At 39.2% G+C, this 140,907-nt stretch overlaps 2 protein-coding genes across 2 annotated transcripts; both read right to left on the reverse strand.

Moving 5' to 3' along the window:
* Window positions 1-1,050: 1,050 nt before the first annotated feature.
* TAFA3 (TAFA chemokine like family member 3) lies at window positions 1,051-107,434 on the reverse strand. Its single transcript, XM_034414291.3, has 6 exons — window positions 107,077-107,434; window positions 58,556-58,644; window positions 54,088-54,203; window positions 18,111-18,260; window positions 9,288-9,412; window positions 1,051-3,180 (listed from the first exon to the last, which is right to left on the reverse strand). Exons 3-6 carry the CDS (start codon window positions 54,200-54,202, stop codon window positions 3,169-3,171), a joined length of 402 nt encoding a protein of 133 aa, XP_034270182.1. The 5' UTR covers window position 54,203; window positions 58,556-58,644; window positions 107,077-107,434; the 3' UTR covers window positions 1,051-3,168.
* LOC132710656 (uncharacterized) lies at window positions 82,302-85,861 on the reverse strand. The gene has a single exon (XM_087889371.1). The coding sequence runs from the start codon at window positions 84,164-84,166 to the stop codon at window positions 82,925-82,927; it is 1,242 nt and encodes a 413-aa protein (XP_087745497.1). The 5' UTR covers window positions 84,167-85,861; the 3' UTR covers window positions 82,302-82,924.
* Window positions 107,435-140,907: the final 33,473 nt, after the last annotated feature.

Below are 140,907 nucleotides of genomic sequence, written 5' to 3' on the forward strand. Positions count from 1 at the left end.
ATAATCCTTAGGCTTTTTACAATTATACAATGGTATAATTATACCAATTTACAATTATCCTTAGACTTTTTAATACATACTATTATACCATTGTATAAAGAGCAAAACTAGTAGAAATGTTATTGTTTATTCATTTGATTTCTACTTGCCTTTTGTTCATGGATTCAAGGTGGTCTCTCATTTTCTCCACCTGTGGTTGTGGTAAATTGGGTTGAGAGTGACTGGCCCATCATCAACAATTAAGCTTCACTGAGGGGTGGTTTTCAACCTGGATCTTCCCTATGCCAGTCCAACAACTTTATTAGGCTACTCAATTTCCTTTTTTCTCATCTCCATGTGCATAATGCTCACTTTTTTCACCTCACTATATGTCTTCAAAATTTACCTTTTCTTCCCTCTTTGCCCAAAGGAATCTCATAATTAAAACAAGGTAAGCAAGCATATAAAACGTAAGTCCTTGAATTCTTTACAGTCTCAGCTTAACCATATGAGGCATTTATGTTTTCTTTATGTAACCAAGTATTGTGCTTTTGTTTGTTTGTTTGTGTCTGTGTCTATAAAGGTCTAATAATGGCTGATGCGGTTTGTGTTTGTGTCTCATCAGGGTAATGCATGCATTGTTTCTCTGTGTGGCACAGCAAAACAGATAAAAACAGCCTAATCAAGGTAGGCATGTACATGTTGTCTCTGTAGGTCCTATGTGTAATGGGAAACATGAGGAATATTGCATTTATTCTGCCTTAGGTGATATGATAGGGAAGATGGAGGGATGCTTACAATGGAGCAATTGACAATACTAAATGCTCAGCTATCTGTTCCATTGGGATGTGCCGTGTGATATTTTCTAGATTTTTTTTCCTTCTCAGCCTTGCCTGATAACGCCCATTTTTCAACTTGATCATTTTCTTGCTAGCTTGTCCCAGGCATCTTGGTCCCATTTTTTTTTATTTTTTTTTTTTAGTTTCCTGGTAGGAATCCAAACTTGCCTTACAAAAGTTCTGTCTAATTTTCCATTGGGTTGGAAAAAAAATAAAAACCAAATGAATCGCCTTGCAGAGATTAAAACGAACTTTAATATTTCACAGTCTGGTATTTACACAGCATCTGAAGCAAGTAAAACATAGTCTGTTACAAAAACGTTGAGATAACAAAGTTGAGGGATTCATACAGTCACAGCATGGAGGCCAGGCCACTCCAAAACAGGACAGGGCAAGGCGAAGTTTGGAAGGTGCATCTGCTTGCCCGCTACATTCTTCCTGGATACTCCAATCCATCTAAATTAGTTGGAATTAGATATTGACTTTGGATATTACTTTGCAATTTATATACTTGCAGCCTCATTCCTATATTATATCAACAGAATGTCAGGAATCAAGGTAGCCATAATAGGATACAGATATGGAACATTTTTACAGATGATCATAAAGTGGAAGTGGATTTCAATAGTTAACAAGAAAAATTAATAATGAGTTATGTTAAAGAAACATGTCTACACTGTCATAACTAATTTTTCATTTGCTATGAAATGTTATATGGATCTTAAATATAGTTTTCCACTGGGAAGCCAGATTATCAAAATATGACATTAATTTTGCCAGATACAATACTGTTCTATGTCTTTGATTTGCCCTAGCAAAAAAAAAATCTCCAAAACTTTGTCTTAATAAACCAAAGTCAAGTGGATGCTCCTTCAACCCCCTAATACAAATAAGGAGTAAAATAACTAGGGATTTCAGCATTATTTTAATAAAGAATAGATTATTAAATACAATAATTTGCCCCTGAGAGGGATTTGTACTCATTACAGTTGTCCTTTACAAGTATTTATTTAATACTAAGTGGTAATTAAACTAACTCAAGTCTCTAAATAAAATTTAAACTCAATCAAGCACAACACAGCAAAGTGAAAGACAATACTTTCCTTATTCTCAGGTTTTTAATAGAACTTCCCCAACAAATTATTCTTATAACTTTAAAGTTATTAAAGACTTAAAACTATAATAAGCCGGATTAAGTAAATGCTGAACTAAGTGAAAGAATGGTCAGGGAGAATATCTTTTGTGGGAATCAAATAGAAGATATTTCTTTCGTCAAGGTTTTTGAAACTTCTATCCAGGGGTGAGCTGCTGCCCTTGTAACAACTGGTTCACCCGGAATTGAAAATGTGAGAGAGAGCGCGACATTGAAAAACTGGTGATTATACAGGATGTGATAGCGCCAGGGTGGGTGGGCAGGGCCAGACCTGGTTGGAACTACCGCTTCACCTGAACCAGTCTGAACAGGCAGCAGCCCACCACTGCTTCTATCTCTACTGTAGATCTTCCCATAACCTTCGCAAGGAATCTGGTCTGCTGTCTTGATAAATATTGGAACAACTGCATGGTGTTTTTTGAAAGATCAGAGTTTGGTTTCTTGGACCCAAATTTTCAAAGCCTGTTATCTGTGAAACCAACAAAATTTTGACTGAAAAATCATTTGTAAATGTCCTAACTTTATGTTGAATCATCCATTCAAGTCTCCAATTCTTTTAGCAATCAACACAGCAAGTTTTGAGACAAAAAAACAGCTAAAAGGATAGAAAGCTTTTTCCCCCCTTTGGGGCCATTTACAAACTCTATATAGTGAAGAATAGTTGACTGAACAGAAAGGGAAGAAATGCTTTTTTCTCTCTCTCTCTCTCCTCATAGGTATATCCATGAGATGGAATAAAAATTATGGAACAGAAGGGAGTTGTAACCTCATTCAAGACCCAGAATTGTAGAAGTGGTAGCAATCGATTGTTAAATACCTTTGAGGCTGCACTTACTTAATCAGTAGCTGATGCAATATTTTATTTTCAAAAACAAGGAAAAATTTCCAAGATATCTGCCAAGACAGGGATACCAACCCTGTTCTTTAATCCTTGGTATTGTTCTTGCAAAAGGAAAGAGACTGCAGCACCATTCCCTAGGCAGATGTACTTGAGGAAGATTAATAAAGTGCCCATAAAAAGTAGCCATCCTATACCTCAAATCAATTATATCCTGTACCAAGGAAGTCCTCATATTTCCAACTCTGCAGAGCATACGAGAAGTATCTTGCACCTGAACAAAAGCCGTATTCTGCCATTTTTGGAATGCTGGCCATATCAATGAAGATGACATCTGATAACAGTGGATCTTCCAAGATCTATCGTGTGACCTGTGAACAGAACAGAATGTATCAGAGACTTCTGCCACCTTAACATCTTGGTGTGGATTTATATTCCCTTATATCTATATTCTTTGTCAATTAAGGGTTACATAATACTAAGATTCAGTTTGTTAAAGAATCAAGAATATGTATCACTTTGGAATCAAAAGTGAAAAGGTGCTTTAAAACATAACATGGGCACATGTGGAATATCTATCAGCACTTTATTAAACCAAATCTACCTCTGCCTATGATTGGACTGTAACTACCAAGTGCAGATGCATCGTCCTGGGGAAAGAGCTACTTTTCATATAGGTCCTGAGTGGTCAGATGCACATTCTGTCAAATCTGAAGTTCCATTATGAATCAGTGCTCTGGACGCAAAACTAAAATAAAAAGACAACACATTGTTCCAAGCCAATATTAAGATGGAAAAATAGATTTTTAAGTTAACAACTATTACTGGACTAAGACCAAACGTTGATGTGACTCAGATGAGTTGCCACATTAACTTGTTCCTTTATATAGTTTTTACATAACATACAACTGATAATATGACTTGTTTCTGATTTAAAGTATTTTAACACCAGCCCATTTACTATGTGATTAGGGAGGTCTATGAGTCAGCCCATATATATTTCTATGTGATTGTTAAGCAAGTTGGCAGTTTGCACAAACAGCCTAGTTTAGTGGTGGCTGCCTGTCTTATGCACACAAGGAATGTCTTTAATTACATGCACAGTCACAAAGAAAAGCAATAAAAGACAACTCAATCAGCTTTAAAAGTGTCCATCAGAATCCCATGAATCAAGAGTCTCAACCCCCCCCAAAAAGAAGAAGAAACGATCTATTGCAAAAGAGCACGTATGAGATTTATATGGGGGCAACAGAATTTATTCCAAAATGCTTAAATATTAACATTTCTTATAATTTAATGCCCTCAAGCATTTCCAGGCTTCCAATTTTAAGATTATATTAAGTGACCTTTTTAGCTGTTAAAGTGGAAGGCATTTTTTAAAAATTTAAAATTCCTCTAGCATAGGTACATTAACATTGTTCAGTCTGAAAAGAAAACCAGGGGCATGCAAGCCTCTCAAAATATTTTAATAGAAATGCATATGCATTTAACAAGGGTGATTAAAGTCCCAGAAATAGAAGCTTTGCTTGGTATGATGCTAATGAATTAGGTGAAATTCAGTGTTTCCACCTCTGTGATTCCACATGTCCAATTATTACAATAATTAGTCCATATCAATGTACCTTAATGTTAAGTCTGACATGGGTGGAAGCTTCAGAGAGTTATAGAGCATATGCCCTCCACAGGATAAACTCCTCTTATTCAAGCTAATTCTTATAATCAGACTTCTGCAATTAAGGAAGTACTGACTCCAAGGGAAAAAATAAACTCCTAAAATGTAAAATTCCTGAGCTCCAGAAACACTTCTTCCCAACTCCCAATGCAAAGAAACTAGTCATAACAGCTATGTTATCATGGGAGGGAGCAGGGTGGATAAAAATCAATGATTTTTTTTAAAAAAAATCAAAAAAATCAGATTTTTTTTATTTAAATCAGATTTTTTTTATTTTTATAGAATTTATTTTAATAAAAAACTTTTGGGGTAAAACTCTATTGTAAGATAGTTTTCTATTTAAGATACACATAAATAATTTAGTTTATTCAGCATGAAATGGAGCTTAGTTATGTAGCATGAGGCTGTATATTCTGCAACACTGGGACTATCGGTGAGTCAACAGTGGGTCAAAAGAGTAGCAGAGATGACAGTTGCTCTTTAAAAATTATGATTTAAATCGAGTTGATTTAAATCAAGCCTTTTTACTAGTGATTTAAATCATGATTTAAATTGTGATTTAAATCAACTCGATTTAAATCAAATCCACCCTGGGAGGGAGTAATGGTAATGCCATCTACTATTATCCTGTTATGTCTGCCTCTCGTATTCAACTGGTTTGCCTGGTCTAGTTTGGCCAGCCTAGTCAACTTGGGGAAAAAACAATTTTTCCATCACTAAGGCAAAGAGTCTGATAAAAAAGCAGAAGCATAGTCCTGCGACTGAGTCAGCTCCATGAGCTGCTACTTCTATTGTTACTGAGAAACAAACACTGCCAACACTTTCAATGTAGGGAACAGCATAGGTGGCTCAAATGGGAATGTGAATAAGGAAAGAGAGTCCTCACCAGCTACAACTTCGGATGAGACAGCGAAATAAAAGCCAGAAATATGCAGGTATTGTGCTACCTTAAATATTTCAATGACTTTATTATTACTTAAAAATAAGCCAAATTTATTTATGTATTTGTTACCATCATTTTAAGAACTGATCCTCTCTATATCAGATAGTAAAGCTGAAGTAAACATTTGTTCCAGTTTTTCAGAAAACACAGAAGTCAATGCCAAAATGCTAGAATAGCACTGCTGGCCATCTTATCGGTTGTTGATATTTGTGGACAGCATGTGGAAGAGCCAACACATGCATCCAGACGTCACCAATGCAACAAAGCATATTCGGTGTGGCTAAGCTACCCTAAGTTTCTTTCAGCTGCTATGCCCCAAATCTTTCCATTTGGCATTAAAAATGTCCTCATTTAACAACAGTTACTGAGACCCAAATTTCCCAATTTGGGGAAATGTGTCATTTAGAATGGCAGGTCTAGCAGTCTCCAATTACAGTCATTAATCAACGACCTTGATCATCACATGATCATGATTTCAAACTTCCTGCCAGCTTCTCCATTGAAGTTGCTTATGGAAGGTGGTAATAAATGTTGCAAATCACTATCATGTGACTGTGCAATTACTGTGACGGCTGGAGCTTCGAAAACTGTGTAATTACCATCTGTAGTTGCAAGCTTGAACAGTTGCTGAATTACTGGTTACTAAATCAGAACTACCTGTAAAGCTCAGTTGCTTCAGATTTTAACTATACAAAACATTTTTGGATACCTATCACTTAACTCCAGTCTTACTCATTCCCTTTGTAACAAATTGACAAATCTACATCCATGAAGCCTGAGCACTATGTCAGGCTATATAATATCTGTGGATGGCTGTAGAGATTTCAGATATTCCATACCTCATTTACCTATTACAAAGTCCATTCTCATTTATTTCACTGGAGGCCTGGAGATTTCTGTCAAGACAGCCACGAGAATTGTGGATACATTTAAATATTCTTATTTAAATTCTCTCCCTGGCCATATGTGCATGCCAAACAAGAGATATATTCACAAGAACAATTTAGCCAATCTACTGCAAAATAGCAAACTAAGAGCTTCACAGGGAAAAAAACAACTTCCACCCATGTGTACACAGCAGAGAACCATAGTTAATGTGGGATTATATGAATATTATTTAAATGTCCAGCCAGCAACAGTGTGGCAGCTTTATCTCACATTTCAAAGACAAAACAAACAGGAGACAATTTGCTTTAACACAAAAACTGAATGACCAGAGAAAGACAAATTATAAAATAAAGATAGAGGTCTGAAAGCTATGAAGTCACATATTAGTGATATGAGCAACAGAGACAGAATCTGTTTTCTAGATAGAAGTGGTGCTCTTGAATATTCTGAGAATTCACCTGTATTCGGGAAACAAGGGGATGATTAGTTCTATATTGCCCATACATCTGAGCATGAATGCAGTGACATTGTGGTTGATTTAAAAATAGGAAACAGTTCTCTATGAACAGGTGAGGATACCCAGAGTGTCAATTAGTCCAAATGAGCAGAGGGACCGCTGTGTTTTACATCCAAGCCTGGGTGAATTCTTATCTGTCTTCCTCGGGTTGCTCATTACTTGGCACTTCTTTCTTACCCTAGGGGAGTATTAGGTTCTCTATTGTTCCTTCACTTCAGCAATTTCTTTGAAAGCACATGTTCCAAAGCCCAATCATCTCTGCCAGTTATGAATGGGATGCCCCAATTAATAAAGACTCAGCTACAGTCTGTTGTTTCCAATGGTTGTAACTAATCCTGTGACCTAGAGGCAGAATGAATTTTTTGGTAGATAGGATTTCACATTTATAATTTTTTTAGAGAAGATGTGGCCACGCTGGATGAGTTAATAATGTGAAGTGGGTGGAATTAAGGCTAAAAGATTCCTCCTCATCTTTTTTTCTTGGGGTTTTGGAAGGAATTTGGAAATATGCCACAATTCTGTATCTTTCCCACTTTAAAACTGAAGAAACCACCCACCAGTTTTCAGCAGTTGGGCTGAGAGATTGCTCTAAAGGCCATTAAAATAGGATAAAATATCCCAACAAGTTGGAAATGGATCAAAACATTAGAAAAGTGTTAGAACATTTAGAATAAATTAGAATGTTTCATTCAAAACACTTCAGGAAAATGCCACGAAGAAGTACAAATTCTTCTCTGTGTAGGGAAGAGGCCTAGCAAAGATGGCCATAGGATAGAATTTCTATTCTCAAAACAGTACCTTCAGAACCAAAGTGAACACACTTATAACACTAAAAAAGTGTAAAATAAAAATGGGTAACAGATAAAGCAAGGTTGATGGAGGGAAGATAGTAGTTTTAGTCATTAGGATTACCCGAGTCAATGGGATCTACTCTGATACTCAGTTTTTAGAAAGCATTTCAGCGTGAGTATGTTATCGGCAGAGCAAAAGATAAGAAAGAAAACACTCTGCCATTTCACAGAGCAATTCTTTTGGGATGTTTGTGTGTAAAAGAGATGGACGCACAAAGCAGGCAAAGCTTGAAGAATAATTACACTCCACTATATGAACAATGATTACAAAATTATGCAACTGATTAACCATGACATACATGTAATTACTAATGAGTTTGATAAAATTTTAATTATACCTTGTTCTTCAGAGTATTCAGCAAGCCATGAAAATAATAATCATGTAGTTCTCTGTCACAGATGATTGCTCCAACAGGAGGAACTGTGACAGGATGGAAACTGTTTGGCTGGATTGAGAGGAAAAGAATGGAAAACCTGCTGCTGGGCAAAAATCTTACAGATGCAGCATCTATCTAGGAACTTCATTGGAATACTGAGTGAACCTCATATGCTCTAGTCAGAGACGCTCCTTCTAAATAGCCATTAGAACTGCAAATCAATTTCTATCAGCTGGATGATGCTTCTTTTAACTAGACAACTGATCTTTTATTATCAGCACTACACTTGTCACTTCTGATTTTGTCACTCTTCTCTGAAATAATAGAAGGACAGATGGGAAAAAATACCTGAACTAAGTGATTTTCAATAGACAAAAAATATTTTCTATTATCAAGGAAAACATATTTAAGCTTTCTTGAACTGACCAAATTTGGGATGCGTTTAGTAAGACTTGTTGTTAAAACCTTTCTTCTAATTTTGTCAACAACTTTGACTTTTATTCGTGCCCCCCCCTTTATTAAGCAGCTTTTGATTGTTTGTGCAAATATCCATAGGATTGTACTAAAATATACTGTTCATACTACATCAAGATATTCAACAAATATTTAAGATTAAACTCTTCATAAACTAGTTGAATGTCTAAATAGCTACAAAAATGATAGTATATATGTTTGAAAGATGGGTGGGTTGGAAAATAGGAAGTGGTTACCATATTAGGTTCTTTCTCCATATAATCATCCTATCAACTATGGTGTTTCATTGCTTGTCATTATTTTATATTTTTACCTCCTGCCACTGCACCAACCACAACAATCCTTCATAGCCAGGCCCAATAGTAGCAATTTACCAATAAAAAGCTAAGCTCAAGAACAAGGATGTTTTGGTAGTGCCATGGGACAATTAACCCATAAAAGCCTTTTATCCTTTGCTTACGTTACCTCCCCATTGTGGGTTTTTTCTTTCTCTCAACATGGTTTTGTAAACTATTTTTTAATAAGAATCATAGGATGGTTGGCCTGGACAATGGCTGAGGGTAAGGTGGCATCTCTGAGCCGTCAGACGGCAGTAATGTTTGGTGTTCTTAGCCCATCTGTACTAAGCAATAAAGCGATCACTGCAATTCTCATTCAGCAATCCATCTAGTCACTACAAAAATGGTGTAGTTTGGCCAAAATATGTGAGTCTTATCACTCATTCACTGAAGTTACATTTATTCAATTAAGACCTACCTTAGTTGTCTTTACTTTGTTTCCAGTACTGCAACTCCATCCAGACAAATCTGGTAGTACTTTACATTCCTCTCCTTCTAGACATGGCTGCATTTGGCACCACCACTTCTGAAGCACTATTGATGCTATGAGAAAACAAATGATACTGTTAAAAACATTAGCAATTCATTAGATTCATGCTGTATTTTTTCTTAACTCAACTGTATACTTCCAGTGAACTCCAAAGATCTCAAAGTAAGGTTATATTACACAATGTACTGCAAGAAGAATTCAACACATTATCAGATGTTATCATTGCAGCTCCAGACTGGCTATAGATGGAAGTTCAAATCAATGTACTATTAAATGCAAGTGAATATTATATATATGGTATGTGTAAATCAGAAGTATTGAACTTATATATCCAGATTTATTTATTTATTATTTTTGAAATAGGAACTGAGACAAAAATTCCTATCATCCACAGTCTACCGTGGAGCACACCTATGGAAGGAAGAAATTGTGTTAAAAATAATAACATAATACAGTTACAAGAAAAGCCATTCTAATTTTTTGAGATATTTTCACGCTTACATGAATACACACAAACACTGTCCTACGCAAAGTTGAAAAAACTGTCCTACGTGAAGTTCAGCCACTGATCAAACAAATCCAAGATTATTTCCTGTAGTTGCATCCATTATGCAGCAAGCAAAGGCAAGAAAGCCATTTTTCAAAGATATTTCCAGTTGCCATTTTGCACAGAACTGAGGGTGGGATTTGATAGCCAAAATGGTCCACTCCAACTCTGTGAAGATGGTGAAGATCAACCTAGGACTTGCTACACTCAGTCTGCATTCTTATCACTGAAATATAACCTATTTGTCTTTCTTTTAAATTAAAAGGCTATATGGTTACTTTTTATAAACAGATGATAAAAGAATGAGCAATGAAACAAAGGAGCTTTATAGAAATACAAGAATGCATTTTAAAAAACAATATCACTAAAATTAATTATAACTTCCTATTACAAGCACATTGCAAATAATGAAAAAAGTCTCCTATATAATATATACTAGGAAAAAAGGTTTTATTTGATGTATGAATATTAAACAAAAAATTACACTGCAAAAGAATAGAACAGTATCTTGGCAATTGTAATTAAAAGAACAGTAACTCTGGAAGGTTAAGAAGTTGAGCAGCCAAACAAACAGTATGAAACTTAAATTTTCTCAGTCAAAGCCATCCACCTTATCAATTGGCTTTTCCACCACAGGGGAAAATCTTTTTAAACATTAAAAGCCCAAGACATTTTTCATGTGATTTTTAAAATATATAGATAGAAAAAGATATATTTTTATCCAGGAAGTGTTAAACAGCAACGCCAATCTTTCTACTCAAAATATTCAAACTCCTACCTAGCCTCTTACAGGAGTATCTTTTTGTTTTTTAGTTCTATATTATTTTAAAAGGAAGTTAACTAGTTTCTCTAGAAAAGCCAGTGTTTCTTCTCACTAATCTTACTTGCCATCCTCTTTGCCATAAGTACTGCCATCTACAAATTGTAGTTTATTTTCTTGCTTTCTCCTTTTGCTATTTTCAGTTCTGGTGTAGCACTGAACAATTCTTAGTGGCAGCTAACATATGCTTATTCTTGGAGGCAAGTTGCAAGCAAGTAATATATCATTCAATACCTTTGAAAGTGATGAGTCAGAATGCTGTGTTGAAATTTGGGAGGCCCATTTGTAAATTGTCATTTATTCCATTGTATACATAATTCTATCTTTCCCCTCCCCCTTCCTCTTTTCTTAAAAACACCGCCATGCAGAACTATGACTAATTGTATGCAAGTTTACGTAGAACAAATATACATTCGAAATCTAGAGCATATATAACTATGTGAATGTAAACCACACATATGCACAAAGGCCTACTGCTAACAAAAATCTCTAGACCCCAAGCAAACTTTTCAGAATAGGTCCCTGTGTTTCAGCGCCCTGAAACAGAAAAATGTTATCTGCAACTGTCATGGTCAACATTTTCTCTTTGTGATGTCTGATTGTTAAATTCCTTAAAATTGAAACAAAGATGAACTTTCAAGCTGAATAGCCATGGATTAGTTTTCCTTTGTGTTCTGTATTTCACCAACAGCTGTGACTGGCATTCTTCAGAGGAAGAGTAAGTTGATTAGTGATGTATCTCTCAGCAACTCATAGGCAACAGAAATTGGGTGAATGGCTTCTTGTATTTGATGGTGGCAAACTGATTTTTGTTTGGTTCCTTTTTCAATTGGTCCATTTTGAAGGAACACCAAGAGTACTAGTTCCTGACTGGTCTGGAACAGGTTTCTCATTGGCTCTTATGTAAGTGGAATTCTGATTGCTTTATTTTGGATAATTTCAAAATTGGTTTATTCACTAAAAATGTTGTAAATGCATTTTGCATTAGGCACCAATACCAATAAACAGCACTATACTTGTGAACTGCAGGTGTGTGTGTTGCTTTGTTCCTATCTGTCTGCCATCTTCCATCAGTTCATCAATTCCAAAACTAAGACAGCTCAGGTGTAAAGCCACCTCCTTTCCACCCCCAGACAGTCACACCCACACATGTCCAACACTCAAAAATTAAGTTCTTTAATTTTTACATTTCATTGCCTGGGATTGTTTCATCAATTCCTTGTCCAAATACACACTGCTATGACACTATAGTGGGTTGCTATCAACTTTCCATTCAGGTAGAGAAAGTACGTAGAAATTAACAACAAAAAAGGTAGACTAGGAGGGGATGGGCAAGGAAAAGCAACTGAACCTCAGAAATTATATTGGGAATTCCAGCTTCCCCCCCCCCCATGACTAAACTGAGAATCCAGAAATGGAGAATCATAAATTGTAGAATGACAAAATACTTATTTTACAAATGAAAAAAAAATCTGTAAAACAGAGCTTCAACACATCGTTTATGCAGATTCCTTATGCTCGGTTTAGCGCTCTTTTAAAAGTTGCTAGACTTGTGTTTAAGAAGCTGGCTTATTACTCTTTCCTTTGCTGCAAATGTGTATCCTGTTCAGGATTTGTATTCTGCATTGATCAGTGTAATTACAGGGTTTTCACTGTTTTTGCATAGGAGAGGGGAGAAAGTTCCAGCTCTTTCTGATATATGGGCAAGGCACCTTAGAAAGCAGATCAGACCTAGATTAAGAAACGGAAGAGGGGATATGCCAAGCAGAAGCACTTAGAGAACTCTTTTATACTTCACTGCATCTTCCTCAGCTTCTGTGACCCATCAGCTGGGCTATTTTTAGACAAGGTTTAGTATTATTCCAAAATAATACTGTGTTCAGAATTTGGTAACTGACATGTTATAGATGCAGAACACCTTTCTGTCTGCCACCTATTAAATCAAGCAGCTTAACCCATCATTCAAAACACTTACCAATATTCATCCAGCCTTGCCCCATCACATGTTAAATACATAAAATTGTGGTTTTCCTACTAGCAGGTGACATTTGGTCAGGGAAAATGAACTAGGGGCATCCATCAATCACTTTCCTTAACGTGTCCCACATTAATACAATAACAACAGTATCACTCACTAATTTCATTACTAAAGCAAAATAGACTTGATCATTGTGGCAGGAATTTTTACGCCAATACCCTGCCATTCTGGATGGCGTTATAATAGTTATCTGGCCAGGTCTTAATCTTTAGTAAGGAACAAATGAAGAAAAGATACAGTGGAAAATATTTTCAAGATAGTATCATAATTCCCTCACCCACAAGATATGATGCTGGTTGGAGCAAGTATCCAGGAAGGAAACTTTAAAATATATCTTCATTAGTTGTGTTTTCTACAGAAAACTTTACATGTGGTTATACAGGGTAACAGTGGAATAATATGAATGCAAGACTCATAACCAAGCCTACAGTTAGCCAGAGTTGGGGGGGGAACCATGATCAAAACTGGAACTGTTACTAGTCATATTCTGCAAAGCTAGGGCCAATGTTTCATTCTTAAAGGAAGAATAAAGATTGATAGACATTGACAGGAAGCACACAGTACAACATTGGTTGGAAAGTATGTATTCTCCCATTAGTACTTTGTTGCCTTGGGACAGCTTCAAAGGTCCAAGACATGTTAATGACAACTGACCAAGAACAAGCTGTCATGAAAGGTTAACTATAGCAGGGATTTGGGACCTTGAGGTTTTCTGTTTTTCTCAGGGCTTTTGCCTCCACAAGCTATTAGGCCTGGTAAACTAGACACAGGCAAAAGGATCTCAGTCTGCCTTTGTTGGCATGCCAGCAACACACTGATTTCACTTTGCCTGTCAGCTCCCTCCTATATCATGGTAATGCAGCTGCAGTCCAAAAGCTGAGAATACAGAAATGTGACAAATAAGCAAGCAATGTTGCATGGTGTGCTGCCCTCCTGAGCACAAAACAGCGAGCCTCAGGCTGCCTCTTTCCTCGTCTCTGCCACTGCAGTCAGTTCTACTACTTCATTCAAACTAAGCAGGATCTGTCATTAGGTCTGAAATGGAGGAAATCTGATTAGCGTATTCGATGGTTTGTTAACAAGTATGATTCATAAAGCATAATGTGTTTTATACAGCATAGTTTAGGTTAAGCATTGTTCTCTGTTTGGATAAGTTTAAATACGACTCTTCCTTGTTGCAGTATTCAGGAGAGAGAACTGCATGAGCCTAAAAATCACAGATTCTAATGAAAGCAAGGTAGTGTTGCACCATTACGTGACACAAGAATTAAAGAGAAGATATCACAATAGATTTATCCACTGTAAGGGGCAGATACAGGGGCAATATGGATTAATATCTGAGCGGGAACCCAGTTATTGTATAGCTATTTCCTCTCTAGTGACTTACAGTGTTTTTGTCACTTATAATTAAAGGCTGTCCTCATAAACTGGCAAAGCAATTAATGATGGTCTAAAGTCCCTTGTGAAAAATAATATCTTAAAAACATAGATTTAAGATTTTTTTAAAAAAAGGAATGATATTATTATGACACCATTGTTACATAATTGATTTTTGTCCAGAAAGAGCGACAGAACCGGAGACTCTGCAATCAATCAGGAATGACTCTCTACTGCTTTTCATTTTGTGCCCTTTGTCCCCACTTGTGGACTCAGAGCCTTCCAACACTGCAAACTTCCAACATAATGATGTCCACAGCCAACCCTTTTAAAACATTTTGCAAGATGTCAGTAAAGATGAAAGCATGTATTGCTGAATTATTTTCTTCTTAAGGCAATAAATTGAAACTCTTCACCACTGACTTTTTTAAAATTCAGAAAATTCTAATGCTTCATTTTAAAATTCTTGCAAATAACTAACATCCATCTTCACAATAATTGTCTGAAAAATATACTATAGTTTTAGAATTGTCCAAAACACATTTCAGTATTGGCAGCAAGACAAGAATTTTGGATGCTGCTAAAGCAACTGGACTAACCGCCCTGAGTCCTATTTGGAGAAGGGCGGTATAGAAATTTAATTAATAATAATAAAATGTTACATTTGCTTTAACTGAACATGTTAGCTTTCCAGTTTTAGAGAATTCAGTTTCCTCTTGTAATAACTTCAAAAGTTATTTTAAAGTATTAATATACCCATTAGCACAAAAAAAATCCAAATTTTTGTTAGAGATTAACCTGAAATTGATCATGTCAATAAGGGTCAAATAAATAAACTGTCAGTATATGTTTGACTGGAAACTCTTGCCTGCATGATGATTTCAATGAAATCTCAATGGTAATTTTAGGGAAATGCTTTGTTCACATAAACTGAAGCACTTTTCCAAAGCTGCTAAGAAATGCTAGTCTTTCAGGGGAATAGTATCCTATGTTTTTTAAGTAGTTTCTTGGCATCACATATAAATCCATTTGCACCAACCAAGCTGCCAAGCCAATCAATAATGTACCGGCAGAGGCTTTGAGCCATTTCAAATAGATCCCAAATGACACTATTCAATAAAATATAGATGGGCTGAGGAGTTTTTTTTTTAGCAGTTTGCACAGGTGATTAGATTGCATGCTTTCATTCCTATGTGTTACACCTACTTTATAGTAACAAGTTTTCCTACTTTTTTAAGTAGATTTCAGGGACGGAATCTGAGATATTATAACTAAATTGATCTTCCAACAAAAGAAAAAAAAGGGAAATGTTGATATTTAAAAACATCCCTTTTTGAGTTAAAATAAGACACAATTGCACATAAAATATTGGCTTCTGAAGTCAAAACTGGGCAATAATTGCAGCTTCAATGGAAAAGTTCAATGAATTTTTCTTTCTTTTTAGAAAGAAAAATATATAGTCAATTTTCTGAATAAGTGGGAGAGTCACTGTTTTGCTAAAACCAGTCAAATAATTAATGCATAGCTTAATATCTACAATACTATACAATTATGAAATATCACATGCATATACAAAAAGCTACCAATTTTTTTTTCTGTTGTTCATCTCTTCCATTAAATACGGTATATCTTGGTATCCTATGTCCTAAATCTCTTAGCAAAGCAGATCCTTCTTTTTCCAGGAGAGAGGAAGAACATCACTTAAAATAACAAACTGACTACAGTATTTACTGCACCAATTTCCTTTAAAAAATACTAAGCAGTTGATAACATACCATTGTATCTATACTATTGAGGAAGGCGATGTGACTGGCCTAGGCTTCCTGGCCTGTTTTGTATATTTTTATTCCACATCAGATTTCGTTTCCAGTAGTGGCAAGGTGTTGGTGGCCACAAATTTCTAGGAAGAATAGGAAACTAATAAGAGTATATCTCTTCAATACAAAATTTTTATTAGTTGTGAGCTATTATATTTGTTTTGGCAAGATTCAATTAATTTCACATTTTGGATATCTAAGTAATAAATATTACAGATTACCATAAAAGGACTCTACAATCAGCATGAAAGATTGCAGATTATAACCAGTTAATTGGTTATAACAGAATTAAATCTGTGAAGTTTCTCTAAAAAAGATTGAAAATACGTGCTTGAATGAAGGTTGTTTGCCATTGCAAAAGAAAGAAAACAGATGGAACCTGTTGAGAAACTTCAGGAACTTTCCCATGTATGGACAGTGCATGCAATCTTAGGTCACATCTCAACTGAGACTTGAAGTCACAGGGCCAGTCATATTCTGCCAGACTCTGTTCCTATTACAAAACTGTTAAGGATGAATGAGTTCAGGACTGCAACAAAACATAACACTGGATGCCTATTTTATGGGGACAGCATGCCTATTTTCTCAAGTTTTACTAATCCATCTTCAAACTTTGTTTCTGATTGAATATGCAATAGTATCACCAATTTCAATACAAACTAAAAAAAAGTCTAGAAAGCAGAAAAGCTTAAAGAAATGAATCAAACTGTGCTGTAAAAAGCAGCAGATTTTGGATTACTAGACAACCTACCTTTTCTATTCCAAAAATGTTGAAGAACATTCAATTATGCCCAGAGTCTTAACTAAGTTACTTTAACCTGCATTTGGAGAAGAGTCAGACTATTACCCCATCTAGCTTATTGTTGCTTCTCCAGTCTGCTGATCCTCAGATATTTTTGGTCAATCACTCCCATAAAATCTGTGTTAATCTGGTTTATGATACTTAAGTAGCGGTCCACCTTACTAGCTGCAAGACTGATCCATACTGAACAAATGCTTGCAAGGCTTTCTTAATCCTACTTGGAGATTCCAAGAATTGAACCAATGACACTGAATACCACTAAACTACAGTGTTTTCCAAATCTTGATTTACCCAGACAGATACTGTGATGCTGTACAAATTCAAAAGCAGGACTGGAATGTAGAAACATCAGCCTTCCTTCTAATAGAAAATTATTCAAAGTGGCTAATCATGTTGCTATTAATTGCTTTTAATGACTATAGACACTCATTGACACTTTGAGCACAACTAAATGTATATTTGTATTCAAAATTAAGTACACCATTAAGTTAGTCTTTCAATATAATTTTTATTAGCTGTTAATAATAATTTGTACTTCTGGGCATTTCCTAATAAGAACTAACTGGTGAAGGCTGTGAAATACTTTAAATCTGAAAGCAAGGCAAATGCTCTGATCATGCAGAGGCACTCATGTAGCAGCTGCCTATAACTCTTTAAAGAAGCTAAGTCATTTCTTGGTATTGTTGCATTTGGTTTAAAACATGCTTGACAGGAAGTTTAGTCTGCTCCCATGTGCGGTAAAGCATACTTCTGCCTTCAAATCAGAAGCACGTACAGCCCTGTTACTTACAGAACATAGAATACCAAATAACATAGCTGGAATAGGTGTTAATAGCTGTTAAACTATAGGATCATATTTGATATAAATTTCCCAGCAAGCACAGCTATCCAGACTCACAGACTCTAGAGCAGGGGTGTCAAACTCAAAGCCTGGAGGCTGGATACAGCCTGTGTGTGCTTAGATCTGGCCCACAGTGCCGCCCTCAAAACAACGAAGGACTGGCCCGCAGTGCCTTTGCCAGTGAAAACGGAGCTTGAGAGTGCTGTGTGTGGCCGTCTCGCTCTCTGTTTTCGCTGGCAGAGGGTTGCAGGAGGCCATCGCAACTGAAACGGAACTCAGGAGCCTGTTTCCACTGGAAGAGCACTTGGTGCACCACAGGCGTCCCCTGACATCGAGCTGGCCACGCCCACCCTGACCACACCCACCCTGGCCTCCCAAGGTCAAACAAAACCCTGATGTGGCCCTCAATGAAATTGAGTTTGACCCCCTGCTCTAGAGTTATGAATCCATCTTTTGATCTCACTATAGCCATGTCCAAGCATTCACACTGCAGACAGCTGTACACTTACCATCTACACATGAAGGAGCAGCATGTGTTGTCCCAGCCACCTGACCTGGAAAGCAGGAACATTTCACTGTTTGGGAGCGCTCTTCAATCTTATTCTTATTACAGCATCTGTGGGCAGCAATGACTTCACATGTACCAGGTTCTATGTGCACTGCAAGGAAGGAAAGCATATGGCACATCTATGTTTAAGGAGTAGAAAGACATATAATATATACAGAATAAAATAAATTAAGGAACAAGTAGATCAAAAAGCTTAGCAGTTTTTAAAAAACCTTTGCTAAATGCATTAAATATGAGCTGAGGAAAAAAATACAATTTTTCAGCAGCCAAGTATCAGCAAGAAGACATGCATCTGAAAAAAAAAAATCAAAGAGTACCATTCACAAATTGAGATTGCTCAGCTAAGGCTCAGCTGACTCCAAAACACCAGCTGTATCTAAAACAACAGGTTCAATTAACTGTGTTTATGGGTAAATCCAATGGTATACTCATTATAAAGTAATTAGCATTGGCTAATGTTGATTCCATAAAAAGGTTCCTCATCAAAACATTCCAAACTGAAAAATTACATTGGTTGCATGTTCTTGTCATAAACTCTGGTAAAAGTGTTTGAGTAAAATGTGGTACAAGCCACACATGAATACTTTTAGAGAGCAATATCCAAATGAACTTGCATCAGCTTTCCTCAACCTGTTGCCTTTCAGATGTGTTGAAACCGCAACTGTCAGAATAGCTATTCCCAAATAATCTAGACAAATTTCATGATAGGAAAGGCTGATACAGATTTGCTCATAACTTCACTGCTTTTCGAATCTTCACTGATCCAAAACCAATCCAAATCCAAAGAAAAATTACATGTCATGACAATGAAGTAATGGACATCAAATTGAGGTAATCCAAAACTGATTTCTAGATCAATTTGAATTTAATAATTTTGTAGATTTCCCTTTCCTGTCATTGCTTTTTTTCCCTTCTATCCTAGAGTCTAAAATTTATCATTTTTGAACATGATTACCAACTTGGGATCCAGGATTTTATGTGGAAGTACATTTGCCTTCCCTAGAAACCATAATCTAAAAGATTTATAGATGAGATACAATTTAATCCAACAGTCTAAGCTTTTTATATCTTTTTCTGTTACTCGAGCAAGTAACAAAGTGCTCTGAAACTAATAAAGCTATATTTTATAATACTGCATTCCATTTCCCTTCTGTAACTAGGTTTGAATCAGCTGATATATTATGTATATTTATCAAATTAAGTGATTGTTTCTTCTTACTGTCATTTAATTTACATATAATTATCAGTAAAATAAAACTCAAGAATCTTTTTGAAAATTCTAGTAAAAACACTTCATATTTGTTAAGTGTCAATCATTTGTGACTCTTTTCCTTTTTTCTATTAATAACATAATATAAGAGAATTTGCTTAACTTCAATTGCATATCACAAGAAATGAAGCATAATGGCCACTTAGTTGGCCCAAAACAAGGGTTTCTGGCACTTTAGAGAGGCACTTTAAAGGAGTGTTTTCCTGGGATCTTCATAAGGTTGCAGACATGATTCTAATTGTAGAAACATTCACAAGAATGACACAAATAATTAAATGATTAATTTACCTGGAATTATCTCATTTTTTAAAAGAACTACATTAACAGTCCCCTTGATATTTTCCTCAATATCTTTAAATTTGTAAATAAGGTAATGAACAAAGCTAGAGGCACTGAAATAATTTTCTTAAATGTCCTTCCTTCAATGTCCTTCCATGTCCTTCCCATGCATAGGAAAGGGATCCAAGTCCAAGAAGGCTTCCTGAACTAGAGGCTCAGGACTCATCATCCACAATTTTATTACCGTTATATGCATAAATATATCAGGAAGCAAATCTTGCATTTAAAAAAAAAATCTAAGAAAAGACACTGAAGATCAGTCTCTTAAAGAGACGGAGACAGAATTAAAATTATTTGTCCCAGATAGTAAGAAAAGTCCTTGGCTCAAAGCCTATGTATATTTCTGAATTATTACCACTTCCATTTATGTATATTTATTGATATTTCATGGACGTTTTCTACTAATGAACCATCACTTTCATTTCTGCCCTTAATAATCACACAATTATCTATCCTGCAAATGTTTGGTAATAATATTCCTGACTATAAATTTGACACACTGCTTCTCTCTCCCTCTGTCTTTAAATTCTTTAGTAATTCAGTTTTAATGAAAGTTTTCAATATGCAAAAGGAACACAGAGTTTAGCTGAAGTAGATAAAGAAGCCAACAAGAATATTCCGGTTATATAATCTGAATAAGTAATCACATCTTGGATTTGATTGATTATAAATGCTGCAAAGGAATTTAACAGAACATATTTGACAAAAAGAAACACTTGTCAATTCATAAAGTTATTGTTTGTACATAATAGGTATCTAGATATTGTTCAGTATATGAAAGTCAGGACACTACAGCAGACTTAAATGCGTTTTAATAAAGTGTATGACTAGAAATATTTTCCGTGAATTAGATTTCAGATATTGACTTGAGAATATAAACTGGAATTCTAGCTATTTTCAGTTTTACTTAAAACTCATAAGCTCTTATCAGAGTTTGTTGCAAAATCAAATCCAGAAAGCACACCCAGGCAGACTGATGCAGCAGGATTCATTAACTTCTTTATATACATAATAATACATGAAGATAAATTACAATACCAATATAGATTCTTTTTTAACGTAGTAGCAGTTACAAGCAAAACACAAGGCAGGAAAGAACAGTTAGTTTCATTTCAGCAGAGCAGACAAGCCCAGGCTTGTTTCATTTCAGAGCTGAGCACAGAACTTAATACAAAGAGAGCTTCCTCTATACAGGGCAGTTAAGCTTCTGCACAGACTCAGTTGCCTAAGCCATGCCCAGACTTCAGACTTAAGTTTCTGTTTCCAAATAAGCCTCATTGGCTGAGTCTGTTACCATGCCTATTCTCCATTCAAGCTCCATTGGTTGATTTATTCCAATCCATGAATATTCATACTCTGACAGCTCTCACTAAAGTATATCCTCAAAATATGTAGGCTAATAAAATGATCTCTTAGTATTGATCATTGGAAATATTAGCAATTTCAAATGAATGTCCTCTGAAGGAATAATTACTGTTTCATCGCTAGCCTTAACAAAAAAACAGAGCTTTAAGTGCCATGCATCTCAAGCCAGTCTTTTAACATATCTACAAACACTGCTGTGCCTTCCCTTAGAATTCAGCAATGTTTCCTGTAATAGGCTTTTTTATAATTCAAATCATAACCATTTACCATAGTCCAAAAAGCTTGTGCATATAGTATTCTATGACAACATAACTCATTCTTTTTTTTAAGTCAAGTATATTTTAAGTCTGGTCAAAATATAAATGATGATGTGATCATCATTTATATTTTAGGGCTTTTTAGAACAAGAAATATGTAGTTAAATGTCTGTTTTCAAAAGTTTTGTACTAAAATTTTATCATTAATTGATAAATAACATTGAATACCTTATAAAAATTTTTACATAAATTTTCATTTACCTGCCTCTTTTCAATTCTTTACTACATTTTGTATTTGACTCCAAGTTTTTTATACATAATTTCAGCATCTTTTCTCATTAAGATTTTATTTGTACACTGCTCAGAGTCACTATGTGAGGGAGATGGGAAAATTCCAGCATTCTAGAGTCATGTGATTGCCATTTGCAACCTTCCTACCTGAAGGCTTATGTTACGCAAACTTATATTTGGCATTTTATGTTTGTCAATTGGTTTATGGTTCTCTGTGTTGTGGCCTATGAGCAAAACCAAATACAATATATCCCTCCACTTATCCATCCATCAAACAGATAATTCAACAAAGCTAAATTATAGGAGTTTTGAGTCAAATCAAGGGAGTTACCATACATAGAGCACAATTAAATTGGAGGCTAGCAAATGTTATCCCAGGTTCTCCAAATTTAAGAGTTACAAATTCCCACACTAATTTTAATAATTAACCAAAAGCTAATAAAAGCTAATAACATGGGATCTTGGCAAATTGGAGAGAAGCACCTGGATGTGTCTGTTTGTTTATTAAACAAATTTATATGGCCTCCCTTATATGTACTGGACTACTACACCATGGCAACCAGCAAAGACATGCACCAGGGGAATTTAAAACCCTAATCTCTCTTAATGCACATCACAAATATTTTAAAATGGCCAAATCTTTGATTGCACAATAACTGTCATCCTGACTTTTTTTAATCGCCCACCCCTGCTTCTGCAGTTACATTGGACAGGTAAGGTCGAAAGACTGCAAAATCCTATAACATTCATAATGATAAAACTTAGCAAATATTCACCAAGATGGAAATTTTCAGGGGAATTGAAATCGTGGAGGATATCAGTGGCTACTTGTGGTAGGTTTCCATTGAATATTTTGTGTTACATTGTGGAAACAGAATGCTGGACTAGGTAAGTTTTGATCTGCTCCAATATGGGTTTTCTTATGTTCGCCTTCTCAGCTGGTTATTAATATAATTCACTCAATAGCTGAGAAGTGTTTCACTAAATAACCAAGAGTGGGCAAAAAAGGCAGTAGGAATAGAAGTGACTGTGAACTTCCTGCTGGCTTCCCCATTGAGTTTCCTTCTGGGAAGCTGGTAAAAATCTTCCTTCCTTCCTTCCTTCCCTCCCTCCCTAGAAAGCTTTTTGATAAACTCAGACCTTATGGTGTTATGCTGACTCCTTGAGGACATTCTTGAATACTTAAAAGATATAATAATATGGTACCACAGCAACCTTGAGAAAAACTGTTAATGAAGGAGATTCTATACTACTGTGGAATTGGTACAAAGAAAATTCCTTTTATCCACCTGGTAGCTTGATATTAGAGCTATAACCAGACAATTGCTCAGCCTCTCACCAGGAATGATTACACAAATCTTCCAACCTCTTTTCTTTCTGTATTTTCTGCTGCCCACTGGCTGATCACAGAGGAAGATAAGTGTGCCAATTTCCCCATCTCATTCATCTGTAGACATTGGAAAAATCATCAGAGATTCCTTTGGAATATTGGGGACCATTGTTCAGACAATAAACAAATCTGGTTGACAAGCTCTGTCCCTTTTCTCAAAATCCCCTCTATTTTTGAGTCACTTTGGCAGCTCTTTCCAGAATTATCATCCTTAAAATTTATCTTACGCACACTCTGTCCCCCAGTATGTGATTTTGCAGCCTTCTCCTACAAGCTCATCTATGTATACTTTGTGTGTGATCTATAACCTCAAGTCAAATGTAGTACACTTATACTAGAATATTTATTCAACATGTATCTAACTATTGACAGGAAGAGACAATGGGATTCAGGGTATTAATAGGCTTCAGGGTATTAATGAAAAATTAAAACAAATGCAAAAATGTTTAGATCCCAAGTCTCAAACTATTTAGGGCTATATGTAGAAAAACTAATATGTGCAGGTTAACTTCTACACATCGAAGTACATCACAGATAAAATCTTGCTAACATAATTATTTTTTTCAAGTTCAGATAATTTCTGATTCATATCAAGAAGTATTTGAAAGCCAGTCTTTAATTGGGAGAGTAAACTGTTCAGCCCTGGGTGAACTGAAACATGCTTTTCTAATCATTTAATAATGTTCTTAAAAATTTCCTTTGTTATTTGAGATTTATTTTGCTGATGAAAAACTTCAGCTCTATATTCTCAGAATTTCTATTAGTTTTAGGAAAAATACTAATACTGTGCTTGTTAAATAAAACGATCTGTGCATGGCTACAGCCTATTAGAGGCCATGTGTTCCAAAACTATTTCAGAAATGGGAAAAATCAACTCAGTTGTTTTGTGCTGGCAAGGTGAAGGTAACATTTAATAAGGAGCAAAATATGTTCCTTGAGCTATGACAAAATTTAGGACATTTATTTTGCATGTCTAAACTTCCCAAATCTTTCTTCTATTTTAAAAAAAAAGGCTTAACATTTTGGCTGTATCTAGTCTGGGGTGTTTCAGAAGTTGCAGAAAGGTTATCCACAGCTACCTGTAGTCTAAAGATTAAAAATGTATTTAATTTATCAACTAAATATACTTTTTCAAGGATTGTGTACTTATTTTTTTGCACAGAATATGAAACTTGTGTATACTAGATATTTTTTAAAAAGTAAGTAACTATTTTTAAATCAATGTGTATCAACTACTAAATGGAGGTATTCTGCTTGTGCTATGTAGTGTTTAAAACACTATATGTGCAAATGATCCAATTCATGTGGATTTGAAATATGATGTTAATTGGAAATAAAGCCTTGAAAAAAAATCACAATGTTTTAAAAGCTATTTTAACAAACCAGGCACTCTTTCAGATTTTCTATAAAACTATGCCCAACTTCTCAAAACTTATAAATATCCCAAGCCATATGATAACAGATAACAGTATGATTTGGTGAGAAAATGGGGGGTAGTATTGTGGGTGTTGAGTCTTGTTTGTTGTTAAGAATGTACTCATTATGAATATGCATCTAAGTAATTTTAAATACCTAAAACAAAAGATTCTCAAGTAAACAAGGGCAATCTGTCATACTAATAAATTGCAAGCAGTATTTGAAATTGCCCTGACATTTGCAGCAATGGTCTCCAGATTCACCTTCATCATAAGCATTATGATATGTAAAACTATCAGGACAAAACCTATATGAACTGTACATGAAAAAGTAGAAATGTTCATTATGGAAAATAATAGGAAAAAATCCTGAGACACTTCTTGTGAGCAACTGCTCTCTTCAATTTATTTAGCTTCCCCTCCCCACCCAAATATCTCCATGTTCAAATCCATCATGTTAGGTTTTTGCACTAATTTTAAAACTAGTTGATCTGTTAATCTGATTATGCATACTTTGAAAACAAGAGGTTTTTCTGGAGCATTTGGAAGTGCAGCACTTCTTTAATGCAGTGGCATCTTTTTCAAATATACAATCACCTACAATTGTTTGACATAGTGAGATCCTTATACCTGACAGTTCCCAAACAGTTTCCTTCCAGAAAAGCATTAATGGTGTACTTACCTGCCATTTTTCATTCCTTTGTAAAAAATTCTAACTAGGGGTGTTTTTTGAGGTCACCCAAAGGGATTCATCTTTTGTATTACTAATCATTTTAATCACAAAAAGCAGAATCAAAAGACTGAAAATTCATATGAATGTGAATAATTGCTCCAGAGAATTACAGAGATTTCAGAATTTTTCCATGATGTTTCCCTCTACTGATCAGATTAAAGGGACCTGATCCCAGCAAACTACTGATACATGCAAATATCAAAGCAAACTTGAGAAAGCACCCAAAAATATTGGTACCCCACCACTTTTCCCAAAAGAATCCCAAGTTGCACTAAAATACACTGAAGCTGGCACAATTAAATTCCACTATTCTTTAGCAGACACTCTGTTTTTGATGTATGACTTAGCATATTCTTGTAAATAACAACACAATTGAAAATGGCATGGATATAAGTATTGGTACCCTTTAAAAGGCATTATTGGATCTTAGTGATCTCTCAATCAGACTATTTTAATTATCATAGGCATCTTCAATCTCATAATTAGTCACTCATCCTTTTTAAATTGAGAAAAGTACTTGCTCAGGCTTTTTGTGTCATTATGTGCAATATAGTGAACATAGGTTAATGTTAAAGTATGGTAAATGTAAAGGCTACAAAGCACCTCTAAAGAGCTTCATAATCATGTGATCATGATTGTTATTACTATTAAGCCATTTAAGGTCCATAGGCCAACCCTCCTGGATGTGGGTTGGAAGAGAAAAATTGATCCCAGATTGAATAGGAGAATAGTTCAAATAGTGGAGAAAGAGCTAAGGAATATATCAAAATAGATCTTGGATGAGGCCTCCCCGTCCCCGCCCCCAAGATCAAGTTGAAACAATAGCAAGTCATCTTATCCATCACTGGTTGAAAGAAAGTGACTTCCATGAGAGAAGCCCAGGAAAATCCCACTACTGAAAGGCAGACACAAACAAAACAGACTGCTAAAATGCATGTTCTCTTGTACCCTGAAACAAAGTGTGGGTTGTTTGCTGGAAGCTTGATGCCTGATCTGGCTTGAACAATGCTATTGTTTCACCCACTGCAATTCTGAAAGCCTGAAGACTAATTTACAGCTTTATGATCGACCACAATAGGAAGTTTGCTTGATTTATGATTACTCCATTTATTCTCTGTCAGAACTGTGAAAAATCCTGGTTTAAATGTCATCTAGACTGCAACATTTCAAGCACTCTTTTCAGCCTCAATATAACTGATCTGGGACAATAATATTGAGGCAGCCTACTGAGTTGCAAGACATGAATTTTATATGGATATTAAATATTACTCGGTTTATAATTATTACTTCACATAATTTGACATTATTATAATCCATAATGACCTTCTGGAACTATCTAAAGAAATGAATAAATTTGGGGATGTATTTGTTAGACTAAAAAATCCTTGACCAGCAATCCTTAAATTGATATGTGATATAACGATGAAAGGATAAAGATCAGGAATGGATTGGTGAATCTCTATTTAGCAAACCATGGCTCACCTTTACCTCAGACCTCAAACTTAGTAAGTGCTGCTTGTTTCTTTCAAGTTCTGCCAGCTTCTCATAACTTTTATTAATAGATTTGGTTAGAACAGTTCATTTATTCATTAACTCTGGCAACTCAGGTTAGAAAACAGAAAGAGCTCAAGCAACAGCAGATACTGAAAGATGTGCAAAACAATCTTGGGTGTTCAATGAGCCATAAAGAGCTTCAGGAATCCACACAGTAACTGCAGCTATATCAATACAGCTGCATCTCTGCAACACTTGAACAAATGTCCTTCTATGGAAGTAGCTCATATGCTAAATAAGAGAGAAAAATAAAAATGGAAGAGATGAGGAAAAAATTCTAGCACCAAAGAGTCTCATAAATAAGTACAGCAGAGAACTGGAATCTAGACCCTTGGGCCTGCTTTGGGATTTCTTCTCAGTATTTCATTAAATTTACGAATCTACAATCTGGGCACACTTATTCTAAATTATGAATCATTTTGTGCTTGAAATCCTATTTGCTTTAGTGTCTCTCTTTAATAAGCAAACTCTACTCCTTTATCCAATGGTGGATGGATCTGTATCTGATCCATCCACCATTGACATATCTGACATACTTTTTTGAATTATAAACAAAAGAAGTGTTAAATAAGGATATATTAGAATGTGTGCTGGGGCCAAACATGCTACTGTCATCTTTGGCACAACATACATGGGCAGTTGTTTGGGACAGACACATTGGAAATCTGACTTCATATTAGCTATTCAGAATACTGATAGTAAGGATTTTTTTGTACTATCATAATTTTCACTCCTTAGTCCTTCAAAAACCGTTTGATTCATGATCAATTTCATGCCTAGTAGTTAATGTATCAGGCTAGAAACCGGGAGATCATGAATTCTGAAACCAAACGGGTGACCTTGGGACTATCACTTCCCCTCAGACCTAGAAAGGAGATAATGGCAAACCTTGCCAAGAAAACTGCAGGAACTTGTCCAGGCAGTCTCAAAAATCAGACACAACTCGAACGGGAGAAAAAAAAAAATCCTTGAAACGTAATATACTGTAGGCAATTAATACCATAAGCCTTTTAATGCTTCTGCAACCAACAGTACAAAACCTGCCATTCACTCATTGCCTTGTGCTACCCTGCCACAGTTCCTGGAATGGCAAATTTCCTTATTCTATCTAAAAAGGGGGTGGGGATAGTGCCTCCCTCCAACTTTTTCAGCTTACATGAAGTATATAGTGACCACTTCCTTTATTATTTCAAATCATCAGGTTCCCAGTAAATAAAATGGGCTAATAAGTTATGTTCCATAAGCAACTTGCTCAAGTTTGAGGCACTTAAATCCGCAGATTTAAATGAGTGCCTCAGGAGTTGCTGGGAGCAGCCACATACTATTTTTTTTTGAAGGAGGAAAGCCTTAGGGTAGTAAGGATCAACTGATCCTCAAGAGAAAAGAAGGAGTAGGAAGTTCTGTCTATGTTTGAAATAATTATTTTACTTCACACTCATTTCTGTCTATGTGGCTGTTTTAAGCCTTGTTAATGAAAGGGGCTTGCAGAAATATTAGGGAAGAAAATAATTTGGGTAGCATCTTATTCAATAAAAAGAAGGTGATCGCAATCATTGTAATTGATATCACCCCAAAATTAAGATATTCAAACTAGCCTAGTAAATAGCATCCAAACTTTCAATCCTAATTCTTGAAAGAGTGATTCACTTCATCTTCCAAAGGATTTTACTCACACTGTAAACTTGTCATTGTATTGATTAAAATAAATTTTACTCAGTTAATGAAACTTCCTTTCAAATAAGTATGTAACACAAGGATGAAACATCTAAATAACTATATTATGCGATAGATTCACATTAATATATTTCTTTGAAATTAATAGGTGTTAATGAGATGAACCTGTCTTAATTTCATGAAGAACTAAAATCCCAAAATCATTTCTAAAGCTATGCCTTAATCTTATTCTTTACTACAGCTTTTGTGATTTTTTCATCGCTTAAGAATACATAGCTTAAAAGTAAAATATTACTTTAGTGCAGAAAAAAAAATATTTTAACCACTTGATTAAAAGGATCTCAGCAGCAAGAAAAGATAATCCTACAATGAAATGTGTCATTATATTCAAAACAGAGCAACTTCTTTGTGTCTAATTTATAGTTCTGCTATGACAAACCTCATAAATTCACTTTTTTCTTTTGATTGTGTTTTTATATAAATATAAATTATCATATTTTTCTTCCCTCATAAAGACAATGTCTTTCAATGTTGATACTAATTATAGATTTATGGCAGCCGTTACCTCTTTCTCCTGTAATGTTTTTGAGAAGAATAATGTTCTATGTATTCCCAAGGGACTACATGAACATGCTTTTTAAATATTCCAATACCTATTATGTATTACAAGAATTAGAGTTGCTCCAATTCAGAGGACTGCATTAATACCAACTGAATTTGGACTTATTTGTTTATTTCTTGAAATGCCTTTTACATCAAAGGACAGGACAGTTTGCATATATTTAGATTTCATTTATGTAAGCATAATAGAATGGAAAATTGGGAGGAAAGGCCACTCTCATTTTGTTTCTCTCATTTCTGGAGGAACTCCTAGATTTTAATTGCCTGTAAGACATTGATTTTTATCTGTTTAAATGTTCATATTCTTTCCTGCATTGTTATCTTTTATTCCATTAGTTTTATTTTTCCACTGTTTTTATTATTTTATTTTATGTTAATTTTTAAAAATCATCTTGTTATCTTCCCAGAGATCTCTCATTATTGGACAGATTGAAAAATGATAGTTGAGATTTTCTCAAGCTGGTAGAGAGATAGACACAAAGACTATGCTTGTTTTTTCTCCCACTAGGAGTTACTTTATTATTCAAAATTAAAATGTCTGCAATTGTCTTGTTCCTTGGTTTTAACCTTAATGCTAAATTATATTTGTGTTCATTCCTTATTTATTTTCTTGCAAGCTAACAATAAACAGCCCAACCTAATAACTACCGAGACGACTCCCACCAATACCGACAAGGCAAGCCACTATAATATAAATGAGAAGAAACCCTACTAACACTGATAGATGTTACTTAGGTTGGGTAATGAAAGGTCTGCAAGAAAACAATCAAGCTAAGAGACCACCAAGGACCTCTCAGAAATAAAAGACCATGTTTTGCTATAGATTACAACAGAAAGGGAGTAACTAACAATTTTCTCAAAACCTTTTTTAAGTGTTTCTCCAAACATCAGAAATCTGAATGTCTGAAAAATCCAGGTGATTGGGGGGGAGGGGGAGATGCCATAACTGACATTTAATGTTGAGATTAGTAGGATTTGTTTACCTCCTCACTTGACAGAATTGAATTTGAAGAGTATTCAATTTAAAGCCAGCATGACACTTTACTGTCTGAATCTGAAGTTACTCTTAAAAAGTTTCTGATGCACCTCAGCAGGAGGGAGATTTAATTTGGGGTGAAAAAAACCTCAAAAAGATTCTATCCATTTCACTTCAGCCTTCTTATTTGCCCAAGGTAAGGGTTCTTAATGCCTTCCCCACGTGGCCAGGAGAATAAAATAATGGGGCAATAAAGATTAGGCTGTAAGAGAAGCATTATAATTAATGAGAAAAAATGATTGTCAATGGAATAATTGTCAATGTAGGATAGATACACATTTTAAAACTATGAGAACCGTTGCACACAAAAGGATGAAAAACTGGCACCATGGGTTTTTATTTACACGAAGAGGCCAAGGATATATTTCTTGTGTTATGTTACAGTTGTGGCATTTTAAAGACTGACAGATTTATTGCACTCATAAGCTTTTTTGTAGACTAGAGTTCCCTTCATGCATATAAATCAATTACAAGATATGTTAAGTTCTCTAGATAATCTCTTTCATACACATACTTGAGCACTGACAAAAGTAGAGAAAGATTATGAACTATTTGGCAAAAATGCCACGAAATGTTACCTTGAAAGCTTTCTGAACAACATTTTAGCCTCGCAGGACTCCTGTGAGGCAGTTTTAAAATTCAGTACAGAGTAATGCTCAAGGCTTCCTAGAGTGTCAGTGATGAACACAGATTTCAATTTCTCATATCCGTATCCAGCATTCTAGCTACCCCACAGGTATTACTTAATACACAGAGAGAAAACTCTAGGAAGCTTAAAACTAAAATAAACCATGTTTTCTATTCTGATTTATTCTATTTTGATGTCGTAGGGTATTAGCCTTATTAATCAAAAAGTTACACTGTCTCTTGAAATAGGTAGCACCACTATGACTACAGGAGAAACAAAGCAATGTGCGTTAATTTCCTTTTTAAAAAACAAATAAAAAACCCTGCTCGGTTAGTCAACCAGGCTATAAAGCAAATGTGAATCACAACAGAGCTCACCTCTAGGTGAGATATTTGTCTTCATAAATATGTATCTCTTTACGTTTACTTGTGTCTCACTTAAGCTTGAAATATAGGAAGGATTTTCTGAGGAAGAGGAAATGTTTAGAAATTGTGTTTCTATTCTTCATCACTGCAAGCTTTCCAATATCTGTTTCAATAGCAAACTGAACTTAGCTCAGGGAACCTTCTCAGAAAGACACTCAAACCATGTTTCATTTGCAGCTGTTAATAACACCTGAAGAATATAGAGAATCATCATTAGTGATAGAACATTCAAGATTCAAGAGACAAGCTGTTCCACTGATTAATTGTTTTCACTGTCAGGAACTCAATATGGTGCATAAACTGCAGAATCAATGGATAGCACAAAAGGATAACACAGAGAAGAGATTATGCCATAAAATAGATAGGAAAACGCTTTGATCTCAGATATGGTATGTGTGCTATTTGCTAAAATCCATACAAGGACAGGAAGCCTCTTTTTTTATTTTGCTATGTGCATCAATTTAGTATTGTGGTTAAAGGCTAGAAAACAAGACAGCATGAGTTCAAGCCCTGCCTTAGCCATGAAAGCCAGCTGGATAACCTTGGGCCAGTCACTCTCTCACAGCCCAAACCACCTGACAGGGTTGTTGTGGGGAAAAGAAGAAGAGGAAGGAGGGTGCTCCGGGTATGTTCGCTGCCTTGAGTTATTTGTAAAAATAATAAAGGCAAGGATATGGATAAATAAAATTTTAGCTTTACTGTACAAAAAAGAAAAACACATGTTGTGTGGATGAATTCATTCAGCTAAGCTTTTAAATAAGCCATTAAATCTTGACCAGATAAAATTATGTTCATTGGTCTTTCCATTATATAGATGACAAGCCATCTCAAAAACAACTCATATTTATAATCCAAGAACTAAATCTAGAGTGGTTCTACCTTTCCAACATGGAATAATAATCATTTTTGTGCTACTTCTCACAACCAATACTATTAAATTCCAAATTCCTTAAATGTACACATACACAAATACACACATATGCATATCTACATATTTTGTATTCCCAGTTTTAAACTGTATTTATTGTATAACATTATATTGATAAAACAATGGATATCAGTTCAAAATAGGCCACTAGAAGAAGTTCATACCATAAGGGTAAGTGTAACTGATTCTTTTTTTTTTTTACTTTGGCCTGAAGTTAATTACTAGACCCCATTAAACAAAATTTGGGATCTCCCAGTATATGTGAGAAAGAATATTTTGTTGAATCAATCTCATTTTAAGATAATATTAACATAATATGCTTTAAGATATTATAATATAAAGATATCTTTATTAAAATGATATTTCAATTCTTTATTCCAGAGATCTTAAAAATAAGTGGTATCAATCCTAATAATACATTTCATAGTAATTAAAAATACCATAGACTCAGAATCATATAAAGCACATTGCAATACAAGGAGTAATTCAGGAATTGTCAATGCTGCCGAACATCTTGCTTAATTTGCATTTTAGTTGAATATAGAGTTATTTTGCAATTTCCAAATTTAGTTTTATTATAACCTGAATAATTTAAAACATTGCTCACAAAAATCTCATCTAAAATATTAATAGCTCTGGCAACAACAATTTAAAAAGATTGTCCCAAAGTATAAGTTTGCCATATGTCTTGCATTCTGTAATGTACAAAATGCAGACACAAAATGCAAAATTACTATGACTAAAAATACAGCCAAGCATTTTTCATGTCAAAGAAGTCACATAACACCTTTTGAATTTTGTCATATATGTATATATGTTATAAGAGACATGAAAATCTAATAACCAAGCCCCCCCAAAAAACTCTATTGTTTTATATCAGAACATTTATCTAGGCAATAAAACCCCTGATACATTTACTTTGTTATATTGCTTCAAACTTGAATATAAGATATCTTAAGTAACAAATTCAATTAAGTAATATACACACTTGGAATGAAAATGGAAACAGATGAGATGCATTCTAGCTAGATGCAATTAGATGTGCTTAGTCTGGATAGACTGACAAACATGAGTATCCAGAAAGCAGGGCAAGTGACATGACATGCATCCCGATGGCATCTATATTTGATGCAAACTACATTATTCAAATCATAATTGTGATGATATTACACACAAAATGTCATCATGGTTTATAACATTTGCCCAGGCCAACCACTTGCTCAACTATATCTCAACTATACCCAGTTGGTTTTAGCAGTTCCCCTCAAGGCTTAGATCTGGCCATAGGGCTGCACTGGAAACAGCAACTGACCGGCGTGCTGTGCCTCTGCCAGAGAAAACAGAGCTCAGGAGGGCCATGAGCAGCTCTCCCAAGCTTCATTTTTGCTTGCAGACAGTTGCAGGAGGCTGTTGAGCTTGGAAGCCCGTTTTCACTGGCAGAACATTCAGGCCCCCACAGGCACCCGCGACACGGGTGACGTCCAGCTAGCCATACCCACCCTGGCCACAGCCACCCCAGCCCCCTGAGATCAAACACAACCCTGATGCGGCCCTCAATGAAATAGAGTTTGACACCCCTGGCTTAGAGTAAACATGCTAATGGGCCTTTGACAAAAGAGCAGGAACTCTGCAGGCAAATGAATCTATTTACTGATCTATCTCTATTGTTATGTGAGCAGACGTCCATCAAGTGAATTCCCTTCACTTTTTTCCTGCCCGTATTTCATCCCACACATCTCCCAAATTTACACCAACGGACAAATAATTTGTGCTTAAAATGTTATTCTTGTACAGCATTTAAAAACATTATTTCCACCTTTTAAATAATATTATTCAATAATTCAAAATGATTAAGTATGTCAGGACTCGTGACTTGTCCTGATATGAAAATGCAGACAAAAGGAATTTACATCGACCTCTAAACACCACATTAAAATAAAAATAGGATTTTACATGCACAAAATATCTACATACAGAGTCTTGCTACAGCTGAATAAATTCATGGTTATGGTTTGGGAGAATGTATGATAATGGCAATATACAGATTTACAGCTATCCCCATCATGTCAGCTAATGCCAGCTGACAAAGCTCCAAGGATCTGCTTAGGGCTTTTATTTCATATCAAGTATCTGTGAAAAGAAAAAACCCCTGCTCTACAGTGGATGCATAATGAGAATGATAGGAGTCTCTCCCCCCCCCCCTTTTTTTTTTCTTTCTTGCTGAGCTGGAAGAAAATGTTTTATCAGTTCTGTCTGAGAAGGCAAATCAGAGCAAGTGCTTAATGCTGAACAGCGGGAAACTGTGGGAGAGTTGGGGACAATTTCCTGCCCTGTGTGCCATGCTTTTCACTCCAGTTTAGCTGTTATTTTCCCTCCTGATTTCCCCTATCTTTTTTTTTTTTTTTAGGAAAACTTACCTTGCAGAAGCCTATACACACTGTAAAAGAAGAGAGAACATGAATCCTGGATATACAAATAAAATAAAAGCCATGTCCTAATCCAGAGGACCTTTAAAAAGGAGCAGTCAAGCACATTTTTATGCCCTCATCTGGACAGCATTAGCTGCCTCTCTCCAAAAATATAAATGGCTTATCCAATCACTCAGTGACAAAACTGATCAAAAAATACATAGGAGACAAAGCTCCTAAGAAATGAAAACAAAAATCCATTTCCATATTATGACATGAATTTCATGGTAGACGTTTTCCTGTGTGACTAAGATGACTTCTGATGCAAAAACCCAAAAGAGAAGAAGAGGAGTAGATTAGTATAAAATATAATGTCCAATATGTGCATTTAGTGTATATGTCAGTAGTTAGGAAACTTCTCAGGCAGTTGGTGTCACTGTACAATTTTATAAAATGTCACAGACACAGAAAAATAAAAATGAAGTATTTGTATTTGTGTGTAAGACAGAGAGAGAGAGAGAGAGAGAGAGAGAGAGAGAGAGAGAGAGAGAGAGAGAGAGAGAGAGAGAGAGAGAGAGAGAGAGAGAGAGAGAGAGATTGATTTAAAAAAATAATTCAATCTTACTTTCTTTAGGTTCAATAATAATACATTGTATCAACACAAGTACGTAAAGTGTTTGGTTTTGTAACTTCTACTGATTATTTTAAATATTTGGGACTTTATATTTTTAAAAATATTTCTAAATATGTGAAAATAAATATGTCAAAACATTTAAAAATATTAATTTGGATGTTAATAGACAGATTAAAGTTCCATTAAGTTTGCTGTGAAATTAATATTGTTCCTTGTTTGATTTGTCTTCAGAAGGATCCCAGTGTTAATTCCAAATAAATATTTTTGTCAGATCAGAAAATTATTTAGGAAATTATTTTGAAATATCATCCTTTATGGGCCTTAGTGAAAAATTATTAATTTCCATCAGAGTCAACTTGCTTGGATAAACATATAGTAAAAAAGCTGTTTTATTGCATGTTGCAAGAAATCTTTAGGCACTACTGGGGCATAGATTAGATTCTGATATTGAGAGTCATGAATATTTAACCTTTTAATAGAACTCGAATGTAAGAATAGATGATAAAAAATTTTATTGGAAAGTACAAGCAGGAATGAAGTAGTGATTTCAAATAAATTATTATGTAATAAATAAATGGTCAAAGCGCACCCACAGTCAGGCTGTTGCATTGCATATCAATTGTGGCTTCTGAATAGTCTTCAAAGGCAGCACATTGTAGTAGTCTGTCCTGAAAGTAATGAGCCAGGTTGATATAGTAGTTAAGGTTTCAAACTAGAATCTAGGACAGTGATGGCTAACCTTTTTGCCATCGCGTGCCAGGAGAGGGGGGGCGGGGGAGAGTTGCGCGTGCACATGCCCATGTGCATGCGCACGCAACCCCACCCACCCCGCTCCTGGCACATGATGGCCTGGTAGACCCATTTTTCTTTCTTACCTGGCTCCAGATCCTCTCTATGCATCTGGGAAGGGCGAAAACAGCCTTTCCCACTCCCTTGGAGGCCCTACGGAAAGGGCCCATTTTCCAACTCTCGGTGGGACAGGAAGTGATGTTTTTTGCTGTTCCCAGCCTCCAGAACCTCTCTAGGAGTCTCTAGGAACCTCTCTAGGAGTCTCTAGGAGCCTCTGGAGGCTGGGGACAGGAAAAAATGTCACTTCCTGTCCCACCGGGAGTCAGGAAATGGCCCTTTCAGTCTCCGTAGGGTCTCCAAGGGAGTGGGAAAGGCTATTTTCACCCTTCCCAGATGCATAGAGGGGATCTGGAGCCAGGTAAGAAAGAAAACGGGCCTTCCCCATCCCCCCCAGGCCCTCCAGAGGCAGGAAACAGACTGTTTCCCTACTTCTGGTGGGCCCAGAAGGCCTGAAAATCAGCTGGCTGGTGTGCGCATGCACCCCAGAGCTGAGCTGGCATGCCCACTAATATGGCTCCACATGCCATCTGTGGCACATGTGCCATAGGTTCGCCATCACGGATCTAGGAGATCATGAGTTCCAGTCCCACCTTGGACACAAAGCTGACCAGGTGATCTCGGGTCAACCACTTTCTCTCAGCCCTAGGAAGGAGGCAATGGCAAGCTACTTCTGAAAAACCTTGCCAAGAAAACAATAGGGATTTGTCTAGGCAGTCTCCAAGAATCAGACACAACTGCTTGGGCTTCATGTTTCAGGTAGAGGTGCAATTGAGGCACCAGTCAAACTGGGCAAAGTTTTCCCATCCGTGACCCCCACTTGCCTAGTAGAGAAGACTTCTCCAAGTTGGTGCTGTCCTTTCAAGAGTGTGCTGCCCTGCCCGAAGTAATAACCAGAGACAAACAATAGCCAAATGATTTCTGAACAACCAGCATTTCTTGTCCTGCCAGGACGTTGTTTGCAGATACCGAAAATGAAATCTAGACCTAAAACTCAGCAGCAATAATGTCAGTTTTAAGGAGTTTCTTTTTCAAGCTATTTCATAGCTGACATCTGAAATTCAAGAATCAAGTGATAGAACTGATCTTTATCCCTTCTGTGAGGTAGAATCCTCTTTAATCTATCTGTTATCTTCATGTATAATGTACATCTATACATTTTATTAACATATTAAATTACTAAATTAAACTAGATTATTATCAAAACTCAGATAAGGTCTCTCACTATTAGAGGTAGGCAACACAAGTAGTTCTTCCCTATTATAGCAGCCCATGGAAATAAATTTTGCTTGGGAATGAAATAACATGGTTTCTAAATCCCCCACTGAGCTTAAAATTCTCATATAACTTTTTCAGATATTTCAAAGGGTTTGTTTGATTGCCCTGGCCTCATAGGTACTGCAGAGAGAATGGGCAGAGAGAAGCTTGCTGCTACTTGGAGGGCAAGGATCCCACAATGATATCTTATGTTTTTAGTCTGCATTACTATTAATCTTAATGCTCCTATCACCCATCTCCACCCACTTATGACTGTATGACTGTAACCTTGTTGCTGGTATCCTTACGATTTATATTGACTGTTTCCTCATATGATTTGATTGCTTATTTGTTCCCTATGACTATCATTAAGTGTTGTACCTTATGATTCTTGATGAACGTATCTTTTCTTTTATATGCACTGAGAGCATATGCACGAGGGGTGGGTTCTACTTACCTTTACTACTGGTTTGCAATGGGATCGCACGCAAGCGCGCTTCGCTTGCACACGTGCCTTGCTTGCTTCTGCACATGCACCTTGCTTCTGCGTATGCACAGATCGCTTCTGTGCGTATGCACAGATCGCTTCTGATGACATCAGGGTCAGTGGGCGGAGTCACCAGCCGGTTTCACTACCAGGTCTACAGAACTGGTCCGAACCGGGGGCAACCCACCACTGATATGTACCAAGACAAATTCCATGTGTGACCAATCACACTTGGCCAATAAAGAATTCTATTCTATTCTCTTTTTATTACCCAGCTCAATTGCGGCAATAAACTCTACATGAGCCATCTTTGAAGAATACCTGAAAGCCAATGTTGGTGCAAAAATGTAGCAGGTCATATCCTTGCTTATGTTTACCACTAGGAATATATTAAAAAGTAGCTTATGGTCTTGAACTGGTTATCAACCTTGTTTCTCCATAATGGCTGAAACATTGAGGAACAGGCTCTCTGGTGACATCTTGTCTCAAATATATATGATTATTCTGGGTATTTTATTGTTTGCATGGACACTTTATTGTTATATGCCATGAACATTTTAGATTTTAGTAGATGTTTCAAATATTATTATCAAGAATACAGGTAGTCCTCCACTTACAACAATTCATTTAATGAATATTAGAAGTTACAATGACATTGAAAAGTGTGATTTATGACCATTTTTCACACTTACGACCCCAGCAGCATCCCCATGGTCACATTATCAAAATTCAGACACTTGAAAACTGACTCATATTTCTGATGGTTGCAGGATCCTGGGGTCACCTTTTGTGACCTTCTGACAAGCAGAGTCCATAGAGATGGCTTATTCACTTAACAACCATGTTATTAGCTTAGCCATTGTGGTGATTCACTTAGTAACTGTGGCAAGAAAGGCTGTAAAATAAGGCAAACTCACTTTAACAAATGTCTCTCTTAGTAATATAAATTTTGGGCTCAATTGTGGTTATAAGTTGAGGACTACCTATATTTAAATCAGTCATCACTCTGGACATTTTAACTGTGATTTTTGTGGTTGTTTTATTGTGCTTATTAATAAAGGAAAACATTTGTAGCTCAAAGTTGAAATGAGGGATCTTCCTGAGCTTAGTTGTTTTCTTGCAAACGTTTCATTACTCAATGATGTTACCTTGTTTGGGTAATGAAATGTCTGCAATAAAACAACCAAGCTCTGAGAGCACCAATGACCCCTTATTGTAAACAATAATATATTTGAGTGACTTGGTGGTACCCTGTTTTCCCCAAAATAAGACATCCCCTGATAATAAGCCCAATCAGGTTTTTGAGCACATGGCAATAAGGCCAAGCACTTATTTCAGGAGTCAAAAAAATATAAGACAGGGTCTTATTTTTGGGAAAACACGGTACATGAATCCAGCAAATAGACAGACAGTCCATGGTAACACTTTAGCATCGTTTCCTCAACCACTACAGAGAGTCCTCGACTTACAACAACAATTCATTAGTGACCATTCAAAATTACAACAGCATTGAAAAAAAGTGACTGATGACCACTTTTCATAGTTATGACTTTTGCAGCATTCCCATGATCATATGATCAAAATTCAGATGCTTGGCAACTGTTTCATACTTATGACCATTGCAGTGTCCTGGGGTCATATGATCCCCTTTTGTGACCTTCTGACAAGCTAAGTCGATGGGGAAACCAGGTTCACTTAACAATGGTGTTACTAATTTAACAACCCAGTGATTCACTTTACAACTGTGGTAAAAAAGTTGTAAAGTGGGACAAAACTCCCTTAACAAATTTCTCACTTAGCAACATAAATTTTGGGCTCAATTGTGGTCGTAAGTTGAGAACTACCTATATGGCCTTTAAAGGATTACATATAAATGTGTATATGAAATATATCAGTGTAGGTGCTAAGAGTCGACACCAACTTGATGGAACATAATCAATGTGTACACACACAGACACCAGGATGTCACAGTAGTTAAGATCCTGAACTAGGAGCCAACAGACCCAAATTCTAGTTCTCTCTTAGGCAATAAAGTTGTCTGGATGACTTTAGCCCAATTATTACAGTATTTCTCATCCCTAGGTTGGAAGCATGAAAAACATTTAAGTACTAACCTACAGCATGATAAGATTATGACCCATAACTTTCAATGAAGCAGCTTTTAGCCTGCAGTCGATTGTTTTGGGCTGACCACCTCTCTCACACACATTTACACTTATAATCACAGTGCATCTCCTGATCACAAAAACGCTGCCTACACCTATTCTATATAGTCCAGGTCAAACAGAAAAGACTCCAAGGTTGTTTTACCATGTCAGATAAACCAATTAACCAAAGGCAATAAAGCTTAAGCCCAGAATAAAACTTGAGGTGCTTTTTATTATTATTAATCAGTGGTTTTAAGATTGAAAGGCACAATAGTATATCAGGTCTACTATATACACAGCTGCTTCCTCCTCCTTCTAATATATTTCATATCAGAAACCTTGAGATGGCCTTGCCAGCCAACCTGCATTTGAAGCTAACAAATATATTGCTTTTCAGAATGAAAATATTACTGCTGCCCAAGACTAGTACGGATGTGAACAAATGATGTGGGCAGCAAGCAGCTGAACTCAAAGTCAGTGAGTCTTTTAAATAGTTTTTTTTAAAAATTATAGAGTTAAACTTCTAAATGGGAATACTATATATGTCTAAACTCCAGATTTCCATTAAATCGTAAATTCTCAGAGAACATCCTCTCTACATCCAGGTACTCAAAAACACCAACTGTTGGCCCTGTAAATTCATTATGAATAATTAATGAAGTAACAGAACCTTAATAAACAAAAATATTTTAATCAGTTGAAAATTCTGTGAAGCTGTCTTCAATTAAGAAATGTCCTAAATTCCCTTAGGGATGGGAATATATACAGGTTCATTTTTGCAATGAGAAGCATACTGTGTACTTCTCTCCTTTGTGTCACCTCTGAAATCAATCAAAGTTTCAGCTCAATTTTGCATACAGACAGCTGCACAGTCAATCCCAGGTGGGTGAGGTTTTTCCTTTAAATAAAAATTTATGTATTTTAACATTTAACAGGAACCGTTTGATCAAGAAATCTTTCTTGAAATAAAAGATAGCTCTATACCTGCACAGAGATCTTAAAGCCCATTACTATATTCCTTTTATCCATTATCGTATTTACCTAAAAGGAATATAGTTTTCCATCTCTGCCAAGTAATTTATCTATAAAATAGTAAAGTCAGCAGGTTCACTAAAAATATCATAGCAAAGAAGGATGCTGTTTGTTATCTGATCTTCCTTAAATTCAGAATCATCTTCCTTTTAGATAAATATGTATATAAACAATTGTCATGCTCTGTCATATCACACTTTCAAATGTGATAGCTTTTTTGAGACTAGCTGAAATTGGACTGCCACTGAAAAGAAAAACAAGATTTGTTTTTGAATGGGAGACCACCTGGAAATTCAAAGATTATTTGTTAGAATCAAAAGTGAAGAGAAACAAACAAAATGTTCAGTAAGAAAGCAACAGAAAACTCTTTCTATTCCATTATCAAGGACGCTGCATAGATACAGTCAACAGAAATCAAACCCAACATGAAATTATGTATACCTTATTTTCTTTCTTTCATTATTCATTCATTCATTCATTCATTCATTCATTCACAGTATATTGTGCATATGAAGTTTTATTTCTTAGAACCCCAAAAATCACCAACTAGAACCTGGTACAAAAGTGGAAGACTTCTGAACACAAGATCTTTCTCAGAACATCTCTGCCAAGTGTAAATTCCAATCCATTCATATAAAAATCCATTCCTAATTTTCCCAAGCTTTCCTTATATGAATAGTACCAATCCAAAAAGAAATAGCAGTGACAAACTCAGACTCAGAAATACTTGTAAAGTATGCAGATATATGGCAAATCATGCAGTGAGTTGAAGAATCTTGCTGTGATTTTGAATGGATAGAATCATTTAGTAGCACTTCCCATATTTAGCATGTTGCATAAATGTTTAAAATAAAATAGTTTTTGTTCTGTATTACCCAATTCCAGTCACATGATGTACAAACTGGCAAACTAATTTTTATCCTGTTGTCTTATGGTAGGAGAGATAAAAGGAGAGAAAAGCAACAAAAAAAGGAGCTGATCCATCTACAACAGTGTCAAACTTGATTTCTCTGAGGGCCGCATCAGGGATGTGTTTGACCTTGTGGGACTGGGGTGGGCGAGGCCAGGGTGGGCATGGTCAGCTCAACATTGACACGTCAGGGCACCAGTGGTGGCCCGAGCACTCTGCCAGCAAAAACAGGCTCTTGAGCTCCGTTTCCAGCTGTGATGGCATCCTGCAACCTTCTGCCAGCAAAAATGGAGCTCAGGAGAGCCGTGTGCAGCCATTTTCACTGGCAGAGGCACTGCGGGCTGGTCCTTTGCTGTTTCCAGGGCAGCCCCGTGGGCCAGATCTAAGCACATCGTGGGCTGAATCTGGCCCGTGGGCCTTCAGTTTTACACCCCTGATTTACAATATCTGGAATCGACACAAAAGTCAAACCAAACAAGGAATTAAAAATAGAACAGTATAATGATGAAGAGGGGTTGCAGCAGACAAAAAACAACAACAATAACAACAAAACAAAATAAAACAAAATGATGAAGTAGGAAAAACAATGTTATAATTATACAATAGTTTTACAATTTACAATCTACAATATTGGGCATTCTACAGTGTGAAACCATCACATATAATTTTCCAATCCCCATTTTGTAGCCCCAGAGAACATGCAGTACTTCTAAAACAATAAAATTAAATGAACAACTTTGAGCAATGTATGTTTGGCCATAGTAAGATACACATCTGTGAAGCAAAACATGTCCCCTTGAAACCTTAAAACCTATTCCTTTCCCTAATCCACTAAAATCCACAAACTTTTCCAGGTGCTCCTGCCCAGTTATATCACTGCAGTTTTGGACATAACCCCACATCCCCTCCAAATGCATGTATCAAGGTAATGTGTGGTTGCTAAATCTTAGTTGAATTTATAGGCTAAATAGAATAAATATCTCTATTTCTAGTGTAAAGAGCTGTGATACCTTAAGATCTTTATAACAGACCTGTTCTTGTTTTTGATCAGAGAAAAGACAGGATAGCTCCTAGTTTATTCACCACTTGAATTGCCCAACTACTGAATGGCAGGAGAAGTTTCATGTCTTCCTTGGTGCAAGGCAGTGCAGAAGCACTATTAAATGTGCTAAAGCACGTTAGCATATCTTCTCCATATATGAGTCAAATGAACTTGCAAAGATGGAGCACAGTGGCCCACATGGTTAGAACTCTAGGCTGACAATCAGCTACCCTGTGTTCGAGACCCAAATGCTGCTTTGTGATGAGATGAGCTCCTGTTATTCGCTCCAGCTCCTGCCCATCTAACAGCTTGAAAGCAAGTAATCTCAAGTAGATAAATAGATACAATTTTGATAGCAATTAACATGAAAGGAGCCCAACCAAGTATCCCTTGGGCAACAGTGATGTCACCATCTAATCCTTTCAACCCAAAGTGCCTCAGCGCTTCCGATGTGAAAGCAGGAGCAACCTGCAGAAAAGCACTGAATGCCAGCAACATAGAGACAAGGCAAAGGCCATTCCCACAGGCCAAATGAGATGACCCGACAGGTTCTCCGTTTCTTTATAGCTAGAGTCTTCCAAATGTCTTAGACTGAATGGACTTTATCACAACTATAACACATTATTTCAACCCGCTGGCTAGAGTATGCGTACGTTACAGCCTAACATGTCAGAGGATACAAAATTGGGGAAGACTGCTTTCCAATATATAATTGTAAACTTTCTCGCTATTACATTTCTTTCTCTTTCTTAGTTTAACCACGACATTGCTAATCAATCTAATCCTCTCAATATTAGGATTTGATATTTGGCAGAATTCAGTTTTTTAATTACTTGATAATCAATTCTAAAATCAGACATTACTAAGTTTCTCTAAAGCAGACTGCCAAATAAGAAGTCTGTGTTCCACACTTGGCTCTTATACCTTGCTACTGCTAATATTCAATGAATAATTAAAGTTTTAAACTCATTTATGCTTGAACATATTCAATGATTATCAGAGGAACAAGTAATGTTTTTATTGCTTGCCATTACTACGTCTTAACTAAATGTAGGGAAAAGAAGAGAGTTATCAACTTTTCATATCAGCTTTGCAGAATATATTACAAATCCTTTATAAAATGGTAATTTTACTCATCTCTTTCACCACAGTTTATATAAATTTATAACTCAGTGAATGTCTGTCATGCTGGTAAGATGCTATTACATAGCCATAAATAAAGCCATTCAGATCTGTATATGGAGAAACACAATTGTGTGTAAAAATATGCCCATTCTATTTTATTCTATGTATTCAGAACTGGAAATTCACTTCAAATCAAGGTTTTATTACTAGTTCTGCTGCTGAATTCATATGGCCATTGAACAACATACACACTTTTGGACACAAAGGATAAAGATAAAGAATAGCATGAAAAAAATAAGTATATAATATAATAAAGACAAAGTATAATACATGCATAAGCAAATATACCTGCATAAGAGACAAAATATTATATTCAATCATCAATAATTTCTGTTCAAGAGGGAAATAAATTTTCAACAGAATTTTCTTCCAAGCTTCCAAATTCTAATCAAAATAATCTTTATACATTATACATTGGTATGTTTATATTAAAAAATATTTCATGCCTTCACCAGAAAATACTGAAAAAAGCTGACAACTTCACATATATTTTCTACTTGCTAAGCCACACTTGTTCTTAGCCAAAAGGCTGAGAAGTGATGACATGATAAAATGGCTAAACAAACCAAATCACCCTCCCCCCAAAAAATAGGCGACCGAAGCATCGTCCTCTGCTCTATGCAGACGATGCTGTGATCCTTTCCAGGATTCCTGTAGGCCTTAAAAGAGCCTTGCAAGCCCTTCTCCAGTACTATAATAACAATAAACTGGACATAAAATATGAGGAAACAAAGATTATGACCTTTGCAAAAAGGCCAAAACTTTATTCATGGTATCTAAATGGCCACAAAATAGAGCAAGTAACCACCTTCAAATACCTGAGGGTGGTCATTCAGGCCAATGGTTCAAGAAAAGCACATGGAGAATATGCAGCAGCCTTGGGCCAAAGATCAGTGAGCACTATTCTTAATTTTTTCCATACAAAGGGAGGATACTATGTCCCGGCTGCTATTAAGCTTTTTGTGGCCAAGTCACTAGCTCAGCTCCTTTATGGGACCTTGCTTGGACTGTCAGCTTCATGTTTTACATCATTAGAAATAGTTCAATCCAAATTCATTAGATCAATTCTTCAGATGCCATGTTGTATCTCAAATGCACTTCTGCGTCTGGAGACAGGATTGATAAAAGTCGAAACAAGAATCTGTATAGCATCTTTAAATCTCTGGCTAGAGCTTAACTTCTTTCCGCAAGGTCTTGCTCCATTAATCCTCCAAGACAAATTCTCTTCATCATGGATCAAGGCTGTCGAGTCCAATCTTGCCAAATTAGGTTTCTCCCCAGCTTTAATACTCAAGATAGACTATGATCTAGCAAGACAAACCTTGCCACAAAGGGTGGAGGACATTGAGAGGCAGGCGCACTTAGGGAAAGCTCCGCTGTTTCTGGCTCCAGATGCCACTAGATGTGTTGTTGCTCCTGCCAGCTATCTTAGTCAGTTGGAATCAGCAAACCACCGAAAAGGATTTGTACTTGCATGGTGCCATGCGCTTACATCGGCCGTTCTGTATGGCAAGTATAAAAGAATACCATTCACGGAAAGACTCTGTCCCTGAAGCTCAGGAGAGTTGGAGACTGTGGGACACATGCTCCTTAGATGTACGGAGATTATAAAACATATAAAACATATTCTGCCAATAACTGCAAAGTATCTTGGCCGCGCTGACACTATCTATCTTCAGTGGCTGCTTAAGGTTGAACAGGCCAAAACTACAGCACAGGTGGCCAGATTCTGTGGGGATTCGTCGCAAATACATGTCTTCTTCACCATAGCGATGTATATAACAACTGTGGCTAACCTTTGCACTGCTTAACCATTCCTCTTTTAGCGTTGAACCCACAACAGGCCACACAGTTTAGAGATTGCAATAATTGTATAGTCCAGTGATGGCTAACCTTTTTGCCGTCGTGTGCCAAAAGCGGGGGGAGCGCAGGGGGGTCGTGCCCACTCCTGCCCACACCCATAATTCAGTGTGCCCTGCCCCTCACGCATGCATGCGTGACATCCCTGCGCTCCCCTCGCTTTTGGCACGCGATGGCACAGTGGGCCCAGTAGGCCCGTTTTTTTGCCCTCCCCAGGCTCCAGATGCTTTCTTGGAGCCTGGGGAGAGCAAAAACAGCCTTCCCCATCTCCCCGGAGGCTGGAAACAGCCCATTTGCCGACTTCTGGTGGAACTGCAAGGCCCGTTTTTCGCCCTCCCCAGGCTCCAGAGCCTTTCTAGAAGCTGGGGAGGGCTGCCCCCTGGAGGCCGGAAATAGCCTGTTTCCTGACTTCCAGTGGGCGCGGAAGGCCCAAAAATCAGCTGGCCGGCGCTGAGATAGGGCAACATTCGTGTGCCCACTGATATGGCTCCGTGTGCCACCTGTGGCACGCGTGCCATAGGTTCACCATCACGGGTATAGTCAGACCATGTAAAATGGACACTGGATTTTATTATAGATTTAGCGGTCATTTATTATTTTAAATTAGAAGTCTTAAGTGTATATATACTGAGTGTTTTTATTTGTTTCTGGTCTAAGACTGTAATAATAAAATTGAAATTACTTGCTAAGCCAGAAGAAAAATAGAAGGGATGACAGTTATAAAACAGTTCCTGGAATAAATGAAATTGATGAAAGCTGCCACACATTATAATGGGCGGGGGGGGGACTCCCCACCTTATAGTAAAACTAGTTGATACCCCTGCAGTGAAGAAGGGGATGCAATAGAGCATGTCCCATTATCATTTATGTATATTCTGACAAAGTGAACTAATAAAAACAAAAATCCCAGAAGGGTATATGCATTAGTGCTTGTCACAATGGAAAATACTTGGTATTCTGATTATGTCTTCACAATTTTTAGCATCCAATATTTTAAACACAGAACTTAAGGGCTACTTACATGCACTTTGAAAATAGAAATAGAAAAGTATGGACAACTGCAAACCCACCCAAGTTAAGCAGTACAGTTCACCACCTTGATTCAGTGATGATGCTTACTTTATAGCATCCCCTAATTCTTCTCTAAAATTAACATCTATGATTGAAAATATTTTATTTCACATTTTCCTTAAAGGATGTATTTATCCAGTGAGGGTTTTACTAAACAAGCTGAGGTTCTTGGAAAAGAAAAGGAGGGACAGCCAATGTTTTCATACTTTTCTTCTCCAGCACATCGTTTATGCAGCAGGGAACATCTCCATTGCATGTTATGAGTTGTCTTTCACCAAGAATCCTGCAATTCTCAGCTTGACTTCCAAGATCATACTATCTTGGAAAATAATCCCCTTCCCCCAATATTTTGACTTTGAATTATTTTATAAATCAATTTGTGAGAGTTGAAGCAGGGGATTAGGGGACAGGATGAGTTCTTCAGGCATCAACTTTCTGTTAAAGCATTTTTGTTCAAAAAAAGTGTTTGTGTGTGTGTGTGTGTGTGTGTGTACTGTATAATTCTTGTTACTTGCACTTGCAGACATCTCATTATCCAATATGCATATATGTAAATCTACATATATCTTCTTCTATTGGATTTTTTTTTCTAAACCAGTTTTCTGAATTTGGATCTATTAGGCAAAACGGAAGGAGTTCAAAGAGAAAGCCTGACACTACAGCTTCTTTCATCAAACAATTGCATTTAAATAAGCATATCAAGAAAATTGAATCTTAAACTCATTAAGGCAACCAATTATTAATTTTAAAGTCGAGAATGTCCAAATCAGCAAATTCTGCTAGTGATCATTGCTTTCATCACAGTATTTGTTTTTATTTTTATTTAAAATTGTCTAAATGGCTTTTTAAAGGTAGTTGCATTTATTTATTTATTTATTTATTTTATTATTTATTATTTATTTATTTATTTATTTATTTATTTATTTTTTATGACATTTCTATACCGCCCTTCTCCCGAAGGACTCAGTGCGGTGTACAGCCATGATAAAAATAATACCAACACAAAAATTAAAAACAATTTAAAATAATTTAAAGCATTGGCCATATTTAAAACCCCTAACTAAAACCCCTTTAAAACCATTTAAAACCCACTTAAGTTAATTCATTCTGTCAGGCCGGCTTGCTGAAACAATTAAGTCTTCAGCGCACGACGGAAGATGCGGAGGTTGGGGATCCTCCTTATGTCCAGGGGCAGCTCATTCCATAGGGCAGGAGCCCCCACAGAGAAGGCTCTCCCTCTGGGGGTTGCCAGCCGATACTGTTTGGCCGATGGCACCCTGAGGAGGCCCTCTCAGTGGGAGCGAATCCGGCGGTGGGAGGCATGCGGTGTCAGAAGGCAGTCCTGTAAGTATCCCGGTCCTAAGCCATGGAGTGCTTTGAAGATGGTGACTAGCCCTTGAAACGCACCCGGAAGACCACTGGGAGCCAGTGCAGCTCGCGCAAGAGAGGTGTTACATGGGAGCAACAGGTTACCCCCATAACCACTCGCGCAGCCGCGTTCTGGACCACTTGGAGCCTCCGGGTGCTCCTCAAGGGGAGCCCCATGTAGAGAGCGTTACAGTAGTCCAGACGCTGCTTTGGTCTCTAGGAAAATGTTTATTACATATTCAGAGGCACATATACATAGACACATACGCACACATATCCCTATTTCAGTCATAGAATATTCAGCGGACACTGCAGCTGAACAAAAATTAAAATCATAAAATACAAATCAGTCTTTATATGCTCAGAAACTAATGTGTAAGAGAAATCCACATATTTAAGAGCTACTTGTGATTTACTATTAAAATCCAACATATACTTAACATTTATTTATTATTTATTTATTTATTTATTATTTATTTATTTATTTATTTATTTATTGTTTAAATTTGTATACCGCCCTTCTCCCGAAGGACTCAGGGCAGTGAACAGCCAAAATTAAAATACATACAATATAAAACTTAAAATAATTTAAAACAGAATTAAATCGAATTTGCCTTCCCCAAAATTAAAACCCATTACCCTTAAAATAACCCATTAAAATTTTAAGCCAGCCCAGCTTGCTGAAATAGGAAGGTCTTCAAAGCTTGACGGAAGGTCCGGAGGTCCGGGATCAGTCGTATTCCTGGGGGTAGCTCGTTCCAGAAGGCGGTGCCCCCACAGAGAAGACTCTCTCCCTGGGGGTCGTCAGTCGACATTGCTTGACCGACGGCACCCTGAGGAGGCCCTCTCTATGGGAGCGAATTGGCCGGTGGGAGGTTATCGGTGGCAGAAGGTGGTCTCGTAAATAACCGGGCCCTAAGCCATGGAGCGCTTTAAAGATGAGAACCAATACCTTGAAGCGCACCCGGAAGACCACCGGAAGCCAATGCAGCTCGCGCAGGCAAGGTGTCACATGGGAGCGCCATGTCGCCCCCATAATTACCCACGTGGCCGCATGCTGGACCAGCTGGAGCTTCCGAGTGCTCCTTCAGGGGAGCCCCATGTAGAGAGCACTGCAGTAGTCCAGGCGAGAGGTGATTATATTATATACATAAATTGTCTCACTCATCCTGAGAAGCATAGTGTGTGTGTATGTGTGTATTCCATATAATGGAATAAAAATTGCTGAACTATCATACTGTTTTAACATTACAATTCTGTTCCGTCTTAAAATATGTTGGCCTCATGCATCGCATTCCCCTAAATCAAATTGTTGCCTCTTATTCTAAGGAATTTCTTGACAAATTTCATGAAGAGGATAATTTAGTGAAACTGAATGTCATAAACAAATTATAATCTCTCTAAAATAATTCCAGACATTATTATAGAAATTTATCTTCATATGCACCTGGCAATAAATTAGGAAGTGAAGAAAGAAAATAGATTCTCGGTGGTTATTTGAAATGGGACTATGTGCTGGTTTTAGGTAAAATATTAGAATTGATTTATCTATGGAAGGGCATGAATGGTAAAAATAGAATACAGAATAGAGTAGTATACATGGAATCACATTTCATCTTTTTCTTCTCCCATATATTAAGGAGAATATTCCTTAAGGGAGGGAGGGAGGGTTCCTTTCTATTGGGGGGGGATTATCACACACATCCCAAACCATTAAATCCTGATCCCCTTGCACATAAATTTCCTATACATAATGTAGGCACCACTACTTAAAACTGGGATCTTCAGAATGCCATTCTACTGTCATCTTGGAAAGCCATAGCCACAGGAGTAAATATACTCATTTGAGGATGCATTGAAGCAATGCATGCCTGAGCAACACTTTTAATTTTATTTCGTTCCATTCATCCTTGGAAATACTTAGGAAGACTGATATCAGTTTCTAGGCAAAACTTCCTTCCACATATTTATGAAGCTGAGATTTTTTTTAAAAAAACATTTTACAGTGCAACATCATCAGTGCCTCCAGCTTCTCTTGCAACTATTTCCAAGTACTCCCATTAGTAATTGCAGCATATGCTAATACATTTCAAAGAAAATATAGAACTATTGCACAACTCCTGAAACATCTTTTCAACACTGTTGTGTCTTTCACAGCACACAAAAAGTAGAACCAGCCTTCTGACATTAGGTCATTAAACACAAAAGCAGTTTGGAAGAATGCCTTATGTATGGAAGCCAAAAATGCAGCCGAACCGGAGTTCATAGGTTCTTCTATTGTTAAAAAGCTCTGTTGCATCAAAAGCTGTTATGGTCAGAAAAGAGGCAGTGAAGCAGAATTACTTTAGAAGTATCACTTTTATGCAGATACAAGTATGCAACAGACATGAGTGGAATTCAAATCTGAATTTCTTAGCCCAATTTCCATCAGCTCTTTCTCATCAAGCGAGAGGCTTTGCTTTCAAATGAGAATTAGAAAATAGCTTGTATACGAAAAATGACAGAACTATATTTACAACTCAAAAGACTACAATGCAGTTATGCCTTTGAGACTCAAGCAGCATTTGCTTTTTCTCTCTCTCTCTTCAGACAGGTACTTATTATGCCTTTCCTGATCAATCTCTTCCTCCCACCGCCTTTTCCTGCTCCCTTTACATACCCCTCCCCAAATGCCCACTTTTTATGTAATCCTACCACATTCCAGGATACACACTAGATAGCAGCAATGGGATTTAGGCTCCTGCAAGCAAACCAAAAAGGCTCCCCTGCCCTTATAGACAAAACTATTTTCCTAACTACTCTAGGTGATTATTCACTTTTAATTACTTCCAATAGCAGGAAGCCACACAGGAAAGCAAGGTTCAGACAGAAGTCCTCTGCAGTTATTAATCCCTGAACTTTCCTCTCCTTGTAGGTCACAGTAGAGAATTCAGGCATGGCAGAATATATTTTTAACATAAAAGATAAATTAATACTATTGTGTTAATTATGTAATACTTAAAAGTACTTTTCGGAATATAAGACACACTTTTCCCCCCCTCACAAAAGAGGGTGGAAATGTTGGTGCGTCTTATATACTGAATACAGCCATTTTGCGGCTTCTGAAATCCCACCCCATGAATCCCATTTTTGCCAAAAACAGGCCTGTTTTTCATAAAAATGGGAAGTGCAGAGAGTTTGGGAGGCCTGCAGAGTGCTTCTGGGGGCTGGGGAGGCCAAAAACGCAACACGTGGAGGGTTTGGGAGGCCAAAAATGGGCCTGTTTTTTTGCAAAAATGGGGCCTGCAGAGGGTTTGGGGGGCTTGCAGAGTGCTCCTGGGGGCTGGGAAGGCCAAAAATGCAACACGTGGAGGGTTTGGGAGGCCAAAAATGGGCCTGTTTTTTTGCAAAAACGGGGCCTGCGAGGGTTTGGGAGGCCTGCAGAATATTCCTGGGGGCTGGGCAGGGCACAAACGTGACACGTGACACGTGGTTTGGGAGGCCAAAAACGGGCCCGTTTTTTGTGAAAATGGGCCCATTTTTTACAAAAACAGGGGCATTTTTGCCCTCCCCAGCCCCCAGGAGCACTCTGCAGGCCTCCCAAACCCTCTGTAGGCCCCATTTTTGTGAAAAATGAGCTTGTTTTTGGCATCCCAAACCCCCCATGCGTCATAATGGGATGCACAGAGGGTTTGGGAGGCCTGCAGAGTGCTCCTGGGGCCAGGAGGGCAAAAACTTTTTTTTCTTGTTTACCTCTTCAAAATTTTGATGCGTCTTATACTCTGGTGCATCTTATAGTCCGAAAAATATGATAATTAAAATTCCACCATACAGTTTTTATCCTACAAACACCTGAAGTTCAGCCCATCATCAGTTAACACCCTTATAAACTTCTAATTTATGTTGATCATACCATAAGCAATGATGCATTCCTATACTTCAGTAAAAACTAAAAATTTATAGCACTGCTTTTTAAATTTTATATCTATTTGGTTTTGTTTTGCTCATTTGCAAATCCTAGGCTTAACTAATTGCTAACTGACATTACTTGGTTTCATTACAAAGGGGCTCTCAAAAATCTTCCCTTAATTACCAGTATCAGAAGGAATATCCTGAATATCCTTCTATCCTGAAGGAAGAAAAAAGTTCGGATGAAATGAACTTGAATGAAAGGACTTGACGGTCAATTTTCAAAGCCCAGCTCATATTGAGAGCATATGGTATGGGAAAGCACTTTGACAGAAATAGTCCTTAGGCAGCATACATTTGTAAACCAGAGGAAACATGAAAGAGGAACTCAGCTGGAAACTAGATTTCCCCCATCAATGTTTATTCAGTTGGTTGCCTGAATAAATCCTGAACCAGGAGTACACAACTCTCAGAAAAAGACGGGTGAAATAATACGAGTATATAAGTTAGCCCTTTGGAACAGCCTCTGCCCTGACACCCTTTTAGTTTTCCAGAGGGCTGTGAAGGGGGAAAACTATATCTTCCCTAAGCATTGGGCAAGGACGGGGGTTGAGCTGTGAGGACACTTGGTCTGACACCTAGGGAGAAGGATATTTGTTTTTAACCATGTCTTCATAGAATGTTGTGAGCCACATAATCATTATATGGGATAGGCAGCCATATATGCCCTATAAATAAATAAAAATTACAGGCTGAGGCAAAGAGGCAGTCCCGGAACCAGTGAAATCTGGGGGCTGGGCATGGGACAGAATGTATCTGCCCTCAGTGTGGAAGGGATTGCCACTCTCGAATTGGCCTTTTTAGTCACACACTAGATGCTGTTTTAGGACCTCTTTCCAGAACACGATACCATAGTCTCTTGAGACTGAAGGATGCCAATGATGAATGAAAATTACAATCTTCTTATATTAATATAGTGAAAGGATTATTCTCCTCTCCAGTCATGTTATCATATTCCATTTTGTCATACGTAGAATTAGAGTTGGTAACATTTGGAGGTTTCTGAGAATTGTACTCAAGTCTTCCGGGGACACATTTGGTCCTGGCAATCTCAGGTTATACCACTCTGTCCTAAGTACATATGGTGATGTTTTTTATGATATCGTTGTTTACAAGTGGGGCCCCAAATGATTTATACTCATGTGGAAATTCAGATAACTACCTTATATGAAATACCTAATCCACCTACGTTCTATCTGTTAAGGGGTTTCTTCAGGAATTCTGACTAGCATCTTTCCAATCAAGGGAAGATCCCCAAAACTGAACCTGAAAGCTTCTGCTTGAGAAGCAAATGTTTTAACACCAAGGAGAAAAGCAGGCTGTTCCCTTTCTCTGTGACTATCAAAAGCCTGCACTATTTGAAGATGTGTGAGAACAGATTAAGTATAGATCATCATGGGGAATATCTATGTGGTTGCTAGAAATCGAAAACAACTTGATGGCACATAATCAATCAATGAATTAAAAAAACATCCATACCTTTTTTCATTCTGAGAGAATGAACTGTGAGTAAGAAATGTTATAATAATAATGGGTCTAATAATGGGGAAAATTCAACCAAGAGTCTATCATGACACTACACACAGAATCTATACACAGCCAGATTAATAGAATACCACACAGATACAGCTAGTCAAAAGCTAGGTACTGACAAACTTGACTTTTAACAAAACAAATTAACACTTCTGACAATTGTAGTTGCAATATCTCTGGAAGGCAGCAGAAAGAGAGAAAAAATGAAGTACAGTGTTCTATTAAACACTGCAGATATACAATAAAAGAAATAATTTGACTTACCTGAATGGCTTCTGTGATATGATGAGGCCAGTGTCAGCCTTCCCCAAAGCATTATAAGGCAGAGAGAGAGCACCAATACTCCTTTGCTCAAACTTTGGACGTTCCTTTCACTCATTCTGCCGTGCCAAAAATAAAATAAAAATGAAATAAATTAAAATGCCTTACATTGGGGATAGAGAACTTTGAGTCAGAAAGGGGAAGAAGAAGATGCACAGTTATAAGATTTGATCAGATTGTTCTTTCTACAAACAGTGAAATTATATTTCAGCATTTCTATATTACAATCTTCCCTAATGACAAATTACAAATGTTATCCTTTTGCCTGTGAAATAACTTTTGAATCAGCAAGAAATCCCACAGGCAGGATGCAGATTTTTACACCACCAAGTGCTTCAATGAGCTGTATAAAAAACTGTTTCCATGCTTCTGCTAGTAAAAAATAAAACAGTCCTCTAAGCAAAATTCTAACAATACGAACATAAGGAATATCCAAGCTCACATTTTTTAAGGAAAAGTTTTATTCCCATTATATGTCTGCATACACACATTCAAACATAGGTATGAAACAGCTCAATGGTTTTGGCAATTTACTGACATGGTGCAACTTCAACTTGACTTCTCTTGCTTCTAATCAATCAATGATTGATTAAAGCCAAACTGAATGACAGCCATCTCTGGGAAAATACAGATAGTTGCTTCACTTATATGCAGCAAAAAATGTAACCATATCATTCTCACAAAGGAAGGTATAATTTAAAATAAGTCAGAAATCCATTTATTAATGTGAAAGCAGCCATGCCATTATAAAAATGCTTAAAATAAATAAGACAAGACAAGAGGAAACCATAAACCATTAAGTAACAGGAATGTATGAATCTGACAGAGAAAAAGCTGTTCCATGCTGAAGACAGATTAGAATATGGATCTTCTCTAATCTTGTCTAACCCCTACACCATATTGCCCCTAGCCCTTTGAAGTACTCTCCATCAGGAAAAGAAAGCCAACAGCTGAATGCAACAATAGTTACTTCTGCAACTGTATCTAATTTAGAAAATAAGACATTAGATGATCTGGAGTTGTTCTGAATATTAAATGTTCTGGGCCGGGGTGTCAAACTCAAGGCCCGCGGACCGCATCTGGGCCACAGGGCCGGCCTGGAAATAGCAAAGGATTCACCCATAGTGCCTCTGGCAGCCAAAATGTGTGGGGGGCGCCTCCCCCGCACTCCATTTTCAGCCTGAACGACCTCCTGCAGCACTCTGCTGGCCAAAATGGGGCACGGGGGTGCATGGCCCCCACACACCTCATTTTGGCTGGCAGGGTGCTGCAGGAGGCATCCTCCCGTCTCCCCCCCCCAAGCTGGCCCACAGAGAACTACAATGCTGATCCGGCCTTCAAAGAAATCCAATTTGACACCCCTGTACTGGGCCATGCAATTCATACATTTCCACTGCAAAATATATACCATTCATTCATTCATTCATTCATTCATTCAATTTGTATGCTGCCCCTCTCCGAAGACTCAGGGCAGCTCACAATGCATTTAAAATCATTATAAAAAACATTTAAGAATTAAAAACATTAAAAACATTAAAACTCATTCACAACATTCATGGCCGGATCTCGCCGGATCGCAAGAGCGAGATCAATGGCCCCATGCCTGCCGGAAAAGCCAGGTCTTCACCACTTTTCGGAAGGCCAATAGGGTGGGGATGATCCGGACCTCAGAGTATAAGATGCACCTTTTTCCACCTTAAAAGGCGGTGAAAATTTAGGTGTATCTTATACACCAAATATAGCCCCGTCCACCCACCCACTGGCCCCACGCCTCTATCTCGCAGCAGTTACCTCCTTGCAAGCAAACAGCAAGAAAAAACAGCTCCTTTCAGCTTCAGCACAACCTAATTAGCACAAGTTGATTGGATGCCTCCCGACTCTCAGCTGATTTGCTCTCAGCTGTTTTGTGCAGGGCTCTGCTGCTTGCTGCAAAGAGGTAAATTGCTGGAGCAATTTTTTTTTCCTTGTGCTAATCAAGCTATGCTGAAAACGAAAATGAAAGTAAAGCAGGCTGTTTGCTGTTTGCTGCAAAGAGGCAAAATTGCTCAGAGGCAGAGGGAGATTTCTTTTTCTTCTTTTCCTCACCAAAAAAGGTAGGTGCGTCTTATACTCTGAAAAATACAGTAATTCACAAATAACAATGGCTGAAATGTTCCTAAGCCTGATACAACATAGTTCTGTTGTAGTTATCTTCATAATGGCCTATCCAAGAACACTAAAAATGACATTATAACTTTCTAAGCATGGCTTGGGGAAAGGTAATATATTTATTTTGAGTAATAGTACGGTCCTTAGCAGTAGTGAAATGTAAATTTTGTTACTACCAGCTCTGTGGGCGTGGCTTGGGGGGGTAATATGACTGAGTGGGCATGGCCAACTTGTTTTTTTTTTTTTACTTTTACTTTTAAAACCAAAGAGCCGAAGAGGTTGTAGAAAAAAATGCTTTTAAAAATAAATTTAAAAAGCCTCTGATGATTGCGCGGCTCAGCTGGGCAATGAGGGGGGGACAGGGATTTTTGCTACCAATTCTTTGAACCACCTGCATCCATCGCTACTGGATCGGGCGATCTGGTCCGAACCGGGCGCATTTCACCCCTGGTCCTTAGTATTCCAATTCCAAATAACCAGCTTATCAGAACTTTTCTCCATCTCAAGAATCAGTCTCACTCTCAGGGGCAAAAGACAAATTGGCTTCGTTCTTTGCATAAAAAAATAGCACTGAAGTTCATTCTATGTATGTATGTATGTATGTATGTATGTATGTATGTATGTATGTATGTATGTATATATATAATATATATCAAAAGAATCTCCTTAGTCTCCCAATGGGCAGCAGGGAGCTTGCTGGGTGCTGGAGGAAAAACAAAGCCTAGAAACTAGTGGATTGGGATTTCATTGAACTAGGGCTGCAGAAAAATTCTTGGTTTACGTAGGAAGAACCTGGCTAAAGATGGGATCTTAGCCAGGATTTTAAACATTTTAACTAACAAACATATAGTGAAACGGGAAAACACCCGAGATTTTAACTTTTTACATACACACACCCTGCCGTTACTATTTCAAATCTGGTGCTGGTAGTCTACTTTGCTGGGATGGTCCCACTTCTTCGTTCTGATTGGTTGGGAGTCCCAGTCTGTGTCTATTGGCTTGGCTTCAGGTATATGGTCGGTTTTTCTCCACCAGGTGGCAGGGTTTCATCTTTGTGGCTGGCTGGAATGTGATTTGGCTGGAGGTCTCGGGGTGTGTGTGTCTGGCTTCTGGGGTGTAGATTTTTCTGTCTGTGGGTGCTGGGACTCATTTGTTGACAAGGACTAGTTTCCAGATGTCTGGTAGGTGGGAGGTATCGTCACGTTTATTCATGTTATGGGGGCGTTTTGCTATTTAAATGGCTTCCATAATTATTCTCTTGTTGAGGTGTTCAGTTTTGGAGATTAATTTGGTTCCTTCAAAATCAATTTCCTGTCCTGTAGCTTTAAGGTGCTGGAAAAGAGAGGAAGTTTTTTCTTCTTTTCTGACTGCATTCTTGTGTTCTGCAATGCGTGCATTTATTCTCCTATTAGTTTGTCCAATGTATGTGGCTGGGCAGATTTTGCATGGTATTTCATAGACTCCTTGGTTTTCTAGCTGTAAACTAGCCCTTGTCAATAAACGAGTCCCAGCACCCAGAGACAGAAAAATCTACACCCCAGAAGCCAGCCACACACACCCCGAGACCTCCAGCCAAATCACATTCCAGCCAGCCACAAAGATGAAACCCTGCCACCTGGTGGAGAAAAACCAACCATACACCCGAAGCCAAGCCAATAGACACAGACTGGGACTCCCAACCAATCAGAACAAAGAGGTGGGGCCTCTCTAGGAGTCTCTGGAGGCTGGGGACAGCAAAAAATGTCACTTCCTATCCCACCGGGAGTCGGGAAATGGGCCCTTTCAGGCCTCCGGAGGGCCTCCGAGGGAGTGGGAAAGGCTGTTTTCGCCCTTCCCAGATGCATAGAGAGGATCTGGAGCTAGGTAAGAAAGAAAAATGGGCCTTCCCCCCCCCCCAATCCCAGGCCCTCTGGAGGCAGGAAACAGCCTGTTTCCCTACTTCTGGTGGGCCCAGAAGGCCCGAAAATCAGTTGGCCGGCGCATGCATGCATGCCAGAGCTAAGCTGGTGTGCCCACTGATATGGCTACGCGTGCCACCTGTGGCACGCATGCCATAGGTTCGCCATCACGGTCCTATACCATTCCAGATAAATGACTGACCAATTTCTTCTTAAAAACCTCTAGTGATAGAACATCCACAACTAATTTTCCTTTTCTTTCTTTGGTCAAGATTGATTTAACTCTCCCATAAAATTTTTTGACAAGCATTTCCCATTACTACAAATCCCATAACTAGATAAGCATTTAAGCAATTGCTACTTACCTCCTATTGGGACTTTACAGCTACTGTCTGTGCATTGGCCAATCTCAGGTAGACTTGGTGTTTGAAAAGAAGGGGAAACATTAGGGCATCTAAAAATGAAAAAAGCACCAGTTTACATTTTTTTATTGGTGTACTGAAAAGTAACTTGCAAATATTGAAAGCCTCACAATATCTTCTAAATGTTGAACTTTTTCATAAAATATTGCAGGCCAGATTTCTATATATGTTATCAATTTTTATTTTATTTTTACGTTCCTTCTTCTCTTTCCCCATCCAAATACTCCATCACCATCTATTATTTTATTCAGCCATCCAATATCAAATTCATGGCAAACAAATCCATGCTTATTTTATGTATATATTGAAGAAGGTTTTTGAGTAATATTATTTTGCATAAAATGTTTCTGTTTTACACTTCCACCAATAGGAAACATTGGTATTTCAGTTTGCATGTGGAAATGTATGTATTTTAAACAACTGCTTTCCAATGAAGTTAACTGAGTTCACAGAATAACTATTGGTAGAAAAATCAATTCGGTTGTTCCCAAACATACTAGGGAGAAACTGACTAGAAAGTTAGGTCTGATAGGTTTTATAGGTGTGGCTAGAGAACTATCTATCTCTAAAACCAGATCAAAAGAACTCTCAACCACATAACCAAGAAAGGTCAGATGACACACACAAAAAGAACCATGGTAAATGAAAAACAGCTGGAATCCTTTCCTTTCCTAATAAGTGAAAACCTGAAAACAACAGTTATGGCACAATATATGAAGATTAGCTGCACTCACTCTTAAGATTTATGTGCAATTGTAGGCAAGAGAAAGGACTGAGTGAGTGAGTGGGAAATAGAATAGTTAGTGAAATTAAAATATAAGGACATTTTGATATACCGTATTTTTCGGAGTATAAGACGCACCAGAGTATAAGACGCAGCTACCTTTTTTGGTGAGGAAAAGAAGAAAAAGAAATCTCCCTCTGCCTTTGAGCAATTTTGCCTCTTTCATTTCATAGCTTGATTAGCACAAGGAAAAAAAATCTGCTCCAGCAATTTACCTCTTTGCAGCAAGCAGCAGAGCCCTGTGCAAAACAGCTGAGAGCAAATCAGCTGAGATTTGGGAGTCGGGAGGCCGATCCAATCAACTTGTGCTAATTAGGCTGTGCTGAAGCTGAAAGGGGCTGTTTTTTCTTGCTGTTTGCTTGCAAGGAGGTAACTGCTGTGAGGCAGAGGCCAAAGGATGGGGGCCAGTGGGTGGTGGGGCTACATTTGGTGAATAAGACGCACCTAAATTTTCACCCCCTTTTGGGGTGAAAAAAAGTGTGTCTTATACTCCGAAAAATATGGTAGTATGATGAAAAAAGCCTGAAGTTTTGCCATCATTTTTAGAAAACTTTGTAGAGAATTGAAATATATACATTAACTTGTATAAAATATACAGAAATAAATAAATGATAGCTACTCCGTTCTTGTGAAAGACAAGAATGGATTATTAACCTCTAGATTAAGAGGAAAAAGAATTTCAAACAAGGAAGGAGTAAGTCCTTCTCTTATTAAAATAAATGTAATTTCACTTGCAGAAAGAAAGCATTCTTTCAGTTGAGTTTGTCCTATATCTAGAGGAATTACAATGCTCTGGTCCTATCTGATACCATTCATAAAAATCCATCAATTCTAGAATATCCAGAAATCGGTTTGGGGAATACAGGATATACAACTGTCTGTCTGGGCTGGGATGTTTGGAGTATTTAAAAGATTTTATTTCAAAATCCTTTTAAAATGATTTGGATACATTTAAAAAAGGCAATGGGGGTGGGGGGGGGGAAGTTCCCAATTTTATTTCCACATTTTAATATCTGTAAGTTGGCAAAACAGAGCTGCTGTCTAGAACACTAGAGCCTATGGCAACTGAGAAACAAGCCACACTCAAGCCTTTATTTCTGTTTTTCAAATTTTGATCTTTAACTAAGAAATGACTCATTGACCAAGAAATGAAAAGAACAGCAAGCAGAGAAACAATCCTGTCCAATGCAAACACAATTTACCAGGGATGGGGGAAATGACAGCTTCACAACCTTGCATATTACCTGCTGGGATTTAGCAGAGTCTGAAGAACTACAGAAGCTATAAAATTTTAATGCCCAATTTGAATTTATTAACACTCAGACAGAAAGCAAGTGCATGTTGCTTGTAGTGATATAGATTCCCACCCGGACACAGAGCCAACTCACAGCTCTTTCTGATCAAAACCTGAACTAGGTTTCTCTAATGATTTATTTCTTTAAAAAATATATATTTGTTATGAACCTATTAATCTATCTTGTTGGTTTCAGGGAGCTTCTACGTCTCCACAAGAAACTGCCTGAAAGGTTTCTGGATGCCAGTGCAATTGTTTTAGATGCACAGAATGACAACAAAAGAGAAAGACTGCTAGGTTTGTGGATCAACACACTATTATACACTCCTGTTTTCTCATTAATTCCTACTTACAGGAGATGAATATAGTTATATCAAGATACAAATTAAAGATTTATTTTGAAAAGCATCTTTTGCATCATTATTTATCTCCCAAATATAAACCAATAATCCATGAATTACAGGCTCTGACTCAGCATTTTAGGAAGACACTAAACAAGGGTGACATAGTAATTTGTTATAATGGTGGTTAAAACATACAATATCTTTGTACAATTAAGGGGGAACATTGTGAAGCTAATAAGATCTAAGTCTTTTAGTGAATTATACCGATATGAAGCACAGTTGGGGAGCCCAATATTTTGGCATCACAATTTTTCCTTTCCCATCTTCGAATTTCCTTCACAGTAGGAATTCCTCTAGCAATAGGAAATTCTTTAGCAAAAGAAATATTTTAAAACATATTTGTGAGGGGGAGGTGTGGGTGGGTGTGCATGTGTATGTGTGTGTATATATGTGTGAGCCCAGGACTAATGATTTTATATATTTATTTATATATATATATATATATATATATATATAAAATCATTAGTCCTGGGCTCACACACACACACACACACACACACATATTATATATATAAAATACAGTCTGGTATATATATATTACAGTCTGATTTATGACTGGTCTTCAAACTTATGATCATCGCAACATCCTTGCAGTCATGTGATCGCAACCTGGACACTTGATACCGGCATGCCTGTGTCCCACATGACCACCATTTGTGACCTTTCACCTGGCTTCCAACAAGCAGAGTCAATGCGAAAAGACATATTTGCCTCATAATTACAGCGAAAAAGTCGTAAAATCAAGCAAAATCACACAATGACCCACTTAATGACCATATCGCATCAGACATTCTGATTCCAAGTGGGGTCATAAATTGAGGACTATCTGTATCACTTTAGGTTGATAATACAAAAAGGTTAATGTGATTTTGGACAAAAGAAAGCTAGAAGGTGGAACAAGAAAATGTGAAATTAATATCCCTGACATAAGTGCTGAAATCTGGAGAATCCTTGAATTCATGAGGGTGAGATAGGTTCCACAAATGAAGGATATCTGTACAACATAGGCATTGATATTTAGCATTTGTAATCTTATACTATCCCATCAAAAAGCCCATCCAGGGAAACAAGCTGGTTATCACAGTAGCTTTGAAAATCTCTGAGATGATTTCCTAAGGCTTGAATGGGAAGAGAGAACTTTTGGCATCATACATTTCATTTATGTATATTTATTTAGCCAGGTACTTAATGAGCAACTTTATTCTACCCTTGTATTAGTGCTGGTACAACTTTACTGTTTCTATTGCTATTGTAACGACTGTTTATCTGAATTATATAGTTAACGTTGTTTTAACATTTTATTGCTATTTTAATTGAATTTGGGACAGCTGCTCTGACAATGTTAATAAGGTGGTAAAAATCCTACTGTTTTGAACTTCGATGCTCTACGCCACTATTGTAACTGCTTTCCCTAATGAAGTGTCTTAAAATATATAAACCTTCAACTCCCACTGTGCTGAATTATGGTAACTGAAATCCAAGGAACCTGAAGTGCACCACACTGGGAAAGACTGTCAGAGTTTTAAGATCTTTTTCCTTCTTTTATTTAGCCTACATTACCCAATGTCACTTCTGATTGTTCACTTCAAAAATACCTGCTGAAACCACAACAGACAAGCATATATGCACTGAAGCACTTAGATCTCTGTTAAAAATGCATTAATACTATAGCGCCTGTGGAGTGCCATCTGGTGACCTTCTTTAAAAACCTGGACCATTTTAGAGAAAGATGTATCAAAAATCATTTGGAGGGCTGCTGTAAAATGTTAGTAGAGCAACTCATGGATAAAAATCACCCAGATCCGCTTGGAATTGGTTTCAAAATTTAATAAAGTTATGAAGAAAAAGAAGATGTCTGTACAGAATTGATGAGGTGGTTGGGCAACATCTTATGTTATCCTCTGGGAAGAATTTGAGCCTCTTGCTCCTGAGGAAATGGCAGAGTTCTGAGCTCTATCACCTGCAGGCTAGACCTTCTCCTCTCTGGTCTGTACACCTGTTAAGAATTATGGGGAAGGCATGGTGAACTGGAGACATCTATGCGAAAGTGGAGCTGAACCCTATTTTTGATATATATGCCTCAATCTAATTGGAGTGCCAGCAATGTATAATCATCTGCTGCAGTTCTAGCATTGAAGCTGAGGTGAATCTTTTCTTTCTTTCTTTTCTTTTCTTTTTTAATGAAAGTAAAAAAGCTCTCATTTTTTGTCAATGTCTTAAAGCCTGTGCTGGAATTTTCATGGAAGGTATTGAAACAATATATTGAGCTGTGCAAGGATTATCATTTTTCCACTGCAATTCACCCCAAAATATTGAAATATTTTGAAACCCAATTTTTTTATCTTCTTGTTCAATTTCTTCCAAATTTGTATATAATTATTAGTAAAAACTCTATTAATATTTCAGTAATAATCATACCTATATATTTTAAAGATTTGTGTTCTATTGGAATCCACAAATCTGTAGAGATTTCCTATTATGTTTTGGAGGGCATATGAAAACACATCAGATCCGATTTGTGAAAATTAATTGATAATGCTGACACTTCCACAAATTCCTCTAACTCTTTCTTAATATAGTTATCTGAATGGGAAGTATTTGAGAAAATCAGAACTATATCATCTGCAAATAGATTTAAAAGATACATCTCATTACCCAATTTTATCTGACTGTTGAATCAAGTCACTATTTCCAGCTCTTCTATAGCTTGGTTGAATAATAAAGGTTACTTTTAGCCTAAAAGTAAATTATTGTTACTGAGTTTTATTGTTTAAATGTTTCTTTCATATGTTTTTATACCTGAGTTTTTGAATTTTTAAACACTGTATATTGCCTCAATAGCTTTTAGCAAAAAAGAGAGGGGATATAAAATATTAACAATTTTGTTCTGATAAAAAGCAAAATTAATGACTAAATAAATAAAAAGGCAAAAGATGTACTAGCTAATGCAGGTTAATTGGTCCTCTGGGAAAGAAAAGACCCAGCATACAGATGATATCTTGATTACACAAAGTCTGCTTTAAACTATCAGTTTAAAGAGCCACACAGCAACTATCAGTATCAATTATACTCCTTTACACAGGCAGACAAATGAAATGAAATCTTGTTGACACAGACCTTCAACAAAACAAAGATGAACTGTAGGAATCTTATTTAGCCTGTAAATTTTGAACAGGACCCTGGTCAGCACCTCTAGGCACTCCCACCAATGGAAGATTATTAGCACATGCAGCACTGTCCTAAAGAACCCTAGGTCCGTGATGGCAAACGCATTGCATTAGGGGGATTTGGGCACACACATTCGCGTGCATGCACGCTTTGGGCACTCGGTCCTGAAATGATTAGCCATCACTGCCCTAGGTTAATAAATGATTCAAGGAAAACTAAGTGATGATGTAGGCAATTTGCAGAGGTCATGTAAGGAACACTGAAAACCACTGTGACTTATCATGCATCACATACTTCCTAGATATTTATTACCATTTTACTCAGATCAGTATATTTTTGAATGAGAGACATATTGAGTTCTTACATAAAGGTAATGAGAGAGGGGAAGAGACAAAGGCTTTGGATCTCAAGAAGTCCTCCAAAACTTACAATTTTTTTCACAGAGCATTACTTATGTTAGATTATCCTAAAATTTATCTGCCTCGAAGTGATAAAATTATCCCAAGATTTACCAAAGGAAAGGAGATTGAAGATAAATAAAAAAGCAGTTATACTGAAATATAGCTTTCAAAGTTATTTCCTGTAGATTGGTAGGAGATTCCTGTAGATTTCAACTACTTGAAGGCATTCATTATTCAAAGTACTGTTAATTACAGAAATACTTATTAAATTATTTTCATATACTAAATGTTTGTTGATGAACAATTTGAAATTTCATAAAGGGGTCAATGAACTGAACAGTTTGAGGACCCATGCTTTAGTTTGGTTCAGCAAGGTTGTTGTTGTTGTTGTTCCAGTAGCCAGGAGATCATAATGCTACTTGCAAAGTAGTAGTTTGGCTTGCCAAAGTACCAGTTCTGTTTTATGATACACTTGCGTTTTTCCCCAAAGTGTGCCACCAGAGGGCAAGCTGGGTTCACACCAGAGAGAAAGACAAGTAGCTCTTCTGGCAGCATTACCCAAGGCCCCTTCTCTTCTGGCAGCTGCCTCGAAAACAGGCACTGCAACCACTAAGGTTCAGATCCATCAGGAATCTGACTCTCTGCACAGAGCACCAGCTTGTCTTCCCAATGAAGTGGTACCTATCTATCTACTTGCATAGAACATGCTTTAGAACTGTTAGGTGGACAAAAGCTGAGGCAAGTGACAGGAGCTCACCCTGCCAGACAGTGCTAGGGCTCAAACAGCTGGAGCTGAGACTATCTCCAATGTCATTAAGCATTGAGCCACCGCAGTTCAGCAGGGTTGTTCTGACAAAATTTTGAGTCTAAAAGGGATCTTAATTTTAAGGCAATGTTTCTTATGCTGGTAAACTTATTCTATATGTTTATTAGATTTCTATTCCATATTGCATTCATGTATTTAAAAGGGTTTATATGAGGTTTTCCATTCTATCCTGATAACAATCCTTTGAGGTGTGTTAGGCTGAGAGAATGTAATTGCTTCAAGTCACCTTTCAATATTGAAGGTCTAATCCTTCAATATTGTTGTGCACAGATTATTTTACTGGCATACACAAATTCATGAAAGTAATCTGGTTGATGTTCTTGAAATATAACCATAAAACTAGCTGATTCTTTTGCTTTGTGAATGATCTTAAGAGAATGCTTAAGAAAAATATTCTATACTCATTGTTACTACATCATAAGAATTGGCATGGTGCTTCTTCCTATGATGCTTTTACCACAAAACAAGGATACTGTAGAGCCTTCTGGACTAATTCTAGCAAATTATATTTGTTTCTTAAAACTGGCAGCTAAAATCAATTCCACAAATATACCATCATAAGCTCAAAAAAATCAAAAGACCTTGGTCCAATTGAATGGGCTCATGAGTAACTAACTTGGTACAATCAGAGACATCTGTCTAAATAGACAGCTTAAAATATGTACTCTTGTAATTTGTGATGCCCTATAAAGGAAATTTGAAGAAGACATTTATCATTAATCTTAGTTTTAAGATGGATATGAAACAAAGGAATAATGCAAGCAAATATTGTCCCCTGTAAAATGCAAATGTAATGGCAATCAGCACTATTACATATCACATCACCACATCTAGATTTCAGAATACAGCCTTCAATTAAAATAATCGAAGAAAATTGGTTTCAGCCGAATTCTGTTTTCAGCATATTATTATTGCATATGCCCTATCATGCCTGGTCCATATAACTTCTCTGGTTGTGCTAAGTTGTTGCTCAGGAAAACTAGCATGCATAAAGCTAAATACACTTGCTCAGAATTTCAAGTAATAATTAATATATCATCAGAATTTGTACAATTCCTTGAAGTTTTTGCATATCAGTGATATGTCTCTAAGAAGAGAGTAGATATAAACAAACCAGCACTAGAAATAATTCTGAAATGGCTGATGTATAAATGGATGCATGCAACACTTGGAGCTATCTGAAATGAATTAAACATTCATAACATTATGCTATTTATAATACAGATAACCAAGCAGACAAAAATTATTTTGAATTTGTTCTTGAAAGAGATAATGACAACAGTATTTACAACGGAAACTTACATTGGAAAATCCACAATTTTCCAAATGTGGATTTGCAAATTCATGTATAGTAGTAATTCAATGACTTATACAAAGTTCCATAGCAAAATCCAGTTCACTCAGATTCATATTTCTCTTTTATTTCACACGAAACACATATTTACAATAAAATACTAACTTGTCTCATTATTTTGCTGCTATACTCACATTTAAGCATTATGTGGTTTTGGTTGGTTTTTATTAACAAATTATTACTTATTAATCTTATTTAGGGTAGATTTCTGAAATCAATTATTTTACTTTAAGCATAACTGCATCTTGGTTCTATGTCATAAATGTGATAAAAGTTAAAAAATGATAAGCCTCCAGGTATAGATAATGTAATTGCAGAAATGCCTGGAAGAAGTCAGGTTAATAGGGTATAAAAGGTACAATGAACAAATTTTGAGAAGTGCAGTATGGCTTTATGCTGAACAGGGAATGATAAAACAAGATTTTTAATCTACAGTCAGTCAGTGACAAATATATGTGGAAGAAAACTTATTGTAGGATAAATAGACTTGAATTATGGAACATTTTCTACAAATATGGAATTGACAGTTGGGTGCTAAATATACAAAGAATATAAAATGAAAAGTGCTAATATGGGAAAATATATTGAATGCTTAGTATACGAGTCAATATTGATCAGGGAATCAGACAAGGATGTGTCCTTAGTTCTTAAGGATACACGTATAAAGAATTTTGTGGAGGTATCAGAAGTAAGTTGGGGATATGAAGATATAATTGTATGCAAAACTTTAGCTCCTTCAAATGAACAAAAGCTGATCCGATCTTTATATGATACAAAGTTAAACACTAAGTCTTATACATTTTTTTTTATATGTCACCCATCTACTCTAGAAAGAATCTCAGGACAGTTTACAATTAAAATCATAAATATGAAAGTATTAAAATATTATTAATAATAAATACAAGCTAAAAAAAAAAAAGGCAAGGAGAGTACAGAGACATCTTCGCTATTAGTCTACCAGCCATCTCCAATACAGAGTACCCCATCAAGACCCCAAGCCATCCAGCACATCCACACAAGCAACACTCCTCTGGAAAGCTAAAAAAGTGGGGGCAGACCTCACTTCAGGTAGCAAGGTGGGCAAGCCACAGCAGAAAAGGTTCTCCTTCTAGACCTGACCGGCTGAAACTCTTTGACTGACGGGGACCTCAACAGGAGTCCCCCTTCTGCCAGACTGAGTGAGATAGGCCAACCCCACTGGGGCAATTTGATAATTATAATTTAAGTGCTGTTAAGTTAAGTGTTTTAAACTACTGTTTTAAAAAAACACACTAAATATAACTAAATGGAAAAATTTACAGTCCTTCTAGTCAGTACTATGTAACACAAATAGCAGCTTTGAAATGTTTCCTATACCCACTAAAGAATTGTCTATTCTTGTATTAGATTTTTTTCCCCACTTTTCCTAGAAAATTTTTGCTGATTTAGAACTATTCCCAGCTCTCCTTGTACGCATTACATATTTGTGATTCCCCCATAATTTTTCAAAAATATTGAAGTCTATTTGGGACTATTGCAAAATCTTTATCTTTTTTTCTTCTAAGTACTTCATAGGCAATTTGAAGGTATATTTCAGTTCTCTATCTTGCTGAAATATTGAAACATTTTTCAGTTTTAATTTCTTCTTCAGATAGTTGTTTCTAATTAGAAAATGGTATGAACAATTACCAGTTATAAATAAATGGCAAAAAAAACCCTAGTCCAAGTAAATGAAAGTTTGTACTTTGACAAAAGGTTTACAGAAGAGGTAAAAATAGATGAATACATTTTAAGATGTGCAAATGCTGTAGAAAAGGTTGTATAAGGTCTATTGTGAGTAATGAATATTTGTAGAAAGAAGAAAAATGTTGTATATAAAAGTGGGTTTCTACTCATATTGCGATATGGCAATAAATCTAATAGCAAGGAATAATATAAATATAAACTGAATGAAGTGGGAATGAACGTTGGGCTTACCTTGAACGTTCCATCTAGGTGCGCTGCTGGAGTGTCCAAGCCTGGGTTCTTGTCAGTCAGATATGATGTCACTGGGTTGGAATTTCTTTGGCCACGCCCTCCATCTTCCAGCCGAGCCTTCAGTTTTTTCAACGAAAACGGAACCATGGAAGACGCCATCTGATCAAAACCGACCACTCCTGGACCCCGGACCAGCACAAGCCAGGATGGAATTTGGACACTCCAGCAGTGCACCTAGATGGAACGTTCAAGGTAAGCCCAACGTTCAATCTCCTGTGCACTGCTTGGAGTGTCCAAGCCTGGGATATACCCAAGCTAAGTCGAAGAAGGGAGGGAAGCAGATCGGTCCAGGGTCCCCTCGGCCGGTAGGACTCTCTGTAAGACACGCCTTCCAAACGCTGTTTCGGCTGATGCGAACTGGTCCAACTTGTAGTGCTTCACGAATGGCGAAGGAGAGGTCCAAGTAGCGGCTCTGCAGATCTCCAAGATGGAGGCTTGCGTAGCCCAAGCAGCTGAAGTGGCCACACTACAAGTAGAGTGTGCCGTAATGCAACACGGCACTGGACAAGCTTGATGTTCATAGGCCAATGCGATGCAAGCCTTGAGCCAGCGACCAACTGTAGATGGTGAAACCTTCTTCCCCATTGACCTGGGCTGAAACGAAACAAACAGGGCCTCCGTCTGTTGAAATGAGGCCGTCCTTTTGACATAGCATCGCAAGGCTCTGCACACATCAAGGGTATGCCAGCGCTTCTCAGTCTGATTCCTAGGATTAGGGCAAAAATCTGGTAAAATAAATTCCTGTGCCCTATGGAACCAAGAATTAACTTTTGGAACAAACGTAGGGTCCAGTCTTAAAATGACCCGGTCCGGATGAAAAATGCACAAATCCTGGCGGACCGAAAGCACCGCCAACTCGGAAACTCTGCGTGCAGAAGTAATAGCCACTAAAAAGGCAACTTTAAATGTGAATAACTGAAGAGTGGAAGATCTTAAAGGTTCAAAAGGAGGCGAGGTGAGCGCCTGCAAAACTAGAGAAAGGTCCCAAGTTGGGTAACGGTGGACCACGGGCGGCAACAAGTTGGCAGCACCTTTCAAGAAACTGCGAACCTTGGGATGGTGTGAAAGGGGAATAGGACCCTCACCTGGTAAAACAGTTGCCAAGGCAGCAACCTGACGACGCAGTGTATTAGTGGACAGCTTCTTCTTCAAGCCGTGCTGCAAAAAGGCGAGAACCTGCGGGACCGTCGCAGCTGTTGGTACAAAAGAATTCTTTGCGCACCAGCGACAAAACACCGCCCAGGTGGCCTGATAGATGCGAAGCGTTGACTGCTTCCGAGAAGGAAATTACCTCAGAGGGGTAGTGTTCCCTCTGGAGAGCTTCCCGCTCAATCGCCAGGTGATTAACTGGAGCCATTGGGGGTCTGGATGTTGAAGAGTGCCCTGACTGAGGGAGACCCGGTGCGGTGGCAAACTTCAGGGGCGTTCCGTCAAAAGGGACATGAGGTCTGCGAACCATGGACGTCTCGGCCAGTACGGCACCACTAGTAACACCTCCGCCCGTTCCACCAGAATCTTCCCGATCACCTTCTGGAGCAGGGGAATCGAGGGAAATGCGTACAGCAACCCGGTCGGCCATGGGCAGCGAAGGGCATTGACTCCTTCAGCCGCTGGAGTCCAAAATCTGGTGAAAAACCTCGGAAGATGAGCATTCTGAGGGGTAGCAAACAAGTCCAGGATCGGGTCCCCGAAATGAACAGTGATGAGATGAAACAGGTCCGGGTGAAGATGCCATTCGGCCTGGTCTATCGTAGTCTGGCTCAACCAATCTGCCGTGGAGTTGGACGTCCCGGTGATGTGTTCTGCTTTCAAGGACCGAAGATGTCATTCCGCCCAGAGACACAGCCGCCTCGCCTCGCGCATGAGGACCTTCGAACAGGTGCTGCCCTGCCGGTTGACATGCGCCTTGGCCGTAACATTGTCTGTGAAAAGGAGAACATGTTGATCCTACAGCTCGGCCCAAAAGTGTTGAAGCGCCAGGTGCGCTGCCTTCAGCTCCAGCCTGTTGTCGTCGTTCTGGAGATCTTCCTGAGACCAACGCCCTTGCGTCATGGAGGCTCCCAGATGCTCTCCCCAACCGAAGAGACTGGCGTCTGACATCAAGACCAGTCTGGGAGGGTCCCGAAACAGGCATCCTTTCTCCAAGGCTACCGACAGCCACCAGTCCAAGGAGCGAAGCACCTGTGGAAGAACTCTGACCTTGCCTAGAGAATTGCTGCTCCCTGACTTCTGACTGGGTAGTAGGAACCATTGTAAGGCTCTGGTATGAAACCGAGCCCAGGGAACTATGGCAAGGCAAGATATCATCTTTCCCAATAGTTGAGACAGGAGAAGAAGGGGCACAGAGCCAGACGCCTGAATCTGCCCTATCAACTGTCTGATGCTGTCCTTGCGTTCCTGCGACAGAAACACCTGAGATAACTGGGTGTCTATTACCGCCCCCAAATGCACCAGTCTGGTGGATGGAGTCAGATGGCTTTTCTCCCAGTTTACTGAGAAGCCATGATCCTGCAGGGTCTGGATGGTAAAATGAAGGTCTCGCTGTGCCTGACGGGGAGACGATGACTGGATCAGCACATCGTCCAGGTAACACTGCAGGCGGACTGGATGGGCCCGCAAACGAGCTGCCACCACGTCTAGTAATTTGGTGAAGGTGCGGGGTGCTGATGATAGGCCGAAGGGAAGGGCCCGGTATTGCCAATGACAGCCCGCAAAGGCAAACCTGAGAAACTTCCTGTGGGATAACCTTATGGGCACATGAAGCTAAGCCTCCTTGAGGTCTATTGATGTTAAGAGATCCCCTCCCAGGATCGAATGCAGAGAATGCATCTTGAACCTTTTGTAATGAATGTGAACGTTGAGGTCTTTCAGGTTCAAAATAGCCCTTTGGCCCCCCGAACGCTTTGGCACCAGAAAGAGCATGGAGTAGAATCCAAAACCCCTTTGACAAATCGGTACCGGTTCTATGGCAGCGATATCCAGCAAATGCTGAATTTCGGTCTCCATCATGGCCCTCTTGGTGGCATCCCTGGGAACTGGACACTGAATGAAACGATGAGGGGGTCTGGAACAAAATTCTAGTGTTAGTCCGAGAGTCACAGTTTGTAAAGCCCATGCGTCTGTGGTGGAATTCCTCCACTGGTCGGCAAACACCTTCAACCTGCCGCCAATGGGAATGTGGGCCCAAGAGTCACTTGGAACGATGATAGGGGCGTCCCCCTGAACCCCTGTAGTGGCCTCTGGACTGTGATTGCCGAGATCTATCTCAGAATCCTGATCTGTCATGAGGTCTATCTCCTCCCTGGAAATATGGTCGCTGAGATTGGGAGGCGGAGATCCCCGCCTCCGCACTCCGAAAGGACTGCCCACGATAGTAAAGAGCCTGTCTCCTATCATATCTCCTATTCAGCTGTGGCAACACCTTCCTCTTGTCCTTCCCTTCTACTAGGATGGGATCTAACACATCACCAAACAGCTGTTGTCCTTTAAAAGGTGCAGCTGCCAGCCGGCCCTTAGACCTAACATCTGCTTGCCATTGGCGTAGCCATAACAAGCGTCTAGACGCCACATTGGAAGCTAAAGCCCTGGATGTGAATTTTGCCGCAGTAATGGAGGCATCAGCTATGTATTCAGAAGCGGCAATCAACTTACTAAGGTCCTGTTGCAGGCGGGTATCCTTAGGGGAAACCCTGGTCTGAAGCTGTTTGAACCAGAGGAGTGAAGTTCTGGCCATGAAGGAAGCCGCAGTAGCAGATCTAATCGCCCAAGCCGCGGCCTGATGAGTTTTGCATGCCGCCAAATCTGCCTTCCTATCCTCAGATTTCAATCCTTCTGCATTATCAGAGGGAAGAATAGAGGCCGAAGCCAAATTAGTCAAGGGGGAATCCACAGTAGGAATCTGGAGAAGTTCCTTCTCTACAGAAAACAACTCCTTATCCATGCCACTAGGAGGAGAAACAGAAATAGAGTGATCCCATTGCCTCTTAATTGTATCCACAAAGAACTGTGGAGATGGGATAACCTCCTGAGTAGTGACCTGTTCTGAAAACACAAATCCTGAGAATCCCTAGGGGCAGAAGTAGATTTATCCACCTGGCCCATATTAGCAGTCATCTTAGCCTTCATTAATAATGTTCTGAAAAGGTGAGGTTTGAATAAACCAGAATAAGTAGGCTTATCCTGAGAAAGGCCTTCATCCCCAGACATCTCAAATTCACCTAATTCCTCCTCACCTACCAGGGAATCTTCACTGTGAATAGATTGAGTATCCTGATAGGATTCCTCCCTGTAATCCCTATGTCCAGCTAGCTGAGTCACAGGGTCTGCCCTGGAAGGCCTTGGGTGAGCAGGAGCTGGAAAACCCCTCTGGGCTAATGCCTCATCAATGCCCTGAGTAATGGTTTGCAAATGGCAAAACGTAAGTCTGAGGACAAAACCTGCTGTGCAGGCTCCTGTGGGCGGAGCCCTGCTGCTGTGGGCATAAAAGTAGCTGAGGGAGCAGGGCCCTGAACATCTGGGGCCTGGGAAGGCACAGGAGTAGGCAAGACATGACCTTCCTGAAAAGGAACAGCGTGAAACTCCTGTTGTTCCTGAACAACAGTGGGAGACCAGTTAGGTTGCTCCTCTTGAGGCCCTTGATTTATAATAACAGTGGGAAAAATATGGGGAGCCCCACCTTGATCCCCTGACCCCACAGGGGATTTAGAAGCAGCAGAAACAGCCTGCAGTTGAGCTTTTGCAAACTGTTTTTCTAAAGCTTTTTGTCTTCTCAAGGCATCTTTATCAGCAGCTGCAAATGATTTAGATTGATTAGCCTGGTGTTAGCAGAAAGCTTGCTGGATCTCAATCTTCTAGAGCCTTCAGGCTGAGGTTGAGGAGCATAAGTTTCCTCAGAATCGCTACTATTGGCCATAATGGACACAATATAACAATCAAAATAAGGCAAATGTAAAAGGATTACTCACTGGGCAGTTCAGAGCTTATAATGAATTGCTAAACCAGCAACACGGTTACAATAACCAGGCAGCAGCAGCAGCAAGAAAGGGCAGCCCAAGTAAATTGTTGCCAAGGCCACAATTGTAGAAAAAAATACTGGAACATGTTTACTTGTGTGAGCAGAAGCAGATCCAGCTCTCCAAAGCTGCAATCCTCTCAGTTTTCGCCCAGCTGCCTTCCACAATAGTTTGCTGTGCCTTTAAGCCCAAACAAAATGGCCACCACCAGCGAAATGGTGACTATTGGCCATGCGGTCAGCACGCTCTCACTCCTGCAGCAATCGGCGACGAAATCCGAAGCCTCGGACTCCCCCATGCTTTAAAAGGCTTCCCCAAGCCTTTCCTGTGATCCTGGCTGCACTTAGAGAAAACGGCCGGCTGGGAGCGATCTATCTCCTCTGCAGAGCGCTCAGCTGCTGACTCACACTCACTCACACACCCAAGCTGAATTCAAAAGGCTCGGGTTGTTGTTGTTGTTGTTGTTTGAAGAATTAAAGAAATTGGCCAAATTAACTAAGAAAAATACCTTTAAATTTAAATAAATTTAAGAGTTAACTCTAACAAGACTTTCCTCTGACTGAGTTGGAAAAACTGAAGGCTCGGCCAGAAGATGGAGGGCGTGGCCAAAGAAATTCCAACCCAGTGACATCATATCTGACTGACAAGAACCCAGGCTTGGACACTCCAAGCAGTGCACAGGAGATAGGGTAATTTAAGAAGTGTGTGTTTGAAAACAACAAGTGAGGGATTAAATATAATGTGGAATGAATAGAAAAGTGAGCAGCAAGAATCCAAGAAGCATACTGATGTGATTTGGTCATATAGAGAGAATGAATGAGAATAAAATTGTAAAAAAAATTGAGAGTGAGATGAGTATCTATTATATAAAAGTTACAAATTATACACACACATAACCCATATATACACATACATTAAAATGAATAGGTTGAGAGGAAAAGGAAGGCTGAAAAAGTTATGATTGGATAGAGATGGTTAGATTTTCAAAAAGAAAGAGGAAAGCACTTTTAAAAAACAGGCAATGTATTAAGTAATATATTGGTGTAAAGGAGTGAAGGATGTTTGCAATAATAGTAGAATAGTAGAAGCACTGATTTAAACTAGATTTAGTTGGGTTTCCTTTTCTTATCTTAATTATTTTTTTACTTCTTATTTCTTAGATCATTTCTGCATTTTGTATAATACTCTTACCCCAAAATGGAATAGTATGATGAATACAGATCTATATATACACTGATGCAACCAAGTAAACTAGAGAACTAAGAAATAAATGGTTCTAAATGTTGTCTTTGTCCATTTAAACATATATAAGATTGATTGATTGACTGACTGGCTACATTTTTATCTTGATTTTTATTCCATAGAACTCAAAGGTTTAGAAACAATTCCCATAATCTAGATGTAGACACTGATTATGTTTAGGCTTGCTTGACATAGTAAATCTTTGAATCAAATAGCTTTAGTTTGAATGTAAATATAAATTTGAATATAAAAATTCAAATAAAATGCTTCTTTCAATGAATTAAAAATCTCTGCATAAAGAAGGTAAAGAAAAATATTTGAAATATGTCACCGAAATAAATCTGAGAGATGTATTTAGTTGATAACTAAACTACTCAGCACAAAATACCTCATGTGTCTCTTATTCTATAAATCTCTTCTTCCCTCTACAAACAATTGTTAGATAACATTATGTTGTAGAGATGCAAACAATCGAATCACAGTCCAAACAACTGAATCACTATATGAAATTCATTTCAAAAACTTCCCCATGCCAATAAATATTTTCTAGGAAAATACCTGAAATATTGGAGCAACAGATTCCAGCCTCATCTGAAGATGCATCTCACTGACAGAAAAAAAGGCAAGCTAATTCAGGGGTTTTACCCATATTAAATGTGGACATGTATTTTATTTATTGCACTATGAATAAAAAACATCATGAGTGTTTCTTTAAGATACTTGGTATGAACTATAGAGGGGAGACTCCTGGGCGGAAGCAGCAGGTAAATGCCAAATCTCAGGAAGTGTTCATTACATTTTAAAGATAACCCTATATTGCTCTCCACACTGGCAGCAGCAATTAATGGTCTGAGTACCAGGGAACAGTAAAGTGAAGCCAGACTAGGAAAAAGCTATCATCGCTTTTCCTCTTCAAGCACCATAGGACCTGTTCCTGTACACTGCAGCTAAGCCTAAGCATCACTGGGACAGCTGATAGAGAGGTGATCTCCTGGGTATCCCAGAGATTCTCAAAGCTGGTAAAAAAAAATTAGGAAAATGGAACAATGGTTGAATCAGATTGTTAAAATCTGTCATTTTAGAACAGTAGTTTCATTAAACTGCTACAGGAAAAAAACATAGAAAAGCTTTTCCCAAAAAAGACTAAACTAACATAAACTAATGCCATAAGAATCATGCCAAACATCTATGATTTTGAAGTACTTTTAGGCTCTGCCAATCTTAATTTCTGAAACAGAAACAAAGCCAAGACAGCTGCATCCAACACAGATTTAGTCCCCATGAAGCTTTTCTTCCAGGACTGATTTGAGTTAGAGCACGCCAGGTTTTAAAGCCATGCTTACTTCCCATTGCATTTGAAATGGAATAATAATACAGTTGTATTATGTATTGCCCTTAAAAGAATTAAGGGTTAAATTAGCTGCTGGTAGAACCTTTTCCAACATATTATTTATGTCTTATGTTTATAACTTCCCTTTGATGGAAGGAAGGGAGGTTGAAAATAACTCTAGGTCTGATGAAATGCCTTACAGTTTGGGGAAACAGACAGAAGGAAACAAAGCCATTACAGAAGAGAATCTTGAATCCAGAGGAGGGAAGTAATGGAAGAAAGAGATTCAGAGTAATTTTGCCTTAATTATGCTAGGTATAAATAGTAATGGGAAATTGCTATGGTAGATTTTTAAGATTCTGTTACACTACCTACTACTAATAAAGAGTTTTCCAGACATCAATTTTTTTCCTGAGTTTACCAGCCTCACAGGATTTTACACGTGGTTAATTTTACAGCAGATCATTATTTGAATTCAGGTCAGGTCCAATGCTCTAATCCAGATGCCCTTCAAATATTTTGCATTACATCTCATAAGCGCTGACTGACCCTGTAATCAAAAACATTTGGAGGGTACCAGGCACCTTCCTCCATCTAATCACTGTTGTAATAATCATTGGGAAGAATTACTTCAATAGCAATATTCATACATGTTAATCAGGTCAGACAAAGATGCCATGGTTGGTTAATCTTGACTATTTTAGCTATTTTTCTGCCTTAGTGTATATATGACCATAACCTATTCTTAATTTATAGTTCAATTTAGTGCAAATAAAGAACATGAGCTAATGCGGTAACCACATTAAGTAGATTGTGTCAACATAGCCATTAAGAAGCCCTAAATCTTATTTGATGGGTCAAATTACTTAGTTTCAGAAAAGATTCACACTTTGCCCAGAGGTAAGTAATGGAAGAATTAGAAGGCCTTTCATCCAATGTCATCAAAACAGCATAATTGAAAGCTCTCAAGCTGTATCTAACTTAAATTAATGTTATCAGTATATATTCCAAAGCTCAGAATACACAATGCATTATGTCTGTGAAAGTCTGATTCAGAACACTGAAGAGATAATAGAATTATGTAATGGCTGTTGAGTCCTATTCTGTTTCATGACCTAATGCTGACTATGGAATCTTATGCTAACTAACTTTCCATTACTAAAGAACACATTCACCACATGAGTTCTGTCCTTGGTGAGAAGTAGAGAGATTTAATACAAAATTCAAAACAAGCAACATTTAAATTCCTCCCCATTTTTCTCTCTAACAACTGTTATAATACCAGCCAAAAAAGGATATTTCACTATATTTTTAATCTGCTTTTATTTCAGGAACTGATTACAGAAATGAACTCTTCTAAGTTATCCTAGGCTTCTGAATAACAACTATTCTACATCTAAATAGGTTCTGTGGCTTACTGGAACTTTTAATATTTACCTATACTCAGTGGTGGGTTTCAACCAGTGTTATCACCTGTTCGCTTCATGCACACGCTTCACGCGTGCATGCCAAACTTTTGCTCTGCACAAGCGCAGTGTATTAAGGAAAAGCTGAGATGCGGCAATCCACTGCTACACCTTTCAGCTGGGCTAAAAACGACTGAAAATAAGGTTATGTATAACGCAGGGGCAGGCAGGAGGGCCAAACTAACCGCCAGAGAGAACTGCTTCGGTCTCACCTCACCAACTCCACTATGGCTCGCACAAACTGGGGAGAACCGGTAGCAACCCACCACTGCCTATAGTGGTCTTAAGAGGCTTCAACTATCTCTTATCTGTGGTAGAACATTATCAGTTAAAACAAAACGTCTAATACATTTCTGATCTTTTTTTGTTGAATTTTGTTATAAAATTGTCACCGGAAGAGAATTATTGGGGGAAAAACAGTTCTGAAGAAACAAAAATTCATTATATTCTTTTCTAACAACCTGTAAGTGAATTTTATTTGTTTAGTTTATTTATCCATTTTTTATGCTGCCCATCTCACCTGTGTGACTCTGGATTATTTATGAATAAAGCCATAAAATCATATAAAAGCCAGAGTTGAAAACAAAATTTAAAAAAGGACAAAAATGAAGTTAAAAAGAACAGTTGAAAAGTTAAAAAAGACAGAGGGGGGAGATGCCTTGAACCTACCAACCACCCCCAGAATTGCATGCCACTCTTAAACCTCCATGCCAACTGGCAGAACCTTGACACTCTTCCAGCAGGCTAGGAGAGAGAGTTCATCTTGCCTTTTAGGGCAAGATATTCCATAGGGCAGGGGTAATGGCAGAGAAAGCTTTCTTCATGGCTCCCACATGTTGAAATTCTTTAACCAATGGTTTAACCCTTGCTGCCTGACCAGGTGGGATAGGTCAGTGAAATAGAGATGAGGCGGTTCCTTGGGTAACCTGGTTCCAGGCCACAAAGGGCTTTAAAGGTGATAGCCAACACATTGAATTGCACCTGGAAGCAAGCTGGCATCCAATGCAGTTCACATAGCAGAATTATTATATGTGCAACTCTATGGGTGCCCAAACTGTTCACCCCACCACATTTAAAATCAGCTGCATCTTATGGATACTTCTCAAGGGTAGGCCTATGTAGAGTGCATTGCAGTAGTCAATACAGGAGATGTCCGTGTATAAGTGACTGAAAGAAATGGTAAAGAATCATCTATTTTTCCATTTGCCACAGAAGCAAACAGGACTGATGAAATATGAATGTATTTAAGTCTGCCCATAAGTACCTCTGCACCTAGTGGATAAGGAAGTCATTTTGAATTATGTGATTACAAGAAAATACAGTTATATCACAGGAGCAAGTTGAGGTAGGAGCACTATCTCGGTTATTTTTCTTTTTTCAGGCAACACCTCTTGACCTCTGCAGGTGATTTTATCTACTGAGACAGGTGAACCAAGTGTTTCAATAATTTCTTCTTCTCTCCTTGGCACTATTTCTGCAAGATTAAACACCTTGTCAGCTGCAAGTGTCAATCTGCCATCAGATGTCTATCTCTGTCAAGGTCATAGACAGTTCACTATTACAGAAGGAAACTTGGAGGTGACTTATTACCTTCCCATCAAAAGTCCAGTATGCCTGCAGGCCACTGGAAATTCTACAACTTTTATATTATTTGTTTTTACCCAGTTGTTCTTGCAACAAAATTTGCAGGAAAATAATAGGAAATGAGAAGGATCGTTGGTCTTACCTGATACGTTCCTTCTCGTTGAGTGGAGACAGCAGCCAGCGTGGGTAATGCCCATCCAATCAGCTTGAAGGACTGAGCCTGCCAATTATTCTTAGTCCCGCCTCTGTTGCCGGGCAGGCCAGCTTTGGCGAAGACTGGAAGACAGACTCGGTGTGTGGGACAAAGAAGAAACCAAAGACAGAAAAATAGAAAAATGCCGAGTCCAGCTTGAAGAAGAAAAAGGGGAGGGTCTGGCTGCTGTCTCCACTCAACGAGAAGGAACGTATCAGGTAAGACCAACGATCCTTCTCCATTGAGAGTGGAGACAGCAGCCAGCGTGGGACATACCCAAGTTCACTGTCCCGATGTCGGGTGGGAATCACGCTGGACCGCATTGTCCTCTCCGGCAACAACCCTTTGGAGAACCCGACGACCAAACGAGGCTTCAGCTGATGCAAACTGGTCGAGTTTGTAGTGTCGGATGAAAGGACTAGGAGAAGTCCACGTGGCCGCCCTACAAATTTCCAGCAAGGAAGCCTGGGTGGCCCAAGCTGCCGTCGTAGCCGCGCTACGGGTGGAGTGAGCTGTCAAGCCTGAAGGGCGCGGAAGGGATCTAACATCATAGGCTGTGGCAATCGTTTGGCGAATCCAATGACCGATGGTTGAAGGAGAGACCTTACTGCCTTGAGAGGTAGGTAAAAAGGAGACAAAGAGAGATTCCGAACGACGGAAGGGAGCCGTCCTCTTCAGGTAGATTCGCAGTGCCCGCCGGACATCAAGGGAATGCCAACGACGTTCCCGAGGATGAGTGGGCCGGGGGCAGAAATTCGGCAGGACCAGTTCCTGGGCTCGGTGGAAAACAGAGTTGACTTTCGGCACGAACGTCGGGTCCAAACGGAGTACCACTCAGTCTGCGTGGAAAACACAAAGGTCCGAACGAGTAGACAAGGCGGCGAGCTCAGATATGCGGCGAGCCGAAGTGATGGCTACCAAGAAGGCAACCTTGCAGGTGAGAAGTCTGAGGCTGGTAGTCCGAAGTGGTTCGTACGGGGAAGACGTAAGAGACTGTAAGACCAGAGGAAGATCCCAGGTCGGGTAGCGATGCAGAACAGGAGGACACAAGTTCTTTGCTCCCCGAAGAAAACGACGGATCAAAGGGTGCTGAGCCAGAGACGACAAGGAGCCGCAGGTAAGTACCGAAGATAAGGCTGCAATGTGTCGGCGGAGAGTGTTAGGAGAGAGACCCTGGGAGAGACCCTTCTGCAAAAACATTAGAATATGTATAATAGACGGTTGTAGAGGCAAGACACCAGCCTGAGTACACCAGTTGCAGAAACTCCGCCAGGTGGCAGAGTAAATGCGTTCCGTAGAAGGCCGTCGGGAGGATAGCAAGGTATGCACAACATCTGCCGGGACTTGTACCTCCCTCAAAGTGCACCGCTCAACCTCCAGGCGGTTAGATTGAGCCAGGCCGGATCTGGGTGCTTCAGGGCGCCCGGCGAGAGAATATTGTCCAAGAGAGGAATGCGCCACGATGGGGTCACCGATAGGGACACGAGGTCCGCAAACCAGGGTCTCCGAGGCCAATGAGGTGCCACAAGGATCACTCCTGCTCGCTCGGATAGAATCTTGCGGATGACTCTGGGGAGGAGGGCCGTCGGGGGAAATGCGTACAGGAGGCCCGACGGCCAAGGAGTTCGAAGAGCGTCGACGCCTGCCGCTCGAGGATGTGGGTATCGTGAGAAGAACAGTGGAAGTTGAGAGTTCTCGTGCGTCGCGAACAGGTCGATCACTGGACGGCCGAAGCGAAGAGACAGTTCCTGGAAAAGGAGTGGGAGAAGACGCCATTTCGCGTTGTCTATCCGCCGACGACTCAACCAGTCCGCTTGAACATTCTGTACCCCGGAGATGTGTTCCGCCCGAAGGGAACACAGGTGGCGTTCTGACCAGACGCCCAACGCGACAGCCAGGGTTAGAAGAGACTTCGACCTGGTGCCCCCCAGTTTGTTCAAATGAGCCTTTGCGGCGACGTTGTCCGTGAGGACGAGGACGTGGGTCCCGGAGACCAGATGGTGGAAGGACTTTAGAGCTAGGTACACGGCCTTCAGCTCCAGCCAATTGATGGGATGTCGAGCTTCCGAGGGTGTCCAAGTCCCTTGAGCCAGTTGACCTTGACAATGGGCTCCCCAGCTCAGGAGACTGGCATCTGAAGTCACCACCACCCTCAAGGGCTCGAGGAAGAAGCAACCCGCCGAGAGAGCGGGGGAGCGCCACCACCGGAGGGATCTTCGTACCGCAGGAGGAAGAGGGATCGGCTTCGATGAAATGCCTCTGCCAGCCTTCTGCAAAGGCAAGAGAAACCATTGGAGTTCCCTGGCGTGAAGTTGAGCCCAGGGAACAATAGCTATTGCGGATATCATCTTACCTAAGAGTTGAGACAAGACATACGGGGAAACCACCCGACTCCCCTCAACTCGGGAAACCAACTGCCTCAGACTAGTCTGCCTATCGGGAGAAAGAAAAACTTTGCCCTGATGAGTGTCAATCAGAGCACCCAAGTGCACTAACCTAGTAGAGGGAGAGAGATGGCTCTTCTCCAAATTAACAGAGAAGCCGTGAGCCGCTAGCGTCTCTACCGTCAGACGAATATCTAAGGCAGCCTGTTGCATAGAAGGAGACAACAGCAGAATATCATCTAAATAACACAGGAGGCGGACTGAACGGAGACGGAGCTGAGCCGCCAAGGCAGCTTCGTAAAGGTGCGGGGGGCAGAAGAAAGGCCAAATGGGAGAGCCCTATATTGGTAGTGTGCTCCGTTATAACAAAACCTCAAAAAACGTCTATGGGATGGTAGGATAGGGATATGAAGGTAGGCCTCAGTCAGATCAATGGAAGAGAGGAGATCGCCCCTCCGAACGCCGTCCAGAATAGACTTTAATGATTGCATTTTAAATTTTCGATACACAACGTATCTATTCAAACATTTAAGGTCCAGAATAGGACGCCACCCCCCCCCGAAGATTTAGGGACCAGAAACACCCTTGAATAGAATCCCGAACCCTCCTGACCGGGAGGCACAGGTTGGATAGCCCTGATAGACAGGAGATGCTGAACCGATGAGTCCATAAGGGACCTCCTAGCGGGATTACGAGAAATCGGGCAGCAAACAAAGGAATGAGGAGGGGGGGCAACAAATTCAATGGCCAACCCAGATTTCAAGGTGGCGTGGACCCACTTATCCGAGGTGGATTCTTCCCAGACAGCGGCAAAAAGACCCAATCTACCGCCAATGGGAGGATCCAAAGGGCAATCAGCGACGGCGACGGGCGAAACGACCTCCTCCCCCTCGAAAGGGCCGCTTGAAGTTAAAGGGACGCCCTCTGAATGACCTATCGGAAGACCCCCGTTGCCTGCTGAAAGACCCATCTCTCCTAAATGAGGGAAAGGGAGAAGAAGAGGAGGACCCCCCATCCGCACCTCTAGAGTAAGAACGAGAAGGGTAAGGAGAGAAACGGGGCGCTCCTCTCCGGAAAACAGCTGCTAACACCTTCTTTTTGTCCCTGGTTTCTGTGAGGAAGGGGTCCAAAGCGTCCCCGAAAAGCTTCGTGCCCTTAAAGGGAACCGAAGCCAATCGCCACTTGTGCCTGGCATCAGCCTGCCAGTGACGGAGATACAACAAACGACGAGCCGTGACAGCCGAAGCCAACGATTTTGCGGAGAACCTGGCAGCATTCAGAGTAGAGTCGGCTGAAAATTGAACGGCAGCCACAATTTTATTCAGGTCTTGTCTGATACGAGTATCTCCGGGGGCCAGCTTTTCTTGCAACTGACGTAACCAAAGCAACGTTGTTCGATTGAAGAAGGATGCCGTAGTAGTTGCTTTAATCGCCCAGGAGGAACTTTGAAAGGCCTTTTGAAGAACTTGATCAGATCTACGTTCCTCAGGGCGGAAACCTTCGTCCGGCTCGCCCGGAATATTGGAGTTAGGAAGAAGAGCTGCAACTGGGGCATCCACCGAAGGAATCTGAAGAAGAGTCTCAAGATCCGAGGATACTTGGAAGTTTCTTTTGCCATTAGACGAAGATAGGGGAGCAGATGCCGGGGATTCCCACTGTCGTTTCACTACGTCCAGAAAGAGGGGAGGAGTAGGAACGGATGTTACTGGCCTAGCTGGTTCCGCGAACATCGGGTCCAAAGCTCCAGAGGAAGACTGAGGAGGTACCGGATCAGCGTTTGGAGAGGACAAACGGGCCATATTAACAGCCTTGAAGAGCAATGATTTGAACAAGGTCTGAGGAAAGAGACCCGTGAAAGCAGGCTGATCCGGGGGAAGGTTCTCATCCTCCGACAGGTCAGAATCAGGATCTCCTTCGTCAATGAAGGCTGAAGGATGACTGTAATGGGAAGAAGTAGGAGAAGCGGAGCGAACTGAATGTGAACATCCTTCGTCACTACGGCCCGCTGAAAAGGGAGAAGGCTCTCTTACTGATCCCTGTCGACTGGAAAGGCCTGAACGGGCGGCTAAGGACTTTTGAACTGCCGCCTCAATCATCTGTTGTAGCTGATCTGCAGGAACTAATGGATCCAAAGAGCGGGCATGAACAGAATCAGACGAATGAACCACCTGTACTGTTGCTGGATCGGGGGCGGTTGCTGAGGAACTGAACCAGGGCCCCACAAATTTTCCTCAGAAATAGTCACTGGACAATCTTGCAGAGACAGCTGGTCAGGAGTAGGCGAATGGGGTACGGTGACTGGAGGAGGGCTAGAAGGAGCAGGAGGCTGAGGAGAGGAGGAAGACAGTTGGGCACATGCCTTGTCACATAATCTGGTCAAAACTTTGTCTCTACGTTTTTCTACTTTGGAAGAAGAGGATGACAAGTCACGAGTGGAAGACTTGTGATGGGAACGTGATATTTGAGAAGTCCTGGAATGAGACCTGGAATCTTCCATAGTAGATTGCTGGGTAACAGACGTGGAGTCTGATTGGCCAACCATTCTTGCACTGGCCTTCCGGCCGTGCTTAGACTTTGAAAGGGCCTTAGGCATAGCTCACAACAAGGTTGCAAGAACTGCCTCCCCCACGCACCAGACTGTGTATTAACAATCCGATTCTGAACAGATAGCAGGGAGCGAAAGTAACTCCACAGGAAAAAAGGCCTCGTGTAAACTGTTTCTTAAATATTACAAACCAAAGGCTCAACAGATTAAATTGGGAGCGTAACAACTCCACGAACTGGAGAATTGGTGGGGGGAGGGAGGCCGTTTAAAGGGTTAAATAATGGGAGGCAATAGTTAAACAAGCAATCAGGCAAATTAAGGCCACAGTCCTGTGACCGTTGTAATTAAGAACACGGGTGGGGGCGTAAAGCTCCACTAATTCTCAATGATGGCCAGCGCCTAAAACAAGAAATCTCTGCTACAGGGAGGGAGGGGGGCGTGAAGCTCCACCAGGCGCAATTTGAAAAGCCTCCGGATTCGGGCCACTGAAACACAGACGGGGGAGGGGGGCGCGAAGCTCCTCAGCTGCAAGGATGCAGCGAACAATCCGCTTGGTCTGTTTAAAGAGGCCACGAGGTAATTAGCGAAGGCTGCAGATACATTCAATGGGGCAAAAGAGGGGGCGCGAGGCTCCACAGAAGAATCCAGCCGCCCTCCACACTTTGCACTTAATTTAATGGCCTGTTAAGTAGCGATCCGGCAGGGATTGAGAGAGGGAGGATCGCAGGCAGCTAATTAGTGCTCTCCCCCAACGGCGGGAAATTCCTCTCGCTCAAAATGGCGGGTGCCGCTGTTAGAACGCCCGCCGAAACTGCCGTTGATTGAAGGGGTGTGAGAATCGCAACCGGGGGAAATGTCCCTCGAAGATCAATGTCCAAAAAGCCCTCCCTGGCAGAAAACAAGGGCAAGGAACCCCCACGCCCCTGGCAGAGCCAGGGGAGATCGAAATAAACGAAGGTCTATTCCTTTACTCACAACTCCTAAACTCGATGTCAGGATGGTCCAAGTCAGCCAGGAAAAAGCAGTCAAAGTCCAAATCGAATTACCAAAACACAGTCAAACAGTCCAAGTCAAAAAACACGAAAAAATCCAACACGAAAGAGAGAAAAGGAGACTTTTAGCCAGAGAGAATATCCCACACACCAGCCAGCGCTGAAGGACTGAGCCAAAAGCTGGCCTGCCCGGCAACAGAGGCGGGACTAAGAATAATTGGCAGGCTCAGTCCTTCAAGCTGATTGGATGGGCACTACCCACGCTGGCTGCTGTCTCCACTCTCAATGGAGAAAGACCATCTTATCCTCTGAAACAAGACAATATGGCATATTCTTTTTCATCAAGAAGTAGAACATCCATCTTTCTCTTTCTTTCTCTCTCTCTCTCACTCACTCACACACACAAGAGCACAGTATAGTATAGATTTCAACTGTATTGTTAGTCACCAAGGATAATTTTCCAAATTCACGTAGAATAAGACTATCAACAGCTACTTTGTTCAGAAGACTTTCTCTTATATTCTACATTCAAAGCAATATGCCTTTCACTTGCTACTTGTTGCAATACTCATGTTCAGATCATGAACTTCTTACAGACATATTATGGCACTCGTAGGAAGAGATAACTCTGAAATCTGATTCATCATAGCTGAATAACTGATGTGTCGTAACAAAAGCTAACTCCACTAGATCATTTTTGGTTTTATCACAAAAAAAGATATTTACATTTTCACATTTTCACATTTTCATTATAGTCAAAACCTGTCCCAAAGGTAAGAACTGAAGAAGCTTCTTGAACGAGAAGTGAAACGTTTTCAAGGAAAAACCCAAGAAAGTCCAGTTGCCTTTTGGAAAAATACTTTTGGGACAACCATGACCTGGATGATTCAGAATCTCCATAGAAACTATCAGAAGTTGTTAACCTAGAAAAAACTGTAACCAGTTACAGGAAGTTTTACTTCCACTTTCATGAATAAATATGACTAGGTTGAGAAAACAGTATGGAATAATAATAACAAAATAAGATAGATGCCCATAACTACAGCTACACACACACACACCCTGACACCCTGTATATATTAATGTGTGTGGGGGGTATACATACAGTTCACACACACACACACACACATACACACACACACATACACACACACACACACACACACATATATATATATACACTGTATGTATATTACAAACACACATTAATACATGCATTGAACTACTCCTTTATTTTAAAAAATGCTTCTTTTCAAAAAGGAGTTTCAATTTCCATTTCTCTCGTAATGTATCTACACCACTGGGCAGTAGCAATAAGACACATTTTCCAAATGCCTCATCAATAAGGAACGCTGTTGAAGCCCATGAACCAAAACAGTAAAGACAATGAAAAATTCTCCCCCCACCCTCGACCTTTCCCTGTTTGGGTGCCTCATCCATCTGCTGAAGGTCAGTCAATACAGCCAGATGTTCTCAGATCCTCCAGGCATTTGAAATGTGAGCCTCTGTCCTTGAGCAAGTCAGAGAAATGCTTATCACATGAATGAATAATGCGGGCATTATCATCTGCATATAGAGTAGCCAATTCACAGCTCTCATGGGGACATCCAGGCTGCAAAAATACAGGTTACAAGGCAACACACTACTTGTTATTCTTCAACTCATATGGGTCCTGCCAAATTATATCAATGACATTACAGCCACTGGCCCCAGTTCCACTCTCCCTTCTTCCACGTATTTGAAAATATGAAAATCTCTCCATAAACCTAGTTCTCCATTTTAAATGAATGCTATCTCTCATTGCCTCGCATGGGAATAATAGTCAGAAATTCAGAATAGCTTAGCCTAAACATAAAGCAGGAAAGAGCTATAGTACAATTAAACACATGGCAACACGATGAACAGAATCTTGAAGAGTATTCAGAAGCTACAACTGGTACAGTGGCATGGACAGTTCTGGAGGCCCTTCGGGTGGCACATCTGTCACTATTGTTATGTGAGCTGCCTGTTTGATTCTGGATCCAATTCAAGGTGTTGATCCTTTAAGACCTTTTATGACATGGCTTCAGGATATATGCGGAGACACCGTACCCTAATGGAATAACTCAACCCACTTGTTCCAGTGGAAAGGGCCTACTTCACATAGTGTTGGCCAAATTTCAGCTGGTGGGGTCAAAGAGAAAAGCCTTTTTTGCCGTGGCCCCTACCCTCTGGAATATTCTCCCATCAGAGGTAATCTGCCCCCACACTCCTGACTTTCTAGAAGAGCCTAAAAAGTTGCCTCTGCCACTTGGTCTGTGGCACTAACAGGGGCCTGCTACATTGAGGTAGTTGTTAGATAGAGAAGATTCTCACCCCCAAGATGCCCATCATCTTGGCTCTTAACTTTTAATCTGTTATTCTAATTTTAATTGTTTATAGGACTTTTTAACTTTTTAATATATTGTAAGCCTCCCAGAGTCACTGTATTAGTGAGATGGGCAGCATAGAAATTTAATAAATGAATAAATAAATATTCTGAAGAGAGTCCAGTTCTATTCAATAATGTAAGGGGCAAGGATTACATCGCAGCCTAATTGCAGTTGTTCAGTCTGCCTCTCACTTACAATTGTCTATGCTTAACAGTGTTCAATACATTTATAGTCAGGTATTTTTGGCTTTTGTTCCTTAAGATACTGACTGAGCAAGATACAGCTGAAAATCTGTAGATTAGCCTCCAGTCAAAACGATTTTCCCCTAGCTCCCCTTCTCTAGCCTTCAAGAGCATTCATCTGTGTCTTGTGGCATCTCCATCTGCCCCAAACTGTTTTGGGTCATTGGCTGTATTTGAATGTTCTGTCATGAATTCAGTGACTGGGCTCACACATCAAGCTACTGCATAAGATACAATGGGTCACTGAACAAGCTGCAATAGATACAGTCAAGCATCATATTAAGCTATAAGTAATGGTCTAAGTAACTACCATTACATATTCAGAAGATCATGTATGTCTTTACTTCTGTAGATATGTATAGCCTAACTTCCCTGCTCTGTAGGCATCTGGGTTTCTAGAATGAAATCACTATTCAACTTTGGAGTCTCACCTACAGTATTTTTCATATACAAAACAGAGGCTTTCTACAATGCTTTTTTATATCTTTTGTTATCTCACGCTTTAAACATATAATGCAATTGTTTATGTTTTGCTTAACTACCCAGAATAATTAAGAGTCGGGCAACACATAAATTTTATCACCATCATCACCATCATCATCACATCATCAACATCTGTGATCAACCATAAAATATCTGCCTGTCCCAGGTCCCTGAGAAGGACTCAACAGGTAGATGAAAATGCCAAATCAAATCTAAAATCTGTCTGATTGTATGACAATCATAATAATCTAACTACAAAGTGATGTAGCTCACAACACAACACACTTAAATGTGGTTGGGAAAAAAATGTGGATAATTGATGTGGCAATACTAGAAAACAGTAAAATAGAACAGCGGTCACCAAGTGGTGGTCCATGGACCACTGGTGGTCCGTGAGAAAATTTTGGTGGTCCGCAGAAAAATTATTTGCATTTTTCATATTGCACTAAATCAGGGGTCCTCAAACTACGGCTCCTGGGCCAAATACGTGCAATGAATATTTGTGTTGCTGCAGAATCTCCCCCTTTGGGGTCTTTTTGTGCGAGTTGGAGGAGGGCAGAAATTCTGACCTGGAGTCTGCTTCAGCCTCCTAGTCCGGGGCTTTAGGCGAAGGCTAGAAGGAAGTGCCACTCGGGGCGAAGAGCTGGAGGGCCTTATTCCAGTGGGACAACATCATGGCCTGGAACTGGCTAACCATCTCAGCCTGCTGAGCCTGCAGGAGCCGGTATCTGGCCTTGCACTCCTGCAGGTCTTCCCTCTGCTTGGAAAGCCTATGCTTGTAGTCCTCAGTGAGGTGATTCTGCTAAGCCTCCTTCTTGGTCAGATCCAATTTGAACTGAGCCAGCTATTTTGCCAACTCTTTCTTATGGTGGCTGCTTCCTGTTGGGGCCCTAAGGAGCCCGGTGAGGAGTAGCTGGGAGGGGAGGGCAAGTACAGGCGAGTGACATCGAGTTGGCCATGCCCACCCAGTCGCATGACCACCTAGCCACGCCCACGCAGTCGGTCATTAGGCAGATCATATTAGTAGTCCGTGGGATTTAAAATTATGAATTTAGTGGTCCCTGAAGTCTGAAAGATTGGTGACCCCTGAAATAGAAGACAAAGAATTACAGAAGATAATAAAAGTATTTGAAAACTGTAGCTGAAAGTTTTTGGCATAAACCAGTCTTGGTGGTCCCAGAGATTATCAGCACACTGGGCTCTGTGCTAAAAAAATCTTGAATGGCACTTAGAGAATCTGTATTGGAAAAATTTCCGTTTGTCAATTTAAAAAGGCCACACTGTTTGATCTGCACATATTCTTCACTGATGTGAAGAATCAAAACAGCTACACCAAAACAGCTGTGATTTCATATTATTATGCAGGTAATAATAATAATCTAACCATCATTATAACTTGGTTAGAAAGAAAAAAATCCATTTAGTAGTACATGTGAATGCTTTTATCTATACATGCATTAATCTATACATGCATTATATATGTGACTAGACCACTTACTTAAGCTGAGTGCTCTATGCTGATTTTAGCTTTTATTTGAGACTTGGCAGTGATATAGTTGATTGATCAGTTATGGATAAGTGTCGTTAATGGACAGTTATTTCCTGATAGGCAGAAGATATGCAACAGCTGTATATTTTTTGTTAAGATTGTTTTCTATATCTTTGGTTTCTCCAAACTCTATCCTCAAATCCAGCATTTGATAACTGTATCTATCCAATGAATACCAAGATGCTGGTATTCAAGTAAAAAAATGCTCTCCTGGAAAATATATCCATATGGTAAAGGTCCATATTTTAGTCTGATTACCCACTTTCATTTTGGCAACTTTGTACGGTTACAGCAACATTCATTTACCAGGTTAGAGGACCTAACTTGCTAAGTCTATCTATCAATAAACACATTAAACCCAAAACCTATGGTCTCAAACTCTTTCTCTGAGGTCTGGTTCAAATATTATGTTAAATCAAAAATGTGCTTTATGTACCGTATTTTTAGGACTATAAGACGTACCTCTTTCCCTCCTAAAAGGGGGTGAAAATTTAGGTGCATCTTATACACCAAATGTAGCCCACCCACTAGCCCCCACCCTTTGGCCTCTGCCTCCCAGCAGTTACCTCCTTGCAGCAAGTAGCAAGAAGAAACAGCTCCTTTCAGCTTCAGCACAGCCTAATTACCACAAGTTGATTGGATCGGACTCCCGACTCTCAGCTGTTTTGCCCTCAGCTCTTTTGCATGGGCCTCTGCTGCTTGCTGCAAGGAGGTAAATTTCTGGAGCAGATTTTTTTTTCCCTTGTGCTAATCAAGCTATGCTGAAAACGAAAATGAAAGTAAAGCAGGCTGTTTGCTGTTTGCTGCAATGAGACAAAATTGCTGGGAGGCAGAGGCAGATTTCTTTTTCTTGTTTCCTCACAAAAAAAGGTAGTGTGTCTTATAGCCAGTACGTCTTATATTCTGAAAAATACGGTGGTTCTGGTTTGCTATATTGTATCAATCCAGTCTGCAAGGCGATCAAACCGGTCAGTCTTAGAGGAGATCAACCCTGACCACTCTTTAGAAGGCCAGATCCTAATGATGAAACTACTTTGGCCACCTAATGAGAAGGAAGGACTCACTGGAGAAGAGCCTAATGCTGGGAAAGATTGAGGGCAAAAGAAGAAGGGGACAACAGAGAAGGAGGTGGCTAGATGGAGTCACTGGAGCAGTCTGCACGAACTTAAATGGACTCCAGAGGATGGTAGAAGACAGGAAAGCCTGGAGGAACGTTGTCCACGGGGTCACGATGGGTCGGACACAACTTCGCAACTAACAGCAGCAACAACAAATCAATCCAGTCATTGTACTTTATTAAACATGGCTTATGGTTTGTTTACTATGTTGTATAAATCCAATAAACCAAAATGAAAGAAACCATGGGTTAGTAAAATATGTATATCTTGCCAAAAGGAAAAAGGGATTAGTCTGTCTAGCCTTGGATCTCTCAATATTAAAAATGCAACCTTGGTTTCTGTCCTTCATTCCCCACAAAGAAAATATGAAAATATCTCCATATACCTAGTTCTCCATGTGAACAAAAGGCAAACATTCCTTTTCCTTGTACATGCTGTACAACTCAACAACTGAAGCCAAAATACCAGGAAGTATGCTGGGAGCCATTCACATGACCTTTGTCTGCAACTCTTTTAAACAGTCATGCCTTCTCCAATAGTCATGAAACTTCCCTCCACAACTGCCATGCAATTCTGGAAAAGGATGTATTTGATTTAAGTAGTATCACACAGGTAATATGTTTGCAATCTAGAACAGTCCAAAGCACCTTTTCCCTTTCAAATTCGAAGCATTTCTTAACTTAATGTTGATGAGCTCCTCTGGGTTCCTTCTAGAGGAACTAGGGATGAAATCCAGCAGGTTCTGACAGGTTCTGGAGAACTGGTAGCAGAAATTTTGAGTAGTTCGGAGAACCGGCAAATACCACCTCTGACTGGCCCCCGAGTGGGGTGGGAGTGGAGATTTTGCAGTATCCTTCCCTGGAGTGGGGTGGAAATGGGGATTTTGCAGTATCTTTCCCCTGCCACGCCCACCAAGCCATGCTCATCAAGCCACACCACGTCCACCAAGCCACACCCACAGAACCGGTAGTAAAAAAAATTGAATTCCACCACTGAGAGGAATTTTATGTATTTCTTATATTTTCTGTATCTCTTCCCCACAGTAAAAACACAATCAGATAAAACATAATAGATCCCCTTCCTTGGAGTATAATGACAGCAAGAGCACTATTGAAATGTAGTCAACAATTAAGGTCAGCAAGTCATGGAGTCATGCCTGCAAACAAAACAAATGCAGTTCATGACAGTGCCAGTTAAGGGACCAAAGAGGTTCTGGTGGAATGCTAAAGAAGAAAGTTTCAGTGAACTTTCTACCACAATTACCGTACAGAGTATAAAACGCTCCGGACTATAAGACGCACCTACCTTTTTTGGTGAGGAAAACAAGAAAAAGAAATCTGCCTCTGCCTCCCAGCAATTTTGCCTCATTGCAGCAAACAGCAAATAGCCTGCTTTACTTTCATTTTTGTTTGCAGCATAGCTTGATTAGAACAAGAAAAAAAAATCTGCTCCCAGCAATTTACCTCCTTGCAGCAAGCAGCAGAGGCTCGTGCAAAACGGCTGAGAGCAAAACAGCTGAGAGTCGGGAGTCCGTCCAAACAACTTGTGGTAATTAAGTTGTGCTGAAACTGAAAGGAGCTGTTTCTTCTTGCGGCTTGCTGCAAGGAGATAAACTGCTGGGAGGCAGAGGCCAAAGGGTGGGGGCCAGTTGGTGGGCGGGGCTACATTCGGTGTATAAGACGCACCTAAATTTTCACCCCCTTTTGGGGGGGGGGAAAGTGTGTCTTATATTCTGAAAAATACAATATTATTTCCCTAACTCCTTGTGATTCACTTCTACTAAATCTACCAGTGAATCTACTTGTGATTCACTTCTACTAAATTCCTGCAGCAAGGAATTACAACTTTATAACTTTTTTTCTGTGATTTCAGTTTTTCCCCCTAACAATCTAGCAAGAGCACTGCTAGCACTACTGTCAGATTGCATTATCAAAATAAAAGAAGCTACATTCTAAGGGATCAGGGTAACAAATGTTAACCATTACAAAGCAATGAACTAATTTAAGCCAGTGTGCACAGACACAACTGCAGGAATTCACTCAACTCCTATTCCGTATTGTCATTAAACAATAAACATTAAACAATTTGGTTTGATTTTTCACAACATTCTTTCTTTATTCAAGAGTCATGGCAGTGAACTGCATGAACCAGATTTGCTGCAGGAATTTAGTAGAAGTAAATTGAAGAAATTAAGGAAATAATAATTCGTCGAAACGTGGGTTATTTTTAAAAAAAATCATGGTCTAAAATAAAGTGGCTTTTTATTTTATTTCCACTCCTGCCTCCATCCCAGAAGCACTTCTAAAAAATAAACCTCTACTTTAAACAACTCTACTTAGTGGGCAAAACGCTAATGAAGACCTTTCCATCATCCTAAATTTTATAACATCATTCATGCCTTGGCTATCTCTCTAGATTAAAACAATAAACAGTATTTTGGTCTGTCCTTCAAAACTACTCAGAAGCTACAGCTGGTACAGTATGCAGGAAATCAAGACTTTAAGAGTGCTTCTCAATTTGCCCAAGTACAACCACTACTGCAAGAACCTCACTGGTTGTCAATTAATTTCTGGGCATAATTCAAGCTGTTGTTGTCTCTTTTAATTCTTAAATCCAACAGCATTTCAGCTTCTTCATTTCCTATTACTTCGTCTACTTTGTGATCACACAATTCTTGCTTGCTGGAAAATGGTGTTTCTTGCAGATATTCCAATGCACCATTTTTGTCATGAAATTGTTTCTAATCAGTATGTGGAGCAGCTAACTAAATAGTCAGCTTCTTTGCAAAGACATCATTTACTGTTGGTTGCAATCTTCTCAATACTGGTTTTATATGCATTTGTAGTTAATGTTTAGTCTTGTGCAGCAAGAATTTGGCTCCTTTGTCTCTTTCTTCAACTTTCCTTCTTTTAGACAATGCTAGATCTTGTTGTTATCTACTTTGCCTGCTAGTTTTTTATGTACTGGCTATATAATACTTTTACTAGCTATGTCTCTTTTCTATTCTTTATTTGGGCTTTCTTATAGGCCAGTTTGATCTCTTTGGTATTTCATGGTATACTAGTATCTTCCTCTCTGTCCTTCAGATGACTTTTTTTTTCTTCTTTAACTGCCTGATGTTCTTGAAATATTCTAAACCGGGTGTCGGCAACCCGCAGCTCTGGAGCCGCATGCGACTCTTTGGGCCTCTGCTGTGGCTCCCTGTCGGCTGAACCCACCACTGGCTGGCCCAGCCTCTCACCTCTCCTCCCAGTCACTCCTCGCCTGAGAAGATAAGGGCGATGGCGGAGAATGAAGAAGTGGCCCAGGGCTGATTCTCCGGTACCTCATCTCTTGCTGGAGCTTCTTCTGGCCCTTGGTGCTGGGCATGCCTCAGTCACTTGGGGAGACACACAACCCCGAGATACTGGCCAACCCGGCCATGACCGACGCTGGCCTCACTAACACAGGGGCTGGCAGGGTGGGAATGGGATCCAGGAGGATGGGACAACAAAAAGGGGGATGGGCCCACAGCACCCAGCCATGGCTTTAAGAAGCTCAGGACAGCAGGAAAAGGGGGCTGGCCCCACCGAACCTTGGACACCCACCCCAGGGGTCAAGTGCGGAGAAAGCTGGAGTGCCTTGCCAAAGATGCTCATCAGCCAGTCAACCCACCTGCTGCACATGCCTTCGCTGCACTTTGGCCAAGCCCGGGTGCTTGCTTGAGAAGGATCTCCCTGCTCATGCGTGCCCACCCGGCCCTCCCACAGCCAGCCAGGGGGTCATGAGAGGAGAAGGGAGGAGGAGAAGGAGGGTGGCCAGAGCCTTAGTAAGGAGCAAAGCGGCCCTGTACTTGCCTTCGGGCCACATTTGTGCTCAAGGCAGCCTTTGCCTCTTGCCGCTTTGGGCTGGAGCTCGCGTGCTCCAGTCGGCCAAAGAGCTGTGAGGGTGGACACGGAGCTTTGGGCTTGGAGCTGTAAGCAGCGTCCTGTTGCTAGGGACAAGTGGGACAGGGTTGCATTGTTCCTCTGCGTCATAATGGGCTCCAGGAGGAGAGGACCCCATCTCCTCCATTGTGAAGCGCACTAAAGTTCACTGTGCTGCACAAGGCACTGCGAGAGTGCCTCATGGCTTGCCAGATGCCTCATATCAGAATCAGAGAGAGGGGGGAGAGGGGGGGAGATAGAGGGAGGGGGAAAGGGAGAGAGAGGCATAAGAGACACACAGAGTGGTACAGAGAGAGCAGGGAGAGGGGGAGATAGAGAGGGATAGAGGAGAGACATAGAGAGATACAGAGAGAGGGGGAGAGGGGGGAGAGACAAACAGAGAGATACAGAGAGGCGTGAGAAAAAGAGAGAGAAAGACATAGAGACGGAGAGTTACAGAGAGGCGTGAGGAAGAGAGAGAGATATATAAAGAGGGAAAGATACAGAGAGGGGGTGAGGAAGAGAGAGAGACACACACACAAACACAGAGGGAGAGATACAGAGAGGGGGAGAGAGAGGGAGAGAGAGGGAGAGGCATAGAGAGATACAGAGAGGGGGAGAGAGGGGGAGAGGGAGAGGGAGAGGGGAAGAAAGAGGGGGGAGAGAGAGAGACATAGAGAGAGAGAGAGAGAGATACAGAGAGAGGGGGAGAAACCAGAGAACTTAAACCAGGGTGGATAAAAATCAATGATTTTTTTAAAAAAAAAATTAAAAAAATCAGATTTTTTTGATTTAAATTGGATTTTTTTGATTTAAATCGGATTTTTTTGATTTAAATCAGATTTTTTTAAATAAAATGCTTTTTGAGGAAAATATATTACCATCCAAAGGTTATTCCATCATGAAATAAAGATTAGGTTTTTTAATTATGTAGAATAAGGCTGTATATGTTTAATTTTTTTGGTAAATAAATTCCATTAATCCATTCACAATGTCATGCCCTTCCAGAGGTTTTTGTAAGATTATTGGGCAGTTTCTCTGCCTACAAGATATTATCACAGATGCTTGGTTTACTTTTGCAGTTCTCAAAACTGAATTTGACTCAGCAGAGATCACGTGCCTCTTCTTCACAGTAAAAATGTTATAACATGAACAGAGTTGAGAAAAAGACCTTAATCCTATTGTTCTACAAACCTATGAATACAGAATCAACCCCTTCAGTGCTAAGTTTCAAGAAGTTCAGTGAATAGAATAGAAACAATATTTTTCTGATTGTTTGGAGTGGAATAGATCTGCACAAGAAGAAAGTGAAACTAAGTGTGAGGAGGAAGGGGCAAGCAGACAAGCAGTACAAAATGAAAGTCAAACTTTCTGAGCACAATACTGCACAGCCACAGACAGACAAGTCTTTGGATTTTTTTGTGTGTATGACCTGAGGTTTATCACATTCTTTCCTTGGAGGAAAAAACCTATAATGGCAGCAGGCCAAAAAAGAGACCCACTTTGGCAATATTTTAATGAAGTTCCTTTACCTATCAGTAAGGCAGGCATGCGTGCAAACTGCAAACACTGCAACAAAGAAATGCAAGGCCTGGTGGCCCGAATGAGGCAACATCATGACAAGTGCTGTGATGAAGATGACCAAAGAAACCCATTTGAACAGGCAGGATCTTCAGGTTGGTAAACATTTTTATTGAATCATATTTCTAAAGACTGCCTTGAACCGTCATGTTTGAGCAAAATTATATTTCTTATTATTACTGCATGTTACTGTCATTTGGTACAGTTATGAAGAAAAGCAAATATTCCTTTTGGGGCAGTGCTGTGTACAATAAGCAGAAATTGTATAAACAATAAAATAACAGCATTGACTTTTTTGTTTAGGGGAATTCATGGATTCTGGAAACTATCCACCTTCAAGATCACCATCCTCCTGTTCTACAGTTTCAGAGTTATCCATCCAGGAGAGTGCTTCATTAGCATCATCATCATCAGACACCCACACCACATATCACTATCACCTAAAAGAAAGAAAAAACCCTTCCCTCCTGGAACCACCATAGATAAGTTTATGATAAAAACTAGCAGATTAGAAAAAGAGTTAATTGATGAAAAAATTGCCCAATTTGTTTATGCAACGAACTCTTCTTTCCGTCTAACTGAGAACCCACATTTCATTAATATGGTTCAGTCACTGAGACCAGGATACAGTCCACCCAGCAGAGCAGATGTTGCAGGGAAACTGCTGGATAAAGTGTATGACAGAGAAATGGAGCAATGTGCAACAGCTCTGGAGGGTAGAATTGTTAACCTAAGTATTGATGGGTGGAGTAATGTCCACAATGATCCTATTGTATGTGCTTGTATAACAACAGAAGAAGGGAAAGTCTTCCTTGCACAAACAATTGATACGTCAGGAAATGCACACACAGCAGAATACTTACAAGAAGTGGCAGTAAAAACTATAGCATGTGAACAAAAATTCAAATGTCTAGTACGCAGTTTGGTCACAGACAATGCTGCAAATGTATCCAAGATGAGAAATAATTTAGAAGAGCAGGAAGGGAATACAAAGCTAATAACATATGGTTGCAGTGCTCATTTGCTGCACTTCTTAGCCAAAGACTTAAGTGTTCCAGAAATAAAGACTAATGTTGTTGAAATTGCTAAATACTTCCGTAACAATCATTTTGCTGCAGCAGCTCTGAAAAGAATGGGTGGAACCAAGCTAACGCTCCCACAAGATGTTAGATGGAACTCTGTGGTGATGTTATTACCATAGGGCATCCTGGTTGCTTCAATTTTCATTATTTTCCCCTGTTGATGGTAAAGGTGGCACATTTGTCCCACCCAAACCCCATTTCAGTACCATTGATACTACCATTCAGCTGGTGCTTATATTTAATATTATAGCATTGGCATCTTTTAATACTTGTGCTAGCTGGTTTTGGGGGGTGTAACAAATTTCAATGCTGACAATCTTATTCTGTTGTTTTGTGGTGTTCAATACAATCAGTTATTATTTGTTTCAATTCTTCTTTTGTCTAGTTGGAGGGCTCTGTTCTTTCTGAGGAGAAAGAAGAGGACAGGAACCCTGGTTTGGGAATGAAAACAGTTCAATAGCAATGCTGGCTTCCTCTGCTATCAATTCCCCCTGATTTGCCTCTACTGCCTGAACTATTTCTAGCAAAACTATTTCTTCATTACTGAGTCTGTCATCTGCACTTCTATAACTATCTGGTTTGGCTCTGCAACCCAACAAGACAGACACAGACTTCAGAGGATAATTAGAACTGCAGGAAAAACAATTGCTACCAACCTGCCTTCCATTGAGGACCTGTATACTGCACGAGTCAAAAAGAGGGCTGTGAAAATATTTACAGACCCCTCGCATCCTGGACATAAACTGTTTCAACTCCTACCCTCAAAACGACACTATAGAGCACTGCACACCAGAACAATTAGACACAAGAACAGTTTTTCCAAACGCCATTACCCTGCTAAACAAATAATTCCCTCAACACTGTCAAACTATTTACTAAGTCTGCACTACTATTAATCTTCTCATCGTTCCCACCACCCATCTCCTTCCACTTATGACTGTATGACTGTAACTTTGTTGCTTGCATCCTTACGATTTATATTGATATTGTTTCCTGATTGCTTATTTGTACCCTATGACTACCCTTATGATTCTTGATGAACGTATCTTTTTTTTTATGTACACTGAGAGCGGATGCACCAAGACAAATTCCTTGTGTGTCCAATAACATTTGGCCAATAAAAATTTCTATTCTATTCTACTCAAAGTTTCAGTTTCTCTGCTCTAGGTAGACCTTTGCAGTTCTTTCAATTCTCTGTGAATACTTCATTTCATATTATAAATCAACTATGATCTGCTAGTCTCTGTTCTGTTATTTCTGATTCTGGATGTTCTTTCCAAAACTGGTGCATTCTTTTTAGATATTCTCTTCTCTTGGCTTTGTAATAGCAAATAATTACTTTTTCATTAATATAATTATTGGTAATCCAGTTTGTGTTAGAATGTTTTTGTTTTCATTCTATTTTGATCCTATTTATAGGCTGTGTTTGGAGTATTTGGTAACTGAACAGCATATAAACTGCAATAAATAAAATTAACTTCTGATGCAGCTCAAAAACATGATGACAAAACCCTATTAACAAGAGAGAGTGAAATCAGCCTAGCCTGGACCAAGCAAATTCGGCAGCCATAGAATACTGAATGTTAGAGGGCAAAATCAAGTTAATGGTGAAGAAATGGAATAGAACATCAAGGAGGAGGTTATGCCTGAATGATTGGCTGAGACTCCTAAACAAAAACATCTTACCTGCTTACCATAATTATGTATAAATGATGATTATAATATTGATTTAGCAATAAAATGTTAGAATGGTTTGGATGAAGATGAAGATAGAAGAAACTTATAGAAGATGGAGAAGAAGCCTCGAAGATAACACCGAGATGTCACAGGGAAGGGAGGATTGATGTATTAAATGTTTGTTTGTCTTAAAAAATAAAAAAAATTACTAAAAAAAACATCTTACCTGCTAAAAGTTCATACTGTGAGACAGGTGATGCTCAATGCGGAATCAAGAAACAGCCTTTTCATATAAATTAATGACATACCATGTGATAAAAACGCAAGGAAATTCCACTGTGAGTGCCTGCACATATCTGGATTCTTTTAGAGGTCCTATCGTTAATCTGTGCCTCATATGTACTCACTCATTCAGGTAACATGAATTGGTCACTTTCACTTAGAGCGTTTTCACAATCTGATCCATTACATAACTGACTATGAAACTGAATCCTCTGGAAATTCTGAAATAAACTAGTAAGTAAATGGCTTTATATATTACCTAACCTATTTGATAGATTTGGCTTCAGTATGTTGTATAAGCAAGCCACTGTAGCTTGTAAACTAAGATAAATTGTATATGTTCTCTCCTTGAATTCAGTTTCAGGAAAGTCTTAAAAAGAAATGAGATTCTCCATGATTTTGGCCCTGAATATTGAATATTTTGCATGATTTAATTTGCAGATGAATGTAATCCAGATATTTTTCTTCCAGGTCAACATTAATGTTTGCAATAGAAATTACTGAACTTATCTTCAGTTTCATAGTTTACACAGTCCAAGTTCTCTCCCCAATATTTCTGGGTTTCTAAAGCAGCAATAAAGGACATTTGGCAGAAATGGATTTAAGATGAACAACTGAAATAGCATTTACATAAATGGATTAGGAGCATATAACTGTGAAGAAGAGATTTAACACTACTCCATACACGGCATGAGATCAGCATTAATTTATTATACTTAGAACAATCTCCCTAATGGAACTTTAAAAATTAATGACTTCCTGTGATTTTTAAGAAATGCCCTTCCTAGCAAATGCAGTAAATTTGTTTTTATCATTGTTTGGTCAAAAGCAAAGAATCTAATTATCTGTCAAGCCTTCAATGAGTGATGCCATAGTTTCCTATATTTGTATTTCCATCGAATACTGTAGTTTTCAACCATTGGTTTCAACCAACTGATGAAAAAAAGATATGAATAATGAAAGTAAATACAATAGTAATATCACTTAGACTTAGACACTGCTTCACAGTGCTTTACCGCTCTCTCTGAGCGGTTACCAAGTCAGCATATTGCCCCCAACAACCTGAATCTTCATTTACTGACTTCTGACTGAAGGATGGAAGGCGGAGTCAACCTTGAGCCAGTGAGACTCAAACTGCCGAACTGAGAGCAGCCAGCAGTCAGCAGAAGTAGCCTGCAGTACTGCATTCTAACCACTGCGCCACCACGGCTCATACTGCATCCTTCTGTATAACAGCTGGATTTATGAAGCACATATACATTTCCTTGTAAGTTTGTCTTCTATGCAAAGACAGTAACTTCAATAAGTTGCAAAACAAGTGTAATCAGATGTATGATTACAAGTTGAGAATGAGTGCTAAAAACAAAGCTTTTATCTCAAATGTTCTATCTTATTTAAGTCTACCTTAAAAAGCTTAAAAAGTGTTTCTTCTTTACAACCAAATGGTCCAGAACAGTTTAATTTAAAAGAAATGTAGATCCTGGCTCTCTTCAAGAGAGAGAGGGAGAGAATTCAGTTGATGGAAGAGTGCTAGTTTAAATGAGAAAAGGTGGTATAAACATAGTATAAAATTCTTCCAAACAGTCAGAATAAGTCAGAAAACCTGTGATTTAATTTCAGTCACAACAATCCTGCTCATTTCTCAAAATGTATAAAATGAAAGGTTGCAGTGTGGAAGTATTAATTTGTAGTTGTTAATTATAGTTAAAAGACATATTTTTCTAGTAAAAGGCCTAAATAAAAATATTTACCTAAAAATGAATATACAATTAAGAAGTAACCAAAAAAACCCCAAACACAACTGCAATTAAATCCAGTCAGGAAAACTCTGCCATTAAGATAATAAGCCTGATGATCTTCTAAAATCTTTACAGACTAAAAAAACCTCTGAAAACTGTAAAATGTTTTTTGTTTATTTTATTATTTATTTTAACCAAAGTATAATGAAATCCAATTTTAGCATGTTTTCCCTAGTAATTAAGCTACTGGGTGGTAGACAAGCTTTATTTGGAGCATACCTCAGTTAATTTTCCTTTTCTTCCCTCTCAAAAATCCAGTTTTAGTTAATAATAAATCTGTTTGAAAAGTTAAAAAAAGATATGAAACTGATATTTCTGAACTTACCTAAAACAAATTACCAGAGAAAATGGCAACTGATAAACAATACCTAACATAATTGGTTGAGGAATAATAATAACCATTCATAAATGTCAATGCAGTGAATGAAATCAAATAAATTCTTCCTTTTAAATGCAAAACCTTCGTGACATATAAGAATTCCCTGAAGTTCAAATTTAGATATTTGCCAAGAAGGTTGGGTTTTTTAGGATTATTTAACCCTATACATAGGACATAGCCATGTAAGAAAAGACAAAATGGGAAAGTATAACTGTCTATTAGGAATATTAGAATTGTTCTTTGTCCAGCATTTTCTTTTCCATGATGGACAACCAAATGGAAATGGAAAGCGATAAGTAAGACATGCATGACAGAATAGGATAAATCTTGCTTTGTTTCCCATCAGCCAGTACTCAGAGCCATATTGCTTCCAATACTGTAGGTAATATACAACCTCTAAGACTGCATATTAATAACTTTTCTCCTTCAGGAATTTGTGAACTAGTTGTGTACTAGTTCAAATGGTATACAGGAATTACCTTGGGAGAGCAGAGTGAGGGAGGGATGCTGTTCAGTGAATGATCAGATAAGAAAAGACATAGTCCAAGAGAAAGAAACTCAGAAAGGAACTTCTCTAACTTCTTGGATTGAAAAAGAGATGTGGGGGATTTGTGCTATCAAACTAGCAAGATTCTATCAATGCAGCTTTATAATAAAGTAGAATGAGGTCATCTGGTCCTGTGCCCTGTATGGTCCACCTGGGAAGGCTGACATCGGTTGATAGGAAACCCTTTTTAAAGTCAACCTATATCCATCACTTTTTCATGTAATAACAAATTACACAATTTAACTATGACCTACTTCCTTGCATTTGTTCTGAAACACACTATTCAGCTTCACTGGACCATTCTAGTTACTATACTAGGAGAGATGGGAAAAATATGTCTTATCCATGTTCTTAATATGAATATTACCTGCACCTTTTAAAAAAAATTTTAACTGTTAAAACCATGTTAAACATCCTAATTTTGCCACACAGAAGTTTACTTAAAACAATTTTATATATCTTATTCTGGACAACACAAATATTGCATTGCTGTACATAAGGAAGATCATTATATTCTACTTAACATGCAGTTTTCTACACTTATCATCTATCATAGGATGTTGATATTATTCAGTGGCAGCAAGTAGACATGGCTGCCCTGTATCTCAAAGTCCTCTACTTGCATAAACTCAGTGGAATTCCCACATTTTCTCTGCATAAGAAAAGGTAAAGATGTCCTTGAGTCAAACTTTATTCCTGGTGATTACATGGACACAAGCATGAATTTATCTTGACAACTATGCAGAAGTGGTTTTCCACTGCCTTATTCCATGATGTGTTTTTCACTTTTTAATCCAGCAAAACTTCTTGGTATTCCTTGGCATTCTTTCAATTGCTAACCAGAGCCCAGATAAGTCCAGCTAGGTTCTGCCATCTACTGAAACTTGTATCAGAATCACTCAATTGCTAAGAAGATGCAGGAGACATCTTTGTCAACATTTAGCTTTCTTAACAGAAAGCAGCAAAAAAGAGCACTTTCGATTAATCTGGTAAAACTTTCTGGATTATTTAATTCATGATACAAAATTGCCAGACTTTAATTTTTACTTTTTTTAACAAAAATATTTAAATATTACATCATATAATAACGGTTACATAAATTTTATGCTTAGTTTAAAAATAAAATAGACTCTTCCAATCCCAAATTAGGCCACTGAATCAAAAAATGCTTAAAAGGAAAACCAAAAGTAGCTCTGTAGGTTAAAAAGAGCAACAGGCTCAATTATGGTGCTGAAAAGAAATTCCCGAATTTAATGTGAATTCAGGAGTGCTTTATTTTTTAACCCTAAGAAAACAGCTTAACCCTAAACAACTATTCTTTATTGGAATCCAGTTGTTAAATCACAGAGTCTGAAGGAGGGAGGGAGGGAGGGAGGGAGGGAAGGAAGGAAGGAAGGAAGGAAGGAAAGAAGCTCATCCCCTGTATTAAGGAACTTATTTGTGTGGGGAAAATAGAGGTAGTGGAAAGAAAGATGCAAGTCCTTCAGCATTAGTATTATAAGAACCCATTTCTCAATTTCAGATTTCCACTGTATAATACAAAAATCATTCGGCTTCCTATTATTCACATTGCCTCCTAAAAATATTAATCATTAGATTTAGAGAAATGATCAAGCAATTAGTGATGATAATAAGAGATGCCTCTTGGAAATATAAAGTAAAAGTGAATGATGATAGTAAGAAACTGTCATCATTTCCTTTTACTTTATATTTCCAAGGGGTACCTTTGTTATACAACAAGGAGCTTAAGGGTTTTATATCATAGTGGCCAACACTGAAGTATTTCCTTTGAAACCTGGCCATGAACTTGCATTCATCTGATTTAATAATGCATCCATTTTTTGGCAAAAGCTTATACAAATTAAAGCAGATTCCTGAGATTCAGATTTTCTCTAACAAAAAGTGCTGAACATTCCTTGATGTTCTCCATTTGCTAAAAAGAAAAAAAGTTGGTAATAAAGTCCAGCATATTGCATGCTATTTACCCTGTAAATTGGAATGATTTATGCAAAATTTCAAATCACAATAAAAAATCCTTTGTACCTTGCCCATTATCCTTTCAGCACAAGACTCCAATATTATTCTGTGCTTACCTTACCAATCTACTACCTTTGTTAATTCTGAATAATACCAATTTCAGACAAGCTCTAATATGTCTTATATGAGTCAATTTGCTAGCTCAGGGATTCTCTCAGACATTGACCCAATTAGATAAAGAGTGAGAAACGGCCCTTGCCGTTTCAAGAATAGAATAAAATTCTGCAAGGTAATAATTGTATTGCCAGCATTCTCATGGAGACGCTGGTCAGCAGAAGAGCTCATCTGCCAACTGTCATTTTTGGGGGGATTTTACTGCAAGAGCATCTATTTCCTCACAGATAGAAGGACTACTGTAGTAAAAAAAGAAATGAAAAAAATGCTTTCATCAAACGATCCAATGCAATTATGTCCTGTAGTGAATCTTCCACTAAAAGCTACAGAGTGTGACAAAGAATCTTGTCACTTTTTAGTCTAACACATGTAAACAATCATGATATTAGAATGCAGATTTGGACTTGATTCTCTTTTATGTATCAGTCAATGTCTTCATGAGTATAGTTGCATCCTGTGGAAAGTTTAAAATTGTTTCCAAAGGGTCTCTCACAGAAACTGTTAATGGTCCATGATGATGTTGGATTGACTCTTTCCAGAACAATAAATTACAGAACAATATAAAAATGAAATATGAGGTATAATTTACAAAAGTCACATGGTTTACTTCAGACCCAATGACTTATCCAACAAGAAACTAGGTCTCCACATCTTAACTAGCAGAAGTATACTAGGCTATGCCTTTACCCTGAGAAGAAACGGCTATCTATACAAACGGCAGGCCTCCTCAAGGGGAACGCTTCATGCCATGATGCTGCAGCCACCATTCCAAAAACAATTGTCTGCTTCCTTAAAGCTGTGACCATAGTATCTGCTACAGTGCCTGTGATTCCACTATAACAAGATTCCACTGCAAGAGCAACATGGCTAATTCAAAGCATATATAAACACTCATTATGTCAAGAGTCCGAGGGATGAATATTTCTTCCGTTGGTCCCCAACACGCAGTATTGTATTTTCAAGGGATATCCATCCTTAATCCATTTGATGGCATCACTCAGCTATCGAAGCGAAGATACAACGCTTGTCTTTATTATAATACTTCAGTACAGCGCAGGCTGGATGATATCCTAAGGCCATTTCTCCACTAACAACCTTAAAGCCTCTTCACAGCATCCTCCAGCCATCCCTAGAGTGGTATAAAGCCTGTTCTTCATTGCTATCATGCTACAACAATGGTTGGATGACTCTAGAAGGTACTGAAAGTCACAACTATAGAAATGAATGAAGTAGTATCAGGTCTGGAGCTCGCATCCATCAAGCTGGAAAGGGTTTTGTGTCCCTCCTACTCCACCCCTTAGAAAGAATCCCTGCAAGTATTCCAAGGCTGACAGTCAGCCACACCTCACAGCCTTGCTGCCAGATTTCAAGGGAGCTGCCAGCCACCCTGTCTCGGCACTTGAGACAGGAATGTTCTGCTGTGCTTTTCCTAAGGAGCCAAGAGACCCAAAAGGCTGCAAAGAGCATCCTGCTCCTCCACCCCCCCTTTTTTTTTAATTTACCTGTATCTCTGCCCTCTGATTCTTCGCCTCCTTCCCTTTATCTCCAGGGAGAAAATCAGAGCTGAGGCAAAAGACCACCCTAAGCCTATCGCTATGTGGATGATTTGGGGAGGGGGGGGTTGTCAGGTGAGATTTACTTTGACGGGAGAGTTTGTTTTGACTTTGCACCTCCGCCATTTTTATCGAGCTCCCCCCTCCAAAAAAAAAGGAAAAAAAGAAAACCAGGACCCCAACGAACACCCGTTGTCGCAGCCAAAATGGAGTTTGCCTGTCATCCCTCGCAGACCTGACCGCTGCCCTGCCCTGCCCTGCCCTGCCCTGCCGAACGCGGCACCCGAACTCTAACGGAAGCGCCAGGATAAAGGGAGGCTCGCTGTCCCCCCCTTTAGTAAACGGAGAAAACTCTCGGCTTCTTAAAACGGACGCCGGTGCTGAATCCCGAGGCGGGCAAGTAGTTCGCTCTGCCTTCCGGCGACCCCGCTTCAAGTCCCAAAGCGAGAAAGTAACCCGGTCGGCTCCGCCAGGCTTTCTGAAAGCCGGATCACGAAGTCCCTTCCTGGAGAGGGCAGGCTGGGCAAAGCGGCTTCGATTCCCAAGCCCAGGGGAGCGGCTGAAGGTCTGCGAGGAGACCCCCACGCTCGCCGGGGGACCAAGGGCAAACTTTACTAGCTCCGATTCGGCGCCTCTGCCTCTCGCAGCGCTTCCGTGCTCTCCCCCCCCCACCCCCGACTCTTAACCCAGTTGGCGTCCCAGCCCCTTACCTTTGGCGCGCCTTCACAGCCGCTCCGCCGGCGCGTCCTTGCGGCGGGGTACGCCGCTCCCCATTTTCATCTCCCCAGCGCGCTGCGTGCCGGGCGGTCGGTCCGTCCGGATTCGTCCGCCGTGGCTGAGACTCAGCAGCGCAGGCACGTGCCCGGGCCCTTTCGGCTCTGGCGCCAGGAAACGGCTGGCATCGCCTCGCTTCGTCCCTCTGGCGGGGCTGCCCGGCTCTGCCACTCGGCACACGCGCGCAGCTTTTGGAGGAGGCGCCGCGCGGCGCGGCAGCAGGCTGCCCGTGCGCTACTCGCCGCCAAGCTGAGCTTCAGGCTCCTCAGGAGGCTGCCGGGGAAAGGAGAAGACAGCTCAAGGAAGGGCTGCAGCGACCCCCAGAGCCCGAGGAAAGGATTGCGTCTCATTATTGTTTTTTGGGGGGGGGGTTGCCCCTGGTTCGCGTTACTTATTGTCGACCTTTTTTTTTTTATCTTGCTGTCGAGAGATCAAAACGCAACTTAGAACGCGATCTTCCTCCGGGAACTTCTGCCAACCGGCTGCTTCTCTTATCTGAAACTAGAGGTATTTCCGTGGAATTCTTTATCTATCTTTGTCGGCAGAGAGTATTCGTGGGCTTTCCGTTTGCAAAAGGTACGCGGCGGACAGAAATTCAACGGAAGAACGCGTGCAGAGATCCCCTTATTGAATTTATCTGCGCTCCGCGATTCAAGCCCGTAAGAGATTTGTAAGGAGAGGCATGGAATATCATTTCCTCCCATTAATACAACTGATTTCTTCCTTAACTCATCCGTAATGTATGGCACAGCGAGTCGGAAAATCACGTTTGATTTCCCAAGGTATCTTAATGCCAATGTTTAGTGTTAAACGTATTACCGGCATTAATACCAGAATTATATGCCCATTCTTATCAATAAGTGGGAGAAAGATTGGATTTTAAAGGAGTAGAATTGAAGGAAAATTTCAATTTCCTTTATCTTTACCCTTCCTCCCTTCCCCTAAGCCAAAAGCTACCTTCCCCCATGTTCAATTTTCCTACAAATGTTATGCCACAGTGGCTTAAGACCAAAAACCCAAGTAAATTATGCCCGCAGTAGAATATGGGCATAACCAATGCCATATTTGTATATGAGTTTTGTTCACACAAACTTCTAAGCCAAGATTTTTTAAATGCATCGTTTGCTGAGCAAGCTACAATGAGCTGCATTGCAGGCATTACTAGAGCTAAATGAAGCATAAAGAGATGTGTCTTGGAAAGTACACTGCCGTGAGCAGAACATCCTTATCAAAGTATTGAGGCCATTCGAACAACCAGAAGGCTTGGCTGTTTCACAGACTTTGACATGTTTGCCGTTTATGCTTTTCCATGGCACGTAAGATTTCCAATAGGACTGATAGTAGTTATGCCTACATGTGGAAACCTTCTGGGAAGGCCCTTGAAAAAACATATTAGACCTTTTGGAGAATGTAAACTTAAGGAGGACCACTTTGCAAAAGGCAGGCACCCTTTCCCATGCTTTGCACAGTCCTACTCTAAAACTTAATGAGTTCAGATCCATGCTAAATCAGAACTATATTAATGAATAAGTTCATTCAGAGACGTATCTGTACAACTATGCCCTTCAAACATCCCATTCATAAATACAACTCTTCAAAAATCCACACATTCATGACACAAGGTCATTTTACTTTTGCCTTTTCTCTCATATTTTTTTCTCATCTTTCTTTTTTTAGATTGTTTCTGTATTCTTGGAGATTATCACCAAAGCACTTACAAGCATAGACAGAGTCAGCCCTCTCAGATCCATTTTGGACCTTGGGAAACTCCAGGAAGTCCAGGTTCAATCCAAAACAGATTGGCCTGTCTGATCATGTCAGGGTTTTTTTCTGCGGGCAAGATTAATGGTTTACCTGATTATAGAGTATATTTAGGAGACATGGGTGAACAGAGGGGTGTCTAAAGAGTTTGACTCTAAAGAGTTTGGCTATGTCTTGAGAATTATTGCAGAATGGCTAGGATTCAAAGAGCAGTATATAGCAACATGCTTTTAGTGGGGTTACTACAGGTCTAGTACAGAGCTGCGTTTATAATTGTTTAAGAAAGCGTCAAGATTATGAATATGAATTTAAAATTCTGTGTCTGTACCAACCTCTTCTTAGGTGTTTGTTTTTTTTAACACCTAGGGCTTCCAATTTACAAACAGCATCATCACCATTTTCAACAGATAGGTAGTATTTACAAAATTTGCTTTGGAGTCCTTTCTTACGTTCTTTTCTAAGTTTGAACATCATCTCTCTAATCAGTGGTGAAATCCTATTTTTTTTACTATTGGTTTGTGGGCGTGGCTTGGTAGGCGTGGTGTGGTGTGGCTTAGTGAGCATGGCTTGGTGGGCATAGCAGGGGAAAGATGCTGCAAAATCTCCATTCCCACCCAACTCTGGAGCCAGCCAGAGGTGGTATTTGCTGGTTCTCCGAACTATTCAAAATTTCCGCTACTGGTTCTCTGAACCAATCAAAATTTCTGCTACTGGTTCTCCAGAACCTGTCAGAACCTGCTGGATTTCCCCTCTGTCTCTAATGCAGCCTGCAACATATGTGATTAAGTCTTCCCCATCAGATGTTTTGGGAAAAAATGCTACTTTCTCTGATAAAATTACCATAGCTACCTGGAGAGCCTTAAAAACATCACCCCCTAGAGTCAGAAACAACTGGAGAGAGAAAACCTTTACCTTTAAAAGGTCTGGATATCTTCAAATATTCTACAGAATAGTTTTTTTTCTGTTAGATGTCTTTGAATAATTTTAATCCTTGACTCTATAATTTCCCAATCCCTCACTTTATTCTTATCTACCACAGAATCCCATTGCCATGCTGATCATGGGCAATACAGGTTCTTATTTCTTCACCCTACCTTCACCCTTTTCAAAAGCCAGCTTGAAATAACAAGCCAGGTTTCAAAGATTGCACATTCTCATCCCTCTTTCTATCCAGGCAAGTCCTTCTGTTTACAAAAACTTGTGGTGTTTTTTTATAGCAGGTGAACAGATGGGCCGTGGGAATATAGGGGTGGGAGGAACCCACTAACTGTTGTTCTATTTCTGCGGAGGAGGATTGACTGTGCAGACACATATATTATCCTCATTCACTTCTCTGAAGCCATTTTCAAAGGGTTTTCTTTCCCCCAAAGGCTACCTGAAGAGACAAACTATCCAAGTTACTCAGCTAGCACGGAAGCAACCTGCAGAAGGAAGGCAATGAATTTTATTTTGAGACAAATGAAGATAAACCTTCACTGGAACATATCCACTATATATGGATAATTCAAACAAACAGGACAAAACCTAGCTTTAAAAGTTAGGAGTCATTGATAGAAGTAGTTTTCAAATTCAAATGTTCATTTGATGATGGAACTTCAGGTTGTAATTGGAAACATTTGTGTAGAAAAGTTCAATATCATCATGACAGATATTATTCTTGTACCGTTTGCCATTCTTTCTCTTTTTTCAAATAGAAACGCTACTCTTTCACCCAGAATATAATCATCTTCTATGCCTTTTGTTCATTCCTTCTCTTATTGCAATGCTAGTAATTCTTCTGCGTGCTTTTTTACAGCTCTTCAATTTTATGGAAAAAAATTGTTTTCATGTTGTGAAGCAAGTGTGAAATGCTCAAGAAAATAATGCAGGCTGCTCATAGCTAAATTTAATCTTTCATACCTAAATTTAATATTTCCTTTCAGGAAACATCTCACCTGCAGCCTTTCGTGAGAACTCTTACTTTAGAATAAGTTTCTTCTTTTAGAAGAAGAGTTATGCCCTCCCCCTTTTAACAGATGGCTAGAAAATAGAAAAATTCTTAACCAGTTGATTATGTAAAAAACTTGATTTACCAAAAAAGAAAAAAAAATCTGGAATAGAGAATTGAAGTACCTACATTATAAAATCAACAGTCTCAGGTTTATTTTTAAAAAATAATATATTCTTCCTTAAGGCTTCACTTAATGAAATGTGTCAATTGTCAATTTTCGAACTGGCTATTTATCAACCCTAAAGGAAAGACTGCCCAGTATAATTCTTGTGGTCAAAATTCAATTTGAAAATTGAGCTGTTTTGATTTGCGTAAGGATCATGGGGATGCTGCAAAGGTTGTAATGGTGAAAAACGGTCATAAGTCATATTTTTTCAGTGCCATTGTGACTTTGGTCACTAAACAAATGTTTGTAGGTCTAGGACTACCTGTATTGCCACCATCTGCTTATTGTCTCCCCATGTCAACACTGCCAGTTTATAGATTTTGCCTTCTTCTGCCAAATTTGTTGCAACTGCCCTTCTTTTATGAATTCCATTGATTCCAGATAGGTATCTGCAGGAGTGAGGAGGGGGGAAGGGATCAGGGAGTGAGAAAGTTAAGTGTCAGCCTTGCAAGGTAGACCAGACAGGAAAAATGACCAGATTAGTCCCCCCTCTCCCCTTTGTATCCCAAAATACTAGGGGAGCCTATTGACCCACCCACATTCCTGCTTCAGGCTAAGATGCCTTTTATCTGACATTTCTCTTGGCTGTCTCTTTTTGCCCTGTCTCTCAAGGTCATTCCAATATAACATTACATCGAGATGTTCAACATAGTTTTTTTCATTAGCAGCCACCATCTTGTATATTTTTTAGCCCACCTCCCCTCATACTTCCAGAAACACCCTTGCCAAATATCTTTATCATACTGTCCCTCAACTTCTGCAGTACGTTCTGGTATCTCTAATCCACCATGGTGTTCTTATTTTAGTTCCTGTTTCCTTATTGCTTTCCTTTTGCCCCTCCCCACCTCCCAAATCCTTGGCCTCAACTTCAGTTTTCATGTCAGATCTTCATAGGTGATTTAGCTGTCTTCTCTCAAACATAGCATTCCTGGATATAATTTCCCTGGCTCATCTCCCAAATTTTCGCTCTGTTCTCGGTTTCCATCTTTGGTGTTAAGAATAAGGAAGATGATCTTAACAGAGATATGCAAGGTTTGTTGCCAAGGCAACAAGAGGCGAAACATACTTTAAGTACATAAATACAGCCAGTTAAGATTCAGAAGTGGCTCAGAGAAACAACTCCCTAATTCACTGAATTAGAATTCATAGAAGGTGGTACAACATAATCATATTTCCAAGTTTATGTTGTTATAGCCAATCTCGATAAAAGCAATTTTAACTTTCTGCACAGTTTATTTCTGAGTGTGGTTTGCCTAATGGATATAGCAGTATTATCATCATTTTATCCATACTGTACTACTACAACAGTCTGAGGTAAGTTAGGCTGTGAGATTGTGACTACTCTGAATCATCCAATCATCTCCATAAATAAATAGGAGTTCAACCTGTGTCTTCCTGGTCCCATTCAATATATTAAGCCATTATATCATATTGTTTCTTTCATGATCTCCTTTCATGAAATGTTCAGGAAAGTTTCAGGAATAAGGATTCAAGATAAGGACCCATCCCAGGAGGCATCAAAATACTTAACTTACTGAGAACAGCTCTTGTTGTTGTTAGTTGCGAAGTCGTATCTGACCCATCATGACCCCACGGACAATGTTCCTCCAGGCCTTCCTGTCCTCTACCATCCTCTGGAGTCCATTTAAGCTCAGAGAACAGCTCTACCATACCCTATTCATTACACACATAGTTTGTAGTTACCCTGTACTTGGAGATCCTGGTGAGGTTGCTATATAATGAATGTTCAATACCTGTATATGAAAATATAGTGTTTATATTGAATATAGCCACTGATGGTTCTTTCCCCGGATCAACTTTTCCCTGCTCTTTAGGCAGTGTACTTTCTCAGTCCTAACATAAGAAATATTTTAACTGAACATCACACCCTAAAACCTTCTTTATATATTTTAATTTTTATTTCAATATTGCCCATCTCAAATGCATGACCCTGAGTATCTAATAGCAGTTAAAATAGAACAAGAACAATACAAGTAACGCAAACATAATTGGCAAATAAGGCAAAAAACAAAAACAAGCCACAGACAAATCAGCATAACCATTGCATGGGCTGTATCATACACCCAGATGCCCAAGGTTAGGGACATAAGTATGTCTTTAAGGCTTTGAGAAAAGCCACCAGAATATTTATTGATGTCATGCACTTTCATTGTTATGAAGTTATATTATGGTGATACAGTAAAAGATTACAGAGCCACTACAACAAGACTCTTACACTCTAAAAAACAGAAATGCTTGAATGGAGAGAAACAAGATTTTCAAAAAAAAAAAAAAAAAGGAAAGGGAGCATCCAACTCTAATGAACTCTTAAGGATTTTGAAGGTGAACAGGCTAATACCAGAGGAAGTTGTTGAAGTCAAAGGCCAAGTAAACCAACAATCTGTTAAAAAAAAAAACTGCAAATGAGATAATTGAGGATGCATTGGAGTCATTCAGGTTTGAAGCAGCATCTCTGAGCAGGACCACAGCAGCAAGGAGAGGTATAAGATGAAGATCTGTGATTATAATCCAATTGCCCCATAAAAGGAATAGCAATAAATCCTGCCTTTTTCAATTGCAAGGGACAGACAAACCTTTGAACTCCTTAAGTGCTCTTCTTTCTCCTGATGAATTATCCAGGCAGCATTGAGCTATTTGCTGAACTGTAATGTACTACACAAAATATAAATGAATATATTGCTCATTACACACTGAAGTTAGGCAGTTCACCTAATGCACTGCACTGTGAGGCTATTTCAAAGCATTCTCTGATGTTTCAATGATCTAAAGGTTTTATTTATTTATGCATTTGTTTAAAGGCTACTAAAGGACTGTTCCTTGTTTTACCCCACAAAATGGCTCTGTTGGTAGAGAGTACATTTTTCTTCCAAAAGTAACTTTCTCTAAGCAAACTAATTTTTTTTTTCTGAAGCTTTGGCAGTACACTGCAGCTATGCTACTGTAAAAGAAACCTTTTGTGCTGAAAAAGGAAAACAAGTGTTCTTAAACATTCCTTATTCCATGATTTGACTGACTGTCAGGCTGATATAAACTATGTTAAAAGCAAACATTAGAATCCACTCATGATAATTACACATCTAATGAAGGAATGCACCTGTTATCAGTTGCTAGGTAAAATTTAATCTGCAATAAATTGTCCTTAGCCTAATTTTAGAATGTTGGAAGGAACTTTACTCATGCAGATCAAGATGTACTAGTTCAGAATTTTACTACATAACACAACAAAATGAGGCCAGTACCTATTGGAAATATCCACTAATGTTTTCCTTCAGCTTTTGCCAGCCTGGTGCCCTCCAGATGTGTATGGACTTCGTAAATGCCTCCTCAGTATTGTGAATTAATCATTCAATTTGAATGTGCAAGACCCCCATGCTAACTATTCCAGCATAACTAGAAGGCTACTCTATAGGAACATAGTTTCTTTGAACATTTGGTAGCCATAAAGATGCCATCATTCTTCAGATCTCTTTTACTCAAAAGGAATTCGTCTCAGGAATGCCTTAGAACATTTTCACTACTCAGGGAAGTGGCAAATATGCAGTACAACTTTCCCAGAAACAAGTATTAAAATAGCATTTGGGAAACCATGCACATTGGAATACAGGAACTATTTATGCATTAATATATACATAAATACATATTTGACCTTTGCCATTTCAATCTCAACAACTCTTAAGAATCTTACAGTTTTGTAATAATGAATAAAAATGGCAATATACCACTGTACAATAAACCAATATATAAATTATAATACACTCATATTATACAAAACACCTCTTTCTCATCCCCAGGACAGACAGACATATTGAGGAAAACACTGCTTCTTTCACTTAGATAAACTTGATACCATGTTTCCCTGAAAATAGGACATGTCCCGAAAATAAGGTCAAGCCTAATTTTTGGGGTGGGCGTAAATATACGCCCTCCTCTAAAAATAAGCCCTCCAGCAAGCGTGGCCGTTTTTGCCATGGATTGCAGCCACTTCTGCAGCAGGAGGCCGTGTGATGCACCCCATGTGCCTCGCGGTACTATAGCAGCAGCTATCCACAATTTTTTTACCCTTATTTCGTCCCAACCGTACTGGGCCACATGGGTCAGGACAAAATAAGGGTTAACAAATTGTGGATAGCTGCTGCTATGGTACCGTTTGGAAGGCCGACGCGAGTCTCCTGCTGCAGAAGTGGCTGTGCCCGAGGAGCGCTTTTGGGAGAGAAGGCAAAGAGGAAGTGATCCCTTACAAACTCCTGCCCTGCTCCCGCCTCTCTGCCAGGCGACTCCCAGCAGCCCCAAAGCCTGTGCCCGCCTGGCTCCCTTTTCCAGTGCCCGGAAAAGGGGGGTGGGGGAGAAGCGAGAGGCATGGAGCGAGACAGGGCTCGCTCTTCTTGCCGTCTCTTCTCCCCCTCTCGCCGGGCATGACAGGGCTTCCTGTCCCTGCCCCAATTGGATGCAATTTGGGGATGGCAAGTGGGGAGGGGTGGGGCTGGGGAGATGTGAAATGTGTCTTACCTGCCTTGTAGCTCCATCGCATGTCTTGCTGTCTGCAGGCAAGCCCTTATTTCGGGGTTCAAAAAAATATAAGACAGGGTCTTATTTTTGGGGAAACACGGTAGAATGACTTCAAGTTGCTAATACTTGTGATAATCCCTTGTCTTCCAGAAACCATTATTAGTAGATGTCTTCTGAATACAATGCCTTTGGAATAATTCACTTGGAATACCATATGCTTTCATTGCGGGATATAGTATTGTATACCCTTTATTGTCATTGTACATCATGTATACAATGAAATTGGTTTTAGCCTCACTGGTGCAATACATGACAAAAAGTACAAACAACATAAATAGTACAAAGAATAATCCCTATGCAAGTAATTAGGAGGAAAAAAGAAAAAGAAAGAAAAAGAAAAACTAGTCATACGTTTCCACATGTGCGTGGTGTGATTGTGGTTGTGTTTAAGAGTCTGACAGCCCAAGGATAGAAACTATTTTTAAACCTATTTGTTCAGCTGGCTATGCTTCGATGTCTTCTGCCCGATGGCAGAAGTGTGAAGAGACACTGACCAGGATGTGAATCATCTCTGAGTATCTTAGTCTGCTAAAGCAGCGAGACCTAGCGATGTCTTCCAATGGTGTTAGAGGGCAAGCAATGGTTTCTTGTGCCGAATTGATCACTCTCTGTAGTGCCTTCCTGTCCACAGCAATTAAACTAGCGTACCATCTGTAATGCAGTATGTGAGGACACTTTCTATTGTGGACCAATAGAAAGAGGTCATCAGCCATTGTTCCACCTGATTTTTTCGCAGCACTCTACGGAAATGAAGTCTCTGTTAGGCTAGTTGAGGAAAGCTGTATAGGCAAGACTAACTTGGGTAAAAATATTCTTCCATCATATGTTCATTCTAGTGACATGTGAAAGGGTTGTCTCCATATATGGTGATGTCCTAGGAAAGGGCATCACCATATATGCACATAAGAAAGAAATCTTATGTGCTGAAGATCAATATGACTCAGTCTCAATACAGAAACTTTATCTTGTCAAAAAGCACCACGCATATGTCTTGATGCACAGAAGGACTTTTTTTTTTTAATCACACTTAACTGAACCAACATTCACTTTGGCATTTTAACTAGCAAGTTTCTTAAGTATGAACTGGCTGGCATGTCTGTTAGATAGATCTATATAACTGACTTACTTAGGAAAAAAAGGTTATTTTATTTAGGAAAAAAGAAATTAAATGCACAGGTACAAAATGGGTGGTTCCTGGCTTGGTAACTACATGTGAAGAAGATCTTGAAGCTGTAGTTGATCATAAGATGTGATTCAAACTGTGATTCACCAGTGTGACAGGCAGAAGTTTAGGTTGCAAAAGTTTCCAGATCACAGAAAACAGTAAGCCCTTTTCTGGCACTGATACGAGTCTGCAAAGGAGTCAGAATAGAGAAAAAAGAGGATGATGCATATATCTCTGCCTGCTGCTTTCCAATCTCCATGCACTCAGGTGGGAAGCCCAAAGAGAAGATATATTGATCCTGGTGTGACACAGCAAGATTCAACAATCAACTAAAGCAACTTGCTTTATGGTCAGGTAAAGAGTTATAGCCGCTCTTCAGGCGTCATGCCTGAACATTGGATGAGAAAGAGAAACTGGAAATTTGTGCGAGTATCTATCTTGTCCCCCCCACTTGGAGCTCTGCATGCATTCAGGAAAATATGCAAAGAGAATTATAGTTCGAAGTATTTTACATTAGTAATAGCACACTTCAGTACTACATCTACTTTGGAGTATTACATTTTAAGAAAAAAAGATAGAAACTGGAATGGATGCAACAAGCAGGACGCATAATGAAACAACTAGTAGCTAAGTTTTAGGAAGTAAGATAAGGGAACTGGATATGTTTAAAATCAAAAAGAGATTACTGAAGAGGAAAAGGATAACAGATTTCTTAAGAAAAAGGTCAGCACCCGTTCTTTATTATTTCAGAATACAGAAGATAGAAACACAGGTAGATTCTGTTTAAAGGTTACAAAAAAGCTTCTCAACAGTAAGAAAAGCTTGAAATTAAATACCAATAGGGCACATTGGATGTATTAAAAAAAAAGTAAGGTCATCTTTGCTGGGGATACTTTAAGTTGGATTCCATATTATTGTGTGTGTGTATTCCAGACTCCTCTCACAGTGAAATGGGTGAATGAATGAATGAATGAATGAATGAAGAATGCAGTGCCTACTAAAATGTGGTTGACTTGAAAAGTTAATATTGGGTCTGGCTGGCATTTGCTTAGATCACTGCCAAAAGTTCCAAGGCAATAGGCTAGACCCATGATGGTGAACCTATGGCATGTGTGCCAGAGGTGGCATGCAACACCCTCTCTGTGGGCACGTGAGCTGTCACCCCAGTTCAGCTCTGCCGTGCATGCGCTCCCACTGTCCAGCTGGTCTTTGGGTCTCTGCTGCACATACATGGGGGCAGGGCGTGTGCAGGGGCCCTGCACACATGCACAGGGGGTGGGGTACGTGCGGGGGGTTCATGAATGCACGGGGACATGCATGCATTCACAGGGGTGGGGCACATGCGCAGGGGCCGCATGCACATTGCATTTTGGGGGTTTGGCCGTGCTTTGGGCACTTGGTCCAAAAAAGGTTAGCTATCAGTAGGCTAGACTAAAAACATACCATAAGAAGGCAATTGCAAACTATTCACATTTCTTTACTAAAAAAAAACCCTGCCTGAATAGTCCTTGACTTACAACCTCAATTGAGCCCAACATTTCTGCTGCTTAGCAAGACATGTGTTAAGTGAGTTTTGCCACATTTTACAACCTTTCTTGCCACATTTGTTAAGTGAATCACCATTCTCGTTAAGTTAGTAACACAGTTGTTAAGTGAATCTGGCTTTCCCATTGACTTTGCTTGTCAGAAGGTCAGAAAAGTTGATCACATGACCCCGGGACGTTGGAAACTGTCATAGATATGAGTGATTGCCAAGCATCTGAATTTTGATCATGCAACCGTGGGGATGCTGCAATAGCCGTAAGTGTGAAAAATGGTCATAAGTCACTATTTTCAATGCCATTGTAACTTCGAACAGTCACTAAATGAATTGTTGTAAGTAGAGGACTACCTGCACGCTTGTGAAATCACCAAAAGTTAAGTTTAACTCAATCGTGGATTAAATGTCTCTTTCCAGCTTTTGGATGACTATATCTGCTCCTGCAGGGAATGCCTTCAGGTAAGAGGAGGCAGGATCATTACCCAGCATCAAAAAACATCCAGGACAAAACATGGTGTGATCATCCATGAAGACCTTCAGATGAAAAACAGCAAATAAAGTTCCTCTCCTGTAGGGAGAATTTCTTTCCTTTGCACTGCAGTGTTCATGTTATTTCCTTACACAAACGTTAATATCTACATCCAAGAATCAGAATGTCAGATTCAGCAAATCTCACCATGCTCATTATTATATTATATTTCCGAATAGTGCTTTCAAAAAAAAAAAAAAAAGCTATGAGAATGAGAAAGATGTCAAGATAGCAGTAGTGCCACCTGCACCCACCCCCACCCCCACTCAGTTGAAAGCTTTCATACAGTTTTGGAGGGTTATTTTTTTTCTTTTTCCTGAAAGGCAATTGCACTTTGATTAAAGGTTTGAACAAATGTCAGAATAAATAAATAATGATAAAAAAGATCTCTGGCGGTCTTCTCTGCATGACCCTAGGATGTAAATCAATTAACAAATTATACCAGGCAGTGACAGAAAGAAAAGCCCTGTGCCTGATATTACCTTGGTATATTTGAGGTTACATTTCCAAAATGCTCCTCTTGTTACCAAAGTTACAGAAAACCTGACCCGCAGGGATAGATAATGGAAGAGAAGCAACTTTTAAATATACAAAATGTAGATTATATCCAATGAGTGTCTGCTTGTCATTGACCCTCAAGATATATTTCACTATGAGAAGCATTACAGTGAATATACGGAAGCAAAAATAATAATAAAGTTTTCCAGTGGGCAATAATCGGAAAAGAAAAGTAATATAGGAACTCACCAGAGAGCTCAAATTATATAGTACCTGTGACACCGAGCTGTCTTTAATAATGGCATTTCTGCATTCTCTCTTTCCCCACTCCTTCTAATACATAGTGGCAATTTCATTATTGTTATTTATTGTCCTAAATCTTAGTCTTATCAACATTAGTCATTAGTTGATATTTAGAACAATAAATAGCACGACCATGCAAAAATGAAGTCTGTTCCTTTCACTGCACCTCTGTATGCTCAGGGAATCCTTTGCCTTTTATTTTGCAGTCCTTTAAGTATAGGTATTAGATTAAATAAGAATGCAAAAATGCATTTGTGCTAAGGGAATGCTAAACTTCTGTCAATAATAAATAACAGTTTGATGACAAACAGCTTTAGTAGATATGTGGAACTAAAGGGGTGTTGATTTTCAGACAATAAGAGACAACTAATGGAGCTTCTGTGCATGTATGTTGCTTCTCAACTAGTAATAATTAGATAAAAAGAGAAAAAAAAATAGGGATCCTCAAAAGGAATAGAGACCATTCAACAGGAAGACCATTCTTCCTTTCCCATGTTTCCCAGCAAGTGGCTGGATTCATACATTTTGGAAGCCATAATTAGATTTGCCAGTTCGTATACTATGCAAATCTAATCTGTGGTTTGTGATTTAATATGGTAAGCAAGTCTTGGTCTATTCAATAGCCAAATGTGGCTTAGGATCATGTGTGAGTGCCTTGTGAAAAGGAAAAGGACCAAGTTCAGCTGTCTGTAGTTTAGCAATTTCTTTAGAGACCTGCTAGGGAATGGAATGAGAACATTATGCTTGCTAATTATTATGGACCACAACCAAAGAGTTATTGTTGCATACCTAGCACACATTGGTCTTCCTTTGATGCTGTACAGTGTTGTTTGTGGCTTTATAATGTCAGTGCATCACTCTTTGGCAGCTCCACTTCCATCTGCAACTACCCCTTTTTTATTTATGCATAGGCTGTAAGTAAGGGAAAGTATGAATCTGCATTGTCAGTTCCTCCTAAATGGCTATTTAACCATGAGTAGAGAATGTGAGTCCCTTTGAGAATTCTTGGATAGATTTATCCTGAGCCAAGATGCATGAAAATGAGCTCGGACTCTTGAATAAGATGAATTCCCCCAAGCAACATTTGCCAGCACAGAGAGACAATGGTGCTAACATGGGTTGCATGGAATCCATTTCTGTACTTAAAAAGTTGCATTTCAAACATGGATTAAAGCCATTGGGCTGAAACAGAAATCTCTCTGATGGATTGAAATCAAGAAGCTAAAAGGAATCACAAGCACTGCCATCTCAGGCAATGTTTTGCAATAAAAGAACTGTCATAAGGTTATTCCCAAAGTTGGGATATTTGTGTGCATTTAAACCATATACTGTATTTAGTAATCTCAAAATATAGGCTTTAAAAACACAAAGGGCTATCCCAAATTTTCAGTCTCTGTCCTAAATATTCCTGTCTTTTATCTACCTCCACACTGAAATAATCTTACACCATCTTTTGAAAACACTCTTAGATATTATTATGCATTCATATGTACACTTTATCTTTTTTACTTCAATAATTTGTGCATAGAATGAATTCATCATTAACTAACTTCTGCCAATATCAAATCTATTGTGCTGTCTTTCTTTATTCTAACTTAGCCCAGATCCTCTAGATGCAATATTTACTCCTTTATAGCTTTGTTTCCTCTAAGGCTCAAATGCTGTTCTGCTCCTCCTTTGTGTCATATGGACTATAGCATGGCAATGCAATGCCACTTCACTTTAGGGTGTCAAACTGGTGGCCCGCGGGCCAAATGTGTCACGTGCAAGCCATGCCCACCCCAGCTCTGCGAAGGGGAAAAATGTCACGATACATCATGTTACAGCAACATGACACTGCGAGTTTGAGTTTAGAAGAATCTGATATACTGGGAGACTTTCATAGCACTTAACCAGGTTTCTAATTTCTTCATTTTATTGAAAGGCTAGTATAATATGTGAATTGAACTATTGAATTGTTTTACTGGACTCTGACAGACAGACCTTTGACCAGTGGTGGGATTCAAATAATTTAACAACCGGTTCTCTGCCCTAATGACCAGCTGGGTAGGTGTGGCTCAATGGTCATGTGACTGTGGACATGGCCAATTCAACATCACTCACGTCTATGGGTGAAGCGCCTTAGCTGTTACAATGTAATAAGGGTTAAGCAGAGAGGCAGTTTCTGTAAGCAGGGCAATAAAGATTAGGCTAGAAACAACACCAGAATGTTTCCTTCCTGCCTTCCTTACAGGATTAGCCCTGTAAAGTGGAAAAAAACCAAAATAAGATTTCTTTTAATAACCGGTTCTCCGAATAGGTGCGAGCTGGCTGAATCCCACCACTGCCTTTGACCAATAAAAGGACATTCAATGAAACGAACAAATAAGGTGTGTCTGTTTGTGTCTGTCTATCTGTGTATGAATTAGTGACTGTCTCTCTGTCAGTCTCTGTGTTACACGGCTCTGGAATGCCTCTTGACTTAGGGACAAGGAGGGTTAAATGGGTTTTTCATCTCTGTTGTCACTACTTCATATGCAATGTGCCCTAGAGATATGGGAGATAAGACATGGCAAGAGGCAAGTGCGTTTTATGCGTACTTGACATAAATACAAATAGCCACCCTTTTTGCAATGACATTGGGGTTTTATGTTGCTGTGAACTGTCTATTTGAAAAGCCAAGTGCTCTGCAGTAAACAGCAGTCCACACAGCTGATTCCCCAGGCCCACAAAACTTCTTGGATGCCAGGTTTGCCTCTTTCCAGGTCCAACTGCCAGTCATTTTGCAGAATATAACCTACTGATTCCCTAATTAATTAGTTCCCATTAAGAGCAGCCGTTCCAGTTCACAAACTGGCACGCCCCCATCTACTCAGCAGGCTTTTACAGCTGCCCTCTTTCCAAACCTACAGGAGAAGGTCTCAAGACAGATTGGCTGTGGGTGATTGATTATTTCACACAAACAAAATGGTTTATGTATGAGGTTTTGGTGGGGAGGGAGGGAGGGATGCTAAACTAGGAGAGAAACAGAGCTTGCAAAATGGCAAAGAAGTGGTCCTGTGTATACAAACACATAGACCTTTTTACTATAAACTTGAATAGTCAACAATAAACAAGCAAGCAAAACCAAACAAAACAAAACCCATCCCAAATTATCTGACTGCTGAGAAATTACAGGGATGTTTTTTATTCCTATTGCTGTAAGGAAAGGAATGATCCCCCCAAAGAAATGTAAAGAAGATAGTTGTGTTTCTGTTACTACAGTTTGAGCAAATGTTTTGGCCACTGAAGATGCACATTTAGAGGAGCACTTTGGCATGACTACTGCAGGATGTTGACAGCAGATGGCAGACAAGAGCAATCCAAAGTTGCATTCTTTCAGAGACCTACACACCAAAGGTCAAGAATAGTAACCATAATGGTTGGAACCAAGGTTTTACTCCCTTCCCCTTTTCCTCCCCTTCTGTCTTTCATTCAGTGGTGGGATTCAGCCAGTTCACACTTATTCAGGAAAACCGGTTGTTAACTTTCTAAGTAGTTCAGAGAACCAGTTGTGTTGTGGCCCGCCAGCAGCCTGCGCGGATTGTTGCTGATCCCGACGACAAGGAGGCTGGTGTGGTGTCGTGCCAGCAGCCTGTGCAGCCGGTGCTCGAGTTGGACAGCGAGGAGGCTGAAAAAGATGTGGTGCCAGAGGCAGGGATTCAGCCAGGACCTTCAGAACCTCCAGAGACTCCTTTAAGTGAAGAGGATGAAGTGGAGGAGCCTCTTCTCAATGCACGAGCACGCAGAGCTGCCAAAAGGCAGGAGTGGTTACTCAGGAAGAGGTCTCCTCGAGAGTAAGGCTTGGGGCTAATTGGACACTCCTTAGCCTATTTAAGTTTGCACACAGCTTGTAAAAAGCTGCAGGAAACAACGTGTGTTCATTCGTCCATTCGCTGATCATTGAATTTGAATTTTCTCTGCAAACCTGGCTTCTGGGCTTTCTGCCAATTCTATTAAGACTCTATCTTATCTGTGGAATTTCTGGCAGGTTGTTAAGAATGTTTTATTAACAGCCTGCATTTGCAAAAGACTGCGTTTTGAAGTAAACTGAGTTTTGTTCGGAGTTTGTGTGTGCTACATTATTTGGGATCCGTAGCTGGGGCAGAAGAGGTTGTTGGAAGAAATCTCCTTTTGTTTTCTTTTTCACTTTACAGGGCTAATCCTGTAAGGAAGGCAGGAAGGAAACATTCTGGTGTTATTTCTAGACTAATCTTTATTGCCCTGCTTACAGAAACTGCCTTAACCCTTATTATATTGTAACAGCTAAGGCGAAGCGCCCATAGACGCGAGTGACATTGAGTTGGTCACGCCCACACGGTCACATAACCACCAAGTCACGGCTACCCAGCTGTTCATTAGGGCAGAGAACTGGTTATTAAATTATTTGAATCCCACCACTGCTTCCATTCACTTTATCAAATGGGTTGCTAGAAAACCAAGATGTTATTTTTATCAGAAATCGGAACATATTCCTTGTAGAAGGTTTCAGATTGTGCCAAAAGTCAACCAAAATATGACAGGCCCTTAGTAGTAGCACAATATTTAGATTTGCACATTTAAGTCAGTAAAGGGACTACAGGAAACTAAAGCTTCTAAAAGATCTTGTTCAGATGTAAAGGTTCCATAAAACATCAAGTAGCTGAAATTTATCTTGATTACCATGACAAACATTATAAAAATTTCCTGTTCCTGTTCATAAGTGTGTGGAAAACATTATGGCAGTGAAATTGCTCATACAAAGATTTTTTTTTAAATCTATTGATATTCTTATTTTTTATAAAAACAATTTAAAAGAAGAATTTTGTATCCGATTACCTTGCCTGCCATTTGTGGTGCACTTTTATATATAAAATTATGGCCTATGTTTCTACTGAAATGAACTATGTAGTGATGGTAAAAGCAAAACACAAAGAGAAATATAACCCACAAAGATTAGACAGCTGTATGCTTGGATTTCAAATGGTTGGTGTGAACAAAAATCAACAACATTCTTAGAAAATTGCTATTTTTTATTTCATCTATTATTCTACATTTCAAACCTCCTGGCCCATAGAAAATGAATACTGCTTTTTCTTTTCCTGATTCTGCCAAAACACACACAAATGTATGGTATATATAATTATAATAACTATAACTAAGAGCTATAACTGTAACAACTGTAACTATAACAATTATATCTATACACACACACACCATTTTGCATTCATTCAGAATTCAAACAAAGGTTATCACTAACCAGCAGCACTGTTTGCTTTACATAAAGTTAATGCACCAAGCAAAATAAAATAAAATTAATTTGTTTGGCCTTATCATTGGGTTCAGTAGTATGAACAGAAAATTCAATTAGTCCAGCACAGTAGGAATTTTGGTATATCTCGAATGAGAAAAAGAAGATTGCTTTGTACTCATCTTTCTCTCTCTCTCTCTCTCTCTTTTTTTTTTTTTAATTAGCCTAAATGTAAGGGAAACATCGTGCAGAGATGAAGCATGAAATAGAAAAGACAACTACAATCTATTTGTGAACTTGCCACATGGAGAAAGTAGCAGAAAGCATTCATCTGTTCTCATTCTGCATACAAGCATAGATTTTACTCAAGATAGGATGCCTCTGAATGCAACACCATGCTCCTGTGTCAAAAAAAGGAATGGAACACACACACACCCAAAAACCCCTAATACTCTATTACCGTACTGTTTAGCAAAACAATCCTCCCTTTAAAATGGATGAATATCAAGTAACTATCAAGTAACTAGAGTATAGTGAGTATTCTCAGAGACAAGCATTAGAAGAAAAGCTCTTTTTTTTGTAGCCTAAAATTCTCAAATCCAGATGTCCTTCTTATACATTTCATTTTAAGATCTGTGTTACAAGTTATAGCTACATGAAACATCTGCCATTGCCAAGAAAACCATGACAGTTCATGACATCCAACTAATTAAATCATCCTTGACAAAATAAACAAAACATAATTCTTTTTTTTTTTTTTTTTGGTAGAGGTGTTAATACTGTTAATATTGTCCCTTGCTTCTTTCTAGGGATTGCAACTTTTCAGTATTTCATTATGGCACTCTAGGAACATACAATACCCCCAAATTATCTGTGCCGCCTCCTACTAACATTTTGACCCTGCTATATTATAGAAAGAGTAAATGCAATGCCACAGAGTTTGTAATTTATCAGCAGAATTAACAGTGAGCCCTAATTTAGATGCCAGGAAAAAACCAGTCTTTGTGCTGTGTGTGTTATTAGATATAGTTATTAGTATGAATTAAGGATGCTTAAAGATGCTTGCTCCTTGGGAGGAAGGCTATGACAAACCTAGGCAGCATATTAAAAAGCAGAGACGTCTGACAAAAGGCCTGTGTAGTCAAAGTTATTGTGTTCCCAGTAGTAATATATGGCTGTGAGACTTGGGCCATAAGGAGGGCTGAACACCTAAGAATTGATGCTTTTGAATTGTGGTGCCGGAGAAGACTCTTGAGAGTCCCTTGGATTACAAGGAAATCAGATCAGTCAATCCTAAGGGAAATCAACCCAAACTGTCCTTTGGAAGGATAGATACTGAAGCTCGAATACTTTGACCACTAAATGAGAAGAGAGAATTTATTGGATTTATTTCCCTGATGTTGGGAAAGATTGAAAGCAAAAAGAAAAGGGGACGGCAGAGGATGAGATGGTTAGATAGTGTCATTGATGCAGGGGGCATGAGTTTGGGCAGACTTAGGGACAGTGGAGAACAGAGGGTCCTGCCATGCTATGGTCCTTGGGTCAAGTATCACTTAGAGACTGAACAATAACAACAATAATGAATTAAGGAATCTGCTTCTCAATGTAGTTAATTGCTTTGGATTGGTGTTATGTCAGTGATGCCACCTACTGAATACAACTGTAAAACTCAGTAATATCTAGTGCAGTATTTGTCAATCTTGGCAGTTTGAAGATATGTGGAATTCAACTCCCAGAATTCCCCAGGCAGTTTCCATCTTAGTTTTTTTTTTTAATTGCATCTTTTAAATAGTGTGTAAATGTGGTTTATCTCTATGAGCCTCTTGGTGGCTGATTTGTCTGAATGCCAAGCTTTCAGGAATTTCTTAGGATTTTTAAGTTTAATTTGATCTAGGATGTTCAAAATTCCAGTTGAAACTATGGTTGTGAGATTAAGTTTTCGTTGTGGCTATGCTCTACTAGTCTTCTGTCTGTCCTACACAGTGGTCATTACAGTTCTTACACTATATGATATTTGTTAAAGTTGTATGGGTATCCATTTTGTTAGAAGATAATCTATATACCTGTCAGACAAGTATATACAGTATACTTGTTTCAATTTTAGCAACTTTAAGATGTGTGAACTTCAATTCCCAAAATTGCTGGGAAATTCTGGGAGCTGAAGTCCACACATTGTAAAGTTACCAAAGTTATAGATTAACTTTGTATAGATTACTCCTGTTTTTAGCTCTTGGGTTTCTGGGTCTTTTGGATTACTTAAATGTTTTGGAAGACCCTAGTTGATTTGTGTATGATTGTGATACTGTATGGTTAAATAGTATGCGCTTATTTCTGAGATTTTTTGATATACAGTAGTGTAATCCTTTTCATAGCACCACCATACATGGTAGACATTGTGTAGGCAGTCCATTTCCATCTTCTGGTGTTCTGGGTTGCTACAGTGCATTTGTTCTTGTCTGATAGGTATATATGTGGTATCTTCCAACAAAATGGATACCTACACAATTGTATCAAAAAAGTGATAAACTGAGCCCACTACAGCACAACTAGCACAAGCTGTGAAAAGGATTGAGAAATCAATGAGCATCCCTGGATCAACTGAACCACCACCAAATCCTTGAGGAAAACCACATTATTCACCTGTATCCCTGCAGGGAAGGGTGACATCGGTGAGTTTGAAGGCAATCAAGCATGATGTGTCTACAGTAACAGACTGGTGCTAATATACTTGACTAACATATTATGTTGCAATCACCCCAAGACAAAAACCAGAACCAGTGTGTGGCTGCCCTTATGAGTCAAGCCACTGATGGCTTCAGACAGGCACATGCTTGTCATGGAGACCACAAACTTCTGAGCTGCCTAAGACTAAAAGCCACTAGACAGGAGATTGAAAGGCCCAACTGCCAATGGCTTTAGGTCCTCTGTCACTGGTCCAGTGACAGAATCCATCAGGTCAAACAAGCAGGATGCTGGTGGATGGTACACTAATAGAAATTTTCCAGAATGGATGTTTCTGGTATTTATTGAAGCATTCTCTGCCTCTACTATACTTCAACGTTATTGACCTCCAAGTTCATAAGCTTTCATCACCCCGTGACACCTCTTTCCTTCATAAAGAAGAAATTTTAAAAAGGAACATACACCTTCCTCTTGATGGTTGCAAATGGGGATATAAATGGAAGGGGGAAAAAACTGAAATTTGCAGAGAAACCTCAGGAGCAATAAAACCAGTTCAGCAAACTTGTGAAGTATGTGAAGAAACCCTGCACTGTAGCGTCAATCTTACAAGTGAGCTAAGAAACCATGTAGGATTTCTCTCTGGGAGGAATGAACCAAGTCCTTTGGAAGGGGGGGAGGATGGGCATGTCAGGTAGTGTTATAGTGAGAAGGAAAAAGACTGTAAGCAGCAGAAAGAACAAACTGATTCAAGCATTCCATCTGTCATTAAAAAGAAGCAAAAGAAAGACCAACTTTTGACAACGGAGCAGGGAGCAGTGTGTGCAATATATTATGGTGACAAGTGACAGGCAGCAATGATACGTCAAATTGTTATGTCATTGTGCTAAATAATTATGAAGACAACCCCCCCCCAAAAAAAAAACACAATTTGGTTAGATATCTCAACAGAACAGAATGATCAATCCAGTGTTTCTCAGACTTGACAACTAAGATATGTGGACTTCACATGGCCAAGTTTGAGGAGCACAGAATCAATCCATCTCTGCTTTGTCTAAAGCAGCCTCGCTTCATCTGGCAATGCACTTCCAGAGATAGGCCAATGTTAAAACTTTCCACGTTCTGCTATCTTTACAGTACAACCTCTGCAAATGTTGCCTTTGAGCAAAGCAGACAGTAAGGAGGGCATATAAATAGAGATCAGGACAAGGCCCAGCACTGCAGGCACTGGAATACTGATTGCTATTCACTAAACTCAGCACAATTTTAGCTGCTTGTTGTCTCATTAAAAAGTGTTTTGAAGCCCAGCAGCCATCCTGGCTGCCTGCTTACATTTGCACATATGCATGTTAATTAGCAGCAATGTGGAATTTACAGGCATTTATGCAACATAAGCCTGACCCTTGTCTAAGGGAAACGTTCTATGAGCGTGAATGTTACCATGCAAACCTAGTTTGGTCTTAAGTGGAAATCAAAGCATAGAGTTTTACCAGGCATTGGAAATATAAATAGATGGATACTTAAGCTTCATTGAAGCAGCCAGCCCATCTGACTTCAGTTACATATAAGACCTCTATGATCACAGATGTTGTGATCTGCAGGCCATAGTCAGGGTTTTTCTAGGATTTGGGAGAGGATAGCTTTTTAAAAAAATGAAAGTGTGGCTTCCATTAGAGTTCTTGTGTACTCACAATGGTAAGACCTTTTTTCACTGAATTTTGTCAATAGGGATCAGAGACTGGCCACAAAAAGAGCACTACGGGCTGCAATGCTGTATTATCCATTCCTCAGCGATTGGAAAACAATATTCTCATTCAAGGATAAGAGTCAAGTAAAAAATGATATCTATTTAATCCCCCTCCCCCTTTCATATATTTCTCTGTCCATCACCAATAACATATGAGCTATGTGGGAATGAACCCCTTGCATCAAATATATGGCTGCCAAACGAAGATGCCTAAACATTTGTTTTCATTTTTCCTCAGGACAAGGTCACCTGTTACTGTTTAGCTTTATTTTGTGGGGCTATGTTGATCAATTTCTCATTCTGCAAAGGAGAAATACATTAATGGTGGCACCAATTAATGGCTTTGTGGGACGGGGCTCAGTGGAGTGATTTTGTGATGGCATTCAGACAGATGTTCTTCAATGTAATTTCTGTCCACTTCAGAGCCCAAGTTGATGTTGTTGTCACTGTTGCTGTTTCTTCTCCTTTACTCTTTGCTTACTTTATTTAGACTGTTTCTCTCCCTTCCTACAAGTCTTCAGAGAGAGCTATGCCATTATATTTGCTGTTTAACTTGTTCTGCAGAAATAAGCTGTGGATGGATTTTCTCTGTGTGCACACAGAAATTCACAAATGCAAATATTCTCAAAGCTGTTCCTCTAATAGTAGAATATTGCTTCATTTCTATCAAATAATTCCCAAATCCCAAATAGGTAAGATATTTTGAAATAAATAGCCTCTCCTTCTATTCCCTGCAGATGTCTTTGGCTGCCCAATCCTATTTCCAAATAACTGTTTCTGACAGCTGTAATCTAAACCATCCTGCCCTGTTTTGCTGTGGGACTCAACTTCTGTCTGCAGGGGATCATCCAAGTAAATTGCAAAGTAGAGCAAAGCTAAACAATACAAATATCTGTCATCACTCAGTTGAGATATCCACCTTCGCCAAAATAGCACTCTGATCTATAGAAGCAGAAGTGAAATAAGCAGCAAAATAAGTCGACTAAATGCCCCAAGGCTACACAAGGTATATTTAATTCAATGTTTTATGACATATTGGGAAGAGAGACCAAATAACTATTAGTTTTTAATGTGGACATTGTTTTGTTACCATTCATCTTTTGTGTGAATTGTCATTTGAGAGTAGAAGGGCACCAAGCTGAAAAATGCAGGTGGTAGCTATTGCAGTCAATAGCATCTGTGAATAACCACAGCAGGAGATCAACTCATCTGTTTTGTAATTCAGCCTTCCCCAACCCTGAGCCCTCTGGAAATGCAAGATTTCAAGATCCATCATTTCTACTCAGCATTTGGCTTGAGAATTTTGGAAGTTGTGGTTAGAATGCAGCACTGCAGGCTAATTCTGCTGACTGCCGGCTGCTAGCAGTTTGGCAGTTCAAGTCTCACTGGCTCAAGGTTGACTCAGCCTCCGAGGTCGGTAAAATGAGGGCCCAGATTGTTGGGGGGAAATATGCTGAGTCTGTAGAGACGGCTGTAAAGCACTATGAAGCGGTATATAAGTCTAAGTGCTATTGCTATATCTGGAAGGCAGTAAGCTGGAAAGATTGAACTGCAGATGGAGAACCTACTTTTGATTTCCGAGTGTAACTGTACAAATTTAAATTTGCCAAGTTTGAAAAACACTGAATTAAGTTGTATGTGATTTGCTTAGGTTTGTCTTAATATGATAGAAGCTCCAAGTCATTGTGGATAATAAATCAAAGTTATTTATATATTTATTAATATATTAATCATTAATATTAATAATCCCAACAAATCATTACAGCTAATAATGTCATGTGTGACCCCGGCGTCTATTAAACTTTTGTGGTGCTGAGTTCCAGCAGAATATTCTGGTCCATCTAATTTAACCTAAGATTGCAGGAATGATGAATGATACCAGGAGCTTATCTACTTATAACAGCACCATTCTCCTAGATAGAGAGATCTTTTTTCCTTTATTCATCCTTTCTTACCTTCAAGGACCATGAATCACCTTCCTTGCTAACAATTTTTCCTCTTTAGTCACTTGAAGTGGGTGACAGCAAACTGCTAAAACAGCTATTAAATGCAGGGGAAATAGAGATCTACAGAATGTTCTGCCATTGACCAAAATAACATGATAACTATCTAGCTATCTACAGAAAGAGAACATAAAAAAGGAAAAATTGGGCATAATGGGCCCTTTGACTTACTGCTTTCAGAAAGGTTGAAAGGTTTGTAAGAGATTTGGAAATGGACTTGTTAAATACTTATTTCAGGGATTATCCAGATAATATTTTGGTAATTAGAAGTGGATGCTTCTTACTTTTTATGGATTGGTACGTGCCATTTTGCATACCTCTCGGCAGACTAAATACACCTGGGAAGAGCTGCCTACATTATTTCTGATGAATGTGGGAATCGGTGACCCACTCTACCCAGTAGGAAAGAACTATATGAAATACTAGAAATGGGTGGATGCTGGGCTGCTCAGCTCCAAGAGAGAAATATTAATCATATGGGAAAGTCAAGATAATATATGGGCAAAATATTCCTCCACTCTCAAATAGATACACTTCCTGTCATTTATTATCTGATCTATTTTCCTAAGCAAAATGGATAAGCCAGTTTTTGGTGATATCCACACATTCTTCAGAGAAAATCTGCAGTCTATTGGCCTTTTTTCAGACTAATACACCTTATTAAAAGCCTTACACTCTGAAAAAGCTTGGAAAAAGGCATGCCTTTTAATAAAACAGGTTACATTTGAAAAGCCACTAGACTGCTCCTAATTTTGGCTATTTTTTCACCCCTCCTACAGTGTTCCCCCAAAAAAGCATTTCAAGGCAGCTTTATCACTGAGTCTTTTAATACACACCCTGTTAATGCCCCTGTCAAGCACTTCAAACGTTTTTAGCCAATAATTGGTTCTATTTGCATCCCAAGTTTTGTAATGACATGATTTTGTTTGCTTAAAATAAGGATAGTAACAATCCCACTATGTTTATTGTTGATTAGAACCTTACCAAAAAATCTGCTTATTTCCATGTTAAAACTTGTAACAGCTTGCCTTTAATGTAAAAACCAAACCCACAATTTATTGGGTCTGGTCGGCAGTTCAGCAGTTCGAATCCCTAGTGCCGTATAACGGGATGAGCTCCCGTTACTTGTCCCAGCTTCTGCCAACCTAGCAGTTCAAATGCACATAAAAAAATGCAAGTAGAAAAATAGGGACCACCTTTGGTGGGAAGGTAACAGTGTTCCATGCACCTTTGGCATTTAGTCATGCCGGCCACATGACCACGGAGACGTCTTTGGACAGTGCTGGTTCTTCGGCTTTGAAACAGAGATGAACACCGCCCCTTAGAGTTGGGAACGACTAGCACATATGACTAGACTAGACTTGGTCTGTTGTGTGGATGTTTGTGTGGTTTAGGGGTGGAGAATTGTGGTGGGTGGGAGCGTGTTTGGGGATTGTTATGTGTAATGGACCTGGTCTTTGGGTGTTAAGTGAATTTCGTTGTATGGGTATACTGTGTATACACATACAATGACAATAAAGTTATTTATTTATTTATTTATTTATTTATTTATTTATGTGCGAGGGGAACCTTTACCTTTACCTTTTTTAACTAGAGTCAAGTGGGACATAATATGGGGGAAGTGTGTTTGGATTATCACAGATTTTCTGAAATATTTTTTAAAAAGTAAGGTGTAGATGGAAGCAATAATTTTAAAAGAAAACAGCTAAGTCTTCTTTATGTGCGAAATTACCCTATATTAGACTCTCTCCTCCATAATCTGCATTTAAGCAAGGGAGGAAAAATCAAATATCGAAAAAACAGTGACAGCCACACTTCTGGCCACTAGGTGGTGGCATATAGCAAGACTGGAATTAAAAGCCTTGGGGTGGGGGGGATGTTAATTGTAGTGTCTCTTGTACTGGCTGTATTTTGCACAACATGCTAGTCTAGGCTAAAAGCAATTGGGTAATTTCTTACACAGTTTGTCATTGGAACCCAACCATTTCTTATGTAGCTACACTTAGATTATGTGAGCCAGGCTGTCACATTAAGCTATAATGTGCTTGATTTGGATGTAGCATGTTATGAATACAGAAACTGTATTGTACTTATTTGAATATAAGGCTTATTGCATTGTGTGCATTCAGCTACTAGGTAGATGAGGCATTTGTTTTAAAGTTGCTGGTTTTTTCTGATAATTTTACAAGAGGGTCAGATATCATCATCCTCCATTTGTAAATTACCTGTGATTTGCTCCATTTTCCTTTCCGGGAGAAATATATATTAAGGGTGGAATGGCTGCCTGTGGTAATCATGGGAGTCTTCATGGGGAAGCACCCTCTGTTTTAGAGGAAATTGGTAAAATGACAGCAACAAGATTGCTAACTTTTGAACTTTTACTTCAACAGTTTAAGTGCAAGGAAATAGGATAGCTTTCATTTCTACACCCAGTTGAATTAGTAGCAAAAGAAACAGGCAGAGACTTTTAGCAAGGGGATTTTAAGTATATAAGGAAACTATTTTAAGTGTGTAGAAAGTTAACACTCACCCCTCTCCTTGAAGAATGAAATACTTTGAGAAATATTTAAATGGGAAGAATATTTCCCCTAAAAGAGAAATAGAAATCTTAAAGGAAACAGAAACTCAGAGCCACAGTTCCCTGCCCCCAACCAAATATTAAACTGAAGTCAGCTTTAGAAATGCAGATTTGGTAATCCATCCAAGACAGGATATTTTGAACAAAGGCAGAATTAGGTAGAATGGTAGGATCAGCCCTCACTCAAGATCCAAACCAGGAAAGCCATTAAGACACAATAGGAATGGCCCAACACCCTTTCAGAACACAAGACTCTTCATTGCATCACCCAGCAGACTTCAAATTTGATTCAGACAAACTGACTCCACATGGGAGTCTGACTACAGCAACCAATAGAATACATGCCCTTGTCACAGGAACAGGAAGCTCAAGGGCACGGCCCAAGAGACGGTATAAATAACCCTCTCTCTCCACTCCATGTGGTCAGCTACCCAGAATCACACGTGCTTGGTGGTTCTGCTTCACCATAAAACCATCTTTCCAATCAGCCTCCATGTTTCCAGTGTCTTTCTCTCCACTTGGAACTGAACCAGATGGGTATTTATTCCAAAAAGTGGTTGAAGAAACTTCACGCCAGGGCTCTTTAAAAAGAATGCTTCGAATGGTGTAAAAATCTAATTAACAGTGATTGTATCCATGGCTTGCATCTGACTATTGGAAGACCATCTCTAGTAATCTCTGTTTTCCAGTGTGTCTCCATGACGTTGTCTCCACAATAACCTCAGTCCCATACCAAGAGTGTCTCAGCTGTTAAGTTGTCCCTAGTTGTTGGGATGCTAAAGTCATCATTTCCCCCTGAAACTTGAAGTGATTTATGAAAATTACCTGCTTGAGTGATTTATAAAAATTAAAAAGGCAAGATTTTTTTAAAAAATAAAAAAAATGTAATACTTGGCTAAGTATTCTGTCTGTGGCACAGCCAGATTATCCATAGAGGCTGGAGTAGCCATTTCAGACTGGAGTAGACCCCTCCTCTTTAGCTCTCAGGCACTCTACTTTGCCACCATTTTTGCTGGGCAGATGGCTACCTTGTACAGGAACTTTCTATCACCCACTAAACGGCTGCTTGTGGGATTGGAGGGGACCATGCCAGTTTTCAGCATGGGTTTAGAGGTTTACCTGTACCCTTTCCTGCCTTAAAATGTTCTGTAAAAGAAGAGAGGGGAGGTTGACCACCTGTCAGAACACGCCACTTTTCCAATCCTGTTAACACGTCAGTCTCCTGACTGGTAGATAATTTCCTGCCAGCTGGTGATATTCAGATAGTAAAAAGGGAACAAGCCAAGAGGTTTTCGGCAAATGTTTTGCTGAACATATGCAATATATGTATAATCAGGATGCCATCGATCAGCTGCAAGCCCCAACAGAGACATTGCACAAGGTTCTGCAATGGGGACAGCTTATTTTATGTTGTCATGGATTTCCTGTCAACTCAAAGTGGGTGGCACTTTAACTCAGTAGTACAGAAATGGGCCAGAGTTACCTGTCAAAGAGTAAATGCCACATTCAAATCTTGCCCCATTATGTCATCTTATATAACTCCCACTCAGCCACAGAAGTTATATGCTCAATACATCCTCAACCCTTACACCAGGAGTGTCAAACTCAAGGCCTGCGGGCTGGGGCCAGTCTGGGAATAGCAAAAGGACTGGCCTGTGGTGCCTCTGCTAGCAAAAATGGGGCACGGGTAGGGCGCCCCCCCCCCACAACAATTTTTGGCCTCTGGAGTGGCCCAGGAGGCCTTCTGCAGGAGGTCGTCCTTGACTCAGAAGGTTATAAAAAAGGAAAAGTAAAACATTTTATCTTTCAGGATTGCAGGATTCTGCTACTAGCCTATGTCAATAATTTATAGTTCTAGTCTTCCTGTGGAGTCAGTTTCTTGATCTGGTCTCTCTCTCTCATAACATGATCAAGTAGATCAAGTAAATATTAAAAAACCAAAATCACAGAAATGTATGCCTCCCTATTTTCATAAGTTTATAAAACCATGTCTTTGCAGCTTGAGGTGCGGTTCTGTCACACCCACAATGGTCACACCCACCATGGCCACACCCATACCAGCACCACCCCTGGCCCTCCAAGGTCAAACCCAATCCTGATGTGGCCCTCAATGAGATTGAGTTTGACACCCCTGCCTTACACAATACCAATAGCAAAGCAGCCATAATGTGCAGCAAAGTCTCCCCAAACCAGCTTCTGTGCCATTCTGACCCCACCTCTACCTTCCTGTGTTTCAGAGATATTCCGGCAAGAGGGAAATGCATTTAGGTTTTTTGTTTTTTTTTTTAATTTGATTTATATGCCGCCCTTCTCCAAAGACTCAGGGCGGCTTACAATGTGCTCAGCAATAGCCTTCATCCTTTTGTATATATTTATACAAAGTCAGCTTATTGCCCCCACAACTGGGTCCTCATTTCACCTACCTTAGAAAGGATGGGAGGCTGAGTCAACCTTGAGCCTTGGCGAGATTCGAACCCTGCAGTAATTGCAGGCAGCTGGTCTTAATAAGCTTAATAACAGGGTGCCTTAAACTCTTGTACTACCAAGGCTCTTACTTGTACTACCAAGGTTTATCACCTATATCACTGTCTTTCTGGACTGTTGATGGGCAGGTCTATCCCCACCGAACAAGCATTATGCAGCTGTCCCACTTTATCTGAAAAAGATTCAGAATAATTTCATCCTTTGAAAACGACGCAGAAGAAATGTTTCTAACCTTTTGCAAGCACAGCACCACTCTGCTATTCATCACAGCAGTCTCTTTTCCAAGCTTCCACCTAAGCCTGAAAGAAGATACAGCTTTTTTAAGAATCACACTAACTTTAATGGTTTGACTCCCTAAAGCAGCTGCAGCAATGAACAGCACTGAAGAAAAATAGTGCCATCAGTACTTAGAAATAATTGCTATGGAATTATTAGCCCTTGGGCAGTAGTGAAAAAGTTATTTTTCCCATCAAGAAGCAGATCATAGAATGCATGAAGATATTCTGGGCCTCTAAATGTATACCAAGCAGACATTTTGGTACTGCAATAAAACATTTATTTGAAACAGCTATAAGACGAAAAACTATACCAATAAAATCCAGCCTTGACTCTTCACCACAAACCATACCTTTAAATATGCTAATACAGCAGATATCTCTGCTGCACTCAGCATTGTCATGGAAACCAAAAGTTTCTCACAAGTCTCAGATACAAAGTTGTTGAAAAAAAATAATGTTTTGACAAATAAGTAGAAAAGAATGTTGATCACTAGGAATTCTACTTTGCTAAAGATGTAGGCACAAATCAACTCTTGATGTTTTTAAAATGAAGTCTGGGGGAAAACAAATTTCACCCAAACAGACCCTTTTCTATATGTAAAGCCGCGATTTGCTTATCCATGGTATAATAGATAAATCACCCTGTTTGGTTCGTACACCACATCAACACATCAACGAATAATACATTAAAAGTTTAACGTCGTATGAATTCATCTCGCATTTCCTTGAAGATTAACTCAGATTTCTTTGTGAATCTTGTATTCAGAAAGATACAGGGAGATAGTCCATTAGCTGTTACAAAAGACTCAGTTTGGGTATGAATCAAAGGTACAATTCTTGAGATAAGAGTTTAGAATAGAATAGAATAACAGAGTTGGAAGGGACCTTGGAGGTCTTCTAGTCCAACCCCCTGCTTAGGCAGGAAACCCTACACCACTTTAGACAAATGGTTATCCAACATCATCTTCAAAACTTCCAGTGTTGGAGCATTCACAACTTCTGGAGGCAAGTTGTTCCACTGATTAATTGTTCTGTCAGGAAATTTCTCCTTAGTTCTAAGTTGCTTCTCTCTTTGATTAGTTTCCACCCATCGCTTCTTCTCTTACCCTCAGGTGCTTTCAAGAATAGCTGACTGTTACATGAACTGGACATGGCTAGTCTAATAAAGAGATGGACCAGGGGAGACATGATAGCAGTGTTTCAATATTTGAGGGGCTATTTAAGAGGAGGGGGGTCAAACTGTTTTCCAAAGCACCTGAAGGCCAGACAAGGAATAATGGATGGAAACTGACCAAGGAGAGATTCAACCTAGAAATGAGGAGGAACTTTCTGACAGTGAGAACAATCAACCAATGGAACAGCTTGCCTTCAGAAGTTGTGGGAGCTTCATCACTTGAGACTTTCAAGAAAAGATTGTCAGAAATAGTGTAGGGTCTCCTGCTTGAGCGGGGTTGGACTAGATGACATATAAGGTCCCTTCCAACTCTGTAAATCTGTAATTATCTTTGTGGCAGCCCTTGAGATATTGGAACACCGTTATCATGTCAGTTATTATGCCCTTATAAAATGTGGACAACATGAGTTTAATTGAAAATCCACCTGTGCAGAAGATTACATTTAACCATATGTTGGTTTACAATGGATGAAAATAATTGTTAAGTGCACAATTTGTCTATCAGAGCTACCAGATCTGGACTGCAAATATCTGGACAAGTTGTCAAAATAATTGCTATAGAATTATTACTCCTTTTGGCAGTAATTAAAAGGTGATTTTTCCCATCAGAAAGTATATCATAGAGTGCACATATTGAGGATGAAGATATTTTGGATCTGTAAAATGTAGGTATATCAAGCAGGTATTTGGTGTTGCAATAAAACGTTTATTTGAAAGAGATATTGGATGAAAAACTTTAACAATAAAATCTACCCATTTTTTTTCAGTTGCACTAAAACCCTGATTTGTGAAAGCTAGTTATTTTCTGTGTGTCTCTGATGCTATCTAGTAGTTTTCTTGATTTTTGCAGTCTAAATCTGGTAGCTTGACTTTCTATGTAATTATTTCTATGCAGAGTTGCTTGTATTGCAGAATTGCATATTATCCCCAATCTTTGGTGTTTCGAAGCATTCTTCTAAGAGTTTCTGTTGACCTTAAAAATATTACACTAAATGGCAATAATATCAATTGTATTTAACGAAATTAAATTTAGCGTTCATTCTGGCCTCGCACATTTTTTTGGCACATCTCAAAGGTCACGAGCAAGAAATCTATAGTTGTTTCCAAGCTGCAGGGCGCCATTGCATTGTGCAAGCTGTAATACTTAATTGTGTCAAAGCAGGTCTCTTGAAAGCCACTATTTTCTTCTATCTGTGTCATATAATGAGCTTCAGTTTATTTCATTTGTTTTAAAATTTTCTGAATAAAAGTTTAGTGGAAACTGACAATGATATAATTGAAAAATGCAAAGATTTAACAAGGAACTTGCTATGAGAAAGCTGAACCTTTAATGCAGCGGTTCTCAACCTGGGGGTCGCGACCCCTTTGGGGGTCGAACAGCCATTTCACAGGGGTCACCAAAGCCCTCTCTCGGCCCCCCCCACGTCTTCACTCACCCTCACCTTCTGCCTCTGTTGGATCGCCGGTCGCTTACCCCGCCCACTCCCAATCTATTGCTGCCTCCTGAGTCTCAGTTGATGGCTAGAGGGAAACAAACCATTTAAATTCTTGCCGCCGGGCTTCAAAGAGCCGCCCTACAGCTGATCAATGTTAAAAGAAAACAAATGAGAAGACCAGTGCCTGCAAAAATAGAAAAAAACAGCCCCTTTCAGCTTCAGCATAGGTTAATTACCATAAATTGATTTGATCAGCCTCGGACTCTCAGCTGATTTGCTCTCAGCTGTTTTGCGGAGGGCTCTGTTGCTAGCTGCAAAGAGAGGAGCAGATTTTTTTCCCCTAGCTATGCTGAAAAACGAAACTGAAAGTAAAGCAGGGTCTTTGCTGCAACGTGACAAAATAAGGCAGAGAGAGATTTCTTTTTCTTTTTCCTCACCAAAAAAGATAAGTGCAAAACTGCAAACAATGGGAAATTTAGGGCAAAAGAGGAGGTTCAAGATTTTAAAACACAAAAAAAAAAAAGCTCTATTTAACTAGGGAATTGTAATAATTGAGATACTATTAATTGTAGATTGTGTTGAAAGCAGAAATGGTTAAGTTGTGGTTTGGAGGAATATATGGGGAAATTATTTGGTTTATTATTATTGATAAATATAATTAATTGATTTGTAAGAAATTGGATTGCATGGAAATAATTGGAATATTCATGTTCATATTAATATACAAAAAGATAGTTATATAACTAATTGATTTATATTAAAATGTTGAATTTGTATTAAACAACTGTATTACATAATTACATAATTAACCAATGTGAGGATGGATATAAAAATAGATGACAATGGGAAGGGATATAATATAGAATAGAAGGGAAAAATTGAATTTGATTAAGATTAGAGATGAGGATGAAGGGTAATATTGTTTTTTTTAAAAAATAGATGAGGAATAAATATGGCGAAAAGGAAATATAGAAATTGTAAACTTAATTGAAATGACTAAACACTGTTTAAATTTGTGAACCGGCCAAATACTCTGTTCAAAGAAAATACATTGTATGTTTGTATGTGTGTTTCTAATTATTGCTATTTATTCATATTTGTTCTCTTTTATTCTTTAAAGTTTAACAATTCATTCTTTATCTTAATATCTTTATATTTGTTTGGGGTTGGCTTTCTTCCCTTTCATCTTTTTTATTGTACAGCAATCTTTCTCCTCAAACCTACCACCTCTCTCTTTTCTTTCCTTCTTACTTTCTCTTTCCCCCCCCCTCTTCTTCTCCTCCCTACTTCCTCTTCCTTTCTCCTTCTCCTCCTCTCTTCCTCCCTCTCTTACCCTCACTCCTACTCTAATTTACCTTCCCTTCCTTCATCCCTCTCTATTGCTGTATCCTTTTATGCATATGGACTACTCAGAAGGCTGAAAAAGTTATTTTTGACTGGTCCTCGCACTTTTGACCAGTCCTCGAACTTACGACTGTCCTCACATTTTACATTTTTGCCCTATCTTGTCACCATGGTGAAGAGAAGCAGTTGTGAAATGAGTGACACGGTTGTTAAGAATGCTACAATGGGCATGATGACCAGTCATAAGTGTGAAGACC

The sequence above is a fragment of the Pantherophis guttatus genome, chromosome 3 (assembly GCF_059756535.1).
Source record: "Pantherophis guttatus breed Tessera chromosome 3, ASM5975653v1, whole genome shotgun sequence".
NCBI lineage: Eukaryota > Metazoa > Chordata > Lepidosauria > Squamata > Colubridae > Pantherophis > Pantherophis guttatus.

Coding starts and splice junctions, on each gene's coding strand:
- LOC132710656 (XM_087889371.1), bottom strand. CDS start 84,166: ATGATTGAGGCGGCAGTTCAAAAGTCCTTAGCCGCCCGTTCAGGCCTT.
- TAFA3 (XM_034414291.3), bottom strand. CDS start 54,202: ATGAGTGAAAGGAACGTCCAAAGTTTGAGCAAAGGAGTATTGGTGCTC. Junction 18,261..54,087: donor ATATCACAGAAGCCATTCAG/GTAAGTCAAATT, acceptor CCTTCCTTGCAG/TGCACATAGAACCTGGTACA. Junction 9,413..18,110: donor TGCTCCTTCATGTGTAGATG/GTAAGTGTACAG, acceptor GTTTTCTCATAG/CATCAATAGTGCTTCAGAAG.